The sequence below is a fragment of the Zophobas morio genome, unplaced genomic scaffold, assembly GCF_036711695.1.
Source record: "Zophobas morio isolate AGI-343-1 ecotype UQ-CSIRO unplaced genomic scaffold, CSIRO_AGI_Zmor_V1 ptg000451l, whole genome shotgun sequence".
Lineage (NCBI taxonomy): Eukaryota > Metazoa > Arthropoda > Insecta > Coleoptera > Tenebrionidae > Zophobas > Zophobas morio.
In genome coordinates, this window is record NW_026972554.1 from 122,033 (window position 1) to 264,116 (window position 142,084).

A 142,084-nucleotide genomic window follows, 5' to 3' on the forward strand; every position below is an offset into this window, starting at 1 on the left:
AAATTAACGAAAAAGACGAGAGATAAAATTATTGAAATAGCGGGAAAAGAAGAGAGTGTGTAAAACCTAGTCGGTTATAATGTTCTATGATAATAATCTGAGTGACAAATGTTAGAATGATTAAAACTTTAAGGTCAAATGAACGACAGTAAAGCCAAATTACCACGAATATAGAAACCAGATCGTAGAAAAATAAACTAAATTGAGGATACTAAAATCGTGGAAATAGTTAAGAAAAGATTGTTGAAACGGAAAGAAGTTAGAGAACAACAAAACTCAAGTTACTTGAGAATAGCGCTTTGTTTATAAGTTTATAGCAACAAGTGTACGTTAAGAGAAAGAAGGAAAATAGTATTAAAATTAACTGCGTAATTCTTGTAACCAGGAAAGGCAAATATTGAGTCGTAGGCAATTGAGCAAAATATCGAAATCATAATATTAAAATTTAATACATTAATCCAAAAAGGTGTGAAATAGCGCTGAACTCAGGCTTCCATAACATAAAAAGAAAATAATTGTTCATCGGCGACTCTGTTTATTTAACTTCTTATGTCTACAATAAAGATAAAGCCAAGTAAAAAGCGCTGTAAGTCAAAGGTTATAATTAATTTTATTAAAGAGTTTACTTAATAATGGGTAGGATTTAATTCCTATATATTAAATCATGTTATAATTAATTTCTCTGGAGCAATGTTAAGTCCATTATATAAATCCCCTGAACGAGTATCACGACTTTTACGAAAAACCAGTGGGTGCCAGGGGTACATCTCCCGTACTCCCGTCATTCGACCTAGGATGATGGAAAACCGCTAAAAACCATCATTGGAGAGGTAACTTTTAGGTACTATACCCGAGGCCGCCTGGAGACCAGCCTGCAGAGCGCCAGTCAATCTCCACGACTAAGAGCTCTTACGGCCCTCGATACTTATCTATTTATAAATGAGAGTCCCTGGTGCTCGATCGAGTCAAAAAACCGAATACTCGAGCACTCAATAAAGAGTGATCGCAGACTTATTACTAATTAGCTATCAATCGCAACGGTATCAATTTTCTTGATAAAGGCCCCGTCCCAAGTTTCATAAATAAGTTCATTCGCCAGCAGGCGATAGAGTGCCTGGCTAGCCTGTCGTAAAAGGCACTTGCATCACGTTGGAAGCCGACGTCTAAAGTGCCCAGCTGGAGGTCCCGTGGAAGAACTTCATTTCGCACAAACCACGGCGCGTTGTCATTATTGGCTGGATGTGAGGTATACACAAGCCTTTTGTTTCGTAGATAAATCTTGCTCTTCCGCATAATAAAGTTAAAGCGCCTTAGTTGCTGCCTTGACCTTCGCTAGTAGATAGTTCTAAGAGCGGTTGCCAGGGAAGATTGTTGTCAGTGATGACTCCCGAGTATTTCGCTTGAGAAGACCACGAAATCTTCACACCATCAAAATTTAAGGGTGTCAAGAAGAGGACGCGTTTTTTTAGTAATTAAAAACGCTTTGCCCTTCATCGCATTTATGGAAACTTTTCAATTACGGCACCAGCCAGCGAGGTCTCAAGATAGCATTGTAGATGCTTGCATAGCAAGGTGGGAGACTTCGGCGATGAGTAAGTAGCCGTATCCTCGGCGTAGAGAGCGATTTGTTTGTGTGGTTTTGATGGCAAGGACACGTCGCTCATATAATTCGCAAATAAAAGGGGCGAAAGAAGGGAATATTACCTTAGGGACCCCTGCTGTCAAAGATCGCAGCGGTAACCGTGTATTTGCCACGCGCACGCTGAAGACATGGCAATATAGATATAACTTCAGCACGTTGTAAAGGCCACGAGGAAAGGATAACGAGCGCAGTTTGTGCAGCAGACCATCATGTTCAACTTGATCAGATGCCTTCTCCCTACCAAGGAAGTTGCCTTCTTCAGTTTAAAAGCACGAGTGGTCTATTCCATTAAGGGAGGAGCTGCTGGGTCGTTGAGTGCCCTTGCCGAAATTCAAATGAAACTCTGGCAAGGCGTCTCAAATGTCATCGACCACTTTTAGAGGGCGGAATACCCTCGATACTTGTTTATCCTCAACAATATATATACTGTTCACGAGCAGTATATGTGAGGATAGCCATTAAATCTTTTCTTTTAATATTCTTTTTTTGACATTTAGTTTATTTATAACGCTAATTATTAAACTGGTGCCCTTAACTGGTTTATATTGTACCCCTTTTTTTATGACTTTCTAAACTCTTTTGGATTATCTAAAACTATGCTGTCACAATAGTAGTTGTTCCAGGACATCCTACAGACTACTAGCTTTTTCTTTTCGGTAGTTTTTTTTTGGCTTTTGAGGTTAAGACCTGTAACAAAAAACCAATAACCTTAAAACAAGGGAGCTCAAAGTAATAGAATAATCTCTTGTTTATTACTGAGTATTTTTTTTTAATCTATACATGGACTGCCTGTGTATTGATGACAAATCTTCTAGATAATTGCTGTCTCTTTCCATGTTTTGACCTTTTAACCTAAAAGAGTGTCTTAGTAAAATACTCGCATCTAACGATTGGTTCCCGAGGAATATTTAAAACAAAAACTTCGGCGCTTAACAAGAGCTTCTGTACATATCTTTTTTAATACAATTTTTAATTACTAATTGCCATACATTTAAATTTCAGAGCCTTGCTGAGGGAAGTTTTATATACCTAATTTTTTGTTTTGGATGCTTCTCTATTATCTTGCAAATTTTAAGAGTAATTCACTATAAATTATTATTCTGATAATGCCCTACTTAATAAATGTATTTTAAAAGCCAAAGAGAGCAACAGCGAATCTAGAAAGGTCATTTGGACTAAAGTTGTTGTAATTAAACCATCCCGAAGCTGTCGAGGCTGGGAGACTATTATAACTTGAATAATTTTAAATTACTTACTCAAACTCAAAGATTCAATTTAATAATAAAACATTTTTATATACAAGCTCACATATATTTAATTGATTATGAAAAGTAACTTCTTTAAAATGCATTTTTTAATCCGTACTATGGCGTGTCTATGTGTCAAAACTCTATAACACCTACCTAAAACACTTAACGAATTAAAAAGTTATAAGGTAGATCATGAGCAAAAAGAGATTACTCATAGTCAATGAGGCGTTTCACTCTCTAGGGGAAGAGTATCTATACCTTTATGAATGAAAAGCAAAATGTGGATCTAACATAAAATCACGCGGTGTGATCACTTGGTTTACTAGAATAATTCCAACACAATACTCTCTTAAAAACCGGTAGTTTTATAACATCTACGAATGAAAGCTTCTGATAAAGGGCCTTCTTATTATTATTGGCGCTCTTGCATAAGAAAGGTTGTTTGTTATTTAATAAAATGGGCTCCTCTCCCCTGGAAGCCGACTTACGAAGAACAAATGCTTATTTATTAGCTACTATTGAGGAACTTTGTAAAGAATTGGTGGTTGTTAAATGGAAGTTCCAAGGTTTCGAAAAAACGTCTCCTTTTAAAAACTAGACCAAACGACGAAAAGAGCCTGCAGAAAATTCCTCTATTATAAATAATAATTCTAATCCTTGCTCTGCTCTCCATATACTTAACGAACCTTGGAAAGAAGAAGTTTAAGAGTAGAGTGAAGGAAATGCCTCTAGGGTAAAGGGCAATAAAAAGAATTATAGTGACATCAATAATAACAACAACAACAGTAATAATAATAATAAAACAGAAAAAAAAAATAATTGGAAGCTGGTAATTAAATTAGTAAAGGGAATAACCTTAATGACTGTATGAACCTTAATAGTAAAATTATTAGCAATATCACTAAATTCTCTACTTTAAATAATAGTAACAATGACACGGATATGTCTAATAGAGAGCACGAAGATAGCCTTGATTTAGAGATGGGCAATACTTCTCCCAACATCCGAGCTACCTCTAGCGACTTCAAGCTACCTTCCGCGGCTGCACCTCCTCTTAGGCGAAATAATTAGTTCCCAGTGTTCCTTTGCGAAAAGAAAAAGAGGTGGAATCACTTCGTAAAACTTTTGCTAGCCAACGGCGTCAACAAGGTCCCGAAGTCTGGGGATACCCGTCAAGGAATTAAAATATTTCCAGCAACAGCAGACGAGTGCCAAGTCACCATTTAGCTAATGTGAGATGAAGCGCTACTTTATTTCACCTATCAGCTACCAGGGGACACCTTTAAAGTTTGTGCTCCGCGGGATCTATTGCGATCTCGACCTACAAATCATCGAGGAAGGCTTACGCAGCAAGGCATCTCATTCCTCCGCGTGACAAGGAGGCACACTGAGGATACTGTCGATGGGAAACGCACTAAACGACCTTTACTAATGATGTTAGTGTATATACCAAGGTGTGATCGACAAAAGCTGTTGGAAGTAAAAACTGTTTTCTATTTTCAGGTCAGAGTGGAAGAGCTCAGAAAGGGTAATCGAGTCGGACAGTACCACCGCTGTCAGATATTTGAACACAGCCAAGTTTCTGCTTTGCAGGCCCTCCAGTGCGTTTAATGTGGTGAGGGTGCACAAAAGCACGAGAAAGTCCTGCCAGTTGTTTAATTGCGGTGAAGCGCATACTGCCAATTATCGTGGCTGCAAATATTGCCCTCAATGACCAACATCATCCCATCAAACTGCTCCACCAACACCTCAAAAACAGATCACTATTAATGTAACCACGTTAATATACCGATCTCTTGGCCGCAAAGACAACCCCTCAGACATCTCCACCACAAACCCCAACCAACACTTCGACAACTGCTTTAAATATTGACGACAAACCTGTCAACGATGATAGAATGGCAAAGGTCCTGGAATTCGTTTGCAATGGTTTTATTAGCCCACAAGCCTCGTCATATCCGTCTTCCTCTCTAGAACGCAAATGGCGTTCCACATAGGAAACAGATTTCAGGGATTGATGCAACGCGAAAGGATTGATCTGTTTGCCATTAGCGCAACTCTTTTACTCAACGTTCCATTCAACCTCTGCAACTTTTAGACGAATCGCCAGAAATCGCCTTAATAGGGGCGGTGGAGGCGCAGCTATTCTGGTCTGCCGAAACATTCAACACAGTGTGATATCTTCGCTAGCCCTGCAAAGCATTGAGGCGGTTGATGTTTCCCTCCACTTAACCAGCCAGGGATCTGGCGGTAATTGCACCTTACAAGTTCTCCAGCATGCCATTTATTATCTCCATCATGATGCACTTTTTATAAATAGTCCCTCAGTTTTTGTATGTGGGAACCTCAACTGCAAGCATCCTTCCTGGAGCAGTCGTGTCAATAACCCAAACAGCCCAATTCCCGAATCTTACACCAAAGAGTGCAGACTGCGTGTCTTAGCACTACAGCACCCAACCCACATGACGAAGACAGAGATATCAAAATAATGCTGGATATCGCCTTGAAAAATATTTTTATTTCAACAGCAATTGAAGCTCTTTACAAACTCTCGTCGGACCATCTGCCAGTGCTACTTGAGGTTAGGCGACGAAAAGAAGTTACTGAGGGCATATACCAAAACTTTTACGGACTGGGCTCAATTCTCTAAGGCTGTTGGTATAACTTTTTCAACATTTTGCCTTGCTTAATACGCCCGCCTTACTTGGCGTTGTTGTTGCTGAATTTGAGGGCGCTTTGACCAAGGCGTATCACACCACCAAGACGACACGTGAAGTTGAGTTACAAATTAACCGCTTGCCTGATGAATATTGAAGGCCCTTATTCGCGAGGGGCGACGAATTATTCGAGTGGTTACGGTATCGCAATGCCCTGAAGATAAATTAGGCTTAATAGACTACACCGGTGCATTAGGAAAGAGCTGTTGGCGCACCATAACGCATTTTGAGGGACAAAGTAATGTACCGGATAATAACTGTAACGGTAACGTCTCTTCCTGGAAGTTCGTAAGGAAATACACAAACGCAGCGCGTTTACCGTTAACTACTATGCGAGACAATAATTTTGGTTGTGGCGGAAAATGACGCTGACAAAACGACACTTTTTTTTGCCATCACTCGCTACTCAGTGCGTACCACCTGCTTATTTAGTTGCTGATGAAGTGCTTCGTGAACCAAAATTAATTGCTGCCGAGGAACAGTTAGAGCCAATCACTAAAATCGAAATTGTGAAGATTACTAACGCTTCGCCGAGACGAAACGCACCTGTCCCCAAGGGTATCACCAACTTGATGTTAAAGCAATTACCGATTGTGATTGTAGAACGCCTATGCTGCCTCATCAACTCTACGGTGGCTCTCGGCACCTTCCCATAGCGCTGGAGGATGGCAGCTTTGTGATGCTCCAGAAGACACACGACCAGCATCTACGGCAAGCAAAATACAGGCCTATCACCTTCTTGCCAGTCGTTTGGCAACGTAGCTAGGGAGGCCCTATTGCACCCCTTGAAAGCAATTCTTGTCGCAAGCCTCGCCCTGTCAGAGCCCAAACTTGTATTTCGACAAGAACCCACCACTCTTAACAACTCCTTCGCTTGACAGAGTGGATGACCCGTGCCTTCAATTTAAAGAAGGCAACGGGCGCCGTCTTTTTTGATCTCGAAAAAGCATTTAAGCGAGTTTAATATAAAGGCTTGCTTTATAGATTACGAGCCATAGTCTTTTTTACTATTCTTTTTAACGTAATCAAACCCTACCTTGAGGGCTGCGTGTTTAATAAAAGAGTGGGCGATGTGCTCTACCCCTAAGACCACTTACAGCCGGAGTCCCACAGGGATCTCTTTTATCACCCTACGCTTTGTTTTTATCTACGCGACGTGCCACAGCCTGAGGATCCCCCACACACACACACCGATTGCCTTATATACGGATGAAACGGCGATTACTCCTCGTCAATGTCCCTACCCTATTGGCGCCAACTTCTGCAGTCCTACCTGGCGACTTTTGATAACTGGTGTCGTCGTAGGAATATTATTATTAATGTGGAAAAGAGCAAAGCCCATTATATCACAAAGAAGCGCACTACATCATCACTGCCGCTGACCTTTGAAAATAAGGTAATCCCTTGCTGTCCTCGCTTAGTACCTGGGGGGGCATTATTGACAATAAGCTCTCATGGCGACCGCATGTATATTATATCGCAGCGAAGCTTTAGGCGGCGGTTTAAACTCTTTACCCTCAACTTTGTGCTCGAAGCAAACGCTCGCTGCACAACAAAGGACGCTTGTATCTTTGTTGTGCATCGGACCGATCATGACTACGCGTCTATGCCTGGGCCTATGACACATCGGGCAATAGTGTCTTCGCTTCAAGTAAGACAAAACAAACTGCTACATCTTATGACAGGGCGCCTTGGGTTGTTCGCAACGGTGCCTTACATAGACCTTCAGGGGGAACCTCTGGGTAACATTTTTCGACGCAATGCTATCGCCACCTACGATCGGCTCAGTCCGCACACCAATCGATTACTGACAGCTGAGGTTAACTACGAAATTTGAGCCTGCGCACGCTATCGCCAACAGCGCCAAGGACTCTAAATATATAATATGGGTTAGGGGTAATACACATAAATATGAGAATGGTTTAACACAACCTTAAAGTTTAAAGCTAATGATTACAATAGCCCCTTGCTGAGAGTTAGTAAATTCGGTGTTTTTCTTCAATGACCCGGTCGAGCACCAGGAAATATCATTAATAAAAAAATAACATCTACTAAGTTAAAAAAAAATTTAACTGAGAACACTAAAAGCAGAAATAAAGATTATAATGGTGAAGCCTTTTTAAAAAAAAAATAACCAAAACTAGCTTTTCAGTACGGACCTTTATATCGTTAATGCATTCAAATTTTGGAGACACGCTTATGACATAAGATAGAAAGAAAAACTTTACTATTTCTTTAGTTTAATTATTATTCATAACGTCATGCAACAATATATCGAGCAAGGTAATGGTAAAAAATACTTTCGTGGAAACAGGACCCGAGGGGCAAACCTTCATACAAAACTTTCAGATTTTCTTAGCCTTACCTTACACCAATTATAGTAGTTCACGATAACAAGCTAGAACCTGTTGTTAACTAAGAATATTCCCAAACCATTCTAATCCCCACAGTAAGTGAGATTATGATGTGAACTCAAATGTGTCCACTAAAAAATAGACAAACTGGTTATACCTTGATCGGTGGAGTGAAAGCTAGGAAAAAAGTGTGAACTGTAAAAACCTCTGAGTGGTAAATTTTAGATGTTTTTCATCACTTAATGTTAAATGGTGGTCCGGGTTCAGTATGTATTTTCTGTCCTAACAGCTATTACTCAGTCCCTTTGGAACTATTATAATACTCCTTTAGGGAGAGTACTATTGTAGCCATCCATACCCAGACTTTCTGAGGAGAAGGGTTGGCCAATTAAGCTGTGAAAGAGCTTTTTATAACATCCTTGCCAAAAAAAGCAAATTAAGGGATTGGAGTTGCCCTTGTTTTCTGACTTCTCCCAGTGAATTAGGGTTAGGGTTAAGGTTAGAAATTCATAGCCCAAGTCTTCTATAACTTAGGACCTCATTTTTAAAAACTTAGCTATTAAATATAATTATGATAATAAGTAATTCTACTCTTCTATTTAATATATTGTATACTATCCGCTTATATATAACCTTATCAGGCTTAACTTCCAGCTTTGATAGAAGGAGCTTCGATAACCCAACAACCGACAGGAAAGTGAAATAAAGTTGAACCAGAACTTTTCGACATGCAAGAAGCAGTTAAACTTTTTAAAAGTAAGGTTTAACAGATATAAGACTTTATAAATGTGGTTTTAGGGTTGTTCATGCTAGCATTATTAAGTAATTAGTAAACAAACAAACGAATGAATCCATAAAGATAGAGATTAGACTTCGTTTTTAAGGTCGTGGCCTCATTTAGTAGAGGAGCATGTGGTACTTCGCGAGTTCTAGTCTCTGCCGTTAAAGTTCAAAGGGCGGCACTATAATTAATGTGTTCAACTTTTAACGGCGGCTTGTTAGTCCAAACTTTATGTGGTTGTATATGTGTATGCATTCCAAAGGAGTAAAGAAAAGTAATTATTTGCTTTAGAAAGTTTTGTTAGTACGCTTTAAATAAGTCATGGACAAAGATAAGTTACACCCCGAAAACCTCTATTTTCTATTAAAAGAGATCAGTACAAATAAAAACACCCATGTTTTGAAATCAACCCCCTATAAGAAACTTATAGCAAACCTAAATAATTTTTATAAACTCATCTTTACTTCAAGCGAAAAGGTTGTTATTCTTTGTAAATTAAGTTTACAGTAGATTACCTCAAATAGTTTTCTAGTTTTGATGAAAGCCAAGAAACATACATCCTCGACAAGCTTAACTTACTATCTTCAAGTGATGGCATCTTTGAACTAATTAAACTTCTTTCATCTCGGCTGAAAATCAGTCCGAGGCGATGCTTTGAATTATACTTGCAAGTCAAGGATGAGGTTTTTGTCTTATTATATACTTTAATATTGCTCATAGCTATATTCCAGGCGGACGTTGAAAATGGGATTTTGCAAGTTTTTTACCATTACAAGGCTTATGAACTTCTCATACTACGAGAGCTATTTTTATGCCGAAATAGTGCTAACTGTTGTAAAGAGTTTCGTCAGTTTTGCTCTGATTTTACGGACAAGTTACTTCGAGTTACTATTCTTTAAACTGGTTTTTGTTTGAGAGGCCACGTACTAACTTGATGTTTTAATTTTACATCAGGATAATCTCCTGAGCAAACTTTTATCTTCTTGCGAACTCTTACTCGACAGAGGGGAAGAATTTCGCGAAAGAGAGAGGGCTTGGGTGTTTACTCAAGCCCTGTATACCACATCTTGTGTGTTTCTGTGCGTCCACTATTGCACCGGTAGTTCTGTTTCATCGAGTACTTCCTTCCTTTACTTATCTATCTTAGTTTCTTAGTAGGATCTTTTGCAAAATTGTTTTCATATACTTTTTATTAGGTGCCTTACTGTATTCCATATTCTATTTTTCTTATTATTCATTATAAGTTTATAGGATAACTTGTGATGTTAAATACTGATTTAGGAAAAAATTTGGAAGTGATTTCAAATATCGGAGTTATTGAAAGAATTGTTGGTGTTTTTAAGAAAGCTTCTTTACAAGCTGGCACTGAGTTTCGACTTCTTACTGTTCTTCTTCATTGTTTAGTTCAATGTTTACTCATCCTTGGAGATAATAATCTTAAACACGCGACCTCTCTTGCTAGAAATGTACGTTTTAGTCGTTTACTCCTTTTGTCCTTATTTATCCTTTACTCAGTTGCTTACTATTAACGAATGGGTTGACGTAGAATTTCACTCTGTTATAAAAGTAATCTGTTACTTATTAGTTACTAATGGTGAGCCATATTTCTTAGTTTTATTACTGTTTTGCGCTTATTAGTCGTTTTTTTCAGATGAGAAATCTAGAACATCACTTAGTGATGCAGATCACTACGCCTTCCTCTCGTTCGTTCGCAAAAAAGTCATAGCAGGTACTCATTCGTTACCTCTCTTTCATCTGTTTGTTTTGGTTTTTCTTTGCTTAACCGTGTCAATTTATATATAACAGAACTGAGTTGTAGGAAAAGGTATCCCCTTACCATCTCCGATGATAATCCGTTTTTTGTCACGGTTTTGCTGAGTCTTTTGAAGAAATATTATACCTCTGTACTTGTTACTTTTCTTGTGTCCATGAAGCTGCTATCTTTTCCGTCCAGTCTTACTATGTGATTTAGTTCCAGCATATAATGAAACTGCGAGAAGAGGACGCCGGTCGCAATAGAGGCCAGCCCCTCCTTTACTACTCTTTTATTAAAACGTTGAGCTCTTTGTATCGTTGTTTTCCGGACGCTGCTGAGCTTCTCTTCCCCTGCGATATAGTGGGCCATGTATTTCCTCCCCTCCCACCTCCTGCTCTTCTCTTTTAGCCTTTCCTTTGCATGGAGGACGGCTCATTTGACATTGTGGATCTGCTTCGATTCGACATCACTTCTCACTCTATGTTGAGGGCTTATCTTAAACTTTTTGAGGCTTTGGCCCGTAATAAATGTGCTGCAGGTTATTTATTTCGAGCTTAATTATATTACTTCAAGCTAATTATTTATATTGCTGCCTGAAGAGCGCCTTTTTGAACTGCTCAACTGCCACGCTGATGTCTACCGATTTCTTTCTTGGGATAAATTTAAACACCACCTCTTTTATTATGGGGTGGAGGCCCCTCGCCTTTACTCCGCTGGTCTTCTATAATTTTTTATGTTGGCTGTTGCTATCCATCTTTATATTCGCTTGCCAGGGGAGGGACAGCCGTTGCAGCGGGCTATTGATCCCGAGGAAGCTAAGTGTCTCAAGGCCATCCTCCGCCTCATTGGCACCGTGGGGCGTCACTCGAGCGGACTTGTCGAGCACTTCTTTGAGTGCGTGCCGTGGATATTCTCTTTGCTGGTTAGATAGCTTTTAGTATCACTCTCTTTGTGTTAAGTCTCGATGAAAGATTTCCTACGAGCTAAATCTTCTTAGTGGCTTTAAAACTTACTTTTCTTTATTGAGAAAATGAATGTTCCGCACGAACTGAAAGCGGAATTGTTTTTAGCTATTGCGTCTCTTACCACTGACCAGAACGCGTCCATCGTGGGAGGCCTCTTTCAGGACACCGTCGTTTTGGAAGGGTGCCCGACACTTCTTGTTTGGTACAGAGGAGGTCTCACGATAACCGTTTTCGCAGGCTTAAATACGAAGTGGAAACCGTATTGGCGAAGGATCAGCAATACGACGAGCTAATTGGTTTCTTGGAGTTTTTCCTAGCGGTTTGTCGTCACAACAACCGCCACTGGGCCCCTCTTAATCCTTATCTCTGTTTTCTGCTGGAACTCCTATTTCCTCGGTTAGCCGCACTTCAGCTATCGCTTCTCTGGGTTTGCTTATTCCTTACATTTTCGTTTCAGGTCCAATGGTCGTTTGTACTGTGTTTCACATGAAAGGTGGAAGCTCAACTTGTTAATGTTGAGAATACTCGAGCAGATTTTATTGGACTATACCCCTTCAGAAACAGACTTTGCTGACCACAGTAATGCCTTCTTATATATTAGTAGAACACGATGAAGGTCATGGTCTTTACCAAAGGAAACGGACAACCAAGTGCTGGTTGCGTTGTTCTGATCGAGCTACTCAGCGCAGATCGTGAACATTTTAGCACTCAACTGTTCTCCATACTTGAAGAGGCATCTGTAGAAGTACTGCATGACGTGAGTTTGTTATGAGACTGCTTGAATGGCTTAAGAGTCGTCTTGGGCCACCAAATAGCTCAATTGGAGGCTCTTCTCCTCGGCAAGTCCTCTCGATGAAAAACAGGTCCAAGTGAGTACCGCCATGGAAACGTGTGTGCTCGTGTTGTTGATGGTCGTGAACCGAATATTCGAGGTTTGCGTTTTATATAAATCCCAGTCACATGCCTCTAACTTAGTTATGTAGATACAGTCCGCCTTTCTTCGCTATTTCCGTGATGACCCGCACACTCACTTCTCCTTGGTGCCGGTGGAAGAAAAACTATTGACCAAAAATAAGCTTTCAGCGCCGAATTCTGTGAATTTTGGTCTCTGTCTTTGCTTATAATTCTTTAACGTGTCTTTAGCTTCGCATGTATGTTACAAGTTTCTCTGGTCGCCACGCTCCTTAATTACGACTTAAATTTGGAAATATGCTCGCAGTCTTTGAAGTTTCTCGACTTCTGCTGCCGGTCGCCCCGATTTTCTAGCTCAGTTGTCCCCTTCATTCAGCAAACCCCCAGCTCGCGGAGCACACTTACCAAAGGTGTTTAGCTGTTGCGTAGCTTTCTGTTTCTGTTATCGATATGTTTCAGGATTGGTTAAAAAAATGATGGTGTATGCGCCGCAACCTTCTTATAGCGACCAATGGAGCTCGGTGAGCGGTAAAAGTGCTCTTCGGGAAGCCATTGTTGGGTTGGTGCTTTACAACCTTCGCGAGTTGGCAGCCCCTAACATGGCCCACTTTTTACTTGGCTTCCGTCTAGACTCTCTCCGTGTGCGCTTTTAAACTTTTTCATTATGTCACTGTCACTTTATCACGGCGTGACTCTATTTGCAGGATACTGACCTTTCAAGGAAAGAGAGCTCTTTGCTCCATGCTCTTCTTACCGTAATGGAAGATTCCTTACACAACGAAGGGGAGCAGTACTATTCCTGCCACCCTCGCCTCGTCGAGTTGTGTTATGAGTCGATTTACTTTCTAATGACGAGTTCCTGCACCAGCGAGCCCACCATTCAGTATCTGAGAAACTCCGTATGTTTTGCTGTGTTGTGTGAGAAGTAAAATATACGGCTCGCCTTTTATTGATCAGAACAACGACTTTTTTTGTCATCACCTGAAGCACTTATTGTTATTTTCCTCGTGGGAAGAGCAGCAGCAGCAACATCATTGGCTTGCTTGTTCCAAGCCGAATGACTCGGCACCGTGTGATTCGACCTCATCTTCCAACATTTGTGCGAAGTGCCATGAAAAGCTTGCCAACGACCACATTTCCCACCTAAACCGTTTACCTTTACATGTATTATAGTACGTCTCTTCTATTTTTGCTCTAATTCTGCTTTTATGCTTTGTGAGGACCAATGCTGTCGATGCAATTTATGCAGCAGCCTTTCAGAAGGCAAGCTTTTTTGTGAAGGTTGTCTTTTTGACGAGAAGAAGATATCACTATTTCGTATTCAAGGCTGGTTTATGAGGGTTTTCCTTTTTTTTTTTTACTTCACTAGATATCATTATAATCTTTGCGTTCTACTCCCAGTGTCTGGCTTATGAACTTCGTCTTCTTTGTAGCCGCTTCGAACCGGAACGCTGGATCAGCAAAAAGCTTTTGTCCATGTTGTTTACGCGCACGTGCACCGCACAATATTCAGAGTTACCACTGCTTTCCGAGAAGTTTGGTGTTCTCGCCCCCTTCCATATGGATAGCAATTGGGATCCGTTTACTTTCCCGTTGCAAAAGTTTTATTTTGTGAATATGCTTTGTCTCCTGACTTTTTTCCTTGTGGAGTAGGTCCAAACTGCTCGATCTTTTAAGCGCTATACTAAGCTACCAAGAAGAAGTGCGCCACGTAAAGAAGGCAGTAGCCAGCTTGACACGCACCACTTTCAACGACGCGGTCTATCCGTCGACGAACTGCTGCGAGCGGCTAGAAAAGTTGACAACCAAAAGTTTTCGGAAGGTCTTATTTTTTATGACCCGTTGATCCATCCCCCTTGCGATATTTGTATTGCAAGACTTGTATATACGACGTGCCGGCCATAAGGCGACAGTGTAACCGGATTATGGAGGAAATGGTGCGTAGATGCCACTGATGTCACATATTTTTCACTCGTACTAATATAATTACTCACTCGCTTGCCTGAACGGCGAAGCTCAAAAGTAAAGAGGAAGTTTTGAAAGGTCTCAACCTCCTGCTTCTCCTTCTTTGTCTATATTTGACACAGATTGCTTTATAGACCAGCACATGCCTGCGGAACAAATCACCGAAAAGCTCCGCCATTTTTCTCATGTCAAGGAGTTTGAAATTCATGAGGTCTAACTATTTAGAAATCAGTTAGAGGCACGCATTCGGAAATATATGTTCTTTTAAGCTTGTGAGTGGATACAGTTTGGCCAATTATAAGCTCGAATTAAAAAGTGCGCAGGAACTACTTTTTTGTTCGTGGAAGGAAGTCGTGGTTGTGGGCATTCGGTTTCTGCACTTTTTAGCGGATCGGGTTTGCTTTGGCTTATTCTTCCTCGAGCCAGTTGGCAATATCCACCATTCATGACGCAGGACAATGTAGGGGCTCTCTACGAGTTCCTCCATGGCGTTCTCCTTCACATCCGCAGCTCTCCGATTGGATCATTTTCCACTGCGCTTTCCTCTATTGTACTGCGTTCTTCCAACAAATTAAGGTTTTCCGGGTCATAGTTTGTTGTTCCGCTCGTTTACCACATGCTTACTGAGTAGAGAACTCCATACACGAACGCCGTTCGAGAGAGTATGACGGTTGTTGTTGGTTAGCTCCTATTTAATTAGTGTACTTTAGCTGTCCGACTTATTTACTGCGACCGTGGACTGCATTTGTTCCACTTCTACGGATTCCCGTGACTCTCAAGTACGTTGGCTTCAACAAATTATTTGCTACTAGTAAATACCATCTGCTACTATAGAAAACGCGGTTTTACTTGTACAGTAGTCTGCTTGTTTATCTACGCATGCCAGGCGATCATCATCCTTCGATCCATGAGGTTTTCCGCGTACCTGTTACTCTTTGGAACCCACTGGCGATTACAGTCGCAGCTGTTGAAAGGCGTTGACCTGAAAGCACTCCTGCCATTGGTAATAGCAGACTCTCTGAAGGGCAACATGACCACTGTGGCCATTACCCTCCGCTTCTTGGACGCTTTACTACAAGCTGAGGGCGAACAAGCCATCGGTGAGCCCGGCGCTACTGCTTCGCCTTGCTTAAAGTTTTTAGCGGACCGTGGGGCTATTAGCCAACTTGTCCATTCATTGGATCTCGAAGACAACTTGACTTGCGACACTCTAGTGGTTCTTCTTTTTTATTTGTTAATTGTTTATCTAATACTCCTTAAAGAAGAGTTCGGAGTCTGTGAATGCATTAGCTGTACTCGAAGGAAAGCTCTCCTTTTTAACAAGTGTAGCACAAAGTGTGCGAGGCGCGCACGCTTTACTTCACTCTGGTATACCCTTTAGTTTTTTAGTGTACCATTCTTTAATTCGGGGCGCAGTGTGTGCATGAACTCCCCTTATTTAAATAACTTTAGCAATACTTATTCATGCTGTCAACAATACAGGGATCATTGGCCGTCTCTCTCCTTCTTTCTTGTTCGGCAATACTTCCGGCCCAGCTTTTGTATGTAGTCGGACACCCTTGCTGCTTACCTTGTCTTCGGGCTTACAAACCACTGTAGGGGGACACCGCCCACGCAGAGAACCCTCACAGCCGGGTTTGCACTCAAGTCTTCCGCTTGCTTAGCACCATCCAGACCACTCTGAGCACCAGAAACCATGAAGTTTGCCATGCTATTGGATCATTCGTCAGAAAAAAGTATCAAGACATCATTCGGACGTTAAAGGAGTTTTCAGAGACCAACCTTACCCCCTTGTACCAGATTAGGTGAAGTTAGGGCGATAGCAGATCCCGTTTAGCTTTCTCTTTTTAAATGAATGCTTTTGTGCAGCCTGCTGACGGGGCTCTTGTACTATGCTGTGCTGGCCCAGTGCGAAGGGATGGTCGGATTAATGGAGTGCGAGGAGATAGCCGGCCTTTTAACTTCCCTTGCAGAGAATGTTATCTACTAACAAAATTATTTTCGTTGATGGAGCCGAAATTGAACGGTTTTCCACCAAACAGATCTGCATTAACGCCGCGCGCTCTTTATCTACTGAACGAATGAGACCTCATGAACTTCAAAAATCATCCAATTACTGCTGGGCTGCCCTTGACAAAAAATCTTTATCTTTTTTACAAACCCACATTCTGGCCAATGTACTTTCGTTCTGCCGGGCGCAGTTCCAAGTGGCACACGAACGCGGCAAGCCAACGCCCCTGTTCACTCCCACATTGAAACATGCGTTGAACTTTACTGAAGCAGCGGCATACGGTTTTCATTGCCTTCTGATCACCTTGCTTACCACCATCATCTTAATAATTTTAGATGAAAAAAACGGCATGTGCCCACTTTCAGTGGTGGCATTGTGCCTGCGGCTTTCTGTGCACAGCTTAAAGTCCCGCGTGCTCCCCGCCAACCCTGCCTACCAGGAGCCCGCCCTTTTTGCCCACTGCACTATGGAGCTTCTGATATGTACGACTGCATTCTAATATATTTGTTATGCGTGTGAAGTTGCCTTCTTTAAGACATTGTTGAGCACTCTCTTAGCATTGTGTGGATGCACCTGCGCTTCTTTATCGAGGAGGCAGCTGCCACCCACGCTGACTGCATGCCCGAGACTTTTTCGGCAAGAGTTGGCCCAGTAAAGTTGAGCGAGTTGAGGTTATTCAAAGTACACATCCGCCTGCCGTCAGTGTAATTTTTCTACTGTTGGCAGGCTCATTAAAGCTATCGACCGAAGCAAACTTGCGCACGAGGCCAACGCTTGTTTTGGCGCAGTCCTCAGGGACTTTGAGCAAATAAGCGAGGCATTGCACTCCTCGGCAGAAAGCGACTCAACCGTTAATATTACTTTTTCGATGGATCTTTGCAAGAAAATTTTAAGTTTAATTCCCAGTGAAAAAAAAGTTGTTTTTTAGTCTGCAGGAATGACTAATAAAGCGTGTAGATGCAAACTGATCTCTTTATTATAATTCTTGGTAAACGCCGAGTTCCCCAATGCTTGTTTCCCAGCTAACAAATCCTACTTTTCATATTTAATATTTTTTATATTCCAGAACAATATGACAAAGACCTTCATTCTGAAGATCTCGCGTTAGATTGTCGACAACTTTCTGCGGGGTGCCTACGGGACCACCAGTTAACTCGTTACTGATGGGAAACTTATAGTACGACCTTCAGTTAAGAGTATCCAAGCGCAACCGCCTCCTCCAGATCCTATTAGTATTTGTCATGCATGAAATCGAATCTTTTATTTTTCAGTAGTTATAAATTTCTTAATCTCAAGCAGAGTAACAACTTTAATTTTCCATAATTTGTTTATTAAAAACCTGTTAACTTTGCGTGCAAGCCGTACTTCAAACTTAAGTGGCACACTTTGTCTAAACAGGGATGACCTACCCCGAGAGCGTTTAATAAATTCTGATTCACATCGATCAAAGTCTACAGTAAATAACACAAAGTTTGACAAGACAGCAGGATGTAATAAATAACTTGGCAAGTACTTCTAATTTAGAATAAAGCGAGTCCCTCTTTGCCCCTAAATGGAAGTTTTCCATTTAGCACGAGCATTATAATAACTTAAACACTTCACTAAAGAGAATTGTCATAGCTAAGAAAACAACGTACTTTCACTAGTTTGACTCAAAGCGAACCAAAGCTTTTCAAATTGAACACAAATTTCGTTTATTGAGGCCATAATCGATTGAATCAGGTCGGGAAACTCTTCCTTTCGCTGGCGCACTTTTTCCACAAGAACCTTAAGAGAGGAAGCTTCGTTTAGTTCTCTCGATGAAGCAGACTTGGAAATACTTTGGTATCTTTGGAGACGAGTGTATTGACCAGCAGTATACGACATCGTTCTAATATATTTAAAGTTATACTCGAGTCTCGACAGTACTTTATACAGCCGCCTGAGCGTAAAATATACTTTAAAATAGGTTTTGTTTAACTTATAATATATTTTTAACCAAAACAAGAAACGGTATTATCAATTCCCGAGGGTACCCCGTGGATTAGTGCTTCTAAAAGGAAAGCCCATTTGTTGATAATATTTAGGTCAGTTTGAGGCCAACGGTAAAAGCGTTGACCTCCTGTAGCCGGCGGACACTGTAGGATCTTTATTATAAAAGCTACCACGAATAGATTTCATATATCACCGAGATGATAGATATTGAAGAAAGGAGGCATGAACTAAGCGCAACGCAGTAAGCGGCTGAAGATCCTAAAATTAGAGTTGTCAACAATAAAACATACTTTCTAACACTTCGTTTTCGAACTACCAAGACCGGCACCCAATGGTATTTCCGAACTCACAGAGACAACCGAACCTATTAAACTTTTTTACTCAGTATTATCAAGCGTTAAGACGGCATTCTATGTCCATCAGACCTGAGTCTATCGTGGGAAAGAAAAAGAAGCAAATAGACATATAAAAATACAAGCAGGGGTTTCAATTTTGTGTTATCCTGATAAAAAAAAAATTTATTAAAAAAGTAGATATGAAGTGTATGAGGTGTACCGAGGTATATTCTTCCAAAAAATTAGTTATAAAGTGAACCAGATCTTTATTTACAAAGTGTGGAGCCTTTTGTTTATCCTCCAACATAGAAAATTTCAAATCTTTTTCCCTTTGTAGGAGGGAAAGAAGCTTTTGCGTACTTAAGCTCAAGGACCAATCTGACTTTAAGTTCTTGTCAGTGTATTTAAACACTAGCAAGCCAGGCTTCTTGGACACGCATTCAGGGTGAAAACTAACGCTAGTGCGGAGATTTAAGCTTGCGGAGAAAGCAATCTGCGAATGAGTTTAAAAGCTAAAAACTCAAATACAAGAGTGGATAATATAAAAGTAATGAGAAGAAAAATAACTATAAATTAGCATAAGCAAAAAAAAAAATTTTAAAATTAATAAAGAAAAAGAAAGCACAAAAGCACGTTAAATTTCTATGCAATAAACTATAAGGTAAGTACTTTTCCGTAAACAACTGAATGCTCTCCGTGTAAAATGACTTTGCCCGGCGCCGAGGTTCTAACCGGACGAGCCAGTGACATCATCATGTAGTTTCAAGAACTCATACTGCGCCCTGAGAGAAGCGAAACCGCATCAGCCAAAGGATAAGCGCTGCAAATTCCACCGCCCTCGTTAATGAGCGTATAAAACTTCAAACTTATATAGATTATATTATCTTCTCCAATGAAAGCCATCCACTAGTTAAGATAAATAAACTATTAGTAGCCGTATTATTGGCAGGTATATATGGTAACTTGCGTTTTTGTGCTAGATTTTGTTCTCAACGTAAAACTTTAACAAATTTTCGATAGCATTAATATATAATTTTAAATTTTTACTTAACTTCCTGGTTAATGATTATCAGTTCGAATTATAGTTACACGTCAATTTCTAATATTATTATATGCCTTATATTTTAATTTAACTTGCGACCGAGGCAGTACTAAATCAATGAAAAACTGAGCCTTTTTACCGATTTTTGAAGAGAATGGAACTCATTCTTTGCTAAAGACGACCTAAAATTTTTATCGATAATCTTCGTATACTAAACAATTTTTTTGCTTTCTTTGTAATCGAGCTTTTAATTTGTAGCTCTCAATCGATTTCTAGGTACCTGATTAAAACGCCTTGATCATAGTTTCAACACCAACGTATGCTCCTTTGCCGCATTTCACAAAGGCGACTTGAGGTTTCGCAATCATCAGTCGTTACGAGCATTACGAAGCCTCCAACTGCTTATATTACTGCTGTTTGCTTAGTTTAACAAAGCAATCTCTCAGAGCGCTGCTAACTTATGTTTACCGTCAAAAACACACCTATATACTTTGACACCTGAGCTTAGTGCAGCTCCATAACATTCTAACTCAAAATATTGTAGATTTCAACCGCCAATCTAGCTAATATATTTGAATCCATTAAATTCTATATGCGAAAACGTCGTTTCTCAGTGACACATCGCGGCCAGTGGTACACTTCAAGAGTATGAAGTAGTAGCTAGTAAACCCTGGGTAATAACCTACGCAGCGGAGTTTTTTTTTAAACAGTGCTATAACCTTAAAAACTCTTCCCAAGTTAATCAAGATATAATTAAAGACATGTCATTGGGTTACGGGAAGAGAACAAAAAAAGTTGATAACAACGAATGTGGGTGTACCTACGAACAAAAGTAAACATATAACTAAAAATGCACCGAGCATTTCTACAGCTTTAGCTCGAGCATACACTAGTAGCAGGCATCAGTTTTGTAACTTCTGGTCCTTCTATTTGGCTAAAAGCTGTATATAAACTATAAGTGCTCTCAACTGAAAAAGCTATTTATTTTATCTTCCACAAAGGTAAAAACCGCTACATTAGTAACTAGAATAGAGATATAGCAAATAGCTACAAGAACTTAGCTGTTTGAACCAACTGACAGACGCCCTTTTGTGAAGCCGCATTTTATTTTTCAGCTTTAAGTTTAATGCTTCAAATGAACAAAGACAGGTCAGAGAAACATGGGGTTTAACTACGTTCAAACTTTGTTTTTGGCCCTGTTTCATGTTTGAAAAATTATCCTGTTGTAATTAGATTTTTTTACCTTAAAAATTATAGATGATAAATTTTCTCCTTTTAAAATTGATGCAAGTATCCCCTTGTAGATAATTTCTGCTAAGCTCACTACAATATAGTGCACATCTGGTGACTGTCATTGCTTTCAACCACCTGAGCTTCTTTCGTAAGTCTATTCTTTAATCTTGCAATTTATTTCAGCGCTTCTAGTTGCGGCCTGTTCTCTTAATTTTGGGTTTGTATTACTTTACTTTTTGACTTAACGCTTTCTCCACCGCAGTTTCTAGTTCTTATTGTTTTAGTAGAGAAATATAACAGAATAACATACACGAAACGCCTAAGACGTCTAAGCTTTCCTTAGTGCCAAGCGTTAGGGTCTTGGGAACACCGGGATTTAGTAAGTTTAGAGAAAAAATTCTGCACAGGGATCTCTGAGCTTGTAACAATCCCTGTAGTAGTAAGATTCTCTAAAGATGGTATGCGCTCACAATTAAATTCTCTAGAAGCTAAGACAGTTGAATCAAAAAAGGGGTAATTAATATGGCGGAAAGATACAACTTAGATCTTAGAATAAGATTAGAACTATGGCACAAGTAAGTTGTGCTATTCATAGGCGAGAATAGAATTTATAACTAAGCTTAAAAATAAAAATGGAACTTAGAAATTGGAAAAAGTAGATAAAAAGGGGTCTTAAGGAGGTAACAGAATCAGAGAACCCTACTCTAGGTGATAAGCCTCAAGTAGCTGTTTACGAGTTACGTAAATATGAAAATGGACGATTTTGGAAACCCATTGGTCGCAATTAAATAAATTTGAGTAAATGAGATAAAGGCAAAGGACGCACGCTAGATCATAGCAGAAAGACCCCAGGTTTAAATGAACATCTCTCGCAACGGACTAGTCGCCGCTGGAGGGGAGGGTCCTTTCGGTATGATGTTGAGAACGGGGACATATCGTAAACCCGAGCCCACTCTTTTTGAGATGCAAGAGTGTATTACAGATAGTAACCGGGGCACTTGATCACAATATTTACATGTAGGGTTTCAAAGGGTATATTCGTTAGCAAATGCTTATGTACCAGTTAAATATTAATATAGTTAAATAAAAACCTTACAGACTTGAAGTTATATAATTTTAAAAGAGAAATTCAGGTACCACAAGATATCTATTTCAGCTCTAAGATGCCTAAGAAGTTATTATTATAAACTATGCAGGCCTAAATTATTTATGGACGATTTTAAAGTTAAGAGTTGACGTGACACGTAATTTTTCGTCTGGCGGAGGTTCGAAGACACTCAAACTTGTGTACTACTAAACGGGTAAAAGCTCCCAAGTGGAGGTGTCCTTTTTTGGAGTTACGAACAATTTCGACAATTTTAACAAATTTATAAAGTAAAAGAACTTTAAACCCTTTTCACAATCTACAAAGGGTCTTGATACTAAATTTAAAAAAAAAAGTTTTTCTACTTAACCCCTTTCGAAAACGCCATCTGCAGAAAAATTTTCAGTTACTATTTAACTAAAGAAATATAAAAACAGTCTAAATTTAGAATGTAGACCGAATATAACCTATATTTGCTCAAGCAAGCTGGAGTACTTCAAGTGTAAACGAGGAATGCAACTTCCTGTTTGTCCTTTTTATTATTGACTACATAACTTAAATTAGTGATTGCATCAATTGTTATTTTCTTTAGAGTTGATACTTCAGTCCCCTTATTTACTTCTTGATCACTTTTTTTAGTATAAGTCTTTATCCTTTAAATTGTTGGTATTAAAAAACCCAGTAAAGATTAAATAATAAAATACTAGAGCTATTGATATGCGACACTAGTTATAAAGGCCAAATGCCTTAGTATATGATTATTACCTTCTCCTAAGGTGAGATCCCTATTAGAAAGGGGCTTTCACCTTAATTTTCTGTCTGGTTATAGCATAAGTTATTACATATGTATGAACCTATAATTTAAAGCGAAGAACCAATAGTAAATCTATTTTTTAAAATGATTAACCATCATTTTTTATTACCCTCCCGACCTTGTTAATTTAGCTATGTAAACGGAAAAAAGCAACGCATGTTTTTTAAGTTCAGCTTAACACGGGCCCTTTTTACTAATTAGACCTCGTTTGTTAGGGATATCTGCCTGGTGCTTCTTCTCTGCAACTAAAGGCTTAATCCAAGGAGTTGTGCTTTTGCCGAGTCGATGTCTTCGGTTTTTTACAAATTTTCAGCTCACAAGACTTTTTCAACTATAACTTTTGATGGTGTTGGTGTAACTTTGAAGGAGCTCAAGCAGAAAATTGCAGAAGCTAATAGGTTAACTGGTGATGGGAGTTTGGACTTATTAATTTTTAATGCTCAAACTGGTGAAGGTACTACTTTTTTAAATTTAAGTTTAACCTCTATTAGTAAAACTTATTGAATCCGCCACTTTTATTTAGGGCTAAACTTATTTTACCTATTTTTTTAATTGCCACCTTTTTTTAAGGTCTTTTTGAGCACGTTATAAGCTTTTTTATAACAGAATACTTAGATTCTCATGAGCTTATACCCCGTAATACTTGTGTGATTGTCAGACGTATCCCATCAGCTAGCAGTGGAACTTTCCTACTTTCAACGTAAAATATAACTTCAGATTTGATAATCCATACTTTCTTTGCTAACTAACTTTTCCTTTCGATGACAAAATTTTTTGGGATAGCGAATCAAGGCCTGTCTTTTACAATGTAATCTTATATTTGTTGTATTTTTTTAATTTTTTCTTTCTACCATAAAATATTTGGTTTCGTACTATAATATGAATGTCTCTCTTCTTCACTCCTTAGGCAAAAAAGGCCTTTTTAACTGAGGAAGACAAACTTGATCAGGTTTTTAAAAAATCTGGGCAAGAACTAAAAAGACATGCGTATGTTATTTAACTTGTAAGTTAAAACATTTATATTTTACCTTAAATTTATTAGAGGCGGTAGAACTGTGCCTAAAAAAGTTCCCTTGCATTACATTTGTCATCGCTGTTATCAGCCTGGTAAGTCGTTCTCCTCCTTTTTGCTTATGCTTATTATATTTATCGTTTTATTAGAGCTCTTTTTGGGATTTTACTTTTGAACTTCTTAATTACCATCTCACTCGTTCCATATAAATATTCTATCAGGGCATTTTATAGTTGATTGTCCCAACACTGAGCAAGTAAAGAAGCCAACTGGCATTCCCAAAGTTTTTTTGAAAAAAGTTGAGGTAAACTGTTTTAAGTTCTAAGCAAACTTTTTTTCTGTACTTACGTATTATGATGTTAGGAGGGGGAGCACGTTAAAGGAGCTATGTTGATGCCTGATGGCACCTACGCAGTTTCGACCGCTAATAGGTTCTTTGTTTATTCGTTAATCTGGTAAACTTGAGGTTTCATTGTTCGAAATATAATAATCTAAGTTAAGATGTTTTAACTTTTTGTAGGCCTTTAAAATATTAAATTGTTGTTTTTTGTAAACTTTAGTATTAATGCCTTATCGAAGTAAAACTAGTTACTAAGTAACTTAGCATTCATAAAAGGCCCTGCATCTTTTTTAGTTTTAAAAATAAACCCAAGAATGGTACTATCGCTAAAGTATTGCTACCTTGTCCTGGACTTTTCCCTCCTTATACCGCACCAATATACTTTGCTTCTGGTAGATACGAGTGGGAACGACAATCCACCGTGTTGGGTAGCGTCGGAGGAGAGGCTCCTGTGCCTACCGAATTGCAATGCCCTCTGTGCAACCAACTTTTAACTGATGCTGTAGACACGCCTTGCTGCGGAAAATTTTTTTGCGATTCTTGTATGCTTTCTATAACTATTTATTTATTATTAAATACTATTGCGACCGTGCACACCTTAAATAATTTTTTATTTTTATTTTTTAGGTATTCGTGAACATCTTTTGGAAAATGATTTTACGTGTCCGAGTTGCCATCGAGAGCGCGTATCACCTGTCAAGCTCGCTCCAAACGAGGCCGTTCGACTCCGAGTCTTGGAATTTCGCGCTCACTCTGCACTTTGCGGAACAGACGCAGAAAATCCAGATAAACAAGAAGAGTTTAGAAATTCGGCTTCAGAGTTAAGTAGTGGTAAAATAAGCACGGGCGAGTCTCAAGAACGGCGTGAGAATAAAAGGGGGATTGATAAAAAGACAAATAGGCGTGATTCCTTTCCGCCAGCTGCTGTTTCGCATAACGCTTTGCTGTCCGAACACCGAGATTTTCAGCCCTCCTTATTACTTTTTAACAGTACTAATTCTTCCAATTTTGTTATAAATAGTTTAGAAGAAACCGATAAAACTTGTTTGAAAAAGCGTAATAATTCTGATAGGAGGCGTAGCGGCGGCGAAGAGATAGATCGCAACTGTATTTACCAAAATAATGATATTCTTCGCTACAAACAGTCGCCTAATTTAAAGAGAGACTGGCCCCTAGCCGACCCACCATTAATAGTCCTTATGAAAATAATACTTTTGACAGCAGTCTTTGTAATTTAGAAAAAATGAAAACTAGCAAGAGAGATTTAAAAGAGGTTTGTACTTTTGAATCGGGAAAAAACATTGCACAAGAAAGGTTTGTTTATCTAGTGATCTCGCTAGTAGTTGCAGAAAAATGTATTTTCCTCTGGTAGGGAGGCAATTCATCGCGTTGCTACTAATTCTAGGAGTCTTAGCAGCAGGAGAAAAGCTCCAAACCGTACGCAGAAGTGTTCTCTTAGAGAGCCTGGAAAACGAAAAAGTAATAAAGAAAGGCTGCAGTCGGAAGGTAGAAAGGTAGATAATAGTGAGAGTAGAAGAGCCGAAAAAATTGTATCTGGTGCGCGTAAGAGTGATTGCCACCGCTCTAGATACAGTAGAATTGAGCAACGCCGTCACATTTCCACCACACAAGAGAGATACATGAATAGAGACAATTTACCTAAATCACTGCGTTTTTAGAAAACTTCGGTCTAGTGACTTACTTAGTAAATCTCCGAGTAGAAGAAGGAAACGTCGAACTTGAAAGCTAAATATTTGTAAGACGGTAGTATTTACAGTTGGGTTGTACTTATCCTATATTCGTGAGACCTTCTTATGTTTTCCTTATATTTTTTGAGACAACTTACGTTGTTAATTTAAGTTTTTAGGTGAATAAAGTCTTTAACATTTCTTATGGAAAAACCTTATTAAAGTTAAAAGAATTTTTCAGTCAGTGCGGTGGAGAAGAGCTTACTTAAAAGAAATGGGGAGTATAATAGAGTTAAAAGCTCTTACTCTACCTTCCTTTTATTAAAGACTTATGGCAACTGTAAAAGCTAATGGGCAGTTCTAAGCACAAAATCTGTCGGTACTGCTTGCTCGCGAGAAACTGGCCAAAGGTACGGTAGGTGGGGCGAGGTTATATAAACAACCCTTTGAATAATCGCGTCGGTGGTAGTTAAACCCTGGACCTTCAGTTTACACGTCAGTGTTCTTAACTTCTGAGCTACAAGACAACTCTAATTATCGGTATATTAAATTTAGCACGCCGGGCACCTGAGTTGATTAAGTCCGTACTTTAGTGATCTATAGACTTTAAACTTCGAAGGCATTTATTATGAACTATTAAGTAATACAGTATATAATATGTTATAAAGAAGCCAATATAGGGTTAGTTAAAGATTAAAATCTATAATTTATATATATAAAAAAATTGCTTCTGAACGGTTCGAGTAGCACAACACCCGCCACCTATCAGGCACTAACAATTAGACTTTGAAAAAGTAGAGCTTGATGCGCACAGTATTCCTTGCTTATAGTTTCTTAGTGTTGTGCTTAATACAGTCAGCCCTTGACTACATATAACAAAACTAAATTTACATAATTCTCGAGCTTAGGGTAAAGCGATGGCGTTAAGGGTTGGTGCGGTAAGATTTACAAGGTAAACTTAGACAGCCTATGTTTTTTCAAGTTAAAGTAAAAAAAAAATTTAAATAATATCTCACTATTGAGCTTCTGCTCAAAATAATTCCAGGCAGATTTGTAAATAATAACTTTTGGAAGTTGTTAAAACGTGTAGGCAAGTTACAGCGTTTAAAGTACTTTAAGCAGCGCTCGTGCTGTCGGTTAATTCATATAAGGAAATGTTGATTAATTACACACTATCACTTTACCCTTACCTGATGTAAGACTTGTGAGCGCCTTAATAGGTTAGTAGATCTGCCATGCTCATTTATTATTGCAAAACACATTGATTTTCAAATTGCAAGTCAAAAAACTTTCTGATATCTCTCTTAAACCTGTACCTTTCCTATAGCTTGGGAATTATCACGCTGTAGTTTTTTTTTTTAAAGATTAACTTTTAAGCCCCGTTACTCATCTTTTTGAGTCTGCCGTCTGAAAAGAATATACCGCTGGTAATCAGGAGGCATATCAGCATCAAACTTGGAGGTGTGCAAGGCAATCTGAGATTTTGTTACATGTATCCATAATTATATTAGTTCAGCCTGTTTGATTATGGGGAGCCCACAGCGTTTATTAAATTTTAATGCATCAAGTGTACTTTATTTTTTCTGTCCTACTCATTCTTCGTGACAATGCTCTTCTCAAGTTTAACTGTAAAATTAATATTTACTATTGTGATGACTAAGATAAATAATGCCACATCAAAGGACTACTACAAACTTAACCTCATCTAAATAGTTTTTGTTAGCTAAGGAATTCAACAGATTAAGGCCCCTTTTTTATGTCCAAATTCCGTTATATTTATGGATTTCATAGTTGAAGAGCTGTTATTAACTAACTTACTAAAAACGATACTAATGCTATTATGGAGAATGTATGAGACCCTCTATATCAGCACTATGTGTAGTATTATGTATCCCACACATAAAAATAAAATCTGTACAACAAAATTTTTTATGTTGAGATTTGTGGTAAGTTCTAAAAAGAGGAGGCCGCACGGTTGGGTGCTTAATTCGTTACAAAGTACACGAGTCGATATTGTATATAACATGACAATTTTTAGTAAATTGTAAAACTTCTTTTGACTTTTTGAGCATTAGAAAAGAGAGTAAGTCTACTCTATTTTTATATCTAAATTTAAGGCAAGCTTTTCAGATTTATTTAGAAGAGTCAATAAAGTAAAATTTTGTATTAAGAGGAAAACTTAATGGATTTTTGTATCAAGTGTTATTATTTAAGGTTTTAGAGATAAACAAATTCCAAAGATACTAAAAGTTTCAAGTTCATTGGTCAGTAAGTTAAATTAACTACAGCACACAAATGGGGCATAGACTTGGAAAGAGCACTATATACAGTGTATTATTCTCTATTCTCTATAACTTCATACCCTGTTATGCACTAGACAAGAAGCAGGCAATAAACTTTTGATCTAAAATGCCAGATTCAACCGATCGAATCAATCAAATAGCACATTACTTAACGTATTACTTTAGAGAAAAGCTCTCCGAGTGATTTTAGAAAATGCCCCAATTACAACTACCTACCTAGAATCAATAATTTTATTATTTTACCCTGTTTCTTCAGTAGTGCTCCAATGAGGATAGTGAGCTAGCCAAAGAAGATGCGTGCTCTTAAAGATACAGGTAGCTAGCATACTACTTCTACTTTTAAGCCATTGCTCAGAAGTATTCCTGTGTGTAAGAACGAGGTTATATACTTATTTATAATTGTTACAAAAGCGGCTTTGAATAGCATCCTTAAGCGTTTCAACGCAAGGTAAAGGAAGACCGAGATAGCATAGGGTTGCTAGCCATGCACGACATCATTTAAATGCCAAGTTATTTGCTACTTCCATACAACCATAGTTTTAAAACTTACATTGTGCTTCCACAGGTCATGTTAGGTAGAACTCCTACTTAATGTTCTATTAGGAGAGATAAGGATGCCAACGAACATGATACTTTGAAGCTAGCGCAACACACCTACTTGGACACCTTAACTAGGTTAAAAAATCTAATTATACCTCGTAGTGACTTTTGATTACTGTGTTTAAATGCAAACTTGGATTACATCCTTCGAGTTTTAAACTCAATGCATTGGGAAGCCCAGACACACATATATACTAAACAACACTATCTAAACACTATCCTTTACCAGTATTATACTAACGCGACCATTTATTAGAAGTAAGCACTGTTATATTAGTCACAACTAACAACAAGCACTCAGCCAAACTTAGGCATAACTTAGCTTAATCTACCAACTACTAGAGCACTTGTCACAAAGTTGAGATATGCAATTCTTGCATACTATCAAAGGGCAATGCACAATTTCAGATACAGTTTAAAGCTAGTTCGGAAGCATCTGGAAGCGATGCGATAGCATTGTTTACGTACCACTCATAACCTGAACCTAAAAAAACCACAGCTTTCGTCCGCAACTATTCGCCTAAGTTAAGTTACATGTATTCAAGTCACTTAACCTTCAAATTGCACACAGCAAAGGATCTGTGGGCCCCAAGTAGAGAAGCGCAAGGAGCAAAGCACAGGCAGTACAGTAGTACACCAATAGTAGCAGCTCTTTATTAAAAGGTTAATTAGCCTCCGAATAGTTTTATGCAACAGACGACTCCTCACTGCGGTTAACTTCAGTTATGAAAATCCGACCACTTTCCCCTCCAAATGTAGCTCAAGTGAAACTGTAATCAGAAGTCAAACCTGTTCAAGACAAAGGTAATCTAAAACCTTTCTCAGGTCTGTTGTATACGTAAGGTTTTACCATTTTAAAGGGCTTATTTCCTGTAAGAGAAGGGGGAGGGGGTGCAGTACGGTTAGGCTTCTAGTCACCCACCGCAGACTAACCGAGGTCCTGGAGATTTGACTTCTCAGATTGGACGGGTTGAAGCGTAGGTCACAAGCACGGCAACCATAGTCACGACCCGGAGGGGAGTGGGGGTTCACCATTCCTTTAAAGTTAAGATATTTTTCAAGCCTACTTTTATGTTTCATCTCAAGCTAAAGGGAGCCCCATATAGTAAAGGGTTACTAAACACCAAAAGGAATGTCAGTTACTACTTTATGATATGCCTTCAGCCAACGTACGGTGATCCACCGTGACGGATCGATACTAGGATACCAACTAATTAGTTTAAGTAACACCTCCAAGCAGTTCGATAAAAACTACCTTACAGTAGAACTGCTGAATTTCATATATAATCCAATCTTTTTAGGCAACTTTACGAGATTAACCTAAGGGCAAAAAGCTATCCTTACTTTAATCAAGAGTGTACTACCTGTTACAAAAGCTGCGAGATATAGCTAACAGCGAAATGCAAGAGATGCCAAGTGCTCCCACTACGAGCTTTGACTGACCGCTGACAAAAATGTTTCTTAAAAGGTTCACCGCAGTGTACCTCGCGATGATCGAAGCAATAGGTAGGTTGCCTACGCATGTCTCCGCAAAAAAGGTAAACCTGATAAAAAAAAGTATAGTTAGCATGCAGGTACATGCGCAAGCAACAGTAAAGGGAACAAGGTCCTATTTTCTTATACATCATTTTTAGAGAGTTTCATGACGCCCAGTGGCCTTCAAAAGGTTTACAACAGTGCTAATACCCATTAAAAGAAGGAGGGCAAATTACTTGTGCAGATATAGATAACAATGCAAGATGTCAACTCATTCCATAGCTAATATTTTATTCTAGTTAGCAATGATTCTTGTGCTTTAGTAGTAGAAGCTAGCACAGAGAAACAACTCGGGTCTTAGTGTTTCCGCTTACCGAAGAATGAAAAACTTGGTAATAAGCAAGTTACTAAGAGGATTAAGGGTGGTTTTAAATGCATTTGCGAAAAAGGCGGACAACAAGATAGGAAACTACCCTTATAAAGTACCAAAGTGTTAACAGGGAGTCCCGAAAAGAAATGTGTACTGTTCACATTTTTTAGTAACCTATATTAGTAGTTACATGTGTATAATGCGCATCCTGCACCATCGCCGTTGTTAGATTGTAAAAGCAAAGCAGTTTAATAATTACTTTTCTTTGTAGCTCAGTATTTGTATAGGCGCTTCAATTTGATTAGTAAATTAAGAGTAATTAAACGTCAAAAATTTTCTAATTTGTTAAAATATTAAATATAATTCTATATCCTTATACAAAAATTTGTTTATTACTTAATATTTTAAACTTTTATAGTTTCCAATTAATGTGCCTGATCTTGCGTTGCTTGCTGTACTAAGTCCTATCGTCGTTTTGTTCTGCTCTTAACAATTTTTTGCAATGATAATTAAAAATTTGATATAAAAAGCGTCCACATTTATTGCAGAAATGTGGTTTTTATCTAAAAGTTAATAGACCGCTACCCTACATAAATAGCAAAAAAAAAATTTAAGAAAATTTGTTAAAGGCTAAAAAAAAAAAGGTGGAGCTAGCTTTCATTTCAGAAACCTGACGGTCAAAAAAATTGTTTATTAAGAATTGGATAACATATAGAGTTATTAGAAAATTATCATAAGGATTGATAACCTTAAAAGCCGCCCCCATTATCTCAAAATATAAATTATTTGCAATTTTTTTTTAAAAGATCTAAATATTAGTGATGTAGATATCAGATGGAGTGAAGACTTGTCTCCTATACTTTTATTTATTAAAGTTTTAGATAATGCGTTAAAGCTTAAACAATAAAGTCAGTTCTATATTATAGCGAAGAATTAAATTATATTATATAATAACGTTTACAATAGTAATTAATTTAAATAAACATTGTAGAAATCTATGGGACAATTTATTAATATAGTTCCGTTTTGAGTGCCATATCTTGCAAGAGCGGAATCTTTAAATGCTGTAAGAACTTTATACTACAACTCTTACCTCTATAGTAATAAAAAAACTTCCTAGTTGATGAGATTAATGTAAGTAAATAAATAAATTAACTTTACAAAAGGACGACTTCTTTACCATTGCTAACTAGCTGTTATCTAAAAATGTTTACTACCTATACGCAACCGCCGAACCATAAAAAACCAAAAATTATCTAATAAAGATTTTAATAACCTTTTCAAGTAATGAGATGAACTTACCTTGCAGAATCAGCTTATGATCAGTACAATATAAATGAAGTATCTAATGGTATAAGATGGATTTAAAAAGAGTGGTATAAAAAACAATAATAAAAATGCTAAGTCAAAGACACTCAAGTGGCTACCTAGGACGGGATGGGAATTTGTTAAAGGTAGTGTGCTAGGTGTAGGCCATAAGTTTTTGTATAAACAGGAAAATGTTAAAAACTATAGACATTTAGAATTGCAGACAAAAATTGAATTGTTCAAAATGGGTGTAATACAAAAGCGCACTCAAGCGACAGTAAAAATAAGTTAATTCAAAAAATTTTTCTTTTGCCTAAGGCTGTTTGTAATATACTCTCGTATATAATAAAGTCTGCAAAGGCTTGCACCAGATGTAATTTATCTTTTTAAGAAAAGTTGGAAAACATAAACTTAATAACTGATAACCTCATAATATTAATAAAAACTTAACAAAATAACATTTTAAATTTTATTAATTGACTATATAAAAACTGGTTATATTAATAGAAAAAAATTTGTAGTCGATTATAGGTCTATTAATAGTATTTCTATAGTAGAAAAAGTTTTAAGCTGTTTTACTTTTACTATTTTAAAAATTTATTACCTGCCTTCACACGATTCACAAAACAATTTTGACTTTAAAGTAGTCTTTCCACTGGATTCATTTCTCCAATTTGTCATGAATGCCACGAGGAAACAAAAATTCAATAAGGGAGCAGGTGTGATGGAAGTACTGTTCGAATTGAAGACATTCCCAAATACCTCTCGAATGTATGACCTTATCACTTTTAAACCTCCTTTTCTACCAGAGTTACTGTTACAAATACTGCAAATTCAGAAGATATTAATATTTTTATAAATAACTTAGGTCAACGGTAACAGAGAAGAACAAAAGAAACAGAAGAGAATAGAACTAACACTAAGAACCACACAACCATCAAGAGGGTAAACAACTTGCATCACTCCTCAAGTTTGCGCTTGCACTAAAACTTGCAAGACCACTTAACAATTAATCATATAGATTTGAGGTAGAGTAGGTTGCGAAGAAGAACTAAGACAAGAGTTTCCAGTAACAATGAGCTGAAGTGTTTCCATAAGGCTCAATCTTATTCTCCCTATCCCTTTTCAGTCTACATGTCTGACTTTCCAGGACACTTAAAATACTAAACTCTTTCTTTTTGCAGACCATGGAGCAAATAGTATATCTTTTAGATGCGATAAATTGGTCCATAACCTTTTTCAGGTTTGTCTCTCAAATATAGTAAAATATCTGAAAAAAATTAACACTAACGTTCTTAAATCCGGATTATTATTAAAAAGTAAAAAGGGCGACCCACCGACAAAGAGTTGCTTACTCACCCAGAAGATTCCTATGGTTGTAAGGCTAAGTGTTCTGGTATAGTGCTAGATACTAATTAATATGAGTAACCTATTAGCAATACTTTTAAAACAAAACGAATTACGAGCTATTTATATACATGCTTACACAGACAAAGCCGTTTTTTAATCTTAAAAAGAAAGTTCTTCTTTTATAAAAATATTTGTTCTCTCAGTATTTGTCCATGATTTTTCTTCTGATTATCGCCTCAATAGGTTACTTTTAAGACTGCAGGTTTAATAAAAAGCCACCATTTCATTTGTTTACAAACGCTCCATGGTTTGTACCAAAACTCCGCTTTATTATGATATAAAGGGTTCACATTATAAATAAATTTATTAAATTTAATTTATTCCCGAGAAAACTTTTCTTTGAATTAGCACGCCTTAGAACTTTCTAGTTTAGAATATTCTAAGTTACGAACCTGGCGACTGTAGGAAGTGACCTCGTCCTCTGCCGAGCTGAGTCACGTGAAGCCCTCTCTGAACACGAAGGGATGTACGCATACATAGTGAGAAAGCGGCTAAAAGCTATAATTATAGCTCTGTAATGTTATTGTTATAAATAAATAATATAATAAACTGGAAAATATAGGTGGTGATGTTGTACACATCATATTAGATGTTAGTAGTTATACCGTGTAGGGCTAGAAGATTCGTATAACCCTAATATACTAATTACTTTTGTAATTTCTACTTCTGTCATATATATAACTTATAGCGTAAATGTCTTTGTTTTTTATAAATCTTTTTGTAGAAAAATCAGCAACTTTTTTTTTATAAACTTTAAAAAGAATATTCGCTTTCGATCTAACAGAAATTGGAGCCTTTCGCAGTTCACATGAATATATCAAATGCTATTGGTTTTTTCACTTTTTGCAGCCAAAAAGTTTGTTTTTAAAGTTTTAATATAAACCTCTTTTCCCCCTATAATATAATTTTTTTTTCATTGATGTTTTACGCTTATAGTTATATTTGTGGTAGGAAAACAACTTGTTTTATGAGGATTTGAACTTTTTAACAACTCATCTGTCCTGTGAGGAACTTTTAAATGTTTTAAAAACCTGCTCTACAGTTATATGTTATAGTGTTTAGGTTCCTACAAAACTTTATTAATCAAACTAGGATTTATTTGACTGCGTAACTTTGAAAATTTTATTGAGACTTAACTTGGAACGTGAGGACTTTACACAGTCGGTTTTTTCATAATCATTTCGCAATTTCCCTTTTCTTTCTTTTAATACTTGGTAGACAACCTTTAAAAAGTGTTCCATCTTCGATTTTTTGGGGAAACTAACTGAATTCGAACTTTTTTGGTACTTTAAAGATCAGCAAACATTCGGATCCAGAAGCTTTAGTTGTGCTAGCTTAACGATGGCCCTGGTAATTTTCGAATTAAAGAAGAAGGTGGTATTTCTATAAAAAAAAATAAGGTTTTGTGATTTTATAATTCGTTTTATTTTTAATAAAAGAAAACTATGAATTTTCCCACAATGTATAGTATCTTACAACTTGTTTACAGCCTTTCCCGAAAGTATTTTTTTAGTGAGTACGAGCTTCTTGTACTGCGACAGGTGAATCATCCTTGTTACGATACATATACATATTTTCTTGTTGGCTTGAAACTTTATAGTGTAGACTTTTAAGTTTCAAATTGATAATATGGAGAAGTATTACGCTTGCGTACAGTTGTCTTTAAAAATTCTATCAAAATTGTTTTGTTCTGGTATCAATAATTTTGGTAAGGTTAAAAAATATTTTAACTTTTATAGCTTTATTAAGCACTTAGATGTTTATAAATAAATAGTTTGTTTTATTAGTCGACTGCCTAAGCATATATGAAGTCCGCTTACTTGAACAACTCGACAACCAACTTTGCAGCAGCAGAGCGGGGACCCTTTCTTACCTGCCCTTGGCCATCTCTGTATGGGTCGCCGGTTGCTGTCGAACCCTGGAAGTGATTTCAGAGAAGGCTGCCAACATACTACTAAAGACAGAAGCATATGGCGAGGACTGGCCAGCATTGTTCAGCCGTTTTGTAGGCTTTTGGAACCAGTTAGCTGAAGGTTTTTATCATCTATTATTTGCAAATGGTGGTAAAGTCCTCTTCTTGCAGCGTATGAATATAAGTTGCGTGAAAATATCTCCTTTTTGACCAAGAAAGGGGATGAACGCCTCTTCTTGTTGTCACAAGAGCTCCTATATTCTCTTACCGAAAGCGACACTTTATTGGTTCGCACAATGCTAAACATGTTTAAAGTTAATGCGTTCGCAAGCGTCTGTGAGGACTTTGCTCCTGCGCCTCTGCGGGGGCGTGGAGTGAGCACCCAAATAGTGAGTACCCCTTCAGCTGGGGAAGTGAGCCTTTTTATACCCCTCCACATGTCGTTATTAGCGCTACTGGACGCTATAAAGTTTGATGTCCCCTTAATTATAGACTGGTTGGTCTCCTCAGGTCCGTTTGGATTCGACCGGCTTCTATTCTATAAAATTCATCGTTGCTTAACAGAAACGCCGCTCCTCGAGTACCTCCTTCTTAACTTAAAATATTTAAGCGCCGACAAACACTATAGCAAAGTCTTGTCTTTGGCCAGAAAAGTCGGTCTGCTTGAAACTTTTACTGCCACGCTGCAGGCGTTGTACAAGTCTTGCCGGTCATTTAACGAAAAGGTTGAATAAGCTGTTCTATACGCAAAGTAGAAACACACCAAACATCTTTTTACTGCTCTAGAATCTGTTCCCTTATAAGGCCGATGTCCTTGTAGAGCATTTAAAGGTAGTAGTACTGAGGGGTCCTATTTATTGATGTCGTACGTGTATAAATTAATAATACTTGATTAATATACTCACTTAATATTTCTTTGTCTGTAACGAACTCGCTTTCCTTTAAATGCGGTGTATAATATAAATTTGTAAAACGATGGATGTAACAAGTAGCAAAAGGGTGACTGCTATAGTAAGGGTGTAATTGTTTGCCAAAGTTAGCTTCGATTCTATAATAGTAGGGAGAGAGTGTCGCACAGACTCGGACAAGTCCTGGTCCTGCTGGGCCTGTACCCATAAACAACGCTCGGTAATAATAAAATAAACAAATTTTATAAAAGGCTGTATTGCCTTTTTGATGGACTCTTCTGCCCGCTTCGGATCGACAATCATCCGTCTGTTTCTGGTCCACTTTCTTTTTCGAACAAATGTTTGCGGTTGTGGCTCACTACTCCAATTCGAGTCCCAAAAACTAAAAGCGTACTAAAAATATTAGCTTTAATATTTTCCCATAATTGCGGTTTCTACAGAAGAAAAGCGACATCTTTGTTACAGGATTAATACAATATAAAAAGGCACTCTTTCTAGGCTGAGAAATATTACTTATAACTCGGCATTAGTTAATAGTTATGTCAAGCCCAACTTACACTCATACCTGCCAACCGTCCCTGTCATATTTTGCGGAAACCGTGTACTTCCAGTTGTCGATCCATTCCCAGCCTACAAATAAAGGAAATCTTAAGAATGCTAAGTCAAGTATATAACAACCAACCTGGAGTAAGTCGAAGATTGTCGAGGCCCCCCTCGCAGGGAGTGCCGTCTTTCCACGACCACTGCCCTCTCTTGTCAACCAGCGGGAGTAGCGAAGAAGCAGAGAAGCCGCCGAAAAGTCCTCTAGAAACAAGCTGTAGTAGTCTCTGCTGGATCACAAACTTCTTACACTTATCGCAACCTTCTCTGATTCTCATAGATTACTTCCCTTACCTCGGCAACTCTGTGTTTAAAGTCCTTTATATTTAAAGTATCCTCCTCTGAATTGTCTTTTTCTGGGCTCTCTGACTTTTTCCCCATAACTTCAGCTTCCCTGGGTTCCTCCAGGGATGTTCGGTGGGTGTTTCCTTTATCAAATACTACTTTCAATTTTACTATTCCTTTTGTACAGTATTCCTTATATACAGAAATGCCAAGTATTACTTTTGGAAATTTTTTAAGGGGTATTGTATAGTTAAAACTATTAATATATAGCTATTTATGAAAAAAAGTTGTTTAAATATGTACTAAGTATTAAATTCTAGTAACTTAAATAGTTCACTAAAGGAACTAGTTAACTTACTGATTACAAAAAATAGTAAAGTAAAAAAAACTTTTTAAGAGGGGGGATCCGGGTTATTACTTTTTATTATATCTTTTGAAAGCACTTATGTATCTGCCCGTGAAACTAAAAGTTCATCAGAAAACAAGAACTTAATAAAAAAACAAAATAAATTTTAAGAGGACAATAGTGGTAAACAAGATTTTACAGCCTTACTGCTATTTTTTGTGGGGATAAGTACCTTTTTTAGATGTTCCTTTAAATCTTTGGACATGGAGTGGCATCGGAGAGTAGTAGGATCTTTCTGTAGCCGGCTAGTGAGTTTCTTTAAAAGAAAATTCTATTAAGCCCTATTCAACAGGATAAGGACTTCATCACGGTGTGAACCTTGTCTTAAATTGGACGCTGAATGGAGTCTAACAAACCCTAAGTGAATTTAGTCCTGATATATCCCATTAATGATTTTTCGAAACCGGATGCATTTTAGATGATAGTCGTCCGGATTGTAAAATCTTGACGTATGATATCGATTTATACAACTCTTACAGCCCTTGTGTGCATATTTCTAATTAAAAATTTCGATTCATATCTAATTACTTTTAAAGTTAAATAACATCTAACTGCTGCATTTATCCTAAGCCAGCAAATGTGAGCATAGTACAAATGCAGAGGATTCGACTAAGGACTTAAGTAACTTTGGGATATTAACAAGAGAATAATTTACTAACAAGGAAATGGCGTACCCTCACCTTTTACTAGTAATGAGAAGGGAACGCAAAATTTTTGAGAAAATTTAGATAATTCAGTTTTTTTTAATCTTATATTTGTTTTGCTCATTAATATAGCTAATTATATAGGTTATAAGTTTTCGTTAGGGCAATTCTATTGAAAGAAGTGAAAATTGGTATAAAGGGTTTACGAAAGACCTACTAGAGCTCTAAGTAAACTTGCAAGAAAAATACTATTCTATCTACTGGGAAGTTAATATTTTAAATAATAAGGTTTAAAGGATTGCTTAAGAAAAACTAACTTTTCTATAATAAAAGAAAAGCTCGACTTACACTGTGAAAGTTTTTATTTGCTACTATATACGTCCGCGTTTTTGTTCCCTTTAATAAATTCTAATCCATTAACTTCAACTGTGCAAGTCAATGACAAGGTAAATAGTCGCTGCTGAAAAAGTTCTGCTACGATATAGAGGATTTTATCAAAGTTTATATCACAGATAATCAACAAAGTGGTACTGGAAGGTATGACTTATGTAATGCCAAAACATTTAGTCGATGCTATAAAGCTGGTTATCGTATTAGACGTTTTTCAGTAACGTTTCGTAGTTCGTACAGGATAGTATTGTTTGCAACTAGTTTTTTACACTGGGTGTACTCTAACAATATAGTGCAATTTAATATATAATTTAAATTATTTCAAGCTATGCATGCTTAAGTAAATAGTTCTCTTTAAAAATATTGATCATCAAATTATAAATATTCTTTCTGTTGTTCTTCATTTTCTAAATAAATTATTTAAACAATTTTTAGCCAATAATTCGGTCGAAATAACAAAAACTTTTGTTTATAGAATCAAGCAGGCAGTGTATATCTAAACTATACATCTGCATTAACAAGTGCTAATCTATAATTTTTATTTATATCAAAGAAAATTATCTGCCAAAGTTAAAAAAATGTCATGTTGGCACTATCTAACCTCTACTCTCGCGCCATCCCTTTGTTAGGCTGCGTAACAAATATGCACAACTGGGCTGCCGCTCCAACAATGCTCAACAATTCGCACGTACAACAGTCTATCCTACTCCATATTAGAACAGTTGGCTACTAAACGTATAGAATTTAATAGAAGTCCAAGCCCTGTTTTTCTGGCATCTTAAATTTTAATTTTAAGAAAAACGTGGCCAAAATTATTATCAAAGGATTTAAAGAATATCAAACTTCATCCAATACTCTTTAGCCATTTGATGCCGGCGCGTAAGTTTATAGATAAAAATTTTTGTAGAGGCATTCTCGCATGAGGATTATTGTAATATTCATAAAATAAAAGTATGCTAGTCATTTACTTTATTTGAGTAATTTATTAACAGTTGTTGCGTATAAGTTGATGAGTGTATAGTTGAGTGCTGCAAATGAATTTATTAAATATTCAAGATAAAAGTCACTTTATAGAGGTAAATCTTGATCTTGAATTCAGTATGTCAACTTTCTTCGTCGACCTATAAATGTAATATAATAGTAACTAGAATTAAACAGGTTTTTTATACTTCACTGCTGGCACGCAGCCGTGGCGGAGTATTTAAAAGTAAATTTAGGAAATACTAATATTAATGGTTGTATTATTGTTCGGAAAGCCCGTCTATTGAAAAGATCAGACAAACAGAAATGATACGATTACCCATTGTGGAGTAAAATTTTTGAGCAATGCTATGGCGTTTATAAATTTTAATAAAAACTAGTTAAATGAATTATTTTAACAGATAATGGTGTATGCACGCAGATGGTGAGGGTGTAGTTAATGTTTTAAAAGAATTGCACCCGGCTAGTCTGTAGCATTTGCTAAAACTATGGCACTGCTCTCGAAATACTGATTTAAATAATATTTTAAATTAGAGCAGAAGCACGAAAACTGTTTAACCAATTGTAAAAATACCATTTATTATAAATTCTTAAGGGCCAAAAACAAACAAACACATCTATTCACCTAATCGCAAATGGTATTATCAAGGGGACAGTATACGAAATAGAAAACAAAAACAAAAACAAAAAAAACCGTGTGTAAACCCAACTTTTGGCAGTATTAATTATATTTACTTTTAAAATGAATATGGATTAACTAACTATATTTAAAAGATAACCTGATTTTTTCATTTTTCTTTCTTTTTTTATTATCGTGATACTAAACTCAAACGCGTTTTCCGTAACCATTTTAACTAAACTAACTCTTAAAGTAGTTTGCCAATGAAGGTTTAAAAACCTTAATGTTGTTGGAAACTATTATTAGGGCCGCATGCCTGTTCATAATCGTGCAGCCCCCACTATTTCGAATTCTCTAGTGTTTATACGGATACCAACTGGCAAAATTTTTCTAATAACTATGAATATTTATTTGCATGTTTAGGCAGGTTGTGATTATGTTACTACAGTATTAATATATCAACGTTTAAAATTTGCTTAATTTATTTATTATACAATTAATATTTATCTTAGTAAATTTAAAGTGTGTAGGTGAAGCTAATAGTTTATGTATTTATATAATGTATAGGGCTTTTCATCGGATGTTGCTCAATGATTTTCAATCCTTTTTTAAAAAAGTTCAAAATCTTTGTTCTTTTTATCATAGGTAATTACTTTAAATTGGCTTTAATTTATTTTTTGTAATATCTTGGCTTCACTTTTAGCCATATTGATAAGAGTGGGCCTCTTTTACTATATTGGAGAAACTCTACTTAATAGTGTTGAAATTTCCGGGCCCACAACCAGCTTCCTTCGACGTATTGTGTACTTTTAATTGGATTTAAATTAATTTTGAAAACTTTTTATTTATAATTTTAGTTTATTTTTTTTAAAAAATATAAATTTTAAACAAATTTTTACCAGTCAAGGAGGCAATAACCTATAAACAATTTGGTTTGTCACCGTACTACGGAGATTCCATCCACGAAAATCCATTACTTATTTTTATAGCGGAGCTTTTGAAAGAGTATAATTTTGGTTTGTTTTTCACTATTTTCATATTTTAAATAATTTTAAAAGAAAACTTTTAAGAAACCTTCAACTTAATTCAAAATATTTTGATTTGTTAACTTATGTCATATTGTTTCTATGAAGAAATTTTTGCTCTAAGTAATTTATCTTTGCCAAAGTTTAATTTAAAATTTTGGTTTTTGAACTAAAGAAAATTAATTGCTGGTGGGTCATAATGTCTTTTTAAATAATTATTAGAAGTGTTATTTATTTTTATTAACTATAAGAGTATATTTACTTATAGATTTATGTTGGTGAATTCATTAAACTCTTTCCCCTCTTTTTTTTATTTAAAATTTTTTTATATTATTTTATGATGTGAGCCGTTTTAAGCTATTATAACTTAATTAGTTTTAATAGAATCCTTAATAAATATTTTCATGAAGTTATCTTTTTACCTGTATATAATTTTTTAGTATTTAGTTATCTTTCGCTTATTATACATCTTTCTATGAAGATAACATATTTCCTCTATTGTTAATCTTATTCTAACATAGTACTTTTATAAGTTTCTGTATATTTTTCAAAATAATTATAACTTTTTTAGGAATTATATATTTACGATGACTTTTAAATTTAAGTATCAATAATACAAAACTTTTAATATTATATTAATTATTAATATTATTTGTTAACATAGTCAGAATATTATGCCATATTAACATTTATTGTTTAAGTTTCTACGACTATATACCCTTGTTATTATTATTACTATTATCTTGTTGTTATTGTTATTGACTGATATAACTTTTAGGGCTTTTTCTATTGTATCTTTTAAGCGATATTGTCACCTCGCTATTCCTCTATCGGAGTGCAGCTCTTTTTTTCAAGTCCTCACGACTTCTTGAATCTTTCTACTATGAGTCCATCCAGGAAGACTATAAACACATCCTCGCTAAACTTTCTTCTCCTTCGAAGGCGTCGCGTGCATGGTTAAGCGAAAGGCTTGAACTTTACGCGCTAATTCAAGTCTCTTCTAGCACAGATGTGCTTAGCTTTGTTCTCTTCTGTTATCTTTTTAATCCATATATCATACTTTCCACTGTTGCACGGTCTTCCGTAGTCTTCATTAACACTTCTTTGATGATGGCCTTTTACTTCGCCTTAGCAGGTGATATTGCTTCGGTTATATGAAAGTTTGCACATCTTCACAATCCCTCTATATGCTTTCTATACTTAGGGGAGTTTCTCTTTACAACTTTGTCGGTTGCCCTTGCCACGTGGTTTAACCTTTACTCGATTATTCTATTGGTTCCTGCAACTCTCCTTTTGCTTTCCCCCAAAATCCACCAAAATACTGAGCCCCCTTTTAAATTTTTATCCAATCTCCCCAACTTTTTACTTGTTGGCGCTTTTTTTTTCTTATGGATTTGTCTTTTAACGTACGTTTCGTTCGTCCTTAGTGGCTCGTGGGACTTTATAGAAGAAACTTTCGCTTTTCCGTACTTTTTAGCAATTTATAAATTTTAAATTTAGAGAAATTAAATTTCTAGATTATATAAAAGTCGCTAATTAAAAAAAGATTAACTATTACAGCTTGCATCACTGTATCTATAAACAATTTTATGTTGCTGTTGAGATTTTTAAGCACAAATATAAAACTATTTTATATTAGCAAAGTTTTTAAATCCATTTCCAATTTTTATACTTTGCATTTTGTTATAAACGGATAGACCACTTTATATCTAACAATTTAGTGCGTGTCGTTATTCTTGAATGTACCCAATCCAACTTTTTTACTTAACTAAATAGAAAGGATTGGTTACTAAAAAATTTTTCAGTTAGAAACGGCAGCATTAAACTTTAATTAACCTTTAAAATCTTAGTGACGATCATCTGTTCTTTAAAATTAAATTTAAATGTATTTTATTAAAATTATTTTTGTTTTAATTTATTATAAAGACGATTTATAATTATTTATCTTTTTTTTTCGCTGGAGATTAACTATTCCCGATTTAACTCCAAATATTGGTCTCTTTTGGTACATGTTTTCTGAAATATTTGAACAATTTCGCGCATATTTTATTTGGGCCGTCCACATTTTATTTTGGACCTTTATAATTCCGCTTACTATAAAGTACAGGTAAAAGCATCTTGTTATTTTATCAGTAAATTTTAAACCTTTTATAATATATCGGGTTAATAAATCAAAAAATCACTCAAAAACCGTTGACTTACTTTAATTTTTTACATTGTTCACTTAATCAATATTTAATACTTAATACTTTTTAATCTTTTTGCAGTTGCCTAATTTTAAAAGAACTTAATAGAATTCAATTATAAGCTTGATTTATTTTTTTCTGTTTATGTTTTTTATTTAAAATCCTTTCAAACTTTATTTATTATAAACAATTAAAATATTCAATTTTTTAATTAATTTTACTTTTCTTTTTTGTTCCATTTGAATTAATTTTGACACCGACTTTTGTAATATTATAGGGATAACCCGTCTTTTCTTTTTCTTATGTTTATTGGATTGCTAAATACTTGCAAAATCTATCCGACCCTCGGCGATTTAGGTAATCTGCTTCAAAGTTTGTACTGAAATTTTATTTAAAATTTCATTATTATATCCTTGTAAAGGAATTTAATTTATATTGTAAATTATATTTAAATTCTAATAATAATATAAAGTTCAATTTATAAATAAGTTGATAAAAATTTATAAAGTAAACTAGAGAAAGGTAATTTTTAAATTTTATTAATTTAAATTTTAGTATATAATAATAATATACAAGAATACTTTAAGAAAATAAAAAAAAAAAGTTAAAAAAGGGATTATAATATCAATAGGATAACGTGCAATATATTTAGTTTAATCACTTAATTTTAATATAGTAATAAAATTCTTTTATACTTTTGTTTTATTCTTTAAATTGTTGTTCGTAATCGTAACTTTTTTTTCACTTCTATAAATGCTAACGCGATTCTTTATTGTTTCAAGGGTTTTTCCTTTCGCTGTTGTCGCTGTGGAGGCATCTTTTCCTTTGTAAGCTTCGCCAGTAGGAATATAGCTTTAGTACTTATATATTACATTTTTAATTTTTAACAGACACAAAATCTTTGTTTCTCGTTGGGAGCATCTACCTCCACTCAAGCGTGCTTTTGCCCACCACTTGGTACATGTGGATCCACCGTTGCAGCGGAAATGCAAATTTTTACTATGCTCAAACTCTGCTTATTTCCGCTGCCACTCTAATCCTTATGTGGGACTTAACCATAGCATACAGCAGAAGAAAATTTGATCTTGAAAAAGGCATGTTTGTTAGAAATAGTAATTTGAAAATAGAAAGGGTTATGTAGCTTTTAAAATAAAATTTAAATAACATTTTAATTCTTAACGGTTTTAACCGGGTGGTGGTTTTGGCCTTCAGTTAATCCTATCCTCTGCAAAAATTAGATCTCGTTAACTTTCGTTTTTAATTGTACAATTTTAATTCTTAAACCTCATTTATAAAAAAATTAAAAAAGTTAAGGCTACAAGTATAACTCCGCATAGGAGAGCATTTTTAAAGACTATAGTGTGAGGATAACTAAAAATAATAAAAGACTAAGAAATGTTCTTTAATTATAACTAGCCCATCACCGCCAGAAAGGTATAATACCACCCGAAGGCCAAAAGCACTGGACCCGATAACACATCAGACGGACCCTCTTTTCTTCATTTCATATATAAAATCCGGTCGAAGGCGAGCCTTGTCCCTCCTCTTGTAGTCCAGTCCGGTCTGATTTAACGGACGACTCCGGACAGGGTGGATTCAAAGGAATTTTTACTCTACGCGAGTGCAGTTGACACTGCGGCGGGTGGAAGGCCTGCCGCACTCAGACAAAACTCGCAGAATATGGGTGCCGCCTCGGACCGCTCGCACACTTCATATATATACTCCCGGGAGGGTACCCATGGCAATGCGTTAGCCGCAAATCCGTTCTTCAACGTGCGTCGGATAAAGTTATTGCTAGACTTTACTACTAGCAGAGTCAAAGAAGGCTTCAACCCGTTTGAGCTAGCAGTACAAACCGTAAGGAACGTAATTTACTACTACGCATGAGCAATATACAGACTCTGCTCTTTCTCTTTTCCTAAATAACTCGGAATGGAATTTTTACTACCCTGTCGAGAAGTAGAAATACCGCAAGTTTGTTGACTTGACCGAGCACCAATACTTCTTTAAATATTGTTAGAACTTGAAACCTTTGAGTTGGGGAAAATTTTATTACCCGCATATAAATACCTTTTTTTGGGAATCTTACTAAAATTTTGGGACTTGCGCCAAGCTACTTACGAGAGCTGAATTTCAAACTCTTCTGAAATTTTATGTATATATTTTTTTACTACGCTAGTTATTTTCGCAGCTTTATTTTATAACGTAAACTTTTTTTATAATGTTTTCTGCCGTTCGCCTTGAGTTTTACTTTCAGAGTGCAAGAAATCAGGTTGCCATCCGAATTTAATTTTTGAGAGTGCAAACAGATCGTATAAAGGAGAGGACACTTTCTGCTAGAGAAGAAAGAAAGTCTCGAGTTTACTTACCACAACTTAAGAGCTTTAAAAAAAAAGACTGAAAGCGAAACAGCTATCGACATGGTGTTCTTCTTAAAATAGAAAATGAAATTTTTTCTGTCAATGTCCTGTGGCCCCCAGACTAACCAGTCTTTACTCGAATAACGGCTGCTGCTTTAAAGATTTAAGGGGGTCAAGTTTACACCTTCAGGAATGAAAACGGAGACACCTCATTGGAGAAACATTTGAAAAGGCGTAACTTCGGAAGAGCCACGTAGACGCATATTAAAGGTTTCTTATCTCGTCGGGCACGGGACTTTTACTGACTGGACGAAACTTTTATCGACGCTTTATCTGATCTGCCTGCTTTTTTAACTGAGGTAGTCAAAATTACGAAGGCGTGCCAATAATTGCTCACGTTGCATCGAGAGATGTAGTCATGTGTTGTGTATCCCCTTATCGTCTGCCGGAATACCTAATGCATCTTATTCGGTTGGCGCACCGGTTAATACGTTTGACCGTCCCTTTTCGCAACGTTTTAACGACTAAGCTAAACTAAAACGTCTTTAACTTAGAAAAGAGCAAATTACTTCCCATAACAGTCGTTAGAAAGTAAGGATGGGGGCAACATCCTTTTTAACGCTTTGTCAAGCGTTAAGGACCATTGCCATACACCAATACTGCCATTGCGTAACAACGTAGTTAAGGCGGAAACGACACCGAAGTAGCATTTTTTACCAATCTTTTTTAGCAATATGTTCTAATAGATCCACGTAGGAACAGAACCCTCGATGTACTGTACTACTATCCACTTTTAACTATAGACAACTCACTTTCCAAACGCAAATTCTAGAAACTCCTTTCTATTATGTTAGAAAATAACTACACTGCATGAGTTCTTGAGAGAACTATTGTTGTATTACTGATATTATTAGAAATATATTAAAAGTCATTATGTATTAGTTGAAATTACAGAGTTATTATGCAACGTAGGTTTATTTATTAAATCCTCTGGGTCAGTACTACCTTATCACTCTGATCTGCTTATAAAAAGATCTTTATACCAATACTATTATTATTGTGGACAGTCTTGTTTTTCTTTTAAAGTAAAGTGTGAGAATGAGCGGCTTGTGGCAAGCCGTTCCAAATATTAACTTGAGAGAAGATTTATGTATATATACTTTTTAACTTGTTTTGTTAATATAAATATGAAAGCTAAAAATGTTTAATTTAACATAAATACCGGTTGGTGTTTAATTGTTATAGATGATATAAGAAAAACATTTGCACAATTTAACGCCTCTAAGGCTATGAGTTCTTAAAATATAACACGGGATCTTTTTCTTTTATATTTAAGTGTTAATAACCAGCATAAGTGATTGGCCCTTAACGGTTACGCTTTATATTTTCCTTGTAAAACAGCAATTAACCTTAAAAGCAGGATGGTTTAATAATGACTGTCTTTTTTGTTTAAACTTTTTAAAACGAATGACAGAAAAAGAACTCTACTTATTAGCTTATGATAAACTATGCTTAGTCAAATGTAGAGATAAAAGCAAAACCTTCATAAGAAAAAAGGGGCGATGTTAAAATGAACACGTTAAAGTTCATCCTCGTCTATTTTATTATCGTTTATAGACATTAACTCAATTTGAAAGACAAGAGAAGAATCCCCAGGTATTTTCGGTGGGGATCCGTGTTTACCATATCCTTCGTGGGGTGGTATCTATAGGGAATAGGAAGCTATAGATGAACGTTATTATACTTTTTTATATCTTACTTTAAGTATGCGCTGCTCACCAATGCACATACCAAGTAGCCCTTTATCCCATCCTTAGAAGAAGTTGGAATATAAAAAATTGCTGGCCAGGAATATAAAACTTTATTCAAGAAAACCTTTAATAACTTGTCCGGCACCAAGTGTAAAAGTAAAGGGTTGTTTTCTAGTTAAAGAGCTATCAAAAACATCACCATTACTTAGCTTCCCCTAAAATAAGCACTATTAGCGACTCAAATAAAAAAAAAAAAAGCTAAAAGACTCTTATAAGCAATATATACAGTATAGTGCACTGATATTTTGTCTCCTTTCTTGGCTTTATTAAGACAAGGAGTAGAGCGCTTCTTAATTCCAACTTGAGTGGTTGAAGCTTTAACCAGTACACTGGATAACGTTAAAAGTACTAAGTTGAAGAAGAAAAATTGCATGTTGCTAAAAGGGCTGAGATCTATGGTAAAAGGTTTTCAATACTATAAATAAAGCTCTCAGATGGAAAAACCAGTGAGGGTTCTTCCTCAGGGGCATCAGTTAACAAAAATTATTTTTTGAGTGGTTGGGCAATTGAATGGAAATATGCTAACCTTACTGCTTAGTTATTTTTCATTTGTATCATATTTAATAGTAATAATATAAAATTTATAATATACTTAATAATTTTACAAGAGTATAAGGACTAGCATTAAATAGTATATCCTTCGGTTAATGTCCTACTTTCGTAAATTTTCCCTATGACCTAACAAAAAGATTGCCCATGACTTCTTCCCAACCTACGATTTCAAGGGCTCATAGGTATTTTTTACTTAAATGGATATTTAGAAAAAATATATTATTTATTTTGATCATACTGTTTTGCAATAAAAGTCCAAAATAAGGTAGCTTCCATAGATTTTTTATAAAAATTAAACCAAAAGTTCACTCCATCCGCAAGCCGGTCCATAATTTTTCGCCTTATTATCAGTGTAAAGCTTTAGCTTTCCTTATCGCTTCCGCTGGTCAACGTGCATAGTATATAAATTAAATAATCCCTTAAGATTTTTAAATATTACGGAGTTAAGTAGGCCATTTTACTTGATTTTAACTGTTACCTAATAAACATAGCCTTTCGTTAACTGTTGCCGATGGACGACGGTGGACAGTTTTTTAAAGTTAGGACGTAAACCTTACTACTTAGTATAGGAACGCCGTTTTAAATTTTTCTAAATGCATAAATATACCTCATTACCAATAATTCTGAAGGGGCTCAGGTTTGCTCTCCTTACGCGGCTTGACTCTTCAACAGGTGATAAATATTTTGTTCGTAGGCGGTGTCTTTGAGATTAAGTATAGTATCTCTTTATTATTCAGATTCCAAATAACTCTCGATGATAGAGTTTTAGATGTTTTTTATGTAAAAGTTAATATTATAAACGGGTTATTTGTGTTAACGTGTTAGGTTTATAAGTAGAGAAAGTTTATTGTTGCTAAATTTTATCCTGTTCGTCCATCTGAATAATTTGGTTAGTGTTATAAACGCGGTTCTATAACCAGTCAAAGGCTAACAACTCTAAAGCACTTTAAAACATTTTATTTGTCTTTTAACTTTTTATTTTATTTTTAACTTGTACATAAGATTGCCTGCACAAGATTTATTTATATGACAAGTTTGATATTATTACATAACGTTTCCCTCTTGACCCATAGGGCTTTAGTCGTTAGTTTAACAAAAATATAACTCAAAAACTCAAAATATGTATACTACCAAGGCGCAAACACTAAACACTAAACATATAACCAAAATTTCACCTCCTAAACCTTTTTTAATCACAGTTGAAAAATATTACAAACCGCTCAATAACAAAAAATAAGCCTTCAACTACAAAAACTAAAGTCGAGTTATCAGGGAGCTCTATACCCTATATTACTAAAAAGAACTAATACTTTAACAAAGACATTTTTGTTCTCTTAAGTCTAAAGTCTCCTTTTAGTCGTGAGAATAAAATATTCCTTCAAATCTTGAAAACCAATGGTCTTTTAATTTTTGAAAACTTATCGTTACTGCAACATAGAATATATATTTTCTACCTTCAATAATATATAACAACGAAAGAAATTCGTTGAACTTTCAGTAAGTTATGTACCTTGTAATCTGCAGCGTTTAGTTAAATATTAGACTTAAAATTAACTTTTTTGTAATGATAGATGTTATAAATAATAGTAGCGTCTTCAACAAAAATTATATTATATTTGGTAATAATATCGTTAGTAGCATCTTTAACAGAAATACTATAAATAGATTAATATTGCTTGCTTATGAAAATATAAAACAATATAAGGCAATCTAAACGTTTTGCCTTAGACCCTCATCGTTTATGAAAACTGTTTAATATTAACAGATCTTAGCGTTATGTAAATTTTAAAACCTTTTAATTTTCGCAATTAAATAATATTTCATTCTTTAATTTTTAGTTTAAACCTCAATATCAATGCTGAAAATAATATAGGTTTAGATAACTCAGGCTAAATGGAAACTTGTGGAAATTGGGCTCATCTTCGCTCCAGCGCTAAGATTTTTAACCTTGCCGCAATAACTTTATTTTCATTTCATTAACTTAAGTTATTTCAATCATTCCCTTCTACATAATGTAAAAAAAAAACTTAGGTTGTGCTTTTCTTTCTTTAAGATAATTTGTAATTTTACATGGCGAGCAGGCGGGGCTTTAGCCTAGTAACTTGACTCTAAAAAACTTAGTTTAACGTAAAACCTATTTAAAAAATTCTATCGGTAAAAATACGACTTTTTAGATAGTATAAAAAGACTTTATGAAGTTTTTGCTTTACTACTCCTATTTGTCCTAAGTAAAATAATAAAGTAAAGCGTATTCAAATTATAAAAGTAACTCGTGTATGCTTAACTACCTCTTTGGCAACCTCGAAATATTTATATTTCTTATAATATGAGATATCTAATAAAAGTGAAGGTTTTACTTTGTTAAGGCGATGGATTTAAATCTGTCCACCACAGTTTTAAGAGTTAAACGTCGTGCTACCGATGAAACTAATAACACTCTAATTTTGCCGCTCCCCTCAAAACTTTTAAGGCTTCAGGAAAACTGTGAAAAGAGAACAATTTCACATAAAAATATAATTTGTCCTCTGGATTGCTCAAAATTTTCTAGTAAGATACAAGAAAAAATTATTACTACTCCCGAGAATCAAACGGAAAAGGTTTTTCGACTTTATAAAGCTGGGGACTTAAATATTTCAAAAAAGGTTGAAACGGATCTTTATGGTCAACTTTTAAGTGGAAGTAATTACGGAAACATTTTAAAATGTAGCAAAAAAGAGTATGTTTTGGGCGTTTTCCTTTATATAATTAATGAAAACTTCTTTTTAGATTTTCAGTTTTCATAAATTGTTATTTAGCGTTTTTAGCTTTATTACTTACGCCTGGTAAAATTAAAGTTTTAACTTAATAAATTTTATAGGCGATCTAAACGTACAATTAGTAAACTCGGTCACTTACTGGAAAGGCAGTCAATAAGCAAAACTCTTCCTCCTGATCGTTCCAAATTTTCTAAAAACATCTATAAGCTTCTCGGTGTTAACGCTTCATTTTTGGATTCAGTTCGTGTTTTTGATGTAGAATTTATGAAAAATACTTCTTGTTTATCAGTTAACAATATTTTAAGCGGCATTACTTGCAATGGCCATTTACTTGAAAGCTCAGTGCTTGAAGTTGACAAAGAAGAAGTTATTTATAAGAAAGGAGATTCTGATAATTCGTTTGTTTATGACATATATATGATCGATCCAGAAAACTGCGCCGATGATTCCGCCGTTCGGATAGAAACTTTTGAGGAAGATTTATCGTTAGAGAATGAGTACGATCAGACCTCTAGTGAAGATGAAGAAGGTTATTTAATTTTTAAGTCTCTTCCACAAACATGTTTTTTCCTCTTCTTTATTTTTATTAAGAGCGTAAAAAATTAAATCTTTAAATTCTGTAATAAAACTATAAAAAAATGAGAGTCCACATAATATAGTATCAGAAAAATGAAAAGGTAGGTATAGAATAACTGTAAGAAATCAAGACAAATAGAAACTTTTATAAATTGAACTCAAGTGTTTTACAGATAAAAGAACTTGATAATCCACTTTCTTATTAAAATTTATTTCAATATTTTAGGTTATTTTTTGCAAACACTATATTTTATTCATTAGAAGGAAAATAAAACAATCTTTTTTTATTCTTTTTAACGTATTTTTTTGGTATGCTCTTTGAGATTAATTTTTATTATATTATATATGAAAGAAACGTAACCATGTGGCACAATTTATTTGAATTTATATAGTTTTTTAAGATTGCAGTTTCGCTTATTGTATCTTGCTATAATTTATTGAAAAATAACTTTAATTGTACTGCCGCGCTTTAAAGTTGCTTTTAAGTTTTGTAGTTTTTTTTTTAGAGATGGAGTGCTATAAATTACGGCTTACACATTCTTTCCGCTAACCTACAAATTTAATTTTTTTACGTTTGTTGGTATCTATAATAAATGTGATTTCCTATATGGTAATTGACTTACTTTTTTATGCTTCCTTAAGAAACTTACTATCTATTTTATAATATAAATGTTACTTGCAAGCTGTAATTTCTTATATTTTTACTCGTTTTTTAAATTAACCTAATTTAGCTAAAACATATTTATTATGTCTTTAATAATTATAATATTAATTTCTGGCTTTTAATATATGAATTTACTTTAAAAAATTTTTACAATTAAGTTTTATCTATTAATGAGACGATTTTGATCTCTATTTCCAGATTAATAACTATATTTCGTACTAATTTTTTAAAAAAATTTCTTTTTAGTTTAAATTTTTTTTTTGAATAAAGATTTTTATAAAAGATTTTATAAAATTAGTGATTAGTAATTGTATTTTTAGCTTATTAAATATTTGCCATCTGTTTATTACCAAAAATATTATTGACTCGCCATTTTATTATACTTCCATTTATTAATTTTACTCATTACGTATAATTTTAGTTATACTAAATTTTTGATTTATTTTGATTTTGATTTATTTCGATAATCTGATTATATTACTAATAATTGCGATCTCTAGGTATTTTATTTTTAGAGAGTTTTATAAAGTTTTAAGCTTACGTTACACAGACATATATTATTACTCTAATAATTTAAGTTCTGCTCTTTAGTTTAGTTTAAAATTAAAATATGAAAAAATTAGTTTTGGGTAACTAATAATTAATAAGTTGAAGATAAGAAACATAAATCGGAAAATTTATAATAGGTAGTTTTATATTATTAAAAAAATGAAAAATGAATTTATTTTTAATTTTCTTCGAATTAAATATTTTTTATAAACACTGAAGTATTTTATATTTTTTCTAATAATTTTTAACTTCAGAATTTAAAATGAAATTTAAAGTTTTACGTTAATAATATAATTTTATTTAGTTCTACTTTTAACTCAAGGTGAACTATAATATTCTTCTTAACCTTTTTTAAAAAAAGATTTATTTCTTTATATAAGTTTACGCCTTTTTTAATGCCATCTCTAATAATAATTATTTTAAGAGTCTTTAATTCTACTTAAACAAATAAACATATATTCAATAGATTTTGACTCCAAAGAAATTGATTATCCAAGCAGCAGTGACCACCAATATAGCGGAGAAAGTGAGCACGATTTTGAAGAATACAGCGAATTTCAAGAATATTCAAGTGAATTTGAAATTTCCAATTAAATTTAAAGCAATTCAACGCGCGGAAGCAGAAAGTTGAAGAAGAACGGCGTAAGAGAGCGTCTTCCCAGCGAGCGACGCTTCTGCTACTTTTATGGTGGCCTGGCCAATGATGATGATAATAAATAATAATAGTAGTAGATAGCAATAACGACATTATAAATAATAATGATAATAATAAATAAAAGTGTAGGTTATAATAATAAAAAAATTCTATATTATTTATATATAAATGTAAAGATATAAGAGATGATATGCAGATTAGCATTACTTTATATACTTATTTAAGTAAAGTAACTTTTTGATAAAAACTAAATAAACCGTACTATTGTCACCATTTACTTACTAGAAGTAGAAAAATATGCATACGTTGTGCTTATAAGTTATAATAATAACAATAATAAAAGTACTTTTACGAAGCTTTTTCCCTTCAAATCTTTATTTTTTCTGTTCAATTTTAATAAGAGGCCGACTTTATGTCCTTTTTGCCAGCAAACTTTTTCTTGTGCATTTCCTAGGAATATGATACAAAATTAAAGTTTATAAGAAACAAATTATATTTTTAAAGTTTTTAAAAGAAAAAAATTATCAATAAATATTTTGTTTTGACGATATAATCAACTTACATATAACGATAGTAATAAAGTAAAAATAAAAACTTTACATATACGATAAAAACTTATTTTTACTTATTATGAACTCAATTATATTCATAATAAGCATTTATTATTAATAACGAACTTATTAAAAATTTACTTTTCGTTATTAAAAACTTTTATTCTTTTAGTATTGCTTAACAAAAGTAAAAGAACACAAACGTAATTTTTACATGCTTTAGTTATAAAACATTTCATTACTTTAAGAAAAAAATTCGAGCTTTTGTATCAATAATATTTTAATTATAACCAAAATGAATATATTATATTTCTGTTAATTTTAGGATTTTACTATGAGTAGTAAGATTTTATATACCATTTAAGTTATAGTTTTGCCTAACTTTGTAGTGGTTTTCAAGTTTTGTTATATTTTATACTCATTTTTTATATTTAAAAAGAAACTTTATAGAAATAACATTATATAAGAATTATTCGATATTTGTTTCATGTTTTTACTTTTTGTCTATACAAATTTATATTAAAAAACTCAACTTGATAATATATTTTATTTTAACCAAGTGAAGTCCTTTTATGTTAACTTTAAAACCTTTAAACGTGGTCCTCATGTTATATTATTTGTTATATATATAAAGTTTCAAGTATTTTTTCTTTGTTCAAACTTTTATTAATAATATATTTTTACTGAAATAGTTATTACTAATTTTGTCTTCGGTTTCCCCTAGCAATTCGTTAACTTCATCATAAGGACCCACCGTAACATCTGAAGAGGAAAATTCCGCCTGTTGGTTGGAGTAAAAAAGTATTAAACGAATCAGAAAGAAAAAACAGCGAATAATAAGTAACAAATACATAAACCTTTCCTTCTGAATAATAAATATCACTAAACGTTCTGTATAATAAAAGTAATAAAGTTTATATTATTAGTATTATCAATATTTAGTTAAAGACTACAGTAATAATCAACACAATCAAAGTAACAATAGCGAGAGGGACTCACAGAAATACAGCTGAATCACGTGGATTTGACAAGGTGACGGGTAACTCCACCGAAGAAGTGGCTGGCGTGTATTTGTTTCCAGTAAAAGTTATCGTAGGGACATAATTTCTGAGTAGGAAAAAAATAATAGACCTTCGTTATTTTCGTTTTACTTTATGGTATACTCATTTGTTATTGGTTATATAAAAGGTAAATATTTTTTAACTGTTTACGGTTTTCTAATTTATATAAATTTTATTAATTCGTCAAAAAGCCGAAGCATTTAAAAATAATTATTATATAATTCGAACTTTTACTGTTTACTTCATTTATTACTGTTTTTATATATATTTTTTATATTTATATCTATAAGTGCACCACGCGGCATAAAAGTCACATGGCCCCGCGCGAGCAGGACAATATATGGTCATTGGTTGTTGCTCATTGAATGTTTCTATATAACTTTTATAGAGAAGTTTCAATTTCAGTATATATTTTGCTTATCTTAAACCAATATACAGCAGCGCAGAGCAAATATAGTTTAATAACGAATATGTTTCTTTTAAAAATATAAATTACTTTTTCTTATATTATTGGGTAGTTATTTTTTTTATGATTTTTTTGTTTAATAATTCTTAGAAAATTAATTTTGTAAAATCCTATTAAAATGCATTTTTTTTTAAATTATAATTTATTTAGTATATAAATCTTCTATATATTTTTTTACTTTCTGAAAATTTAAAACTAAAACAATTACTATTCGATTTTTATTGTCTTCTGCTAATAAAACCACAAAATTTTTATCGTGTATTATTACCTACCGAAGTAAGTTATTTGAACTTATTATAATTGTTTTTAGAAGAATATAAATTTATATTTACTATATAACTGATGATTCAAATTACTTTTTACTGATTGTATAATAAATATATTATTGTTTTTAACAGTTTTTTTATGAATCTTCCTTATTTTTTATATATTATTATTACAAAGCGAGATGCTTCATCTTAAACTTTGAAGACGCTGCAGTCAACTCGGGCATCACAAGAAGATGTTCGCATTCCTTGCAACGGACTTCAAAAATATTATTTATAAATGTAGAAAAGATTTTATAATAGAATTTTTATTATTAGTGTTGATAATATGTATTAGTTTTAAAGATATTATCATTACTAAAAAAAAACTTAATGTCATAATCATAATGAACTTTCTATCATAAATATTTATATAAAATAACAACTTATAAGTGTTGTTATCACCAAATAATATACGCAACTTTCAAAGTTGAATTGTTATACTTAATATTGTTATTACTAGAAATAAGAAATAAGTAAATATTGTTTTGAAAATTTGAAAATTTAAATATTAGGTTATCACTAATTATTGTCATATATAGTGTTTATAATATTTGAAGCTAACGTTCAAATATTTTATTTTAGTTAAGAATTAATTACAAAAAAAATATCAAAAGAAAAAATCGCGAACTTTATATTTATTTATTATTATTAAATGTTGAATGACTAAAAGTTTGCTTTACTATATAATTATATATACAAAGTCACTCCTTAATAAGTTTAGGTAATAACAGGAAAATATAATATAAAGCAAACAAACTAAAAAACATTTTTTACTTTCAATTTTTTCCATTTATATAAAAATTAACTTTTGTATTTTACTATTTCATACATTATTATGTTATTTTTTATAAATTCTTAGAAATTTCATTTTTACTTTTACAATTAATCTCAAGATAGCGCTTTAACGGCGGTCGTCTGCAATAAAAAAATTTATAACCTAAAAACTATTTAAACTCTCGAAAATATATAAAAGGTTTTCTTAAACAAGCGAATTAATTAATAGTTCCATAATATTAATTTAATACTTGTACTTCAGAATAAAAAAAATATAAGTTATTAAAGATTCTAAATAATGTTTGTTTAAATAATAAAGTTATAAAAAATCCAGTTTATTTGATTGTAATGCAAAAGTTATTAAGAAAACGTTATATAAATCAGTGGACACCATTAAACTAGTGCCTAAAAGGTTTTATCTATATATACAAGAAACTTTAAGAAAAAGCGATAGAGATAATTATAACAAAATTTTTAACCGGAAACACGTGATTGTAAAGGTTTTCTAATGGGAAAAGATCTACTATAACATTAAAAAATCCAAAAAGTAAGTATTGTTACGGTAAATTATATAAAAAAATACCTACACGTGCGTGTCTGCGTAGCAAAGAAATTCTTGATAATCGAACTTGTTTACCGCCTCAAAAACTGTGAAAGTTAATAAAGCGTTTTATTAAAGGGCTAAACAACAAATTTTAACAGTATATTCTATAAGTTTAATAAAATAACTTAATGGTGTTTTTCTTAATAAATAGCCCGTGAATAATACTTGATGAGTATATTGGCAATCCATCACGTTATAGATTAATGAATTAAACTAAACTCACACAGAAATACCATAATCTTCCCAATAGGGTTCTTGAGTTTCCTCCAATTCACTACAGAAGGGAGTAAACTTTTCTTTACCATAAAAGTTTTGTGATAAGTATTTTGAGGAAAAGGAATATCTTGATAACGAAGGTAATAACTCCCCAGCACTGTTGCTTTGGTACCAATAATTTGTTTTTTTTTAATTAAGTAAAAAAGATGGTAGGGGACTAAGGAAGGAACATATACAAGTTAGTTTCTTCACTGGTAGACAATTGCTTATAATAAGGAACTAATTCGGCTAATAATTTTTTACCCAAAGTATTCTTCTCCAGCTCTAAACAGCGAGCTACAAATATTTTAAAAAAAATTAAAACAAGCGTTTAAAAAGAAGTATAAAGGGCTATCGGTACAAACTAGCTTATCGGGCCGGTCTTCTACCAGATTAATTTCAAAAGAAGACCACTTGCAGTAGTCACAACTAAAGAAATAACCACTTTCAGGCATAAACAGAATAGCCAAGGAACAAAAACATATAGGACATTGGCAACATTTGCAGCAACTACAATTATATAATTATTAAAATAAAGGTTACAAAAAGTTACATCAAAAAAAAACCGGTTGGCATAAATTTTTGCTTCGGTGTTCGCAACGTTTAATAAACAATTTGAACAGTACAAAGTCTCAATTTCAAAAGTCACGCAAAGTTCACAACAGAGTTTTACACAGAATGGGCAGTAATAAAGAGAAGATAAGTCATAAACTTCTTGAGTGTTGCACGCACAATAGTATGAGGTTGCAGAGTTCATGAGCTATTTCAGTGTTTACTAGTAAAATTTAGTTTACCACGGTCTTTACTGTAGATATTAACACTTTGTTAAGAAATTTAAAAAATAAAAGCGAACAATTGTAGAATGGATATATAATACATCTAAATATAGGGACAATGTATTATAAACATAAAAATCAAGAAGAAAAAGAGAGCTAAAGTTTATTTACTTTTTTATAACTGACTTTCCTAAATGCTTGATCGAGTTAACAACTTCGAATTGTCGAGCTCTCAATCAGGGGTAATCGCATATATTTTTCGTCACTCGCACTTTGCATATCCGGATTCTTTCCGGGGGGAGCGGAGTACATGATGGCCTCCATGGTCACCCAGCCCAGGACTAACTATGACCCTAGAGATTTAAATTTTCAGCTTGGACTGGATAAAGTTTTTTTCTCCTTGATGTTTCTTTTTATTTTTTTACTATCTACCGTGCTACAGCTAGACCCCGCGCAGAAGAGGTAGTAGTATACTGCTTAATCTGATCTAGATGAACACGAATGCCACTCGAAAAAGCCTGCACTATAATGACGGTCGCGAAGAACTGTAAAAAGGGGGAATGTAGGACACAAACTCCCGCCACTCGGCCTATGTGGTGGAAAACTGCTAAAAAAATCCACTACCGGAAGAGGTGGTTATAAGGAATATTTACCAGTAAATAATGTGTAAATTAGTTATATTATAAAAGAAAACGACAAATAATTAGGGTGGTAAATTGAGACTCAAAAAAAGCGATTATAAGACATGTTTAGGTCTTTCATACTTGTTATATCGGTCTGGATTATAACTAACAGTAGTGGCTACTAAATTACTGGTATGTTCAAAGTATTTTTTATAGCATTTGGTCGCGAATTATAAAGAAAAGTCTTGATTGTTTTCAATTGGCAGTCACCATGGCGTTCAGAGTAGGAACAAAAAACGGAAGCACACCATATTTTAAATGAATAATGGATTAATATAAAAGCAACTTGTTTATAAAGTGGAGTTGGTTGCGCCTACATATTGATGGGTATAAAACATCCTTGGCAGCGAAATATTTCTCAGGACATACCCAACATGAGAGTTCCCCAATTAATTTATGATCTCTAACAACTAAGTACTTAACACCAGAGCTTTATACACGTAGATTCTGGCGCTTTTAAATATCAACTCTTCTTCTTGAAATTATCATTACTGTACCCTTAGAGGCCTTAATTCGTTACCTTTAATATACTAAACCAAGTTTCCAGTGTGTACAAATAATGCTCAGTTTTTAATAGTCAGTGCCTCGATTTAGAGCATCAGATATGACTCTGTAGTCCGCATAGGGGACTAGTGATACGGCATTTGATCTGGGTATGCCTGCCATATAAATCGCGAATAAAAGCGGTGATAAAAGCGATCATTGAGGGACTCCACGTTTAAATTCGCCAGGTTTGGATTAACTGTTTCTATACGGACTGTGAATATTTTATTTGATAAATAATTTTTTGTCAACTGGACTAAGGGCCTGGTAAAACTATACTTCGCCATCTTATAGAAAAGTTTCTTGGGACAAACTTTATCGAGGGCTTTCTCCATGCCCAAAAATACTATTGCTGTATATTTTCGATCGTTAAAAACTTTAGTAACACATTATGAAGGTCTTAGAATCTTTTGAGATATGGTATGTTTTTTCAGGGAAGCCAAATTGCACTCTGGGAATAAAGCCCTTTGCTTTCCCAAAGTTTTATTCTTGTGAGTATCATAGCCTTAGTTACTCTGCTAATGAAGGATAGTAAACTGATGGACCGAAAGTCTTTAATAAAGTTTCCTTTTTTTTTTTTAATTTGGAAATAAAAACAACTTCTACTAACTTCCAAAGAGTTGGAAAGTAAGATCATAGTTCACATCGATAAAAAGCTCGTTTACGAAGTCGATAGCCTTAGTAGCAAAATGTTTGAGTATAACGTTGGATACACCTTCTGGTTCCCCAGCCTTTTCGGTTTTTGACGAGTTGATTATAATAATAATTCCTTCGAAACTAGTAAAATAATAAGTCTAAATTACATTAGAGGTTGTCTCATACCAACTTCCCTCTTGGGGGGACCCTCAAAAAATGTGAGCACGTGTTGAGCGAAAACGTTAGATTTATTTCTGGCAGTATGTGCTACCCCATTTTCATATATAAATATTAAACCTTTTACGTTAGACTCTTTGGCCAGTAAACTTTCCGTATTTATATCACATGTAATAATGTATTTTTTAAACTTTTTTTTACTCTACTTCTTTGGCCTGTGGAGTAAGGGACTCTTAATATGTTTAAAATATGCTCCTCTGTTCAGGCAAGTAGTGGTTTAGTAGAGATTAAGCAACTCCTTTGAGCAAACTAAGTGGGCGCCCACCAGATTGATAAGCAAAGAAAGTTTTTGTTTGTTAAAACATATAAGATACCAATAGTTAGTAAAGAGCATAAAGTGGTTTAGAATTCTCAGCTCATTTGTCTATGAAATAACCCAAAAATTCTGCGCTGGGGGATACTCTTATTTTGCCACGAAAGATCATGGATGGGTGGGTTTCTTGTATAAGAGGAGTCTCTAGCTCGTTATAGGTCCCGACTTATGTTAGTCTTGTTAAGTATAAGTGAATAGTAGATTAATAAAGAGGATAGCATATTATATCTAGACATTGCTTTTAGTTTTGTTAGCTTTCCCACGTTACAAATTGGACGCCCGCCTAGAGGGGACAAAAACTATTTATTCAGATTTCGACTAAGCCTGGTGTTATTTAGAATAGGGCCTAAAAGATAAGTTTTCAAATCGGAATTGACTCTCTTTCTTCGATCTGTGGGTTTTCTTTGTCGTTTGCAAGTGCGCGGCCAGCTACGAAAGCAGATTGCTTAATAAAACTGAGGTGTGCAAGGAGACAATGCAAGGCCTCCTGGAAACACTGATTAGCGTCGCTGCCAGCGAGGCTTCACTGGCTATGAAGTTGGAAAGGTTGTATATAAAGGGCTTAAATAATAAAAGGTCGTAGCGTTTATTGATTCTAGGTGTAAAAATTGCACTAAGCTTGTTTTTGGTAGCTAAAAGTCTTTAATGACTTTACTTTTTCGAGCCCTTCGATGCTGGGTCGCAAAGCATCATCCACTAATAGGGAAAGTGGGCTGGGTTTGGGCCCTCAAGACAGTTATCATTTTCACTACCAATGTCTTATCTCCTTTATAAGTAATATTTATTACACCATCGCAATACTACTTAAGTTATGGTTCTGATAGCGTAACACAACTCTAAAGGGGGCGTTCCCGGCTGCCATTACAGTAGAGAAGTAGGCTCGACATTATCTACTGGAGGGTTAGGAAAGCCACGATAAATTTTAAAATTAGTTTATTTTTCCTTACTCCCTGCCTAAGCCGTTTTTCTAAATACTATTTCCTATTTATCATGAAGTTGGTAGTACGCTTTATTATAAATACTATGATTTTTGTTCTTTTGAAGTTTTGTAGTGCGCAAGACACTCTTTCGGCGTCAACAAGTAAACGCTATTCCGAACATTTAAGTTTACTTGGGCCTTTTAAGGAGGGACAGATACTTGAACAGTGGGAACTTTCTGAAAGTAACGTTTTTTTGTTTTATCGCTCAATACTAGAAGACTGATAAATGTTTTTACTCTAAGGAGCATCTCTTAAACCAGATAGTGTTAGGATTGTCCCTGCGCTACCGCAATCTAGTGGACAAGTAATCTTTTTAACTTTTCAGTTAAAAGGAACAAATTCTTATAGAAAATAACGCACACATACATACAATATTTTACGCTTTATAGTCTTTGGCATTTATAACGCTCTTTATATCTACATTTTATATGCTGCCTCTATAAAATTTCAATAGAAAAGCTTTGATATATAAACCATAATAGATTTGGAATAGAAATCCCGTATATTATCAAGATTGGCAGGTTGTGTTTAAGGTCAGAATTACTGGTACAAAAGATCTCGGAGCTGACGGTATCGCATTTTGGTACACCTCCTTGAAACAAGAGGTGCTTTTAATTTACTAATTACATTATTCTTATAAATCTTTTAATTCGCTGGTGAAAAGCTTTTTAATGATAACTATCTACGGTAATATAGCCGGGCCCTGTTTACGGCAGTGCTGATCATTGGAAAGGTCTTGGCGTCTTCTTGGATACTTTCAACAACGACGGAAGGGTAAGTGCTTTTGACTTTTAAGGATCACAACTTTTTTTTTTGGAACTGTTCACGTTAATACTACTAGAAATTAATATATTTTTGGGGGGATTTTTTTTAAAAGAATTAATTGTACTGCTTAATTTTATTCACTTTTGATTCGGAAGGGCCCCCCCTCTGTTATTCTTGCTGTTGTCAATGACGGAACGCTTTCTTATAAACACGGTGAAGATGGTTTTGGTGAGTATTAATATTAATTTAAATTAATAATTTTTTGACACATCTCCGGCACACTTCAAAGGGCAAAGCATAGGAAGCTGCTCTGCGCGCCTTCGGAACACAGTAGAGCCCGTCGAGGTCACCGTGCAATACTCGAATAAAATCTTAACGGTGGCCATCTTTTTCTTTTTTTCTTTTTTTACTCCGTTTAATTTTTAGCATTTATAGAAAAGTATTGTTTATATTATTAAAGTAATATTAAAAAAATATATTTTGTGTATTTTTTAAATTTATTAATATCGATTTTTTTAATATAATCTACCTCTCTGAAGGTTTGATTATACGGAGTTTCACTAAATTGTACTTTTTGTTTTCTCTTTTCCTTTTTAGGTTTCGACGTTGGATCCAAAAACGCAACAGGCAAAAGTCTGTTTTCCTCCTCAACCTGTACAGCTGCCGATCAAAGGCCACTTTGGCTTTACTTCTTCTACAGGAGGTCGCAATCTTGTTATTAAAAAAATCTTTTAATATTCCCGATTAAATTGTTTTTTCTTTTGTTTACATATAAATCAATTTGTTATTTTTTAAAATTTTATTAAAATAATTTATATACTTTTTACAGATTTATATATTCTCGATTTGTGTTTGGTAATATTTTTAGACTTATAATTTTTTACAAATCTCATTAGCGCTTTTTGACAATCACGACTTGATATCGGTGGAAACATTTCATCTCACGTCGTTTAAAGGAAACGAAGAAGTATGTTGGTTAAGTAAAGAGTTTGTAAGGGAAGAATTATACTAATTGCAATTAAAAGTTTTATTTTTAAAAATTTAATTTTTATTAAATATTTTTTGTAGATAAGCCTTATAAATGAGTAAAGTTATATTATTTTTATATTTATAAAAGATTAAATTAATGTTACAAATTATTATTTATAAAGTTTTAGTGGGTAAATATAAAAGTTAGGTATTCAAGAAAAGATGTACACACATTTACAAGATCTTATTAATAAGTTTATTTTGAAGACATCTGTACATATTTTATAACCAAATTTTTTGTTTATGATAAATTTTATAGATGCAGCAGAGTTAAAAGTTTGCATTTAAGGAATTTATAATTCCTATAACAGATTTTATAATAACACTTTATTAATGCTTAAAGAAAAAGTTATAATTCGTTTCTAGTTATAAGTGTCGTTTAAACTACGGACTAAACATGGAAGGGGAAAAAAAATTAAATTGTTTATAAGAGATTTGCCTTTTTACATAAGCAAGATGAACTTATTCTAATTAATTAAGATTTAATATAAAACTTTTTACTATTTTTTGTTGCGTTTTACAACGTTTCAGACTAAATAATATAGATAAATTAAAATTAGTCGTAAAAAGATTAAAAAAAAATGAAGTTATTATTTATAAAATTTTAATAACTTTTGGAAGAAGAAATTTTTTTAACTCTGAATTAATTAGATGAGCATAAAGCAAAGAGAAGGTAGTTCTCTTCTTCAGAAGGCGCAGAACTCGCAGCTGCAGATGGCGCAGTCCATTGAAAATCTTGAAAGTTCCGTAAGAAGTTCACTTGAGCTGTACAGAAACCAACAGGAAAGGCACCATTCAGAGAGACTTCAGTTTGGCCTGCGATTATTGTGGCTGGAAAATTCATTAATTCAGTTTTTTCTTCTGCGACTAGAAAAATTCTTCTTTTGCTACAGAAAACTATACGGGAACAGAAAGCTCAAGATGATAAGGGTTCCCTTTTGTTTATTACTATTTTAACTATGCTTGTTACTTTTTTTTTTAGCCTCATTGAAAACTTTTAAGAGCCTGCACAAGCAAGTCAATTCCTTTTCAACAAGCTTAAGTGAATTCAGAAGTTTACTTTGGGTTAATTTTATTTTAAAATTTATTCTTTTTTTTCTCTTTCTATATAATTTTATAGGACCGGCTTTTAGGCATAAAAAAAATTTCCGCAAATTATTCAAAAAGAAAAAAAAATTTTCTTAATCTTAGTTTTGTAAGTCTAATCTTAATAGGAGGTATGGATTGAATAATAATAATTATAATAATTAATAATTATTATTTAAGGTGGAGAAATTCTTCTCTTCCTTCTTTATATATTTTATAAAAGGTACCGAGGATCTCTCATAAAGAAATTCGTTTAATTTGTAGAACATATTATTTTAATAAAATTTCTCGTCTATACTGTTTTTATTTATTAAAAACTCCGTAAACTCTAGTTTAGGAAACTTTTCTAATCATTATAAAATCACAAATCCCACTGAAGCTCTATTATAAAGGCTTAAGCCCAAGTAAAAATAGAATATCGCCTCCCTACCTTGCTTTTTAAATAAGAGATCTCAAACGTATAATCAGTGAGGGCTACACAAAATTAAGTAAATTATAGAATTAATAGTATTGATAATTTTGTTGTAATAATTTTACTGCTTTAGCTTAAATCGGTAGTCTTATTTCTCTCCTTAAGGCTTTAGTCATCAGCCGTTTCGTTCAAATATTTTATAGTGCAAATATTAACCTAAACTTTTATTATGCCATTTATCATAATAAAGATGTGTGCTTTTGTGTTAAAGCGTTATGTGAACTTTTCATGGTGAAAACTATAATAGAGTACTTCTAAATATTTCTGTAGATTATACAGCATTACACACCGCTTAAAAGTTAAATATTAGCACTTACGTTGCCAGTTGTATTGGCTAAGGAGGTGCTAATGTGTACAGCAAGGAAAAAAAAAAAGGGTCAATAACAGCTACAAAGCCTGTAGGAGTTCTTGCTGGCCTTTACATGTAAAGCTTTAAACCTCCTTTAAGCATAACGACATTAAATTTAGCAACAAACGAGCAAATTATAATTAAGAGAATGAAAAGTAATACACACACTTTCGTCTATGTTTTTTAATAATAGTAGATACCTATAAAATTTATTTTATAAACTTTTATTCATAGTTTTTAAAGACTGTACACTTGTACCTAATAAACGACATATAAAACAGGTTTAAATGTAGGTCGTGCAAGTGATTTTTACTAAATATATATTTCCTCGTTATAGAACTCCAGTTAATCAGTTATCCGGTTTTAAGTTAATTAGCTATAAAAAAATCATAAATCCCGAATTTCCAACACGTAAAGTTTATAAATTAAAATCGTAGAGTTGAAATAAGAAAGCGCAAGCTTAAAAATTTCCCTCTCCTCCTACTCTATGCCTAGACTTTACAAAACTGATCATAGTACAATCAATTTTCTAATTATTCAGTCAAGCTTTTTAGCTATTACAGCTTATAAGCCCTTCTTATGACTATTGCTTTTTTTTTTGAATAAGTAGACAATGTTAAATGGAAATAAACTTTCAGTCAGGTAAAAACTAAACTACAGATAGCCGGGAATATGAAAACGTTTTTTTTTATGCGCTTATAAGTTGTCTTGCTTTGAAAGTAGTAACTTTGTTTTTTGGGTTATTGTAGACTAAACTTTTTCATATATCTTTCATTTTGGTAAACAGTCAGGGATATTACTAAATATATTAATCTTGTACTTCAATGTGTTAGGGTGCTGTGTCTTTCATATAATGTCGTTTGTGCTGACCGAGAACCTTTAAGAAATATTATTTTTAAAAAAAAATTATATGCACAAAACTTTACTTTTTTCCCTCTACTATAATATGTTAATTGTTCTTTTAAATATACAGAGGTTAGCATACCCAGCTTCGAAGGCTTAAGCGAGTAACAAACTACACAAACTTTTTAAATCTCCATAATTTCGTTTTTGTTTTTTATCAAGTTTTAACATTACCCCGAAAACTGGATTGGTACCATGGAGTTTTTTAAAAAACATTATTAATACTAGTTACAGATGTTATCTTAACTTTAATTGCTTAAAAACTAGCTGGAGTTGGGGCACCTTCGAAGAAGAAAAGCCAAACTTATCAGGTCTTCGGGCTTTTTACCTTGGCTAATTTTTCAAGATAATTAGAAATTTCAATTGGCCTTCCTGCTTGGTCCAATGTTATCGCCATCTTGTCTTCGTGTGATGAGTGTTGGATTGGAATACTTAAACTCATATTATTTCTAGTTATGCGGCGCATGTATGAGACGATTCAGATAAGTAGTTAGTTTTCTTTATTTCTACGCTTCTAGTGCACTTATTACAATTCGATTAGCTCGCAGTGAACTTGATGAAGTCGCAGTGGAGGAGATCTGTGAAAAACTTCAACTCAGCTTCTACTCGCTTCCTATAGAAACGGTAGCTAAAGAGTCGATAGAAAGTTTTTTTCAAGGTACTGTATATTTTCTACTGTTGAAGTTGTCAGTTATTTTATCTTTTCTTATAGAATTTGACGTTGATTTTCTAAAATTGGAAGCAGCTAAAGTCCAGAATCAATTAACAAATGATGGGGACTTAGAACCAGAAGATCAAGTTTCCTACGAGTTGTTGGAAACCGAAAGAAGTTTTTTCGATCAACTTCGCCACCATTTTGTGTACTTTTTTTTACCTATAAAGGTTAAAGATTAAACTTTGCAAACATTTACTTGACTAACTATTGTTGAATAAAAAATTCAGAAAGATAATTTTTTAGAAGAAAACGAATTTATAACCTTATTTACTGGGACTGAAGAACTTTTAAAAATAGTTGGAAACATTATGAGAGAAGCCAATGAAGCAGCACGAAATAGAGATCGGTAGGATAGTAAATTAATAATTTGCTCAATTTTCCTACCTACAAAGCTGATTTTTATTAAAAATAACTTAAAATTCTTTGAATTGAGGTTGTTGTGGGGAAAAATTTTTGTAAAACATTGGGAAAAACTTGCTCACTTAATTCAACTGCGTTATCAAAGTTATCCTGACGTACTATTATAATAAACTTTACTTTATATTTTTGCTCTTTTCCTTTATTTTGGCAATTCTAAACGATTAACTAATCTAATTAAATTTTAAAAACTTTAAATAACAAGTTAACCATAAAAAATTAAAATCTATAATATAGTTTAAATTTATAGTTGTGTTGATAGAATTTCGTAATAATAGATTTATAAGTTCTCCAGCTCGATAATTAAAATAAAAAATTGTAAAGTTTTGTAAATTTTTTTAAAAAAAAAAGTTTACAAAAAATTTAATGAGCGTGTCTGTTGCGTGTAAAGCAAAGTTTCTCGTCTTGCTGCTTACTTGAAGTGTTACTTAGAGAAAGGTGTGCCCATTAAGTGTGTCTTGTAGTCATCTTCCTCATAAGGAATAATCTGAAGTAATTAATTTGTTTATACTGTTGGATTCTTCTTTCAGGCTTTGATTCTTATTGAACACTTGAAAAAGAAATATACGAAGTTTTCTGATCTTCTTTTGCGAGCGCCGGCCTTTCCTCCTTTACAGTATCTCACCCTTCTTCCTCTCCATTGCGTGAAACGTTACAGGTTTTGCTTCTTTTTTGTTATTATAATCTGCAATTTGTGGAAATGTACGGTAGACTTTTTTTTTTGATGCTCTGGCATGAAATTTGCGACGAGCCAAATCATTTGGACTATAATAACATCAGCCAGATGCTAAAAGGCATGCATTTCTTTTGTGAACAGAGACTTTTTACGGCTAAAGTTATAGCGTTAAAGAGTTGGAGGAATTGAACCAGTTCATGCGACTTGCAACTATAGAAAAATGTTTTGTAAATTACGATCTGCATTTGACTAAAAGAGAAGGTAGCCCTGAAAAATTGAGGAAGCTGATAATGGATGGTTGGTTTATCGTCTAATTTGGGTTCCTGACACTCACGATCATATAACTTTAGCCGGATTTGCAGTTGTTAAGAAAATTTCCCGTGATCTTTTGCATGTTTTTGCTTTTGATGACGTCATAATATTAGCTAAGGTCAAGCTACTCGCTCTTTTGTATCTGCTCACACTCAGATGACAATTGATTTTCTACTTTTCAAGCGGGATAATTCTATTCAAACGTCTTTTGTCTATAAATTGGAAAAGGAGTGGCCGTATGAAAACATTTGGTGCTATTGGAGGTGCGTAATGGGGGTCCTTTTATTAAAATTTTTTTTTTCATCTAAACGCGCGCAGCAAAAATGATAAAAACGTTTTGGTCCTCGGCCACCCCTCCGCGACTCTCCTTTTGACTCCCGACGACGAAGTTTTTATAATACCGCTAATCTGTATATCACTGCGTGCGTTGATCCGGAAACATCTGGCAGGGGGAGCGAGTCTCCACGTGGTATTCCGTTCTCACCGAGTTGATAGCCACAAGAAAGTCCACCGCCGTTGGATCTACCGGGGAAGTAAAGGTTTTTTACTATGCTCAAGTTCTATGCTTTATTATTCTCTCTTAAACGCCGTCCCGCAGGTCTACCTTGACGGCCACAGCAATGTTAAGTCGCCTTACGTGTTTGTAGAGATTGGACGGAGTTCCACAGCGGACGATTTTCGCGCACTTGCCTTGCCCCTCTTTGGCGTTCGTTTGTTTTTTAATGTCATCTCTAATTATTTAAACCACTTTATTTCTTTTATATTTTATAATAGATTAATGAAAAAAGATTTACAAAGTATCTCCTCATTGAATCGATAGGGGAGGTGGAGCGTCGTGTTGCGCCCTATGAATGTCCCTTACTTCTACATCAGTATTATCTTCAGGAAAAGATGGAGTACAAGTTTATACTTCGCTTTTTTATTGAGCAATATCAGGTTGCGAGGGTCGTCTCCTTTAGCTTTGGTTAAAGCTTAAGAATATCGCTCGCAGGGTGTTGATGGCGAAATAACGTCTCCCATTCAAACCCCGTCTGGCTTTCCTTCGGTAGATTCTTCTAGTCACTCGCGCAAGCAGCACAGAAAGTCCAGGAGCACACTTAAACTTGGCAATATAAATGTGTTTAGCAAGAGTTCAAAGTCCAAAGTGCCTTTTCCTGCTGAACTGGTGCATTACTTTTATTTATTTATGAGGGGATGATACTTTACTAGTTTTGTGTTTTTTCGAAGACGCGCTTCGAAACGGCGGGCTCTACAAAAGACAGTCAATTTTTTGGCATAAACTATTGTGAGTTAGTTGCCAAAATTTTGAATAGCGCTAGCAACGATGACGGTTAATCGCTTTTTCTTGCCGGTTGGGATGATCAAAAAGTCTCATGTTTAACTCTTATTAGACACACTAATCACTCAAAAAGCTGCTGCTTTTGTTCCTGCTCCACTGAAGGATCTACTGTTTATAATTTATAGGGACGGTCCATCTACTCTAGGCAAACTTTAGCGCCCTTCCCGTTTTTCGTGAGTTGGGTAACTTATTTTTTTTTAAAGGAATTTTTAGAAAGTCCGCCCACAGCGCGACGGTGCAGCACGTTCAAGAAACTTTGAATGAAGGGAATCCCTACGATGTTCTTTCTCTTGGTTACGCTCTACAAGCGTATTGCAGCTCAACTTTCAAAATTTTTTTTGCTTATAGGGGTAAGAGAGGCCGCCTCGCTTATAAAGGCGTTTTTCCGTTCCCTTCCTGAATGCATTTTTTCTACGGTAGCTTAGCACCGCTTTTTACTATTTTCGGTCATTTTCATCTTTTTCTGTAAACTAGGAATACTACAAGGTACTTTTAAGCGTGTCTGAGAGTCCAGAAGATGAAAAAATCGCAACAGTGAAGAGCGTTTTAAATTGCTTACCTAATCCCTGTTTCTTGTTCTTGTTAAATTTACACTCGCGATTAACGAGAACAATAAGTGTTGCTTTTTGTTAGGCTGGTGTCCATATTATTCCGTGTGCTGCTAGCAGTGGCAAAAAATGCAGAAAGTAATAGCATGACTGTTGAAAACTTGGCCATCTGCGTTGGTCCCTCACTACTATTTGATCCCGAAAAGATTGTTCCTGATCCCACCGAACTCTGCACGTTTCTTTGTTTTTCCTCTCTTTGTTGCAGTGTTGATAAGCTCTCTTGCCTATGCAGCGGCTGTTCATAAAATTGTGGGGACCTTAATTACTCACTGCAGTATTTTCTTTGGCTCGGAGACCATTGAGTGTTTTGATCTTCAGTTGCAAAACCAAGCCGAAGCTCTCTGAAATTTAAGTAATAGCATTACTCAAACAAAAATTTTCATAACTTCAAGATATTCATAAGGATAATAAAGCAAACAACAATTTCCAGCTCTTTTTTCTTATTTTCTAAGTATATGATGGTGTTATACTTAACTTTGGTGGATATCACAAGTTTGACAAATAACATTATATTGGGAAGATAGACGAGTTAGCCTTCTTAAAACGGTAACTATTAAAGTGCGGTTATTATGAAAAACTTTTACTTCTCTTCAAACAAATAATAAACTATATAAAGTATACAAGTTATTCTTAACGAGTTAAGGTAAGTCTGTTGGATAATTTTCAATAAAGTGAGATTAACAACTGGATTTTTCTCTAAAATGATAAATACAACTTATTACTTTATATGACGAATATATTAAACAACAAGTTGGATATTTTAATTTTTTTTAAAGTATAGATATTAATATATTAAAAAGAGTTAAACAGACTCACCTCAACCAGATAAGTTCAAGTAAAGACGTAGTAACTTTTCTTATTCCCTCATCTTAAGTATGGTTAACTTAACTTATTTGTGACCCTAATAATAACCTATTAGGGCAGCGTGTTCAGTATTTTACAGTCGTACCTATGAAATATAGGCTTTATGAGAATATTAATTGTCTGCGGATAAAGTTAATTAAAACCAAATTTTAAAATTACACTTAAGAACGCAACCATGATAACGCCTCTTTGTGAGCTTCAATCGAGTAATAAGAGTTACTATAAAAACATGAACATTACTTTCGAAGAATTTAGTTTAAATTAATTACTATCAACCACCAGAAACCAAAAGTTTAAAGTGGAGGTTTTCTGTGTCTTTACAGAACTGAATACTTTCAGAAAAATTTAAAATAGGGGATTCACCGGCCAAGAGTTGCTTGAATGAGGAATAAAATTGAAAACAAAAAAAGTCTCAAGCTAAGCTCCCAAAGAAGAAATTTACTTCACCAGATCAGCTCAGTGTTTTTTTTGTATTACTAGAAGCTTTATAAAAGAGCCGTCAAACAGAACCAACGCCACCGCTGCAACTCTATGGTTATTAATTAAAGGTTGCAGGTTCAACAATTAATAATATAAAAATATGAATTCTACCATAAATTTTAAATCAATTAAATAATTTGTAGACAAAGTAAATTAGCATGAAATTAAATATTTATTGAAAAAATAAAATAAGAAAAAGATTATCTTATATCCAGCATAAATTGAAGATTTACCAATAGTTTATAAAAGCAGTTGCCTGTCTGTACCGTTATTTTAACGCTTTACATAATAAACATAAGACCAGTCTTCTATGACCAATACATCCGTTTTGCAACAAAAGCCAAGAAACTGTCGCTTGTTGTTGAGCTATGGGAAAGAATATTTAACTAACTAGGAAAGATGTAATTTTATCCAGGGAATAATAAAAATGTAAATGAATACATTGGAACTTTAAAGGGCTAAGGTCACTTACGCCACCATTCAAAATCGGAAAAAGGAACCCAAGACCTTGAGTTTTGCTCATCATTGCTTCTAGTCATTGAGCTACGCCGAGGACTTTCTATTCTAACATAATGGCTTTACGTATTTAACCTTTTACAATACAGAAAATAGAGCCAATTTTATACTAGATGACTGTAAAAGGTTAACTTTTTTCCCTCTTCTGGAGTGCACTCTCCAACCCTTTACCACATGGTGATAAGGATTAAGTAGTAAAAATAACGTTTATTCTTCGTTGTAACAAGCCAATTTCATATTAGATGAAAAAGTTCTCCCATCATTAGTCAATAGAATGAAGCAATTACGCACCAATAAAATACATTGTTCTAAATCTCGTAGGCGAAAACCGCCAAAAGCAACCAAACTTAGTAAACCCAACTGCTAAACATAGAGACAATACATTAATACCCCTAAATAAATTCCTTACATTAACCTAACTTGCCAATATAGGTCTCAATATGATTGGATGAGATATTTAAAAAAGGAAAATTAATTTTAAATTTAAATCTAAACTATTTACGTTATTTTGAAATACATCAGAAGAGATTCAGCTAAAACTACGAGGTTGTGCACACAAAGGGTTTAAACTTTGCAAAAATTATAAAGGTCCCACTGTAGTATGCCATAAATCAAAAAAACTAGAGAATAAGATTCTTATTGCTTCGCTTTACGCTCTCGTAGCGGTTTTCATATTAAATAAAAATAGTTTAAGGGCTGTTTGGTTAAAAAGAAAGAGTGCATAAATAATCTTTTATAAGAGTAGTTTTAGATTTAAAAGAATATTTTCAGAAATAATCAAAATTCTCTAATATTTATAGTTTATGGTCTTTTACTTAAAATTTTATTAACTTGTAATAGACACATAAGCCTTTATATTTAAGAGTTTAATTAATTGTTATTTAGTTGTATTAAACCGTCTAAAGATAGAAATATATAATAGGAAAGATTTTAACTGACACGTATTAGCCATCGTCGACTTTTCTCTCAAACGGAACAATCAAAGATTTAGCTTGCCATTATCGTTTAGATTATACCGGGGAGCCAGATTAACTAAAGTCAAACTCCCGTCTATATAACTTTCAGATTCCTTATTTAAAATCATCTCTTTTATAAAAACTAATACCAGTTCAACTTTAAATAATGGCCAAGTATATAAATCGCGGTATTCATAAAACTATTAGCCTTATAATTAGCGCCCGTATCTACGTTTCTCGAACAGTTAATTATGCTTATATAACTAATTTTCGTTTTTTAATTTCCTTTTTTTGGCGACCCTTAAAATTTTTAAACGAGCAAAGATGGAGACAAAGCTATTCGTCTGTGATTTTTTTTTTAATAGTAAAACAATTTAATGCAGCTTAAGATACCTTAGATATAGTATAATAAATTCCTTCTACCGGATGGTAGCTGTATATTAAAGATAGTATCCTAATCATCTCCTTGAAATTGGTGAAAGATTGTTAACAAAAAGTTCAGCTGTTTGTGTCACTAATTTATATAAGAACAAAAGCACTACCGCGTTTATTGAAAGTACTATCACCAACGCAAATAGCAGATCATATCTAGTTGGTTAATAAAAATGTCTATAAATGGGCGCTGCTTATTACTTTATAAAAATAACAAAATTAATTGATATCTGTAATAATCTGCTAAACACTTTGTTTATCCGATTTTAAGGTTTGTTTACAAATATTAATAAATTAAACTATTAATTTTTTAAAAACAAAGAAAGGGGCTAAAATATTGTATTATAAAATACAATATATTTACTAGGGTTTAGTGTCGAACTTTTCTCAAAACAGTTTTACAAAATCATTTATAAAAATTAAGTTATAATTTATCATTTACCCTTTACAAGCTATCTTAAGAGAGCAAATTAAAGTTTACGATATCATTTTTTTAACTTTTTACATTGTAGTGACCATTTAATTTTGAGGAATGACTTTCCTCCTTATGTCCGAGGATAAAGGGTCGCCCTTTGTGTAGTTAGTAAGTGCATAGAACTTAGTGAGGACTAAGTTGTAAAATTATGTATAAACTAGCTTGTGGCGCGGCTCGAGAGATCTTTTTTCTCTCTCAGAATTTTTGTTTCTAGGTAAGTTGTACACGCAGCCACCGAACCAGAAAGATGTGATTTGGCACCGCCGGGGATGGAGACCTTTAGATTGCGCGACAATGCACTGAGCTACGGTGACGACTCACACCTCCGGTCGATAAATTACGTATACAACTATCTTCTATCGCGAGGTTGCGGAGGGTGGCTTGCTTCTTGCGTTGAGTAGGTTCGCTGAGTTAGTGAGATTAATATACTATAATATATAGTTTTTGAACTGAATAACTATTATACTTCGGTCACTAGAGTAAGTGTCAGTGCCCTAAATCAAAAATTTGTGGCATGTTGGATTTTAGAAAAGCATCTGCTTATTTCCAAAAAAAATACGATACAATAAAAACGCATTTAACAGAAGTTTATGTACTAAAGAAATACCTAAAACTATAATTTGGCTTATGTGCAGGCCAATTAAAATGAATATACAGCTAAGCGTTTCGAAATTGCGTTTAAGATGTGAGAGTATGTTAAAAAAAGTCAACTATGGGAGTTAAAACAAAAAAGTAAGATGCATTTAATTTTTGTGAGATTTGTAATGATATATAAGCGTTTGTAAATGTGAGTCCCTAATAAAGTACTGTGTTTTGGGTGTGCGCGCGGTGGAGGTTTGGTCAGCCTGTTTTGGTGCCTTTTCTCTACCGCATTTTGGCTTGCGCCTTACAGCTTATCTAACTCCATGAACAAGGAAGCAATACAGTAAAATTTGGAGACTTTCAATGTACATAAAAAGTAAAATAGCAACTGCAGAAGCTAGAAATACCGCCTGTAACAAAGCATCTTTTGCTTTAAACACCTTAATAAAATGAACATAATAGTATAGCAAGCCTCTTTTTAAATGCTGCATAGTAAATAGAGGTAAATATAGTTTTAGCTGAAGGTTAGTCTTACAAGCTGATAAGGTTGTGTGTGTGTAGGGCATCAAAGATTTTAAAAAGTAATGTAGCTCCATTTAAAATAAAAATGGATATCTATTATTAAGAAGAGGGATTGAGAAAGACAATAAAATAAAACAAGCCCCGAAAAATTGTCCTGGCTTTCGTCATTATAATGACTAAAGTCTTTTTGTATTGCTTTTCTAAGGGGGTTTTCGCTATTTTTTCCTTCTAATCTCCTAACAAAAGTCGATAAAACGCGAAATAAAAAAAGTGAAATACTCGTGTACAGAAAGCAGGCCCCTAAACTCTGTGAATTACTTGGCTCCATTTAGCTTTTTACTATGCTTTTTTGTTAAGTTAACTTTGTTGATCTCCTTTCCTTCATTGATATAAAAAATGTACTATTGGATCTCTATTTTCATTATCAAAGAATTTAAAAGTTTGAAGTTTTTTTGTGTTACTATCTTTATAAGCTTGGATTGAGTCAGTTCACTACGTCCGTTGAAAGAGTAGACTTTCATCCGTTTATGTCAAGCCTTTTGGCTTAAAAAAGCGACACTAATAATGATTCATATTTATATCGTTACTCAGCTCGCATATAATTTTTACGAAGTAGAAAATGAGCTTTAAAGTAAAAATTTCATTTTAATTTGATTTCTTAATATCCGTAAATTTAGTACAGCCTTTATATGCCTTAACACTTATATGTACTGAATTTTGCTAGAAACCAATAACAAAATTTTACTAGCACAAATTCTTTTCCAAGAAGCCCTTGCACTGACAATTAGTAAGGATATCAAACGCGAATAACACACCGTTACGTGCATTCTTAGTCGATACTTCTTAGTAGAAGTGATACCTCTTTTCTTGAATGTCTGCTCACAAACTTGTATAAATAATAAAAAAAATGGCTTCAAACAGTGGTGAAAAACTTTTTAGTTCTAACGACAGAAGTAATCAGGGCAGATACATCGATCTAAAGAACAAAGTAATTCATAATCGCAGAAGTGATGCTTTCATTGTAACGTAAAAGCGTACTGTTATCGATTCTCTTTGATTTTTAAGGTCCGCAAGAATCCATATGATTATTCTAATCATCTCGAGTATATTCAATATTTACAAAAGTATGGCAATTATGAAGAACTTAGACATGCCAGGGAGCAAATGTCTAAGATATTTCCGCTATCGCCTGGTCAATAACTATTTCCTATGTAATTTTTAAGTGTTTACTTTTGTTTAAAGATCATTGGCTTCAATGGATTGAAGACGAAATAAAAAATAACACGGAAACTAATAAAATTTATGCATATTATGAAAGAGCCCTTGAAGACTATTATTCAGTTGACGTCTGGGAACAATATATACTTTTTGCTTTAGAAAAACTTTCAGGTATCCAAAAAATTCATTATTATACTTAATTTATTAATTCATCAAAAAGTTATGTTAGTGTTCTTAAATAGTTTTAAATTTATTATTAACAAATAGATAAAGAGCTCATCCGCTCTTTACTTGAGAGATCGATTAGTGAAGTTGGCCTGGATTTTTACGAAGGAAAAAGAATTTGGGAACGTTATTGCGAATTTGAGTTGAAGATGTTTCAGGCGCTTTCCAAAGTATGTTTAATTTTTTGTGCTGCAATTTTTAATAATAATATTAACTAATTATTTATTTCACGAATTTTATAAAAGTTTTTACGCAGTGATACCTTTAGTATACCTCATGTATTTTTTTCGAAATCCTTAAAAATTTTGCTCATCTTTTCTCTTTTTTTATGTAAAACTAACCGTGGATAGTTTTTCTATGGAATGTTCTAATTGTATTTTTTTACTTATAGTCGGAGGAGAAGAACAATTTGTGAGCTCTTCGTTTACTCTTTAGGAAAACTTTTGTAGAGGATGATATTTTTATGTTATTATTAGAAAAAGTCAGGCTGACTTGCTTCTGTCTTTATGGAGGAGACGCTTTTCAATTCCCTTAAGCCGTAATTTTTAATTATAAGTTGTCTAGCTCTGACTTTCATATTTTTTCTAACAGGCAGCGAAGATGATTTTAAAGATTTCATAAAAATTTTAGAAAAAAATTTAATCGGTTTTATATAAATTATAGGTTTAAAACAATTATAAATTCTAAAATATATACATACAGACTGCCCGGATAAGGATTCTTATGAAAAACTTTGGCATAAATGCTTGGTGGCCGGCGAACTGTTAGCAGCACGCGAGGACAATCTTGTATTATACCTCCTATCACGCCAGTCATGAATGAAACATTTGCTTCACATTAGAAATCTCCTACAGATTATATAAATTATATTTCGGAGGAACTAAAGAAGGGCGATCCCTCTCGCGTGATTAATTTATACAAGCGCGGGATTGCTGCTTTTCCTCTGGAGCACATATTGTGGCTTTCCTATGCTGATTACATGGTCCGAGCACACTTGACCATCCCTCCATATAGCCCACACGTTACTCACTGTTTCTATAGATCTTTGAGGTCAAAGATCTGCAAGGAGCCTTAAAAGTTTTGACTTCCGCCGTACGAAATTGCACTTGGATTAGTTCTCTTTGGATCAAATATCTTCTTGTTTTAGTCCGTTTTCCTCCTTTTATCACGTGACTGTGCTACGTTTTAAATTATTCTCTTAAAGGAACTTCTCGGCCGACCGCAGCACGAGATTGACGGTAAACTTTTCCCCTTCGAACCTTTGCAAAGCACCTTCCGATTGGCTCAGCCGCTACTAGAGGTTTTCTTGAAAGGACTTTCTGCCGGCCTGGCCACTGCGGCAGACTATGCGGATTGGTGGCTTTTCCGTCTCGACCAGTTGCGTCGTAGCGTTGATTGGTCTCTGGAAAAAGACGATCTTCTAGTGGACCAACAGGCTCTCGCTCTACGCAGAGAGATGGCCAATGCCTCGTCCTACATGGACGCTTGTTCGTTTACTACTTTCTATATAATTTTATTTTTTACCTTAAATTCAAGACTTTGCCGGTTCGGAACACGGAAACTCCATCAACGTATATTGCGCTAATATTGAAGTCTCTTATTTCTCTTCTTCTAAAAAAGAATGGAGACTAAACTATACAACTTTTATTCGCAGTCACTATTTTTTAAGGAACCTGAAGCCTCTCGACTCTATTGGGAGAAAGTTGTGCGGAATTCCTCGTGTACAGTGCATCTTTGGCTGCGCTACATCGACATGGAAAAGTGTGTGGCTTTGCGTTTTTTACAACAGTAATCGTTATTACTCTGCTGCTAGATACTGCGGAAATAGCGCGGAGAAAATACGAAATCTGTTTCGCAGAATGGCCAGGAAATACGGCGAGGCGGCCTACGCACATTGGGCCCAGTGGGAGCGTGAAAACTCTTCTTTAGATGGCTACTTGCACGTGTATAAGCTGTCCGCCCTTAAGCAGATTCACGTGGTAACTCCGAAATCTTGACAGCTGCGTATTAAATTAATTAATGAATGATCCTTATGTCAGCCGTCCATGGAGGAGCCTATTTCCAGCGCAACCAATCTTGTTTGCCTTAAAAAAAAGTTACATATAAAAATTGTTATTAGTTTTTAGAAGCGGCAAGCGGAGCACGTTTCTGTCGAAGAGGACTTGTCGGGATTGAAAAGGGAAAGGCAGGCGGCTGAGGATCCTCTCAAGAGCGATAAGCTCAATGAGCACGTGTATAATTCTTTTTTTAAAAATTATATTAATCATGAGCTTTAAGGAATTATAATGATACTTAGTAACAATTACTACCGGTCTGTTTTTGTGAGCAATTTACAGTACAACACGAACGAGGAGCAACTAAAAGATTTGTTTGAGAAAGTTTCGGACTTGTTAGTAAGCAGATTTGTAGGACGATTAATATTTGTTATTGAAAACCAGTGCGGCGCTGTCATGGAAGTCCGCTTGGTGAAAGTTAACGGAAAGTTAAAGGGTTACGGTTACATCCAATTTTTGAATGAGGCAAATTTTTTATCTGGATTTTTTATAATGCTGTTTTTATTATATTTATAATTTTAGTCTTCAGTAAAAAAAGCGTTAGAGCTCGATCGCACTCTTGTTAATCGGCGGCCCATCTTCGTGTCGAAGTGCGTGGAGAAAGAAAAAAGGGTTGTAATATTAATCAAAGACGAGTGAATTTCTTTTTGGGTTGTAATAAAATCCATTACACAACAGCAGCAAAGCCGCCCAAAGTTTACAAATGAAGTAAACAAAAGAGTTATATTTGTGAAGGTCATATAATTTTTTCAATATATAATATAAAATTAAAGATCTGCTTTGTTTTTTAGAATCTTCCTACTTCTCTAACCGAAGAATGCATCCGAAAACTTTTTAGCAAAGTATTAATATCTAATATCTATTATTTACATACTTCCTTTAGTAATGTTTATGATTTATTAGTAAAACTTTTACTTTATTGAATTTTATATTTTTATATAAGTGTGGGGCAATTCGCGAAGTTAGAATGGTTAAGCATAAGTCCGGCGAATTCAAAGGATATTTGTATCTCGAGTTTGAAAGAGAAGTAACTATATGCAATAGTATTATTATTATTATTATTATTATTATATAAATATGGTTAATTCTTAGGAAGATGCCATAAAGAGTCTTCTGCTTAACCAAACGGAGGTGGAAGGCCAAACAATACAAGTCGCCGTCTCAGATCCTAAGCACTCGTACTTTAAATTTCGGTCCTTTTTTAACCAAACCGTTACGAGTCATATTTATTTTGTCTTTAGAATACCGCTTAGTTCCAGCGCGCTCGTTCCGAGAACTGTTGGACGGAGCAGAGTTCATCTTGATTCCCACTCAACTGTCCCTAAAGATATTAATAAAAGAGAAGCGGAAGTTAATGTAAATAAAGAAGGCGAGCGCCTCTCTAATTCAGATTTCAGGAAATTTTTAAAATAATAAATTGGAAAGATATATGTTTCTAATCCTATTCACGTACTGTTACTCTCTACAATGCTTTCTTTTTTCCTTCCCTTTTGTCCCAAGAGGGATAAGAACCACTTTTAAGTAATCTGACACGTTTAGAAAAAAATTTTAGTTAGAATTCTGATGGTCACCATTTATAAGGGTTTTGTTTTTAGTTGAGTACGCACGTTGTTGAATTCCAAGCTCGACATAATTATTATTTATTACAGAGCAGAAACATGCAAAATAAGGCGCCGATAAAAAATAGATATCAACACAAGCCAAGCTTAAAAATATTCAACTTTTTACCCTCGAAAATAAATTGACAAAACCGCTCTGCTACTTACGTAATATAAAAACTCTTAGTTTAATATCGAGTAGCTGCACTGCCCTATATATACTATAAAAATAAATCATTATTATTATACACTAAAAGCTTTTTGTTCGTGTTAATCGTTTATACGCCTACACGTTGGGTTAGACAAACCACTTTGCACGTTAAGCAACTCTATGTGACACCACTACCTGGGACGCAACCACTCATACTTACCATCCATCCCCTTCCCCCTCCCCTTCCCCCGCGTTCAGTTCAGAGCAGTCTCCCTCCTGGGTAACCTCACAAGAGTAGGCGAATGGCACAACAAGCCAAACACGCACCGAGGGACGAGGAGAAGACGGCCCCACACCTTTCACAGGCCCAAGGGTCAAAGCGCTCCAGTGCACTATAAAAAGATAATAACAATCCCAACGGCCACCCCATCCCGTTTTCCCCACTCGCTGTCCCCCCCCACCAGATGGCGGAGCCCTGTGAGAGGGTAAGAGAGGCATAGCCGCTAACCCGCTACCTGAAACTTGCTTACTAATAAATTAAATTTTATTTAGCGGGCGCCCGCGCGAACGCGAAGCGCCCAACTAACATAAATTATGTGCTCCAGTCCCCCTTTAGGGGATGATACACAGCGCACGCCCCAGTGCAATGGCACGCCACCGTATAGCCAGTACGCCTCGTTGATCACGAACTGACCGCACCAGGTAAGTGAAGAGCACACCCGCAAAACCCATGATATTTATAGTAAATTAAGGACTAGAAAAAAAGTGGGAACTTGGAACATGTGTAGAAAAGTTTTAGCTGGTTTTGGTCGCCCGCTAGAGCAATACCTTTGCACTTTCTTTGGAGCTTTGGTTTCTTGTTCTTTGCACTTAGAAATGGTTAACTTTTGGAATAGTAACGATATTTGAACATTAAAAAACTTATTTAGCGCTGAATTTGGTTAATAAGTTTTTAATATAAATAATTATTTTCTTTTCATAAATCTTTTTGAGAACCTTATGCCAGTTTACTTAAGTTTGGATCTCTGAATTAAAAATTTATTTTTGCAGTTTATTAAACTAAGGAGGAAAGGTTGGTGAAGTACTTATCAACTTATGATAAATTTATAATAAAAGGTTGCTTAATATCTTCGAATGCGTTCGTTTTTGTAATACCCCGACTTAATCTAAATTTTCCAACTATAAAAAATAGTGCGTAGAAGTAGGTATGCTATTGTATTCTTTTAAAATCAAACTCAAATTTGAATGTTCAAGTATTAATTAAAGTTGAGTTTGCAAGGGAGGAGAATGTATTCAACTAGATTGATTTACTACTTCTTTTTTATTTTTTAATTATCGAATATTATTTTCCTAACTTAAATAATTTTTTTTTTTTGTATCCCAGGTCCATGATCAGTGACACTTAATATAAAATAACTTTACTATTGAAAAATAGTTAAAGAGTATCTGATTAATTTAAGTCTTCAACTGCCATCCCTTAAGACAGTCTTGCAAAAAAAAAAACGAAACTTTTTGCTAATATATTTCGTTTACTGGGAAGCTTTGAAAGTTAAGTTTCTTAAAACACGGTCGTTAATGAACTGGGTTGGTAATACTTGTATGAGCTTTCCTTCGTTCAAAACAAGCCTGGTTATGCCTTCGTAAACTTTAAATGGTTAAACTGAGGAAACATCTAATCATTTATAAGTTAATTTAGGGCGTATAGGGCTTGCTTTCTGGGAGACTTTATATTCGACTGCGTATAAATGCCCGTTGTATCGAAGTATCCCACTTTGACTTATTTTATCTCGCATTCCGAGCTAAAAATTTATAAAATTTTATTATAACCCCAATTATCAAAATATAGTTAGCAACTTAAATTTAAAAAAAAAAGTTAAAATAAGGAAATATAAACGTAATAATAATGAGGCCTTCGCTCTTTTTTAATATGTTATTTAGCCCACCATATTTGTTTGTGATGACGTAAACAGTTATAAATACAGCATGGTTTACATACGATATCGAAGTTAGAAAGACAAAGTCTTTACTTTAATATGGTATTAAATTTAGTTTAAATTTAAAATGCTCCTACTTTTTTAAAGTATCACTACCTAATTAAAGTAATAAAGCATGAATAAAGTAAAATTAGCTTTTTTCTAAAAACTCACTAAAAGATAAGCCTTTATTCTTAAATAAAATTTTATGAAATGTAGCTCGGAGTAAAATCTTTGTAAGCGTTAATAAGGCGATATTTATTTTAATTTACGACTTTTTAGCTTTTGAGTTTGACGAAAAATTAATAAATTATACTTATTATATATAAGTACTCCAGCTCGGACAAAATTCGCTTTTTTGGAGTTTGGAAAACCTAACGGCGACATGCCACATGGTAGAGCCAGGATTCTTATAGCATGCCATAAGACCCATTCCTTTTCAGCACATATTGATAAATTTTTACCGTTAAAAAGCGGAATGCAAATTCAAGAAAAAAGAAAAAATTGCACATTTGTGTGTTAGTATACCACAATATATACTAACGGTTAACTTTAATTTAGAGCTGACTCTAATTAATTTAGCAGATTAATAGTATAATAATGCAATCTTTATTTCGCTAAGCCAAACTGTTAACCTATCTAGACTTACAAATAATCTTTACTTAAGCTAAAAACGACATTGCCCAAGTAAGAATACGGACTCCCTTTTAAATTGGAAATCATTTGCTGACTTTTTGGAAACTCATTTATGGCCACACTAATTGCTACTTATTTCTTATGCCTTAACATAGGTAACAAAAATAAAGGTAAACACCAGTGGGAATTTTGAAATCATAGTCCGATTTACAAAATAGGGAGAGCTACGGGTGTCCTGAAGGGGTATTCTTAAAGCTTAAAAACCTAACTTCAATAGATAACTCGGGTGCTCTAGTGTCAAGGTTAATTAACCAAATACATACCACCGTCTACCTTTTAAACTGCTGAAATTACTAGGTTATATGTATTTCATAAACTAGGCCCCCTAGTTATTTATCAAGTTTATCACCTAGTAAAAGCGTTTCCAGCAATGTTTAAAAGAATATAAGCATTGTGAATCTAGTAAAGATTCTAATTTAAGAATAGACGGTTTAATAATTGATAATAATACATCGCAGTGTTTAACTTTTTTCATTATTACTTCTTTAGAACATCATAACCTTTTCCTATTATATAACCATTTTACTAATTATATAGGTATGTATAACGCATTTTTAATATAGAGAAAATATATGTTATTAACCTTTAGACTACATTAGCTTTATTTTGTGTAGAAATGTACCAATTATTACAGAGTTACTTTGAATAAAACTAAGTAAAAACTAAATTTAAGGTGGAAAAGAAAGAAAAGACTTGTACTCGAATTCTCAATTGGTAGTAACAGAGGCATACTATTAACTTGTACATACTATTCATGCTAATGTGCTACAAATATAACATATATTAGCTTTTTGTTAAGCGTATGTACCCTTTTAAATTGAGTGTGATACAGTAGATAACAGCAGACTCCCTTTACTTAAAAGTTTAACAAAACATACATAAGAATATTAAATTTTTTGATATGACTTTGCCTATTGCCGTTATTATAGAATGCGCCCTGGTAGTAAGGAGTAAAATCTCAATAATCCTTTTTTAAGTTTTTCACTGTATGGCGTTTGCCCAGAAGAAGTTCTTCAGGTCTGCTTCTGTGTGTTTGACATGGCCTCGCACATTCTTTAAAAAGTTGACGCTATATGTGAAGGATATAGAATTAGTTCAATACTAATATTGTTAATGCTTTAATTATAAGTTTATATCGTATACTAGATTACCTTAGCAGTTTACATATTTTTTAAAATTAACTCTACGTTGAGCGGGTTCTCGTGAGACTGGAGCATAATGTAGTTTAACGAAAAATACTTTGCCATGCAAAGGAAATATACCACTAAAGCTTACTCGGATTAACAAACTACAAATACTTTTTATATTAGGAATCATCACATATATTTTTCATAGTAGTAATACATTTCATATCAGGATTTTTTAAAGGAGAAGGATTGCAACAGGTATTTTGGCGTGGCCATCGTTTGTCGTACTATCAAAATTATGACATGAGGCACGTAAACTTGAAAACCAAGTAGAAAGAGAGGAATGCATAAGGGGACAAAAAACGTGCTTACCACCCAGTTGGGCTACATTTCATCTTTTAGAAATATTCCTTTTTCTTTACATATTAGTGTATCGTGATAAATAAGGGCATCATGTTTATATAATTTGTATCACTTCTACACGCCGTCCTTTACTTTAATGACTATTGATAATTGGTGTAGAGTTTTATTGTATTAATTAGGGGCGAAATCTTTTTTAAGATGCTGCTTAGGAGCGTGTTTCTAATTATTTAGTGAGTCTGCAGAGCTCTTGAATGGTTTGTTGAATATAGTATAATATCTTTTTTATAGCTATATTAATAGGTTTTTTAATATTTTTTAACTACTTTTTACATCTGAAACTCATTATACCGATCACGGAGGGAATGGTGTTTTAAAAGAGAATGGAGAGTTATTTATAAAAAATTTGTAAAACTTTATTTTACGATAAAAACATCAAAAAATTAGAACTGAACAGAGAAAAGCTAACAAATTTAAGTATTTAGGGAACTAAAGTCTCTGAAGCATAAAATTATGAACTCCACGTAGAAAAAAAGTTAAATCCTTTTAAAGCTATAAAAATATGAACCCGATTACTTTTTTTAAATTTCTCAAAATTTTCCGTACACAATGTGGATACTGTCTGTGATTGTAAAACAGTAAAGATATATCTACTGCACTATTGCGCACGGATTGTTAAAAGTTATAAAGTTCAATTTTTATGCTGCGATCAAATACTCTTTTTGCTTGGTGTATATTCTGGTTGTTTTGTTTTGCAATTGTATTCCACTATAAAAGTGATACTAAAGTGTGATGCTTTACAAATAATTTTAAATTTAAAAAAGGAGTAGAGAATAAACTTTGTTTTGCAATATTACAAGGGAAATCTGTTCCTTAAACTTGTTGGTTTTACTAGTAGAGGTTAACTAATATTTTCCTCACAGTTTTTGCGTAATAGGATAGCCGAAAGGAAATGCCAGACAGTAATAAACGAGGTGAAGCTATAATTTATCTTTTTAACTTACTTAACTACTTGTGAGGAAAAACTTTTGTATAGAGCGCAAAATTGAATTTTTTTAATACTATTTGCAATTTTAACCTTACTGCTTATCAACCCATGCATTTTTAAAAATTGGATTTTTAGTACTTCTCTTGTATTTTAAAGATTGCGAAGAACTGTAGGATTATTTATCGGTCTTAACTTGAAGAGATTCTGCTTTAAATTTAGATTTTTAGAACTGTTATAATAGGAAGGGTTAGATGATGGAATTTTTAATTCGTTGTATACCAAAAAGCGCTTAATGACTTACTAGATTAGAAACACTCTTGACACGGTAAGTTTAATGTACAATAAGAGTAATGCAGGCATTAAGTACAAAACCAAATTACTAAGGTTAATGTACTTGCTGATGTACACTTGACTTTTTATTCTGCAAAGTATAATAATTTATTTAAAGAACTATATACATTAAAAATAAACCCTTTTTTTAGTTTACTTGTTCATATATATATATTGAATATAGCTACTACTATTAATTCTTTATAAAAGTAACCTGCTCTTTTGCCGTATAATACTGCTTTTTACATTTTAATTTTATTGGGAGATCGTTTCTCTTGCTTTTACAGCTTGTGTGAAGTGAAACATCTACGCAGAATAATATGCCAACATAATTAGCTATAACCCGCAGTGAATTGTTATCTTTTTTTGATTGCCTTTAAATTTTTTTTTATTTTTTTTATTTGTAATGTTTCCTGGGTGCTCGATCGGGTCGTAATAGAAAACATCGGATCTGCCCCCACTCTCAATAGGGTGATATTGTACACATTAGCTTAAGCTTGCGTAAAAGCAATCTCATATGTATATATGTATTAAAATAATTCTACCCCTAACTCATATATTTAGAGACCACTGCGCGGTTGGTGATGGCGTGCGCAGGCTCAGATTTCGTAGTTGACCTCCTTTGTCAGTTATCGACTGGTGTGCTGAATGAGCCAATCGTAGGTGGGCGATAGCATTGCGTCGAAAAATCTTACCCAAAGGTTCAATCTGGAGTTCTTTATGTAAGGCACTGTGGCGAACAAACTACGGCGCCCCCGTCGTAAGGTGTAACTGCTAGTTTTGTCTCACTTGAAGAGAAGAGACTATTTGCCAATGAGTTGTAGGCCCAGGCAGTAGACGAGTGGTCATGATCAGTCGGATGCACAACAAAAATATAAGCGTCCTTTGTTGTGCAGCGAGAGGTTGCTTCGAGCACAAAGTAAAGGGTGAAAAGGTTAAACCGCCGCCTTGACCTTCACCGCGATATAGTTTACGTGCGGCTGCTACGAGAGCTTATTGTCAATAATGACCCCCAAGTACTAAGCCTGAGGACAGCAAGGAATTACCTTTTTTTTAAAGGTCAGCGGCGGTAATTTAGTGCGCTTTTTTGTGATAAGAGGGACTTTGTTCTTCTCCTTAATAATAGTAATTTTCCAACGACGATACCAGTTGGCAAGCGTCGCTAGGTAGTATTGCAGACGTTGGCGCAAGAGGGTAGGTGATTTTGAAGAGGAATAAATTGCCATGTCATAAGCATGTAACGCAATCGAGGTGTGGGGTTCGTTAGGCTGTGGCACGTTGCGTAGATAAATTGCAAAGAGCAAGGGTGCTAAAAGAGATCCTTGTGGTCTCCGGTTGTCAGTGGTTTTATGGGTGAGCGCATATATCAAAGACGCGGCTCTCAAGGTAAGGTTTGATCACGACAAAAAGCATAGTAAAAAGGGCTACGGTGCATAGCTTGTAAAGCAAGCCTTTGTGTAAAACTCAGTCAAACGCTTTTTCGACATCAGGGGGACGGTGCCCTTGCTTTTTAAATGTTGCTATGTTTATTTTAAAGCCCCTTTAAAAGATTTGATGGAACATAATTCAAACTGAGTCAACTTAACGAATTTATGGTAATGCATTCGTGTACGAGACTTCTTTAACACAATTTGTCTAGAATACCTTGATTTATTTATAAATATATCAAGATACGAGCAAAATGATATGTTGTCAAAAAATTTAAAACGTGTACTGTAAAGTTTATAATATTAACGTAATAATTAAACCTAGTCTATAAAATTTAAAAATATAAGACAACATGTTTAATATTTTGCTTGTGGCAATGTAACAACACATAGTTCTTTTATGTTTTACACTTTGTATTAATAAGGCGCAATATTGGTTATACAAAATTTACATTGTTCGTAAGAATTAAACTAACTAAATTAGATGTCTAAGCAAAATTGCTTTTTCATTTGTTTTAACGTTAAGTAACAATAATTTTGTTATAATATTACAATTCCATATAAAACGAAAGAATACATGTAATGAAAAGAAAGACACTGCAAAATAATACGTATTGGTATAACTCTAAAGTGACTATACCTCCAACGTACCTCAACCTAAATTATAATAAAAAGTTCTATTTTTTTTTTTATCTAAATATAATTTTAAATAGAAGGATAATAACAAAAAAGATAATACATATCTACAAGACTGTAAAGTTACAGGTGAAACGTTGTAAATGTTCCCTTGCTTCTAAGTAGATTAGTTGATTAAATTTTTTCCAATTTCTCTCATTTACATAACTTGCTTATTTACAGATATAAGATATCTCGTGTCGTGCATTGATATTAACTTTAATGGAAAATATTAAGAAAATGACGAAAGCCTTTATTAAAAAAATAAAATTGAGAATATTGAATGAACAAACAACAAACAAGTAAACACTTAGTAAACGTTGGATAAAATAAATTTACTTTTTATGAAGTTCCTGTATTTAAAAAAAAAAATTTATTTCAAGGAAGACGGTAAGCTTCATCTTAAAAAACGTAATAACGCGTAAATTTATTTTTTTTTGCAACATTTCGAGTAGTTAAGAGGTTTTCTTTACAACTAATAGCGTCATTTGAAAGTAAAGAGGTCTTTCGCTACATTAAACTTCTACATGCTTATATTGAATTATACTTTAATCCCATCAGTTTACTTCCTAATATATTTAGTATTTTAATCGAAACGACGGCGTTTATTTAAGACTATTATGTCTAGTGAAGAATTTTCTGTCCTGACAGACAGTTTTTCCTGCTCGGGTTCTGAGGAGGAAGGTTCTTACTCTTGAAATTAAAATATTGGTTTTATTCTAAAATATATTTAATAAGCTAATAAATATATTATTTTTAATTAAAAATAAGAAAATATTAAATTTAGTTTGACAAATTAATTAATTTGTTAGTGAGAAACCCTCTTGAAGAACAATATTATGAAGCCAAGGATTTAAAAATTTATGGATGTTCTTTTATTTTTCTCCTTATCTTTCTAATTATTAATTTTTTTACTTACCAGCCCATGTTGCCTTTGGTAAATTCCAAGATTTATTATTAGAAACAAATTCTAATCATCTAGTAAAGGGTGCTAGTATTACAAAGATTTACTTTATCAGTACTGTTTTTATTATGATCAACAGATGAGTATTACTTTAAAATTCTTAAACAACTTGTCAAGCTTTCATTTAAGTTGTCTCGAGATGAAGAAGCATTTAATTATGTACCAATTTTTTTTAATATATTTTAAGTAATTAGTATTTTTTTTTGTTTGTCGTGCAAAATTTAAATTTTTTTTAATAAAACAAATAAATTCCATAATAACTTTAGCTTTTTACATAAATACTTTAATAAAAGTTTAAACAACTGTTGGAGTGCGTCAGTAAACCAACGCGCGGAATTTCTTTTGCTCATATCGATTCAACGATTCAAAAGTTTACTGATTTGGGCAAGTTTTATTTCACTTCTAAAAATTAATATTTATAATTTATAACTGAAAATTTATAATAATACTTTCTTATATACAAATTGTTTAACTTGAACTTGTTTTTGAATTTTATTATATTTTTAATATAAACAACGTCATATTGTTGATTAGAAAAATCTTTATACGTATTTTATAATTTTTTATTCTTTATAATCCCAGATTTTGTAATAATCTTTTTCATTTATTAGTTAAACGATACCATAGCACTTGTATTTCTTTATTATTTAGATTTTATTTATTACTCATACTAACTTTTTTTTAGTTTAAATTCGCGTTTAAATAATTAATATATATTTTCATATATATAAACGCTTTTTTAACATTTTTAATTTTTATTAAAAAAATATTTTTTTATTTATAATTATTTGCGTTGATTAGTTTAAAATATTTTCTTTACAAAAGAAAAGCTATAACTCTTATTTATAAACTAACTTTATTAAAAATTATTAATTTTTTGTCTGCAAATTTCTTGCCGCGGTTTTTAAATTTTGATACCTTTCTTTAGATTACACTCTTCTTATAATTTTGGAAATTATACGGGATTTTATTATTAATTTCTAGCAGCACTCACAATCTAATTAATAATAGCTAAAAGTAGTACAAAGTATATTGAATTTATTGAAGCCTCTTACAATTTAGTTGATTCATCGCAAAACCAGAATGTTTGGTTACTTCTTTTGTATATAATCTTTGATTTACTTTTAATTTTATATTTTTTATTTATCAAAATTTCATATGAAAGTAATTCTTTTTGTCGTGAATATCACTTTTATTATGTTCAAGTATATTATAGATTTTTATTAAACGCTTTTTAATGACTTTTAATTTTTAATGAAGTTTAATTTATTTTTTAGGGCAAAGTTGTCTTTTGCAGCAGCAGAGCATTATTTAAAATTAGAACACTATGAAAAACTTGAAAAAGTTTTAGATGCAATTTATAAACATTGCTTAACTCCAGTATTTAATCCTTAAATCATTTGAAATTTATTTTTTTGTTATAAATTTATCCCAAAATTTTTTTTTTTACTTCAAAAGTTTGTTTGAAAATTACTATACTTTTAAATATGTAGTGCTATAGTTAACACTATAATCCTAATACTGTTTACAGGGAATACGTAGCTCCAGTATATTTTTACTATTAAAAAGCTTATTTATTTTTTTGTTATAAAATTATTATGTAATCTAAAACTTAACTGATTTGCTCAAACTTTTTTAATTTCTAAAAATTAGTGTGCGATTACTTTCAATATTATTTATATTACTGGTTATAAGCAATACTTGACTTAGTCTATTTTTACTATTTAAAAATTTCATTATAATATTTTTGTTATAAATTTATAACATCTAAAAACTTAACAATTCTACTGAAATTTTTTATACTTTTTAAAAGCGCTGTGCGATCGTTAGCAATTCTTTTTAATTTCTCTCAGATTTCTATTTTTTATAAGAATCTCAACAATTATTTAGCTTCTTTTATTTATTTTACTTTTAAATATAACAGTCTACTGTTATTTTACTTTTTGAAAAGGTAATTATCTTTTTTAATTGTAATTCTATATTGTTTATAAATTACTATTTAGTTGCTGTTTTTTTATGGTATACATTAATTATTTTTATATTTTAAAAAGTTTTATAAATTTTTATATATATATAATAAATAATTTTCATAATTTGCTAAAGTGGAAAAAAAGATTAGTTTAGTAATAATGCAAGCAGAAGTTATTATAAATTTGAAAATTAAAAAAAAATTATAAATATTATTAGAAAAGAGTAAAAAGTTTAAAATTATTACATACAGAGAGCTTACTTTATGTCAAGAAATATAATAAACACAATCTTATAAAATAAGCAAATATAAAATAAAATAAAAGCAAACTTTGTATGATAATAAACATTATTAAAATAAACAAAATGTAATAAATAATAAAAACATAAATATCGCTAAATATAAAAATAATATATTGAACATAAAATTACGAAAAATAAATTATTTTAAAAAAAAATCATTAAGAATTAATATTGGAAAATATTTTTATATTTTATTTTTTTGTGTATACAAAAATCATTATAAAGTTTGCTCTGGAGGGAAAATAAAAAAAAAGATTGTTATTTTATTTTAGTTCTTCAGTTTATTTGGATAATAGTTGGTAATATTCAATTGTAACGATTGGCGCATTTTTGTAGGTAATATGCGTTATAATATTTTATTTATAATAGAAACGGTAAATATAGTATTTGGATTTCATGAATATTTTCAATATTTTTTTGCAATCAAAAATCTTTAGATGGAATTTCCTTAAATTTAATTTTAAAAGTTTTTTATATTATATAAATTATAAATATATAAATAATAAAGAAAGTTTTTATGTAAATTTATTTTTCCCTTGTCTCCTCTAAATTAAAAATATGAAGATATCAATTATTATTAAAGAGTTTTGTAAAATAATTTATGAATATATAATAATAAATGATGAATAATTTTTTTTAATATATTAAAAATTAGAAAAGTTAGATATATAAATTTATTTTTCTTAATGAAATCTCTAAATTAAATTATAAAGAACTATTTTTTAAAAAGTTTTTGTTATATAATATTAAAATACCAAATATATAATGATTCATGATAAATACTTCATAATAATAATTATAAAAGTTATATATATATAAATTTCTTTTTCTTCTCGAAGTCCCTAAACTAAAATTAAGAATATTTTATTTTTAAAAAAAGTTTTGTATTACTTAATTAATGAATATATAATAATGAACGCCAAATACTTTTAAATATAATAATAATAGAGTTTTATAAATAAAATTATTTTTTCTTCTCGAAGTCTAAATTAAACTTATAAAGATTTAAATTTTTAGAAAAATTTATATTATTAATGAAAAATAATAATGAATACTAAATATTTTTTTAAATAAATTATTTTTAAAAGTTTTTTTTTCATCTTTAATTTATTTTTCTTCTCGAAATCTCTAAATCATATTTCTAAAGATTAATTTTTTTGAAAGTTTAGTATTAAATATTAAAAAATACCTAATTAAATAATAACTAATAATTAATAGTTTTATATAAATTTATTTTTATGCATCGAACATTTTGTTAAATATTTTAAAAAGTTTTAGCTTCCTTTATAAGTTTAATTTTTTTCAAAATATTTTAATTATTTAAATTTCCTTATAAAACGTTTAGTATATATAATAAATATTAAGTGGAAAAAAAAACTTAATAAGTAGGAATGAATTTTTTTACAAAAATATTAAAGATTTCTAAAAAAGAATATTAAAGTTTAGCGTAGCAAAAATTTATATATAACGGAAATATTACTAAAAATACTAGTAATTAGAAAAATTAATATTAATAATAACTTATAACGTTTAAAATATATATAAATAAAAGTATAAAAAATAGTTTTATGAATAAAAATAAAAAATAGTAAAATTTATATAATAGTTAAGTAATAATATATAAAAATATTATTTTAATAAAAAAAACTGATAAAAAGTTTTGTAAAGTTTAAAAAAAATAATAAACTTGCTATAAAATAATTGTTCACTATGCTACAAGTATTAGCGATATTTACTACGTTATGATTTTCAAAGGCCACCTATAAGATAAAAGCATCATAATAAAGTCCAGTTAGAAACAAGTTTGGGGCGTCAGCCATACCAATAAAACTTACACCAATAAACTTAAGATATTATTATAAAATTTAAACCAATCAAAAGCGCATTTTTGTTATAATAATTTTAATTGGTTATTATTTTTGTTAGTAAATTTAAATTATATTTCTGGGCTCTAAAATAATTATAAGGGCGTTAATAGCTTTTACTTGGTATATATTAATAGATAATTTTAAAATTAATATAAATTAAAAGTTTTTATATTGCTTATTATTTTTATTACTATTCTTATGCTGATACTATTATGAAAAGGATGGAAAAGAGGACATTGCAAGGAAGGGAACTCGCTTAAAGCAGCTTTTTGCGCTGAAAATACAAATGCACACGCAAAAAAATGAGTTGAGCTTCTTAAGGAAACTTTTTGAAAAGTTTGGCATAATTACAAATTAATATTTTAAATAATAATAATTATAAAAGTAATAATAATAATAATAAAACCAAAAAATATAATAAAGATGCGAAAAAATTGACTCGGCTATTCCTTCCCCTTCAGTAATTGGCGTTATTTATGAATGTGGTACACTATTTTATAAACTTTTCAATAATGATAATAATGATTAAATTAAATAATAATAAGTTGAATTCCTCTTTATATAAAAATGTAAGGCGGCCGACTGGCTATGAAAGATTCTCGCTATCAGGATGCAAAAGCTTACTTTTATAAGGTTTATTATTATTATTATTGTTACTATTATTATTATTACTATAATTCTAGGCCTTTCAAGCCTTTGACCAATCAGCAGATTATAGAAGAAAGTCTTGCTTAATTTATTATGTGCTGGCTGTCATGCTCGATGTTCGTATTTTTCATTCATCTCCCGATAATAAATAAATAAATAATAATAATAATAATAAATAATAATAATAATAATAATAATAATAATAATAATAATAATAATAATAATAATAATAATAATAATAATAATAATAATAATAATAATAATAATAATAATAATAAATGATGTCAATAATTACTGTTGTGCACCACTACAATAGAAGAAGCGAGTAGAAGAAACGAGTATTAATCCTTTTACTTCTGAAGAAACTCAAATTTATAAAAGTGATTCAGGTAATAGTAATAATAATATTTTTTTTATTATAATTATTATGTTATTTCACTAATATAATAAGGATAAGGATGAGTGAAAGTTACTTTAAAAAGTTTTTAAAGGAGTCATTTTAGAGAAGTTATTATAATAAAAAGTTCTTTTTTATGTAAACTTTTGTACTTTAGTTTTATATAGAAAAACTTTATTATTTAAAAATAATAAAAAAAACAAAGCAACCAATAATAACTTATTTTTCTTAATTTTACGCATACTATTGGATATATGCGTAGAAGTGAGACCTTTCTATGATCTCTTTGAAGCCTTCAACAGCTTGAATCTTTTCCAGTTCAATAAAGTTTTTCATGAAAATGAGGAATATTTTTATAAAGACGAACTTGTAAAGAATTATATAAATGGTTTATTATTATTATTATTAATATTATTATTGCTATTATTATTATTATTAATATTAGAACTGCAAGAAACTACACAAATGCAAGTAATAAAAAAACTTGTTTTACCATACAAAACTATAAAAATCGAATTCATCGCTAAAAGTTTATTTTTTATAATTAATATTTATTTTTTAGTAATATTTTTTTTTTTAGAGCTCAATATTTCTGTAAAACACTGCTTTTCAATAATTATTCTAATGATACTAAATAAAGACCTTAATGCTCTCGTAGACGAGGTTTTTATTATTATGTAATAAATTGATAATAACTAAAATACCTGAAATGATACATATTTTTAAATATAAATAAATAATAAAAATGGAAGTATAATTATATTACCATGGTTATTAGTGTAATAAAGGAAGTAATAAATAGTAAAATTATTAGAGCAACGGAGTTCTCCATAGAAATACAACTGAAGAGGATGACTTTACTTCTTCTTTATTGGCTTGGTGTGAAAATATTGAAAAAAAATTGAAACCTTCAGCATAAAACAAGACAACGCGAACTTCTTTTTATTATATTAATAATTTTTAAAAACTAATATAATAAGAAAGCCTTGAAACTTTATTTGTTTTTGTTAAATATATAAAAATAAAATATCTTTCGAGTTAAAATTAAAAATATATCGATCATATTGATAATGAATACAAGAAATTGTTGACTGGAGGGTAGATAGTTTCACGCTTTTCCTTTTTGCCCGCTTATAATTAGTAATTTCTATTACCGTTATGCAAGCCACCGTGATCATCCCGACCGTTTTTTTAAGCTGCATTGACAAAAAAGGTCAGACAAAGCGCTTTTATTGGCTGTTGCCAGCTAACATACTTTGTGGAAGTGGAAAAGGCTAACCATATTATTGGCAGATGACTAGTAATTAGCAAACACTGCAAATTAACTATTTAGATGCTGGCGTTAATCATAACTTATTAGCATTCTATGCTGCAACGATTGCGAAAGTAGAAAGATACTCATGAAAAGCAAAACATAGTAATAAAAATTTAAAAAAAATTTGTAACTTTCTTTTACACTATTCAGTGCTTAAAAATTTGTTATTTTCAAGAGTAGTTTCTAACAAGGATATATGATAAAAGAAGAGCCTTTTACAAGCTGCAGTATTTATAAAACTTAATAATTTGTTATAAGTAGGATTTAAAAAAGGTATTTCAAATATTTTACGCAAGCGACCTACTTGGACGACTCTACAAACTTGATAGTTTTCTTTTTTTATATATTCGGTTTTTTTAAACTTTATTCACTTTTACTAGTTCTTCGGCTATGCATACATTTATTAATTTTATTATTAAACTCTCCATGCTTGAAATAAGCGTTAAGCATTTTCTTTTTTACGATATTTTTGGCGTGGTATACCTTTTTTAGTTCTGTTGAATATTAAATTATAGGGCGCCCGTCCCTGCAGGACCATGGACCCGTTAAACTCATATTTTTTACTTGATTTTTTAAAATTAATAGTAAAAGCAAAAGCAATAAATCTTGCGCAGAAAACTTATTTTCGCTAGAAACTTTAAAGAATTTTTTTTTACTTAATAGTTTTTTTTATGTATATCCGATGTGCAAGCCAATATTTTAAAGCATACTCTACAATTGCGCAATATATAAATATGTTTAAAAATAATACAATTTGGGTATTGCACGTTTAATAATTAGCTTCTTAACAAAATACGCACACTACTTTACGGTTTAAAATTATAGTATTTAGTATTGTTAAACTCTTTTCTACCAAACTTACCTCTCTTCGTTATGTATATACGTTATTTTTTATTGTTTTTTGGTTAAAGCTAAAGCGCTTATTAACTAACGAGTAGGTAAGTGATAGGTTTTTAGATTCAATATTTCAATTATATTGTTTTGCGCTTCAATAGGTGAATTTTCGCTTTAAACGGGTACTGCGTTATTTTTATTTTAACCGATTCACCTCATTCCTTACAGCTCTTACTTTTACGCACATTGGCTTCCTTACTGTTCATCAAAATTACTTTGACTCGTAAGGTTATTAGTCTTAACAGCAGTTTTTTGCTTAGACGCGCATGCTTTACATAGATAAGAATTTCTAAACTGGTCGAAGATAACTTGGTTGAAAGGGAGGTGGGGAGGAGGCGATCAATTATCAGCTGTTAAAAGTTTTTTTCTAATTTCATGCGCACAGTAACTTTAAGTAAAACTTATTAAAGAATTTTTTTCTAAAATTTTTTATTTTTTATTGGTATAAATCACAAGTATTTTGGCTTCACTAATATATTTCACTTTTCTAAAAAGTGACGTCTCTTATATCCTTTAACGACTCTTTTTTTTCCTACGAAAAGTTACTTATTAATTCTTTCAACTAATATAAAGATTTCTAAAGTTGGCATAACACTGTAATATATAAACGGAATGGCGCTCTAAGATTTCATATGAGCAGCCCTGGGAAGTAGCTCGAAAACTAAACTTAATTTTTAACGCTGAAAGGTAATTGGATATGTGCTGTTCATCCTGAACATAGATTGGGGGAGAAATACATGTTATCCTTACGCAAGCTTGAAGGTCAATGAAAGTTAAAATAAAAGGTCAAATAAAATCCTAAAAGGATACAATTTTAAAGCTGTTACCAAAAAATAGTTTTCAGATTTTTAAAAAATATGCAGTTTTGTATGTAAAAAGTTATTAATAATTGAAATGAGATTATATAAATATGATTAGAAAAATATCAACTTTTAAAAATTCATTATAAAATATAATAAACTTTTGTTAAGCAAATATATAAACTTTATATAAGTTAATAATTTCATAGTAACTTTAAAATAAAAAACATAAATCTTAACATTTCGCTTGTATAAAAATAATTTATAAAAGTTTTATATAAATTATTTATTAATAACTTTTATTAACATGTTAGTAATAATATTTTATATTTAAACTTTAATAAGTACCATTTGCCTATATATTATTTATTGATAACTTTTCATTAGTAGTATTATTTTATATATAAACTTTAATAAGTAACATTTTAAGTAATTTTTTATAATTAGATTTATATTAAAAGTTTACTTTCTTTGAAAGCCCCTTTTATAATTATTATATACTTTTAAATACTTTTTCTTTTTATTAGAAACTTTATTATAATATTATATTCTATATTATAAAGTTTACTTTTTTTTAAAGTTCCTTTTAATATTATTATTATAACTTCTTGATAACTTTTTTATAGTTTTTCTAAAGTTGAATTCTATATTATAATAAAATAAACTTATTAAAATAAAAAGAAACTTCCCAACTTTTATTAAAAATAATATTTTTATAACTATTCACCTTTTTATAAAGTTGCTTTCACTATTATTTCTGATTCGCTGATTAGAATATTTATTGCGACTGATTCGTTCTTTTAAGCTAATCTCAAAAGCCGCTTCACGTTTAACTTGTTTTAAAAATTTCGCTTTCGAAATATCTGCGAACAATACGGTAAGAGTAGACAAAAAAAATTTTACTATAAAAATAGTAAAATTTATAATAATAATAATAAAAACAATAATTAAATTTTTAATCTAAAAATACTAAAAACTTAATGTAATAGTAATACTTGTAAAATTTTTACTATTAAAATAATATAATTTATATAAAAAAAAATTAAACCTTTTTATTATAAAAATGTAATTTATAATAATTATTATTAACTTTTTATTAACTTTTTATTAACTTTTTATTAAAAATTTATTATAAAATTTGATATAAAGATTATTTTAAAAAATTAAACAATTAGTTAGTGGCTAAAAACCCTCCTATAATGCATAAGAAACATATCCATTAAATTTTAATGGTTTTAAAAACTTTCAAACTATTAATATAACTTTTTGTATATAAATATAAAAGTCTCAATCATTATAAAATTTTCTTAATAAACAAGTTTTATTAAAACCGAAATTTAACAATTTTTTGGTGGTGTAGAACTTTCCACTGACGCACTAGACAACATTCGACGTAAAATTGTTTTACTCAGAACACCATTTTTTTTCTAAAAAAAAATAACTTATGTATAACTTTTTTCTAAAAAACCTGAAGTTTCGCGTAAAATTTCTTTTAATTCTTTTCTTTCGAGTTCTTTTATTCTCTTTTCTCGTTGCTCACTGGCCCACTCTGCATTTCTTTTTAATGATTCGTATTCTTTTTCCTTTTCTTCAGCAGATAACTTTGGGGGTATGTATGGCCCTCATATTATTTTTATTAATTATGATAATCTTCTTATTACAACATTTATCATATGTAATAAAAATATAATCAGTATTACTTTTTTAATCTAATTATTAGTAATATTACACTTAAATCGTATAAAAGAAGTTAAAAATAATAATTATTAATTATAGTAACAGTCAAAGTGCCAATAAGAAATTATTACTATCTAATATACTTTTTTAAACTTTTATTATATATCAGTATAAAATATTATTACTTTTGGTCTTCTATATATTAATATTTTCAGTAGCAATAAAAAATGCTATTAATAATTATAGTATCATCATAATAATTTTATAAAAATAATTATTTATTATTGATATTTCTATTATATAGTTACAATTATAATTAATAAAATTATTATTATCAGCGTCAGTGATTTAGTAGTACCTCTTCTAATAAATTTCTTTTCCTTTTCCTTAATTATAATAGGTTTTGTTGCTTCTTCTTTCTCATTAAAATCCTGTCCTCTAAGAGTTAAACCTTCAATAATAATAATGAAAATAACAATACAAATAATAATGACTCAAATATATTTTTTATAATAATAAAAATAAACCAAAGGGCAGTTTTGAATAACGAGTTGCTGATTTGTTAGAGGAGCTGATAGTAATAAGTAAAGTGTTAATATTCTAAATTAAAAAGGAAAAGCAATAAAAATATAAATTTTTTTTTTATAACAATAAGAAAAAAAATTATTATTAAAAGTAAAAATAATGTTAAAAATATTTTTCTTTCTAAATAATGAATAAAAAATTTTTATATTTCATAATAAATATTAAAATAATGTAAACTAGTGAATTTATTAAAAAACCTATAAAAATATACAAGAAAAATTAAAAATTTTTTTTTAATAGTTTTTATACAAATCAAATATAAAATCCATTTATAATATTAAATATAAAATATTATAAAAAGTAAAATATATATATAAAAAAATAATAAAGTTGGGTTGTCTTTCATTGAATAGTATAATACTATAAAAAAACTTTTTACTACTTTTCTATTAAAATTTTATAATTATATGTAAAATATTAATATTCATTAAAACAATATAATATAGTAGAAATAATTTTTTTTAAAGTATTAAAACTTTTCTCTTTAATTTTTATAATACTCATAAAAATTTTAATATGTTATTAAAATAAAATAAAAATAATATTTTTTATTAAAACTTTTCTTTTAAAGTTTTATTATATAAACAAAAACTTTGTCTAAAATATAAAAAAGTAAATATTATAATTATAAAATTATTATATAATATAATAGGAATAATTTTTTTATTGTATAAAACCTTTTCTTTTAAAAGTTTTATAATAAAAATATAGATTTTACTACATTATAAATATAAAATAATAATATAACATAAAAAAAATAAACTTTTCTTTTAAAGTTTTATAGTTAAAAATATAGATTTTATATAATATATAGAAAAAGTAAATATTATTAATATAAAATAGTAATATAATACAGAATAATAATCTTATTACAAAGTATCAGGACTTTTCCTTTGGGATTTTATAATAACAAATATTAAGTTTACGATAACAAAAAGTTTTAGTGTTCATATATAAATTTTTTTTTTAAATGTTAATTAAAGTTTATTTAACTTTTATTTTTATATAACGTGTGAGGTAAATAAGTATTTTTAAAAAATATAATTTATCCAATTACGTTAAAAAAATTTAATAGCCAGCCAATCACTTAATAGGCTAATATAAAAAATCAAATACTCTTAACCAATCATAGATTAGTAGTTAAAATAAGATCCACCTGTGGGGTGGTGTCAAATCCTCGGGAGTCACGTGGGTTTTCTCGTTCTTCACTGCTGACTTTATTTTTCGAGATTTTTTTGATTTAAGGTCCTTTTTTTTAGTGTCTTCAAGACCCAATGAGCGTTTTAGCTGAGCGAGTCTATTTTAAAAATGTAATAATTATTAGTATTACTATAGCATTACATAAAAAAGTTAGATGATAAAAAAAAATATAATGGAAATAAATATACTAAAATAATAATAATAGTAATAAATAAATAATTATTAATAAAATAAGCATATACACAAGTAGAAAACAAATTTAGTAGAGTAAATTTATAACAAATTTAAAATATTATAATAAAAATAAAATATATAATAATATATATAAAATATTATAAAAGATAATAGTAACATATAAAGTAATACAAACAAAACATAATATAATAAAAAATAATAAACACGAAAAATACTATTAAAAGATGGAAATAGTAAAAACAAAACAATAATAATAATGATAGTGATAATAATAATAATAATGATAGTGATAATAATAATAATAATAATAATAATAATAATAATAATAATATTAATATTAATAATAATAAATATTATATAAATGAATGAAGAATATATTGAAAAATCAATAGAAGTATTAAAATAAGAAATTAAATATTAATATTTATAATAATAATAAAATATGAAAATAATACTAAAATAAATATAAACCCAAAAATAATAGTAATATAAATATAAAAAAATTTAGTAACAATATGAATATAAAAAATATATAAAATTAGTTAACAAAAAATAATAAAATATATAAAAATAAATATATATTAATAAAAATATTAATGAATATAAATAATATAAAAAATGTATATTATAGCAAAATAAAATATTAAAATAATAATAAATAAAAAAAACATTAACAAAATACAGTAATAATAAAAAGATAGTATGAAAGAAATAATTATTTAACAAAAATATTAAAATATAAAAACTGAACAAAAAATATTAATATTATAAATAAAAAAAAATGGTAATAAATAAATAAAACTAACAAATAAAATAATATAGATATTGTATAAACCAATAAAAACATTATATATAAAGTAACGTTAACAAATTATAGTAATAATATAAAAATAGTTATTTAACAAAAATAATGATATATAAAAAAAATACTAAATATATATAAACAAAAAATAATAGTAAAAATAAATAAAACACACAAAATAATAATAAATAATATAATACAAACAATATATAATAAAATATAAATAAAACAATAAAAATAATATATAAATAATATGGATATAAACGAAAATAATAATAATAAAAATAATATAGACAAAACCATTATAAAATATAAATAATAATATAAACCAAAAATATTAATAAAAAAATTTTAATATGAGAATAAAACCAATAAGATTAACAAAATAATTATAATCATATGAAAATAATATAAAAAGATAACAAATAATAATATGAATAAACAAATACTAAAAATAATATAAACGAAGTGTAATAATAGAATATAAATATGAGGGAAATAATAAAAAAAGATAAATAATATAAACATGGTGATAATGATATCATATCAAAAAATTATAAAAAGTTTAGGAAGATACGTAAAATAATATAAACAAATCATAATAACAAGAAATAATATATAAATAATCTAAGAAAAAGTCATATATATAATAAAATATAAAAATAATATAAACAAATAATAATAATATGCAAATAATAAAATAATAATAAAAAATACAAAAATTTAAAAAAAATGATTATAATATAAATATAATAAAAAATATAAATAATATAAAGAAATAATAATAATAAAATATAAAATAAAATATAAACTAATACTAATAATAAATAAAGAAAAATAAATAACATGCAAATAATATTACAATTAATAGTAAATACAAAAATAAAATTTAATAAGCAAAAAGTTTTAGAAATAATAATAATTAATATAAAAAAATACAAAAAAAACCCAAAATAATAATTCTGTAAATCCTCACTTTATTGGGTTCTTCAAAATTTCTTTTAAAGCAATTTTCTTACGCTGTTTTATAAGAAATAAAGGATCGTCTCTTATTTTAGAAGCCAAATCAATAGTGTTGGTTGCTGGAGAAAAAGTAGAGCCTAAAAATATATATAAAAAAGAATATTAAAAGAAAATAAGAAAAGAACGAAAAATATTGATATAAAATGATAATATATATAATAAAAATTATTCATGGAAGGAGAAAAGTAGAACCTCATAAAAAATATAGAGTACTAAGAAAAATATTATATGAAAAATAATAATAAATATTATAAAAGTATATGCAATAATAAATAATTTATAAAAAATAAGAATAAACATAAGAGAGATAAAAATAGTAATAATTTATATACGATAAAAAATAATAAGGAAACCTTATAAATTAATATTAATAAAAAAAACAAAATAAATATTATAATAAAATTTATATAACTAATAATTATATTAAAATAATAGTATTCATCAAAAATGATATTGAGATAAAGTATTAATAATAGTTATTAAAGAGATAATACATATATAATAATATTAGTAGCTATAAAAAATATAAACAGTAAAAAAATAAGGATAATAATAAAATATAATAAGCACAGTAATAATAATAAGGTATTGATAAAAAATAAAGGTAAACATAATTAAAAGTAATATTTATAAATATGATAGTTAATATATAATAAAATTTATAAAAAATAAAAATAAATATAATAGTATTAGTTACATAATAATGATAGTGAAGATATATTGAAATAATAATAAGAAAAGAGAAATTTAATAATTATTTTTAGAAAACAATTAATATAGGACATATAATAATAGTAATATTTATATAATAAAAAAATAAAAAAATAGTAATAATTTTACTAGAATAATAGTACATATATAATAGTTTTATTATAATACAAATAATAATAGTAAAAAATTTTATATGAAATAATAAACTTAAGAAATATAATATTAGTATCATTAATAAATGGTATAAGTATTTATTTTAATGATAAACAAAATATAAAGTATAATAGTAATAATATAATAATAGTTAATAATAATAATAGTAATAGTATTAATTAATAATAATAAACTAAATGAAAAATAGTAATAATACTAGTAAAGGTAAGAAAAGGAATAATAAACAGTATAATATTACTAAGAAAATAATAATAGAATAAAAATAATAATGATAAACACAAGAAAAATAATAATGTAATTGATTAATAATGGTAACATTTAAAAAAAATAGTAGAAGTAATAAGTATAATAATTTAATGATAATGATAATAATAGTATAATAATAATAATAATAATAATAATAATAATAATAATAATAATAATAATAATAATAATAATAATAATAATAATAATAATAATAATAATAATAATAATAATAATAAAAATAGAAATAATAACAAAATTAATAATAAATTTCAATTATTTTAATTAATTAATAATATTAATAATAAATATTGTGATAATAATAGTGTTAAACATAATAATAATTCAGCGATTTATGTGCTATTAATACACTATTAACATTCGCTCCAGCACAGCCACGTGGACCAATTATTTAAACCAATCATACTTCAATTATTATAATTTTTTAATACACTCATTATGTTCCTTTCGTTGTTTATAAAAAAGTTTATAATACAAAATTATATGGTCTCATTAAAGTTATTATTACTTAATATTTTTAGATATTTTTTATTAACAGAATTTTCAAAATGTCATTAAAGCTGTATTAATTATTAAATATTTTCGAGTCAAAAAATAAATATATTAAAATTTATTAACTACTTTCATAAAAAAATTTCCAAAGGAAGCTGTGGGGTTTAGTAACACTCGAAAAAATACTTATAACAATTTGTTTATTATTATGTATAAAAACTTTCAGTAACAAAATCTTATAAATATATATTCATAATAAAATAAAAAATTCTCAACATTCAAAATAATAATAAATAAAAAAAATGATAATAATTGTAAGCATTCAGTTATTTGGACGCTCTTAATTAACTGATAACTATTTTTTTTATTTTTTTAATTTTTTTTATTTTAATTTTATAATATATTAATAATAATAATAAAAAGTGCAAAAGACAAATAATAAAAGTTAAAATATATTTTTTTGATATATTTAAATATTATATAGTTTTATCTAACAAAAAAATATCATTATATAAAAAAATATAAAATTTATTTATTCAATATAATAAACTTTCAAACATTCTTTCATAAAAGTTTGTTCTTAGAAATATTTTTTCCTCACTAATAAATATTTATAATTAAATTGTTAATAACGCTGTTATTATAAAAATTTGTATATTATAAATATTCTCTTATAATATATCAACTACAAAAGAGTAATTTGTAAAAAATAAAAAATTAAAAAGTAGTTAAAAAAAAATTGGACATAATAAAAATTAGTTTCTTATTAATAAAAATCTATTATAATTATTTTTTATTAAAAGATAATTTATAATAAATTAAAAAAAAATTAGCAGTAATAAAAAAAGTTTATATATTATAAGTATTATTTTCATATTATTAAAAATCTGTTAAAAAAAAGGGGTAATCAAGAGTTTTGAAAAGTTTATATGGGAAATACCGGGAAGCTCGCTGTTTATAAGTGGCTCATTTGTAGATTTATCGCCTGTAAAAGTTTATAAATTATATATAAAAGTTAAATAAGATAGTTTGCTTAAATAAATTATATTTTTAATATTAAAGAAGATATAATATTTGTTATAATATATCAAAACATAATATAAATTTCAACGTTTTCTAAGTAAAAACTTCTGGTTATTATAATGAGTTAAAAGTCTTTTTATAAAAGTTAATTTATTAGTATATAAAAAAATAAGTTTCTTTTTTTATATATATATAATATATAAACAGTATCCTTTCTTATGTGTTTTATTATATAATACATTAAAATAGTTACTTTTAACAAATATTTATATAAATGCTAAAAGTGTATACATTTGGTACATAATAATCATATATATAGTGCAACAAATAAACTTTTTATATAAAAATGATGTCGTTACGAATAATAGTATACGCGTAATAATAATATAAATATATCTTATATTATTTTTAATTAAATATTTTCTACAATCATAATTAATATTATTCAAAAAAAAGAATTATAAAATTAATGCTTAAAGTCAGAAAGATAATATAAATATATTAAGAAGATTATAATTATCAATAAATAAATATTTTTTAAGCATAATTAATATTATTTAAAAGAAAATTATTATTTAATTACATACAAATTTATTATAACAAATTTATTTTAATTTATTAAGCCATAAAATTTAATATGATATCTTAATAAAATTATAAATATACATAATAACTCTTATTAGAGTAAATATTTGTTATTAGCATAATAAATTGTATTTATAAAAAATTTTTTATAATATCAATTACTAATATATTTTTTGATTAAAATAAAAAGTTATTCCAATTTCAAAAGCAAAATAAAATATCAATATATTTAAAAAATTATATATTACTATAATTATTGTTATAGAAATAAACTTTTCTTCTAAGCAAAATATAATCTTTTTAAATAGTAATTACTATATTTATGATTTTTAATACTTAATGTATTTATAATAATGAAGAGTTTTTATAACTTTTAGAGGCTAAAAAAATAATGGTATGAAAATATTAAGAAAAACGTGTTAAGTTATTTAATAATAATAACAGTTAATGTAGCGAACATAATTTAATAATATTAATAATATCAACTTTTTATTATGACTATTATTAAACTGAAGTAAAATTTATATAAATTAAAAAAAAATTCTAATTAGAAAATTTTTTTTAAAAGCTTTTTTTAATAACAAAATCAATAGAATTTCTAATAATTAATTATTTAGTAAAAGTTAAAAAAAAATTCAATTTCATGAAAAATTTTAAAAATAACAAAAAGTTGCAATTTTGAAGAAAAAAAAAAAGTTAAGACAATAAATTTTTTATATAGTATAAATCAAAAAAAAATTTTTTTTAAAGTCAGTTTTATAATTTTATTATTGCTTCAAACAAACTTATAAATTGCAATTGTCGTAAGTATTTATATAATTTGCAAAAATGTTGAATTTTTGTAAATCTAAGTTAATAACCACAAAAGCAATTTCCTTAATTTTAAAAAAAAATATTAAAAAAGTATTAAAATAATAATAATGGTATTACAAAAAATCGAATTTTTTTTGGTCAATTCTATTTGTTTTTAATTAATTAATAACTTTTAATTACTATAAAAATAAATTATAAGTTGCAATTGTCTTAATTATTTTTATCTATTGAAAATGTTTGAATTTCTTGAAACCTTCAAGTTTTTTATAACAAAAGAACTGTCTAATTATTTTTGATTATTATAAATAAATTTAACATAACTCTATTTTTTAATAATAACCGAAAATTATTGTTTAAAGTCAATTTTATTTGTTTTTAGTTTAAATAATAATTTTTTATTTACTTAATAAAAAATAAAAAAAAATTTAACTGTCTAAAGTATTTTTATATTTTGCAAATGTTAATTTTTTTAAAAAATAATCTTCAGGTTTTTATAATAAAAGAATGGCTTCATAATTTTTATTGCTATAAGTAAATTATAAAACAATAAATTTATTATTAAATAAAAATCCAAATACCCAATGTTTTTCTTATTTGTTCTTCATTTAATAAATAACTTTTTATTACTTTTAAAAAAATAACAAATTGCGATAGTCTCAATTAGTTTTATATTTTTGATTTTTTTTTAATATCTTTGTAAATTTAATAATTTGCAATTAATAAATTAATTATTAATTAAAAAAAAATTTAATTTGTTATTTGTTTTTTTATTTTATTTGTATTTAATACAATTTTAAAAAATTTAAAAATAATAAAAAAAATAAATCGCTTTTATTATAATTGGCAAATATAAAAATTTATATAATTATTATTATGATTAAGATAAAAAAATTATTTAAGTCGGTTTTATTATTGCTTCATTTTATTATTAAACTTTTATTACTTAAAAAATTGTTAAAAAAAATTAATGAATTTCTCTTGACTTTTTTTATTAGTTTATAAAATTTTAAATTTATAAATTTATTATAAAAATCAAAATCAAAGGATTTATAATTTTTAAACATTAATAATTATATTGATTTTATGGTTTATTTTTGATACTTTAAAATAATGTTTAAATAATATATATATTGCAATTGTCTTAATTATTTCTAATAATTTCTAATTTATTATAAAATCAAATTTTTTTAATTGAATTTATTGATTTTGATAATAAATTGCAAAATGTCTAAATTTTTTTAAAATTTTAGAATTACAAATTTAAAAATTTATTAGAAATGAAAAAAAAATGTTTTTTTTCAAAAATGTCAAATGCAATATTTTTAATATTTTGTTCAATTGATAATACTTTAATTTGTCAAATAAAAAATTTTCATTATCTTAAAAATTTTTTTTTCTAATGTATAAATATTATTAATTTATTATTTTTATTTAATATTTTCAGTTATAATTATTATTTTGATCTTTAGCATTTTAGAGTTTTATTTTAATTTTTCTTATTTTATATTTATAAATTATTTTTGTTTATTTTGTTATTAAATAATAATTTATTCATTACATTACTATATATGGTTCATTATAATTTGTTAAAAAAATAATAACATAAAGCAAACGCTTTATTTTTCTTTATAAATTTATTAATTTCTGTTTTTAGATTTTATTCAACAAAAATAAATTGCTTTTAATATTTATTTCAGTTTATAATTAATAATACTTTGAATAAAAAATAGTTTAGATAATTAATGATTTTATCAATTTTTAATAACTTATACTATTAATTTGATTTTCATTTCATTTTTAAGTTTATTGTTAAAAAAAAAGTAAAAATTAATTTAAGATAATTGATTATCTAAAAAATTATAAAAAATCTAATAAAACAATTTTTTTTTAAAGAATTTATTGACTTTTCGTTTTAAAAAAATTAAGAAAACTCTAAATTTGTTAAAAAGGTAAATATAAGTTAAAGATATTTAAGATAATTAAACATTTTTATACATTTTTGTAAATCTAGATTATAAATTTATAGAGAAAAAATTAATTTTTTCATATTATTGTAAATTTAGAATAAAAAAAGTGAAAATAAATTCAAATTATAAATTGTTTTTAATTATTTTTTAAATTTTGCATTATAAATTTGAAAAAATTATACCAAAAAATTAATTAATTCTATTTACTATTTTATTTTTTTTTCCATTTTATTTTTTATTTTTAAAACTTTAAATTTGTTAAAATAATAATAATAATACATTTCAGTTGCCTCAATTTTTTAATTTAATAAATTTCTGTACACAAATAATGTAAAGAGATTAAACATTTTATTTTTTTTAAGCATTTCCATATATTTCTTTATAAATTATAAGTACTTTGAATTTCTTAGAAATTTATAAAAAAAATCCGAAACTATTAATTATTTTTATAAACAATTTTATTTGCTTATGTGTTTTCCATTATATTTTAAAATTTATAAAACTTTAAATTTCTATCGTCTTAATTTTTAATAATTTAAAATTTTTATATAAAAACTTATAAAAAGTTATTTTTAAGCAATTTATTTACTTCCATTTTATTTATAAATTTTTGATACTTTAAATTTTTTTAATAATTTATAAAAAAATCGAAAAAAATTTAATTTTTTAAAAATAATTTTATTTGTTATTCATTATATTTTTAAATATATAAAACTTTAAATTTGTTTAAATAATGATAATAAATTTCAATTATGTAGATTTTTCTAATTTTTTAAAATTTTTTATATACAAACGAGAGAAAATTAAAAAATTATTTTTTTAGGCAGTATTACTTTATTTTATTTTTTTATTATTAATACTCTAAATTTCTTAAAGTAATATTAATAAAATTCAAAATCAGTTTAATTATACTTTTTAAAAATAATATGAAAAATCTAAAAAAATTATTTTTGATTCATTTTTATTTTTATGTAAATACTTTGAATTTCTCATAATAACATTATTAAACTTTGAAAACAATTTTTTTTAATTTTCATAAAATTCAATTATATAAAAACTAAAAAAATTAATTTTTTTAAGACAATTTTATTTCTTTATAAATTACAAATACTTAAAAATCCCTAAAATTTTAGTAATAAATTGCAATAAACTTAAATTTATTCTAAATAAAAATTTTAATGTGTAAATCTATTATAAAAAATAATTATATAAATTTTTTGTTTTACCAGGCAAACGGTCTAGTCGCTTTCCTAATAAGTACAACTCTGCGTTGACATCTTTATTAGGTCCTTGATAAATCCAGTCAAGTCTATTAAACTAAAAAACTTTCTTTTATAAATTTATCTTTAAAACAAAAAAAAATTACTTGTTTAAGATGACCAGCATCTACTGCAGTGCGCATAAGTTCTTCCTTTTCTCTTTCCTTACATATTAATAATTATAAGAGATTAAATGTACAATATAAAAAGTTTTTATAAAAAAAATAAAAATTGAATTAATTAAAATTATTTAAAAGAAATAATATAAACGAAGAAAAAAATTTTTTTATATAACAACATATTGGAATGTGAAATTATATATATATATTTGTAAATTAATAATTCAGTAACTTTCACGAAACCAAAATCGACTCAAAACTGTAAATTTAGTTCGAAAATATTTAGGAGTTATAGTATATAATATAAAAAGTTCTTTAAAACAGAATTTATATAAGAAGAATAAATTAAAAAAAATTATAAATATTTTTATTTAACAAAATTTAAAATTTTCCAAAACGGATATAATAACATATTTTAAATTCAAAACAAAGTATTGAAAAAAAATTATATGAAAAGTTTTTTAAAACAAAACCATAACAAGATTGTAATATATATTTAAAAATATTTATAATTAATATTATTAACATAACAGCAAGAAAATCAGGAGGGTGAACTTAATTTATAGTATTTAGAAGAAATATAGTTGATATAAATATAACAGAAAATTTTAATTTTTTTTTAACCCAATTTTTACCTCCTTTTGAAAATTTATTATGGTCAAATAGTTTTATTATTAAGTTAAAATTAATTAATTATAGTTATCAATTAATAAAGTTATTAGACGTTTTATAAATTCAATAAAATTCTATATTGCAATAAGTATTATTTTTTAAAAACTTTCTGTTAAGAATCTAAATTCAATATATTTATAATAACAGCTTTAAAACTACTTAAAATTTAATATAATAACGCCTATAATAACAAAAATTCCTGACTTTAATTAATTATTTTAAAAATTTCACAGTACTATACATACATAACATCTATCTTGATATACTACCTAAGTAAATTTCTGTTTACTTTTAAATTATAACTAAAAGTTTAGAGTATACAGTGTTGCATTAAGTTTTCATATAATAATCTTTAGGAAAAATAATGAAACCTTATTTTTACAATCAATAAAGTTATTTAATTTTTAAGAAAAACCTTTTCTCGTTCCTTTTGCAGCTCTGCAATTTTTTGTTTTTCTTCAGCAGCCAATTTTTCCTTTAAATAAAGTTTTTCCTGGTTATCCAAACGTGTTGGATGCCAACTTTTTTTTAAATTCAAATCTCCCCCGCCCATTTTATTAACATAAAAATTATAAAAATAATAAGAGTATATTTAATTTGCAGAAAAGATAGACTCTTCTCTTTGTTGTGGGACAAGTGGTATGCAGCCAATATTTTAGCGATTATATTTAGTCAAGGCAGCCTATTGGTGCAATAAAAAATCCGTTGAATATTTTTTATTTCGCACATTGCATATTTTTTTCTGCTTCGTAGTATTATACTTGTCGTTTTTGTTTATCTATCAAATAGAAGATTATTAAAGGTTTTAACATAAACATATAATCTTCTTTTAATAAATTAAGAAAAGAAATTATGGAAAAAAATGACAGATTTCAAAGAAGGAAGCAGTAATATAGGAAACTCTAATAATTTATTACATAAGAAAGTTGGTTTTATTCCTCGAGTTACTTGATATATTCTTTTTTATATTCGACTTTAGAATGAAGCTCATATAACTTTAGAGTAAAAGTTATGCTAGTTAATACTTACCAATTTAATAACTATACAAGTCTGAATTTTAAGTGAACAATATTGAGTTATTATTTTATAATTTATGTAAAAAGAATTTATCTTTACCATATTGGATGAAGAATGCTATTGTTATTGACTCGAAACTTGAAGACTTCTCCTCTAATTTTAATTCTTTTGGTTTTTTATTAAGTTATTATCAAAATATTAAAAATTAAAAATTAAAAATTTAGTAACTATTTAATTTTTTTGATTAATTTTTGTATAACTTTTCAATCTTTTTGGACTCGTTATTTTGGTTATATTTTTTTTAATTATTTCTGCATGCAATAATGTTTATTACATAAAGTTTTAGTTTTTCAATTTATTCGGTTATTTATTATCCTGGTTATATTTTCTTAATTCTAGTATCTGCTAAGAAAATTGTTGATTGATATATTTATCATAATTTATAGAGTTTTTATATTATAGAACATATGCTGTGCGTTATAATTTACTACTATTATCACTTTTAGAATAAAATTTTTTTTAAAAATTTTATAATCTTTTTTATAGGTTTATCAAATCTGATTCTTCGTAATCTCCAGGAAAATAATATTAATTACTTTTTCCCTGGTATAAACTTTTTTTTCTATTTAAAATTTTTATACTTTTTTTATTTATACAAGAATATTTTAATAAATTGGTTTTCTACTAAAAGGTAAATTAATTGTTATATATTATTATAACACGGTTACAAAAATAATACTGCTATTTTATATATTATTTAATGAATAATTAGGTTCAAAAAATTAATATATATTCTTTTAAATTTGGAAATTATTATAACTTTGTTAGTTGCTAATTTATTTCGTTTTCTTATTATAGTTTTTAATTTCTGTAAAACATTTTAATTGTTAAAGTTTTGTAATCTTTTTTTAAACTTCTAAATTGCAGCGACTATCAATTGCTTTAACGTAACTATTATTAGTTACACCTTTATTAAATAAGCCTGTTAGAAGCTTTCAGCACTGCCATTAGCGACTGAAAATATATTATTCAGCAGATTGAAAAGAGGTCAAGTTTTAGTTGACATATTTTAAGTTTCTGTTTACTATAATTGGCTGGTTAAGTATTTTTAAACACGCTGCAGTCATGGGTTATTTAACGCACATGATTTATTGGAAGATCAGCACGTGGAAAATGCATAGCTTTTCCTTTTAGTAACGTTTCGTTGTACATCTAAAAAATAGTTTTGTGATGTGTTATATATTTATTAATTGAATTAAAAATATATTCTCCAATAAGTACATAATGATTTTTAAATCATCCAATAAAAAACGTTGTGGCGTTGATCTGGGAATGATATAGTAAGGAAACGAAGAAAAAAACTAAAACTAGTCTAAGTTGTATCATGTGCTTCTCCGGTATTATTATATTAAGAAAATTAACTGTGACACTAAAGTAGTAGAAATAACGCATTAGCATCGTTAGGCTTTATATTTTCCTGATTGGTTGATTATTAACATTTTTTGTTCAAACCAACCATCAGTGTTTATAATCATGTTTTTTCGCTCTTTTTATTATTATTTATAACTTATATAACTTTTTTAAACTTTATTAAATATACTTTTTTTTACCAATAATATATAATAAAAACTTGATGGAAAAGATATGATTGATTAAACCACTTTTATTATAGAAACTATACTACAAAATAAATTTTTTTGGAATTTATACATTAATTTTGTTAGGAAAGTATATAATTTTTAAAAAAAATCGAATTTCTTTAAATAGGATTTCTCGGCTTTTTGTTATTTTAAGAAAAAAAAAGTAGCTTTAGCCACTTCCTTAAAAAAAAAGAAGTAAATTTTTTAATGAAAGGGTTTTTTTTACTTACATATTTTTAAAAAAAAACTACTTTATTGGCTTGTTAAGAGTTCGATATATTTTAATAGAATATTTAACACGTATATTTTTACTATTAACAGCTTTATTAGTAGAGAAAAAGTTAATGAGTTTAATAGTTTTATATATTATCCTTTTATTTATTTTTTCCCCTCGTTATTTATACGTTTAATATTTTTATTATATATTATGTTTTCTTATAGTAATACGACTTTATTAGGATTCTTTTAAATATTTTACTTTTCATACTTTTTATTGACTGTAATAATTTGTATTATAGTAGATATTTTTTAGTTTTATAAAAAAATTTATTTATTAATATTTTATTGATATTAACACAATTATTATTATATTAATTTTTACTGGATTATGAATATTTATTAATATTTTTATAGTTCAACGCCACGTGATTCCCATGCTTCTTAATTCGCAATTGACCACTTCCATTCATCCTGGTTTTTTTTTAGAAACCGCCAATATCACAATTATTATTGCCAATATTATATCATTTATAAATTAAAAAGGTTTTAGTTATTAAACTTTTGAGTCTGTTATGACTTTTATTAGACTTTTTTATTACAAAATTATAAAGTTTATCAGATAAATACACTTAAAAAAAAATAACTAAAATTTTACTTTTACCAAAAAAAGTGCTTGTACTAGGAATAATTGATGTTTTAATTTTTTATATTATTTTCGTTTTTTCTTTTTTATATTTATAATTTTTGTTTGAGGAATGCAACTATGTTAAAAGCTAATAGTATACCTTGGAAACCAGTGCATAACTAAAAAAGAAAAATAAATTAATTGATAAATTAATAAAATTAATTAATACTTTCTAGGTTTAGCTTTGAATTAATATAGAGCGCTTAGATAATGATAAAAATTCATATTTATAGGAGATCTTTGCGTTTGTGCACCCACTGGAAGTGGAAAGACTCTTGCTTACGTGCTTCCTATTTTGCATCGTTCGTTATTATTATTAGTAGTAGTAGTACCAATATTATTTATATATTTAATGTTACTTATCTATAATAGATATTAATTTTATTTTTATTTTTACCGCTATTGTTATTATTACTTTTACTATTATTATAAAAGATTAATTTTATAACGAGTAATTATTAAATCTAATATTAATATATATTACATATATTAACTAACACTTTTATTATTTTGGGTTTCTATTTTATTATAATAGTTATTATTTTTAACGCTATTTTACTGCTACTAATTATTATTATTGAAGTTTATTAATTTTTATAACGAATAATAATAAATATCAATTAATATTATACAATTTACTAACTCTATTATATATTTTGGTTATAATATTATATTTATTGTACTTTTACTTTTCTTTTGTACAAATTCATTATTATTATTATTAAATTTTGTATTTTTTAGTATTTATTTTTTACTACTGATAAGTTTTTTTCGAATATATTATTTTTAACGATTATTATTTAATTTAACTTTATTATTATTTATTAATATTTATATATAACATTTTTTATGATTAAGAAAAACAATAATATATTATAAAAATATACCAAAATATAAAATATTTATAAATTTTTAATAGATATTACTGTACTGCTCTGTTTTTAATTTTTTTATTTAATAATTATTATTGAGGTTTCAGTTCTACTATTATTAATTTATTTATTATTTGATTTACACGAACATTTTTTTATTCTAAATATTTTTTTTTTATATTTTAATTAATTTTTTTTTACTTTTTATTTAGTTTTTTATATTTATTTTTTACGATTATTAAAAAAAAATTTATTATAATTATTATTAATTTTTTACGTTAATAAAATATTTACTATTATTATTTGCCTTAAAGTTTTTTATTATAATATTTTTATATATATATATACATATCTATTTTATTATTTTATAAAAGTTATATATATTTATTTATTAGGATTATATAACATTTACTTTATATTATAATTAAGTTTTTGTTTTTACTTTTGTATATAATTACTATTATTTACTGTGAAGTATCCACATTTTTTTAATTTTTTTACTTTTTATAAAGTTTATATTATTAAGTAAAGAATTTCTTTATTATTATTTTTTATAGTAAAATCTATAACATTAACATGTTCTGTGAATGACTTGAAGTTTTTTTTTTTTTTTAAGTTTAATATCCTCAAATATATTTTAATTATATAATAGACTTTTAATTGATATTAAATATATTATTATTAGATTATAGAACCATATTTATTACTAATTATTTTACTATTTTACAGAATTATATTTACTACTACATATATTAATATTATTACTAGACTAGTAATTTGTAATTATTATTTACTTATATAGTAGAAACCATATTTATTATGTAGATTATTATGTTGCTCTAGATTTATATTTATTATAAATATTATTATATAAATGACTTATATTTATTATAAAATATATATTTATCTCTATTATACAATAGATTTATTACAGAAGAGAATGCGAAAGTTGCGGTGCCTTATTATTTTACCTACGCGTGATTTAGTGCAACAAGTTTATAAAGGTTTTATAAAATAATAATAACAATAATATAATAATAATAGTAATAATAATAGTTGTAGAAAAGTATGCGAAGGGAACATCGTTAAAGTTTACAAGTTGTACAGGACAAACAAGTTTTGAGGCGGAGCAAAAACTTTTAGTTTCTTTTAAGTTATTATCATTAGTCGCTATTACAATTATTATTATTCCTTTTATTTTTATTTCAAGTATTTTCTTATACCCCTTATAATAGTTATAACAATTTTTCATGATAAAGTAAAGCAAAAGTTATTATAATTCCAAATTTATAAATAATGTTTTATTTTGTAGAGCAAAATAAAATTTTTATTTACTTTATATTAATGATTTTCTATTCTTATATTTATTTTTTTACAGTAAAGCGGTATTGTACGAATTATTTTCAATAATATCAAATGCTACATATTATTGTTATTCTTAGAATTTTCATATTATTTGCGTAGTAAAAATAATTTTCTTTTGATAATAGTATATAAAAAGTAGAGTATATATTATACATATACTACGGTAAAGCACCAGTTATTATTATTAAATTTTATATTCTGAACTATAATTTAATAATATCTTATGATTACTTTATTATTTATATTTTTCTTACTTTTTTATATAGCAAAGCAGTATTATCATTTGTTATTTATCTTTTTATTAGCAAAGTTACTGGCGCGTATGAAAGTTTAGTTGATATTGTTGTGGCTACTCCCGGGCGTCTATTGGACCATCTTGGCTCGACACGTGGTTTTACTCTACAATATTTGCGTTTTTTGGTTAGTTGAATATTATTTATGGTTTTAATAATATTATTATTAAAATAAAACTTTTTTATAGTAACGTTTAGCATTATTATAAGCTTAAGGACGATAATTATATACGAATATATATATATATATATAAACTTTTTTTTTTTACTTTTTTAATTAAAAAGGTCCTCGATGAAGCTGATCGTTTGTTTTATGAGAGTTATTATGATTGGCTTTCCAAGACATTGAAAAGTATATATTCTGCAGAGTAACTTATATACATTTTTATTGGTGGATGTAAATATATTATTATTATATTATATTTATTATGTAAAATATAATTATTTACTAATTTTTTATTATATATCTATAAATTTTTTTTTTCTTATGGTCCTTTTAATATTTATTGTTTTCATATTAAATTTGTTGTTCTTTATTATTTATATAATATTAATAAATATTTTTTGTTAATTATTATGTATCATATTTTTTCTCATGATAACTTTTTATATTTTATTATTATGTGAAATATAATTTTCTCATTATTTATTATGTATTTATAATCTTTAATATATAATATTATAATTGGGTGAAATATTAAATTTTTATGATTATGTATTATATTATTTTTCATTACAACATATTAAGTAAATTATAAATTCTATTTTTTTATTTATTTTGGAAAAATATTATATTTAAATTATTACAAAGGAAAATATTTTTCTCATGATGGTATTATTTTATATTAGTATCATATTATTTTTCTTATTATTTATATATCACTTATAAATATTTTTTATTATTAATTATTATAAAGTAAAATATTTTTTTTCATGATATTTTATTATATATTATTATCTTGTAAAAGAATATTATAATTGTTATCTTTATATTTTTTTATTATATTTTACTGTTATGTAAATTATTTTTTTCTCACGGTTCTTTCATTATATATTATTATTGTAAACTACATTTTACTTATTTATATATATATATTTTTATTGTAAATTATTATATAAAATAAATTTTATGCTGCATTTTTATGTAAACTATAAAATTTTTATAGTTATTAATTATTTTACTTATAAATAACTTTTATTATTTATTATTATAATTATATTTTACTCATTATTTTTATTATAAATAAAATAAAATACCATAAAATATTTATTATAACCTAATAATTTTTTTATAACTTATCAATAAAAAGAAATAGATTTTACTCATTATTTTATTATGCATATATAAATATTCTAATTGAATATTCGTATTAATATATATTATTTTATTTTAGATGATTATATATTTATTATACATATCATTATTCTTTTTTATATAATTATAAGAAAAGATTAGTTTTAATTTTTTTATTACATATTATTTTTTAAATAATATATCTCTCATTTCTTTATCAAAAATTAAGATCTATTATTAATATTTATTATATATTATGGTGTGAAACAAGATGTCATATTTATTACACATTAATATTATTATTATGTAAAATAGAATTGTTCAGTAATATTATTTACATTATTATATAAAATAAAATTTCCTATTTCATTATTACATATTACAGTAATCGTTATGAAAAAAAATTATTTTTATTAAATATAAATATTATTAATATATAAAATAAAATTTTTCATATCTTTACTACATATTATAATTATATTATTTTTATAAATCAAATCAAAATTAAAAAAGTCAACAAAATAAAATTATGAAATCAAAAAATGAGAATTTTTATTTTGCATATAATATAATGCTAATGAAAAATTTTATAATAATAAATTTAATTTTTAATAATAATAAAGCTTATATATATTGTTTTATCATTTTTATTTTTATTATTGTAATTAAAAATATTATTAGTGTTATTTTATTATCTTTTTATTTTACATATTAAATATAATAAAAGTAACGAAAGGGAACATTATTTTTTAATAATAAAATAAATTTATATTATTATGATCAATATTTTTTAAAATATAACTACTAAGATAATTATTAATGTTTGTACTAGAAAATATAAAATTTAAAAGTTGACATATGTAAAATAAAAGTTATTACTAATATTTATTACATATTATAATTATTTTGTTAAATAAAATAATCATTTCTTTACGACATATTGTAATTATATTAATGAAAAAAAAATTATTATTTTTATAACATTATTATTATTATGTAAAAATAAAATTTTTCATTAATATTTATTAGATCTTATTGTGTAAAGTAAAATTTCTTTACTACATATTCTTATTATTATGTAATAAAATTTTGATTTTTCCATTTTATTTATAATTATTATGAAATAAGAACCATCGTATTTATTACATATATTATAATTACTATCATGCAAAATAAAATTTGTTGTTAAAATTTATTACGTATATTATTATGTAAAATAAAATTTCCCATTATTTAATTTATATATTACTATGAAAAAATAATTCAATATTTTTGTTTCATGTTAATATTATTATGTTTAATCATTAATATATTTTTTATTACATACTATTATTATTTTGTAAAATTTTTATTGTTTTTTATTAATGTATCTAGTGAACCTTTTAGAGAGGAGCCCGTGGTGCTGACTCCAGCGTTTATACAGATCCCCACATTGCCTGTATTTTTATTTTTTTTAGTGAAATAAGAAATAATAATAAAAGTTTTTTTTATAATTATTTTATATATATAATATATTTTTATTGTTATAAAAGTAATGAGAATATAAATAATTAAATAAGGATTAATTATAGTTATATATTTAATAATATATTTTATATATAAGGGTAATATAATAATATTTAATAATAAATTATATCGTTATCAAATTTATTTATTTTATATTTTCTTGAAAAGCTAATAATAATAATCATTTTAGTTGTTATACTTGAAATACTAATGATAGTAAAAAATTAATATTATAAATAAGAGTTATTATTATATAATATATTTTACTTCCTATAGTAACTTTTATTTATTATATTTAAAAGGTTAAAAAAATAAAATAATTTTAATTTATTAATTTATATTCCAAATAACAACTATAAAAATAATTAAAATAAGGATCTCTAGAAGTTATATTATAGTATTGTTTTTTTAATTCATTTTGTAAATTTCTTATATCTTTATCATCTATAAAAATATCATAATAATTTTTAATAATAAATAAAAGTTTTCATATATATTATTATTTTTCATATCATTTTTAATTTCTTTATTTTTTATTTTATGGGAAAACAATTAATAATTATGATTTAGTCTTTATACTTGAAATACTGATAATAAAAAAATAAATATAAATAATAAAAATTCATATTTTTTTTAATATTTAATTTTTGTTATATTCAGTAATTTTTATATTTATTATAAACACTAAAAAAATAATAAATAATATTGATAATTAATTTTAAACTCCAAATTTTGAATAATAAACATAAAAATAATAATATTTGATATTTTATTATTATTATAGTATTAAACTTTTTATTTCTGTATTTTGTTAATTTTTTAATTTTTATATGTTATTTGAAGTCATAAATATAAAAATAATTCAATAATATATAAGTTCCGTTATGTATTATTTATTATTATTATTATTATAAAGCAAAAGAATAAAAAAATAATTGAAAAAATTTTTAATATAGAAATATCAAAAAAAAAAGTGAAATTAGTTGATATTAATAATATTTAAACCAAATAATTATGATAACTTAAAAAATAATAAATTTACTATTATTTTACTTGTTATACTTAATATATTGATAATTATAAAAATAATATTAGAAAATAATAGAAAATTTTTAATAATAATAATATTATTATTATTATTTACTAGTTACATTTAGTCTCTATTTTATATTGTATTTAAGTGAGAATATAAAAATAATAAAATATAATTATTGTTTTTTATGCTTAAAAACAGAAAATATAAATAAAGAAGATAAGGATTTACCGAAGTTTTATAATTATTATATAAGTTTTTTATTTCTTTATGTAATATTTTTTATTTTAAAATAGTAATAAAAATATCTTAATAAAAATAAAAGTTTTTAAATAATAATATTTGTTTTGATAATAATCTTATTATTGTCTCATATAAAATATAAAAACTAATAAAAAAATTTTTTTTTTGTTACATTTAAAGTACTGAAATTAAAAATAATATTTTTTTTAATTCATTTTTTTTCTTTCTTTTTATAAATCTAATTTTCTTTATTTAGTAAAATTTTTATATCAGAATTTAATTATTATTTTTTATTATGTATATTTATTATTGTTTTATCTTAAATAAAAAATAAAATTTATAATAGTAATTATTGTTACACTTAAAACATAAAGTTATCCGAAAATATTTTTTATTTACCCTTTTAATACTTTAAAAAATCTTTTCTTCGAAGTCAAAAATAAAGGTTTATACATATTCAGATTCATTATGGATATTTGATATTCTTTTTAATATATCACGTAATAATAAAATTATTTTACTTTTCCTTTAAAAAAAGTTTGTTATAAAAAAATAAATATAAAAAAACAAAATATTTTTATAAAAATTCAATAACTAAACTTCAAAAAAATTACAATCTCAAAACTATTTTTTTTTATTTGAATCAATTGTTATTAGGATATAAGAAAAAAAGTAAAAAACAATATACTTTTATATAAATCCAATAACTAAACCTTAACAAAATAATAATAAAACTATTTTTTTTTTAAATAAATTGTTATATAAAAATAAAAAAAAAAAGTAAAAAAAATATATTTTTATAAATTCAATTATAATAATAGTAAGACTATTTTATTTTTTATTTAGTAAAAATTAGTTATTAAAAAATAAAAAACAATAAAAACAATATTATAATTAAATATTTTAAAATAATAATAAATATAATTAGTTTCATTATAACAAATTGTGAGTTTTTTTAAAATAAAAAACGATTTTTTGAAGATTTAGTTTATGAATTTATATAATAATTATTTGTTTCTTATTTTTCTTTATTTTTTATAAGCGATTGTTCTTAAAGAAAAAAAAATTATTATTTAATCTAAAGTTTAGTTAAGTTATAATATTTATTAAATATTGAAACCTAGAAAGTTACACTTAAAATAATGAAAATATATAAAAATATTGTTATTTATTTTTTTTATATCATTGTAATAAATAATGAAAGTTTTTTTATATATTCAAAATTATTTAATATTTTTATAATTATACTTAAAATACTGATTATTTTAAGAAAGAAAAGTTTTTTATATATCAAAAAAAAATTTATTTATTTAATATTTTAATATTATTACTACTTTTCTATTTTATTATTTACTATTATTACTACAACTATATATTATTATATTAAAAAGTTTACAGTTTGCAATTTTTTGTTATTTTCTATTATTAATAATTATTCAATTATTTATAATAACATTATTAACTTTGTAGTTACAAAAACTAGTCTTTTCCGCCACGCTTACACCAAATCCTCAAAAGTTGTCTGCACTTCGATTGCAGTTTCCCAAGTTTATTACCGCCGCTACCTACGAAAAGTTTGTGACGCCAGAAAAGTTAAAAGTTATTTTATTATATTTTTATTATTATTATTATCAATAAAAAGTTGATAAAGTTATAATAATACTAAAGAACTTTATAGTAAATTTATTATTAATATATTAATAAGTAAAAAATTTATATATTACTTCTTAATATTGTTATATTATCATTATAATAATGAATATTAAGGAACATTTTAGTAAAATTTTGATATTAAATAAACTTTTATTATTATTATAAAATGATTTACATAATAGCAAGTAAAAGTTATATGTTTGTTTCATAATACTCTTATAATTCCTTTTTTTTTTTAAGAAATATTAAAGGACTTCTTAAAGTTTCCTCCGTTATAACAATAAACAAACTTTATAGTGAAATTTTTATTATTATTATTACGAAATTATTTATATAATAAGTAATAATTGCGTACATATTTTTACATAATACTTTTATAATAATTTTAACTTTTCAGTTAAAGTTGTTATATTTAAAACTTTTTTTATAATAATGAAAAACTATATATGAAAATGGTTATCATTCGAAATTGTTTATATATTAATTAGTAAAAGTTACATAATATTTTTTCATAATACTTTAATATTACTTAATTAATAATAAATATTAAAGAACTTTTTAGTTTTAGTTTTAATATTATAAATACTTTTTTTCATTATTATAATAAATTACTTTATATAAATTTTTTTATTGTTAAATTATTTATATAATAATAAGTAAAATTATTAAACTATCTCTTCATAATACTTTTATAATACTTTTTTAGCTTATAATAATTATTTAACTACTCGAGAAAAAATTTTAAGGTTACTATTATTATAATTATAATAATTATTAGTAATTTTTTTAAAAGATATTATTACTATTTCTTAGTAATAATTTAATAAAAACTTTTTAATTTTTTTTCATATTAACTATATGTATATAATTTTTTTCTAATAAGATACTTCTATTATTATTATATACCAAAAAAAAGGATGAATAAACTTTTTATTTTTTATTTTTTTTAGATATAATAAAAATTAGAGAAATTGTTATATAATTATTACTTTTAAATATTTAAGGAATAGTTATCATTATTACTTTTTTATATGAAAGAAATATTAAAGAACTTTATATTATTACCACTGCTATATATTTAAAAGTTAGAGGAAACCTTTCATCATTATTATTATGTCGAAAGAAAAGTCAGGGAACCTTATTACTATTTTTTTTGCTACTTTTATATATTTAAACAAAAATAAAAAAAAACTATTATTACTACTTTATTATATATAAAATAAAATAGAAATTCTAATTAATACTACTACTGTATATTAACTAAGAAGTTAAATAATCTTGTTATATAACTATTATTACTTTCTATATTTATGGGAATACTAAAGAAGATTTATTATTATTTCTTTTTAAAAGAAAGTTTAAAAAATTTATTATTATTACTTCATAAATACAATAAAATAAAGAAACTTCGTTATATAAGGAATACAAGATTGTTTGCTCTACGCTCGAAAAGCCGCTTGTTTTAGTCTATTTACTCCAAAAGTTGAACTTTAAAAATGTGCTTTGCTTTACTTCCAGCGTGGAATCCACTCATCGGTGCTTTTTTTAATACCTTTCTCACTTTTTTTAGTATATATATTTATAACTTTCATTATTATAATTTTTTTTAATTGAAGATATAAAGCTTTTACAGTTTATATATATAAATTTTTTTAATAACTTTTATTGTTATAATAAAGTTTTATGAAAATTTGAAAAATTTACGCTTATATAAAAATATATGTATCTTTTGTTGTTATGGTATTCAATTATTAAAATTTGAAACTTATACACCTTTTATATATAAATTTTTTAAAACCTCCGAAAGTTTTTTGTAACTTATTATTATGATATATATCTTTTACACTTTTTATATATTAAGTATATATAAAAGTTTTAAACTTTTTGTTTTTATAAATAAATTTTCTAATTATTAATTGTACTGCTATTTTTTTTAAAAGATAGAGAAAATTTTGGAGTTTTTATGTAATTTCCTTTATAGCTTATCTTATTCTAATACTTTCACACGCTTTTTATATGTAAACATTATAATAACTTTTATTATAATTTTTTTATTAGTAAATATATAAAACTTTTTTACTTCTTTTATATTTATATATAAAACTTATATATTTATAATTATAATTTTTTTAAAAAAAATATTTTTTTTATTTTAAGAAATAATTTTTAATCATATATTTAAAAAAAATAATTATTTTTTTTTATTTACTACTTTCATATATACTATAATATTTATATAAAGATATAAAACTATTTCACTTTATATAAACATATATAACTTTTTTTGTTATTATGATTTTTATTTAATAAAAATATAAAATTTGAAAATAAATTCATATAATTTATATATTATTTATTTTCAAATATTTCTAGTATACTTATAAAACATTTCAATTTTTTATATAACATTTATAACTTTTATTTGTTTTATTTTTTTTTTTAAGTATAAAAATAAAACTTATATATATATTTATAACTTTATAATTATTATACTCAATATAAATATGAAACTTTTTTATTACATAAATATATATTTCATAAAAATAAACAATATAAATATATTATTTTTTTAGATTTTTCTATTTTTTTTGTTATAATAATTTTTTTTTAAAAAGAATTTAATTTATTAATATAAAATTTTTTACTTTATATATATTATTTTTATAAGAAAATGTAAAAATATAAATAAAAACTTAAATTTTTTTTATTTTTCTATTTTTATTTGTTATAATATATTAATATATAATTATTAAACTTTTTTTTATTCTTAATACATTTCTATCTTTTATTTGTAATAATATTTTAATAAAAATATTAGTATATATAACTTTTTTTACTCTATATATATTTGTATATTTTTTATTAATAAAGATAGTATACTTTCTTACTTTTTGTTTATAAATATATTTTTAACTTTCGTAAATAAAAGAAAACTATTAAAAATACTTTTATAGTTTTATATACATTTTTAACTTTTATTACGATTTTTTTTACTTTATTAGTTTTATTATTTTTCTTACGCGTTTCATACGATATTAATATATTTATAGTCATTATTATTAGTATTAATATATATAATAATTGTTACACTCCTTAAGTTTATTATTTATTACATATATATTTATTATTTTTATTTTTTAAGAGCACAGAATCGGAGTTTTTTGTTTTATTTATATATATTATTATTATATTTATTATCGTCGACGTATAATTTATAGTTTTTTATAATATTTACTGTATATATTTGTATATATTTTATAAATACTTGTTTATTATATATAATTAATCATTATATATATTCTAACATAAAATATTTGCTTCTCAAAGTTGTTATCATTCTATTTATATAAACGTTATGTTTATTTATTTAATTTTTTTATAACTGAAAAAATTACTGTATATATTATTATTTTCTATATATAATTTTTGTTGTTTATATACTTATTATTATTATATTTAACGTACTTCATTTTAATTTTAGCTTATTTTTATTACTGAAACTTTTTGGAGGCATTTCAGTGGCTGAATATTCATCTCTTCTACCTCAAAAAACGAAGGAACACGTGCTTGAAGCCTTTAAGTGTAACCAGATTGATGTGTAATAAATTATTATATATTTATTTAATGAGAAAATGTTGAACTTTTTTAAAACTGCTTACAGATTGGTTTGCTCTGATTCAATGGCACGTGGCATGGACCTTGAAAATGTTGAAAAAGTTATTTGCTTTGACGCTCCCTTTCATATGAAGGCAAACTTTTACTACTGTTATATATTATTATTTTTATTGTTATTATAAATAATTGAGTTTTTATTAAAGCTAATAGCACATATTGTAATAAGAAATAAATTACTTTATCATATTTATTAAATAGTATACAAAGAAAGTTTTCTCTCTTTTTTTATATAAACTTTAAAGTTTTATATAATATAATAAAGTATTTTTTTCCCCATATATATAAGTATATACTTTTTTAATGATTATCCTTATTTTTCATTAATAATAATATATATTAGTTGTTATTAGTTATGGAATTGTTTTATTATTTATTGTTACTTCATAATATATATTGATTAAAATATATAATGTTTTTATATATTTTCAGCTTTAATAATTTATTATAGCACCATTATTTTTTATTACTTGTATTGATTATTGATAATTATACTTTTTTATTTATTACAATCTTATATTTATTTATAAATACATATAATTTTTGTGATTATTAAGATTTTTTTTATTGTAATATTATTAATTTCTGTTTTTAATAATAATATTGTTTGCTTATAATTTTGCTTTTATTTTATTATTATTATTATTATTATTATTATAATTTTATGTTGATATATAATATTTGACTATTGTATTTTTTATAAATTTTTTAAAATATCTATATCTATCATTTTTATTATATAATTTTTATTATTGTAATTTTTTTAATTGTAATTAAAATTTGACATTTTTTTACTATATATTTTATTTTTGTATATTTATTTATAAATATTTATATTTTTAATAATAGTGATTGTTAAAATTTGTATTGTTTTTATTTTTTTTCATATTGTTTTTATAATATTATTCTAAAGATAAAAAAATTTTACTACTCATTTATTTTTTATATCTATTTATAAATATTAACAAATACAACGATTATTACTTTTTTAATCTAAAAGAAACTTTTTCTATTTATATGTCACCAGTTGTTTTTATATATAAATTATAATAGGCTATAAAGCTTTTTTTTTTGTAGAGGTATAAAAAATCTTACTATTTATTATTTTAATTATAATTATTTATAAACTTTTTTTATTATTATATTTTTTATTATTATGTTTTGCATAATAATTAGTATTATTAATATTTGTATAAAAGTAATTACTATTATACTTTTTTATATAATATTCTACAAAAAAAAAGACTTATATTCACCGCGTGGGCCGAACTGCAAGAGCAGGAAGAGCCGGAGAAGCTTATACTATTATAAAAAGGGAAGAAGTAAAGAACTTTGAGAAAATGGTCGCTGATTATTATTACTTACTGCTGTTATTGTTTCATTATAAGCAATTTTATATTTTATTATTATAGTTGTAATAATTATTATTGTTTTATTATACCAAATTATACTTTTATTATTTTTAGAAATATTTGAATTTTTATTATTACTATTGTTATTATAGTTGTATAAAAAGGTTTTTATTTTTAATTAATGTATTATTTTTTTATATATAAAATAACCATGAAGTTTCTTTTTATAATTATTATTGTTATAGTTATAATAATTGTTATTACTTTATTAATCTGAAGTTTTATTCTTATTGTAGTTATAATGAAAATGTTTTATAATTTTAATTTCTTATACATATATAATAATTTTGAAGTTTGCTTCATTAAAATTACAATTATTACTATAATTGCAATAATTATTGTTTTTTTATTATAGTCATTTTTTAAAATTTTTTTATGTATAAAATAATTTTGTTTTTATTACAATTATTACTATTACATAGTAATAATTATTATCGTTTTATTATGGTTAATTAATTACTTATATAAAATAATTATTATTATTTAAGTTGTAATAATATTATTGCTGAATAGTTAGTAGTTTATCTTTAAATTATATAAAAAATACTTTTTTATTATTATAATAGTGTTAATTATTGTTTAATTATAATTAATATATTTATAGAATAATTTGAAGTTTTTATTTATGCTTATAGTTATTATTAGTTACAATAGTTTTTGGTTTTTTATAATTAATTGTACCATTTATATATATATAAAGCATATTTCTAAACTTTTTATTACTGTTATTAGTTGTGATAATTATTTTTTAATATTCTCAACTGTACTATTTTTATTTTATATTTAAAAAAAAAATTTCAATTTTTTTATAAATATTTTTAAAAATCAATATATATATTTATTATTTTGTGTTCGTATATGTTGAATTTATTATTATTGTACATCATATTTATTTGCTTCTTTATTATATATCACTATAAAGTCGCATTCGTATCTATTAATATTAATATCTTAATTCGTTTGTTAGTTTTTTTTTAATAATAATGATTATAATATAATATTTGATAGTTATTTAAATTTTAGCTCATATTTATTATTATTATTATTAACAAGTATTATATTATTATTTATAATACTGTGCATTTATTATCAGATATTTAGGATTATAATATTTTTTATTATCTTTAAAATAAAATTGAGTTTATCTAAATATTTTATTATTATTATTATTAGAAACATTTTCAATTCTTTTTATATTTAAATATATTTATTATATATTTACTTATTTTTCTTATTAATATTATTATTTTTATATATTTATAAATAATATTTTACTGCTTTTATATATTATATATATTCATATTTTTTAATAAATTTTTTTTGCAGTTTTCAAGAGCCAATAAGCATAATGTGGAGTTGTTTACTATAAATTCCAAAGATTTGAGAGTATATGAAAGTCGAGTTTCGGTAAAGTTATAATAAATATTATGATATTATTAATAAAAAGTTTTTTTGTAAAAGTTTTTTTGATACTTTTTATTATTTATCAGTAAAACAAATATTTTGGATTTATATATAATAAAGGTTTAATAATTTCATAAATTTTTCTTTTATATAATACTGTATTATAACTACTATGAAGTTTATATTTAATATTAAATTTAAAAAATAAATTTTTATTATTATTATATATTTTTATGTAAAAGTTTGTTATTGAAAATAATAGTTCTCCTATATAATATTTTATATATATTATTTGTTTTTATTTGGAAGCATATATAATTAAAGTTAATATTAATAATAGTTAAGTTTAATATAATTTAATACTTAATATTAAAGTTTATTATATCTATTATTATAACAAATACAAGTTTTTTTGTATATTATAAATTTTAGTAACATTTATATGTTATTACATTAAAGTTTATTATTAAAATAGTAGTTAACTTTTATATAGTATTTTTTATTGAATTTTATTATTGTTACAAATTTTATATATATAAAAGTTTTTAAATTGTAGTAACCTTAATATAATGTTTTATTTTTATTTATTATTATTATTAAAAATAAAAGTTTTTATTTCATATATTATTTGTTTTGTAGTAAAATTATATTATCAAAGTTTATTATTAAAAGTAAAATGTTATATTTAGGTTTTATTATTAAAGTTTATTATTGGTATTACGCTTTTTTCTAAAAGTTTTTGTTTATTATTTATATATTACTAATAAATTTTTATCATAAAATAATAAAGTATATATTTTTTTAAAATTATATAATATTAATTTTTTTTAAAACAGTTTATTTTATTATTTAAATATATTTGTTTTATTTAAAAAAATTATTAAAATAATAAATAAGAAAACATCTTTTTTTATTAATTATGCATCATTAATTAAAAAAAATTATTATATAATGATAACAAATATTTATTTTTTTATGATTATATGAAGCAATAAATACTTAAAGCGTTTTATTTTTTATTATTAATATTATTTATTACATGATAAAAAATTTCTTTGTTTTTATAAGTTATTATATAAAATAAATAATATTTATAACAATTTATTTTATTATTTATTTTATTATTATTTATAAATATGTAATGTTGATATTAAATTTTATTTATTAATTTATTATACAAAACAATAAATTTTAAAACTTTTATTTATTATTAGTTCAGTACTTCATATAGTACTACACGTACTAACAATGACGGATATTAGTATTAATGATAGTAATATAGTAATAATATTAGTTACAATAATAACTGCAATATTAATAGTAATAGCAAGCCATTTTTATTAATTACCTGATAGGGAATAAATATATACTTTTAATAAAATTATTTAAAAAATAATAAATATAAGAATTTTAATTATAAATAATATATTTTTTAATAAGACTATTATAAAAAAATTTATTTTTTTAATTTTATATACTATTGTTAATAAAATAATAAAAGTAAAACTTTTATTATTATTAATAAATTATTATTAAATGATGATAAAAAATCTATTTCAAGTAATTATTGTATAAAATAATAATTTATAATTTTATTATTAATTATAAATTTTATTAAATATAATATATTAAATATATAAAACTTTTATTATTGTTAATATTAAATAATAAATGACGATAAAAAATTAATATTCTTTAGTAAAATTATTAATAAAATAATAAATTTTCGAGTTTTTATATTAATAAATTTTATCTTAAATGATGACAAAAAATGTATATAATAAATTTATTTAGTCAAATAGTAAAGATATAAAAATTTTATAAATAATTATAAATTTATAATAAAAAACAATTTAAAAGTATTTATTTTTTAATAAAATTATTAATAAAAAAAGTAGCTTTTTATTATTAATAATAAAAAAGATGTTCTAATATAATTAAAAAAATTATTATTTGTAAGTTTTATTATTAATAATAAATTTTTATTTAATGATTGATGAGAAAATACTTATTTTTAAAATTACTAATAAAATTGTAAATATTTAAAAACTTTTATTATTATATTAAATGATGATAAAAAATTACGTTTATCATAAATTTATTACATAAAATAATGAATACATAAAACTTATATTGTTAATAAAAAATTTTTATTAAATAATGATAAAATAAATTTATTTATTTTCAAAAAAAAATTACTAATAAAATAATAAATATTTAAAACTTTTATTATTATTAATAAAAAAAAATTTCCAATATAAAAATTATGTATATTCATAATTTTTATAATTAAAATAATAAATTTTAATTTAATGATTGGTAAGGAAATATTTATTTTTTAGTTTATTATATAAAATAATAGATCTATAGACTTTTATTGTTATTAATAAATTTTTAATAAACGATAAAAAATATTTATTTTTAGTAATAATAAAATGATAAATAGTTAAAACTTTTATTATTAATAAATTTTATATCAAATACTGAAAAAAATATAATATTTCTCGAATTTATTATATTAAATAAGAAATATTTAAAACACTTTACTTTATTATTTATCAATTATTATTAGTATTATTTATTATAAATTATTAAATATAATCTTTTTGTTTTTAGTTTAAATTTGTTTTATATTAATTATAAAGTAATAAAAATATATTTAAAATTTTTTAACATTTACAACTTTTTTATAATAAAATTTTATATATTGAATTGAAAATTTTTAATTTTTTTTTATTAATTATTATATAATGTGCTGATGTTTATTATTATTTAATGTTTATAATGTAAATTATTATATATATATTAAAGAAATTTTAAATCTTTTATATTATTTAACAATTATAGAATCTCTTTTATAATATTATTTTTTATATTATTATAAATTATTAAATTTTTATTAAGTGATAATATTTATCATTATAACTATTATTACTTCATTGTATATAATAATATTATTTATATGTCTTTTATATAAAACTCTATTTTACTACAATATATTTTTATTTAAAATTATTTTGGAAATAATAAATAATTATTATTATTTAACGATAATAATTTATTTTTTATAAAAATTTTTTATATATTAATATTTATTTTTTGTGTTTAAGAAACTTTACAGAATTATTATTGGAAATAATAAAAATTATTAGTGTTATATAACAATTTCTAATTTAATGAAATTAATTTTTTTAAATTTTAATATTTTTGGAATTATTATTTAACGGTCGATCTTTATATTTTATATTATTAATTTATTTTTGTAATTTAAGTTTATATATCAACATAATATATACTTGAAGAAACTCCTTTTATGATATGAGTTTGAAATTATTTTTAACATTTACAATTTTCATTATTTCTGTTATATAATTTATAAGTATAATCACAATTGTTACTTATAAGAAGCTTTTATTTACAAAAAATTTTTAACTATAAACAATAATAATAAATATATATTAAAAAATAAATCAATGTTTGTTTATTCTAAATTAAATTTTTTATTTTTTTACAACATTTTACAGATTAATATTTTTTAATAAAGGAAGCACTTGTACAACTGAAATCTACTTTGAAAGATGAGAAAAGCAGCGCCTCCGACTTTTCGGGTTTAATCAAAATTGTAAAGAAGCGTCTGAAGCAAAAGATTTCCAGTAAAGAATAATAAAGACAATAAAAGAAATTTATTTTAGTAAATTTTTTTAATTTAAATAAAATAAATTAAGTGATGAAAAAAAAAATATAGCACTTATAGTATAAATAAATGTAAAGTCGTCTTAAATTTTATTATCAATTATAATTTAAAATTTAGCTCCGTTAAGAAATCCGAGGTTTGAAAAAAAATTATTTTAAAACTTAATGTATAAAAAAATATATTAAGCCAACTTAATTTATATGTAAAATAATATTTGAGGTCTATAATTTTTATTAAATTGTATTGTTACTTTAAAAATATAAATAATATTAGGTCTTTATTTATAAATTAATAAACTAAAAAAAGAGCCCAGTTAAAAGTATAATTCTTTTTGATAGGTTTGCTTATAAGTTTTTATGAAAATTATTAAAAAATTATTTTTTAATTAATTATTTGCAACTTGAAAGTTTAAAAGTTATAGTTAGATCTCTTTTTACGATCTTGTAATAATTATATTAGGCACTTTCAAGCAGAGTCGGCAGGGAAAATACAATTACAAAAATGTTTTGTGTAAAGTTTGTAAGTATTTGATTAGTTGATTGATTTGTTTCAATAAGGTTTTCCTTAATAAAATTAACTTCATTAAACTTTAATTTCAAGTTTTTAGTAACTTGAAAAAAGTCTGCTGATAAGTTATGTTTAAAAAAAAAAAGAGTGAAAAGGTAGGTCCTATTAATTACAAATTCGCTGAATCTATTTAAACGTAGTCAATTTTTAAAAAGGCACAAGCGTTGTAATATGATAGAAAATAGCCACTAAATAATAGTTTTAAATAATTTAAATGCTTCTGAACTTTTTGGTAGTATTTATTTATTAAAATAAATTAAAAGTTAGTAAAACGAAATTCGTTTCAGTAATTATATGAAATACTACTTATGTTTCTTTAAAGCTAATAAAAAAAATGAAAATAAAAGAAAAAAGTGACTTAAGAAGTCGATTACAACACTGTCTAAAAAAAATTAATAGAAAAAATTTTCCCGAAATTATTGGACTCGGGAATTTAATAGTTGTTACTCTGATTCCTTTATAAGGCGTGCTGTGGTATAAAGGAGCAGTCTAGTTACTACTATACATATATAATTTCTAATAAACACTTATTTATTGCCTTGATGTACATATAATTACTCTTTTTATAGAAATTATATGAGAGAGGGTCATAAAGGAAAAAGTACAACAATAAAAAATAATAAAGGAAGGTGGCTTCACTACACACCGTATGAGAGCATGTAAAGAAACCCTCACCATTTCTTTTCTGTTAATGTTAAAGTGTACTTACCCACGAAAGTAATATGCATATAAAAAGGAGTTGAAGGCAAAACAAGACAAACACAGTAGCACACTACACTGAAACAGCAGACGCAGTTAAACACAAAACTGGAACACAAAAATATGAAGAGTCTTAGAACACAATACATTAAGTATAAAATACACTAACCATGAAGCACAAATACACAAAACACAACCTAAAAATACAAAAATAAAACATAAAACCTTAAACTTTTTTACAGAAAAAGTGATCTGTAAGTAAACTTCAAAAACCTGAGAAACTAAAATACAAGAGGAAGTATTTAATCGCATACAAAATAATTTGTCACACTTCATTAATCAAATACAAACTTATGCGATTAGAGCCAAGTTCCCTATATTATAAAGTGTAATAAGCCAGTGCGATCATCAATAAAGCATCCGTAAAGGCAAACAGAAAAGTTTAATAATTTTACTTTAATATTACCAAAACTACACTTTTACTTGTATTTAAATGGTTTAGTAATAAAATTTTATAAAAACTATTCTGTTTTCAATTAAAATCCTTATACAAATATGGAAGCGTACAAGTATAAATACAGACCGAAAAGCGGTCAAAATAAAATGTTTCTTGCTATAATATTTTTTGCCTTATGTTTTATATTTTTATTTTATACACTATTACATTATCTTACTTGTTAATACACATATTATATATATCTATATTTTAACTTTATATTTAATATACTTTTATTTTTTATATACATTTTATACAAGTTTCGATTCAGAGTGCCTTACATACGCCTTTTTCACTCGTAGTTCGCAAGCACAGAGTTACCACTAAATTATAAATTTTATCAATCTTTTTTACTTCCTTTACTTAATCGGTAGGGCATCGAACTCTTGATCTGTAAGATTTCTCCACCACCCCCAAAAGTGTACTTTCATCTTAAGGACAGCGGAAATTACTTTCCCTTTAACAAACATTTAAACAAATATTTTGTTTATTTTTCAAATAACAAAGCAAAGGCAAAAACAATTTGTGTTTTTATAAAAATAGAACAAATGAAAATTTTACTTTGTAATTAAATTATAAGTTTTTTAGCTTTGCCACGCTAAATCCATATATTACTAGATTATAAATTAAAATGTGCACAGCCCCTGTCAACTATATGATTTTTTTACTGCAAACAGTTTAGTTGACACCAAATTTAAGTGATACATTTTAATTAATCACGTGCCATTAGTTTATAATTTTTTTTGAGCATATATATAAAATTTTATGATTAACAAAGAGCTGTCATCATTACCGATCCACGCCCCCCCTGCCAGGTGATGCTGTTGCCCTTCTCGAAACCGCACTAAACACGGCTCTCACTACTGCCACGACAACTCATGAAGTAAGGTACCACTCCAAACGACTGTCTGCCGAACTAAAGGCACTTAGGTGCCAACTGCGGCGTCTTTCGAGTAACCTGTTGTCGCAGAGCGCTGAAGACAAACTTACGCTCAATCGACTTCACAGGTGCATTAGAAAAAAACTAATTGGGCCATTTTAACAATAGATATTAGAGAGCAAACTGCATCGTATATCAGAATCAGGCGGCAGCAGCCTCTCCTCCTATTTGAAATTTGTTGAAAGGATCAAAAATCGGGGTTTGACCCACTACCGACCCTTCGTGAAGGAAATATAGTGACCTAGAGTGACTGAGATGAAGCTACGCATTGCGCCAATATTCTTGCTATCCAAACGTGCCAGCTACTAATTATACTGCTAATGATGATGTGTTCCTTCAGCTGACTTATCCCTTTCGTTGACTACGAACCACTAAATCTAGTTAAGGTTGAGGAGGTGCCAGCTAAAGAAGCGCTATCTAAACGAAAAGCGCCTGGTCCCGATGGCATCCCTAATGAGAAGCTGAAGGAAATGCTATTAATAGAGACGCACTATCTTTACCTCCTGATAATATCTTCGAGGATGCTTGGCGGCTCTCCGATTCAGTGGAATACGGCGACCGTTATGATGCTACCAAAAACACTTAAACCTTAATCGGTATCTAACAAGTACCGATATCAGCCTACTGTCAGGCGGTCGGCAAAGTGGGTAAGGTCGTTTTACTGCGCCGTCTTAAAGAGGTCGTTGCTCGGAAAGCTTCACCGATGTTTCATTTAAGATTTTGGTAAGGGCACTTAACGACCCAGTAGAGCTTCCGCTTAACTGAATAAACCACTCGCGCTTTCAACCATAAGAAGGCAACAGGCGCTGTCTTCTTTGGCGTTGAAAAGGCGTTTGATCAAATTTGGCATGGAGTTCTGCTGCACAAAATGCGCTCGTTATCATTCCTCATGGTCTTTATAACTTGCTGAAATCAAGTCTGATTGGTCGCGTCTATAGCGTGCGTGTGGTTGATAAACGTTCGCCGTTTCGATCTCTGACAGTAGGGGCCCCTCAGGGTCACATCTCTCGCCCCTTTTATTTGAAATTACATGTGCGAAGTATCCTTGCCGTCCGACCCACATATACCATTCGCCCTCTACGCTGAGGATACGACCGTATATTCCTCTTCGAAGTCTCCCGCCTTGCTATGCAAGCATCTACAGCGCTACCTTGATGCCCTTGCTGTCTAGTGCCGTGATAGGAAGGTTACTATAAGTGCGATGAAGAGTAAAGCTATATTAATTTAAAGGAAACGCGTCCCTTTGTTGGTTTTCGTAACCTTCAATGGCGTGAAGATCGCATGGCGTTCTCAAGAGAAATACTTGGGGGTCATCATCGTCAACATTTTTCTGGAGGTCTAACGTGGAATATGTAGTGACGAAGGTCAAGGCAGCAACCAAGGCGCTTTATCCTTTACTTTGCGGCAGAGTAAGCTTCCCCTGCGAAACAAACGGCAATTATATTTGTCTTACATCCAGCTAATAATGACATACGCATCTACTGCTTGGGCCTACGACTCCACTACGTTAGCGACTGCTCTTCAAGTGAGAAAGAACAAATTGCGCGTGTTCTGACAAAGGCGCCGTGGTTTGTGCGAAATAGATGCTCTTCACCGGGGTCTTCAGCTGGACCCTTTAAACATTGTCGTAAAACACCTTACCGTGGTCCTTTACGACAGGCACACACTAATCGCCGTCCACCCTGCGCGCTTAAACGCTATTTTTTTTGTTAATGTAAAGAAAGACGGCGTTCATTGCCCTCTTAAATTGAAAGTACGGGTCTTCCGCACTGTTAGGAGAAGGAGTTGTTGAGTCGTGGTGTGTCTTTCTCGAAATCCAAGTTGGAAGTCTGGCAGGGCGTGGCTTATGACAACTAATGCTTTCAGCGGCGCAGTGTGGCCGCCTCAGCAACTTTGCCCTCGACTGACAAGAGACTGATAGACCTGTATTTGCTGGTCATAGATGATGGTCTTAGTGTCTTCGGGAAATCTTAATAGTTCTTATCTTCCAGCGCCATGGTAGGTGCCGAGAGCAATCGTAGAGTTGTTAAGGCAGCATAGATCTTCTACTGTCACCATTGGTAATTGCTTTAACATCACGTTGGTGAAAACGGCAAGGCCAGAGGGCCTTCCGTTTCAGTAAAGCACTAAAACTTTCATAAGCTCGACTATGCTGAGTGACTCCAGAGGTCCCTCGACATTAGCAGAGAAGTTTGATTTACACATATGCGATTTAATTAGCAGGTGGTACACAAGAGCAGCGAGGTGATCAGGAAAAAGTGACGCTTTATCAGTACCATTTTCCGCCACAACTTTTGCAGTCTCGCATAATAGGTAATGATAAACTCTCTCGGATTTCGTGATTTCTTAATAAATTGCCTGAAAGAGACGTGACCGTTACCTATATCTTTTGATATATTACTTAACTTTGTCTCCCATTAATCGCTTCTGGTGCGCCAACTGCTCTTTCCTAATGCGCCGCTTATTTATCTTTGGGGCATTGTGACAACGTGACCACTTGAATAAAGCGTCGCGCTTGCAGATAGGATTTCAGTTCACCAGGCAACAAGCGGTTGAGGCGAACTCAACTTCAAGTGTTGCCGCAGCGCCTTCGAATTCAACAATAGCTACTCTAAGTAGGGCATTCTGAGTAAGGCGGTAGATGTTAAAAAGATTATATCAAGAGCCTCAGAGAATTGTGCCTACTCCTTAAAGTTCTGGGATATGACATTAGAAACTCCTTTTCTTCGTCTAGTTAAGCATAAAACCGGCAGATGGTAAGTTTTTTTTAAAGAGCTTTGATTTATGCATATCTTAAAAAAAGGTAATTTCTAATACGTCTGATATCCCCTTCGCCAGGTGCTTTTGGTACTGTGTTTCTAAGACGCGCAGTCCGCGCGCGTTAGGTAAGATCCGTGTATCCGGCCGTTTGGGTTACTGATATCCGTCTCATATACATATAGTACTAGTTAATAACACTATACAGTACATATACAAACAATCCACTTCAGCAAAGCGTCGAATGCATATGTTATTGTTACTGTTAATCATACGTTCAACAACTGTCAAGGTATCGTGTTACTCTTATATTAATCAATGAATCTGGACTTAAACTATGGTGTTAATGGAACATTACTCGTTAAGCAAATTTTGCTTCAATGGTCTTTGGTCGCACCTAATCACTTGAATCAAAGTAGTGTGCTGTAAACAGTTGCTTTCATCAACTGTTTTGAATAGTTTATAATTTGATTACATCTCTTCATTCACTACGCCTACTAAGGAATAGTTGCAGAAGTAAATCCTAGTATTCAACGCGAAACTTATACTCGATCAAGATTAATGAGCCTTTTTATTTCAAAGCTACATAACCAAAAGTCGATTCAAACGATTATAGTTTGCGAACACAAAGGAACCAGTCCTAGGAATGTTACTAAAGTTAAATGTTTGCCCGAATGTTACAGGGGATATAACAACTGCCTAAGGACTAAGTCGCCACCGTCTTTTTACCAATTTTAAGGGGTATATATCTTTCGAAACGAGGATCATAAAGTCATACTTCAGACACTTCCTTAGACTCGCTTAAGTACTCGTCATCTCTCCACTCTTTTGTTGCACAGGAAGGTACCATAAATCACATTTCATTTGGTTTCGCAGTTATTTATCTGTTCGTGTCATAATTGTGTTAAAGTTCTTTTGGCTTGTTTTAGTTTGCAGTAACATCAAGTTGACCCCGTTGAAAAGTAGGGGATGACGAGACCCGATATAATAGTAGTCTGCTTTCATTCATTGGTTCGCTTTTGCATGGCGACCTCTTGAGCTCTTTAGACAGCAATCCACGGGATTGCAAGGAATAAGAGCGACGGGAGACGCGAATTTTATATTGGCACGATCTTGCTCGTGTGTTTGTATCATAAAGAACCTGGGGACGACACAGCAATCTTTACGTTCATTAAAGAGTGTACAATACTGTTCGAAAGCCACAAGATAAAGCTAACGGTCCAAACCGAAACCAAACGTTCGACAAAGTGTGACCACTGATTACTCGACCTACGCAGTTGCCAAATCGAATCACCTCGAAAGAGCTAACCTGCTGCGATCAAAGCACCCAAAGGTTCACTACGAGCCCTCGCACAAAGCTAGGAGTACAGTTAGCATGGGGGGACGCGCGAGGGACGCGCGTAAAAGAACGAGGAATGCAGCGAAATTAACATTCTCTCTTACAACATTTTCAAGGTGCTTGATTGTTATAGTAAACAGCACTAAATTATGTTAAATTTTATAAATGATCTTAAGAAAGGTCAGAAGATTGCTTATACCAAGAGGATGATAACATACGTAAACAAGTTTTGGAATTTATCTTGGTAAAGAGCACTAAAATTAAGAATAAAGGGGTTGGCTAGATTTAAACTAGCTTCTTCGTTAAGAAGGTTTTAAAAGTTAAACTACAACACTCAATAGGATAACAATAATAAAAAAAAGATGTTATGTACAGGCAGGCGTTAATAATATAAACGATAATCCGTACAGGAAATCATCAAGGCTATGATACCTTCCGCAAAGAAGACTGGGAATGAAGGCATGGCACTAATAGGTCGAAGGGGTTTTAGCCTAGCTAGAGTTGTCTCCTAATGAGAAGAAACACTATTTCTGTGACCTTCCTAGGCTAAAATCTGGTAAATATGTTTTTAACCAGATTGTTAACTTGTTAATTAGTTTTAGTTAGGAGAGGCACGCTGTGCCACACTGACACAGTCCGCTTCAAGTTCGCTTCAAGTTCGTTATTAAGTCAAACTTAAAAGCTAATCTTATTACACAAAAATTAAGTCAATATGTTACTTTCGTTCAGTTATTTAGCTAAACTAATTGTATGATAGTCACACTTTGCCCATGGTTACGGATTCGAACATAGTGGTAGTCATTTCTAAGGGTGGCTTACTAAGTATACAAAGATTATTTTAGTGTAAGAATGAAGTAGAAAGATTTTCTTAAACCCGAGCTTAAAAGTAAATGAGCAAAGTTATTCATCTTATTAGTTGCTTATTTTTTCACTTGATATGACTTCCGTCAATTGTCAAGTTGGATCCACGGGTGTTTGTTGGATGACGTTTTGTTTGAGTTCAGTATGAGTTTCTTCCTTTGAAGTATTGCTCGTTTTTTACCTGCCTACGTTGATGTAAGCAAAAATTAGCACGCTTGAGAGAAAGAGTACTCGAAAAACTAAAAGTTATCTCGACTCAAGCCAAGGTTGTTTGCTACTTAAAAGTTACTAGTTTGTACTTGTTCAATTTATAAGGTTGCTCAACTTTTGAATAGGTATAGGAATATTTTTAGTTGTTTAGTATAACTCCAAGGATGCAACTCGTTAAAGCCACAAGATTATTAACTTGGGAAGGCTAAAGGTTTATACACTCTAAGTAACATTTATTGTTAGCTAGTGAGATTATCTTCGTTTTGCAAATAAAACTGGTAAAGTTCTACTTTGGTAGAACAAATCTAACTACTACTTTAGAAATGATAATTAGATTATTTTACCAAAGTTGAACGAAGAAGGACGAGTAGGAGTAAATTCGTCTTACCCTCGAAGCCCGTTGGTTGGGTTGAAATATAAACCCACCTCGCAGGACTAGCCTTGTAGCCAAAGCCAGAGCGAGTTCCAGGCGGGGGACGCTTGCAGTTAAGGCCCCCACATATAACAGCTGAATAGATGAGCCTCAAGATCTGGGGTAATAAGGGGTCTTCTGAGGGAAATGTAAGCTGCAATTATTGTCGACACGAAACCTAGCTGGTTAAGTACAGGGAAACTCAAATCGCCTTAATGCTTTAGGGGCTGGCAATAAAATTACACTGTGTAGGATGTTTAGTGTAACCAATGTAACTGCCCTCCACCGCCCCCATGAAAGCTGTCCTGGAGGTAAATGGAAATCTGCAGGGGTCAAATGGAATTAATAGCACACATACCAATTCATTTGGGTTGCATCAATTTTGCAACTTTTGTTTCCTATGTAAAACGGCGTCTTCGTCCAAAACAGAAGACGGATATGACTAAGCGTTTTTGTCCTGAAACCATTGCACACGGATCTTAGACCTTAACAGTCTCCAATATTGTTGACAGGTTTGCGGCTCATACTGAAAGCGGGTAATGTTTGGAGCCACGATAATTGGGAGTGTGCGCTTCGCCGCAATTAGCACACCTGGCAGGACTTTTTCCTGCTTTGTGTATCGCGCTGTCAAGTGGCCTTCGCCACCTTAACGTGCATCTGCCGCTGTGCCCCAAAAACTAGCAGCGGTAGCATATCCTTGGCGAATACCCTTTCGAGGCTCTTCCACTCTAACCTGAACCCGCCTTTAATTTCAACAGCTGTAAAGGTTGCTTCGTGCGTTTCCCAACCGTGTCCTCCGCGAACGCTGTGAGGCTTTGCGTGAGTATATCTATCTGACGGTTTAGAAGTCGAGATCACAAACTTTATAGGCTTGGCCTTTAGTTAGTAGGTAAAATGTGATAACTTTTCATCATGCGTAAGCGAAGTAATGGTTCGATGCACGTCTGTTGTTGCTGAAATATTATAAATCCTTGACATGTGTGCCTAGAGTGCGGAATCTAGGCGTCATTGCCCACAGAAGTTTTACAAAAAGATTTCACTTCTGTTTTTCGCCAAGAACACAGGCACACAACCGCTGTTTATTTATACATTCGTTGATTTAATCTGATTTCAATTTAATAAAGTTAGCTCCATTTTTCTGTTTAAGTCTCTTAAACTCGACTCCTCCAAACGGAGGACCACGTGCGAACTGTAAAGGTCAAAAATGGACAAAGATTAAAAAAAAGTAATAGTCGTCGAAGCTCGAGTATTCCAAAAGTCTCAAAAAAATAAATCTAAGACTTTGTAAGTAGCACCGTTGCACATTTATTTGGAGCAACTCAGTATCTAACTAGACGGTAAACGCTCCTTCCCTT

General features: G+C 28.8%; 14 protein-coding genes, 2 long non-coding RNA genes and 1 other non-coding gene across 21 annotated transcripts; 11 read left to right on the forward strand and 6 right to left on the reverse strand.

The window, feature by feature from the left end:
* Positions 1–462: 462 nt before the first annotated feature.
* LOC135120922 (uncharacterized) lies at positions 463–891 on the reverse strand. The gene is made up of 3 exons (XR_010278790.1): positions 851–891; positions 627–790; positions 463–553 (listed from the first exon to the last, which is right to left on the reverse strand). It is a non-coding gene; the product is annotated as an uncharacterized LOC135120922 (long non-coding RNA).
* Positions 892–9,313: 8,422 nt separating this feature from the next.
* Positions 9,314–17,281, forward strand: LOC135120931 (uncharacterized). Its single transcript, XM_064045257.1, has 41 exons — positions 9,314–9,427; positions 9,476–9,628; positions 9,699–9,843; positions 10,026–10,210; positions 10,260–10,338; positions 10,396–10,473; positions 10,551–10,648; positions 10,717–10,869; positions 10,927–11,038; positions 11,100–11,216; positions 11,274–11,422; positions 11,528–11,646; positions 11,703–11,861; positions 11,923–12,044; positions 12,101–12,222; positions 12,281–12,397; positions 12,449–12,569; positions 12,629–12,787; positions 12,837–13,018; positions 13,082–13,276; positions 13,335–13,541; positions 13,598–13,717; positions 13,779–13,978; positions 14,031–14,199; positions 14,255–14,314; positions 14,393–14,420; positions 14,477–14,553; positions 14,612–14,737; positions 14,797–14,918; positions 14,974–15,004; positions 15,053–15,121; positions 15,177–15,254; positions 15,307–15,558; positions 15,605–15,710; positions 15,825–15,883; positions 15,942–16,147; positions 16,212–16,320; positions 16,385–16,634; positions 16,689–16,835; positions 16,889–17,024; positions 17,080–17,281. Exons 8-41 carry the CDS (start codon positions 10,729–10,731, stop codon positions 17,279–17,281), a joined length of 4,569 nt encoding a protein of 1,522 aa, XP_063901327.1. The 5' UTR covers positions 9,314–9,427; positions 9,476–9,628; positions 9,699–9,843; positions 10,026–10,210; positions 10,260–10,338; positions 10,396–10,473; positions 10,551–10,648; positions 10,717–10,728.
* A 28-nt stretch (positions 17,282–17,309) lies between these two features.
* On the reverse strand, positions 17,310–19,449 carry LOC135120944 (mevalonate kinase-like). 5 transcript variants are annotated; one of them, XM_064045270.1, is made up of 13 exons: positions 19,332–19,449; positions 18,883–19,155; positions 18,753–18,829; positions 18,644–18,699; positions 18,521–18,585; positions 18,332–18,470; positions 18,174–18,274; positions 17,991–18,120; positions 17,867–17,901; positions 17,693–17,804; positions 17,538–17,579; positions 17,437–17,476; positions 17,310–17,385 (listed from the first exon to the last, which is right to left on the reverse strand). In XM_064045270.1, the coding sequence occupies exons 1-12, from the start codon at positions 19,416–19,418 to the stop codon at positions 17,439–17,441; spliced, it is 1,155 nt and encodes a 384-aa protein (XP_063901340.1). In that variant the 5' UTR covers positions 19,419–19,449; the 3' UTR covers positions 17,310–17,385; positions 17,437–17,438. The 5 variants fall into 5 exon arrangements, 4 of the variants coding, with proteins under 4 accessions (XP_063901340.1, XP_063901339.1, XP_063901341.1 ...); XM_064045269.1 differs by having other exon boundaries at positions 17,437–17,487; XR_010278796.1 differs by having other exon boundaries at positions 17,348–17,385; positions 17,437–17,487; positions 17,538–17,610.
* Positions 19,450–23,151: 3,702 nt separating this feature from the next.
* On the forward strand, positions 23,152–25,937 carry LOC135120932 (uncharacterized). Its single transcript, XM_064045258.1, has 11 exons — positions 23,152–23,289; positions 23,442–23,535; positions 23,619–23,643; positions 23,743–23,822; positions 23,878–23,942; positions 24,069–24,151; positions 24,211–24,278; positions 24,584–24,729; positions 24,815–25,416; positions 25,537–25,750; positions 25,867–25,937. Exons 7-11 carry the CDS (start codon positions 24,235–24,237, stop codon positions 25,935–25,937), a joined length of 1,077 nt encoding a protein of 358 aa, XP_063901328.1. The 5' UTR covers positions 23,152–23,289; positions 23,442–23,535; positions 23,619–23,643; positions 23,743–23,822; positions 23,878–23,942; positions 24,069–24,151; positions 24,211–24,234.
* An 8,369-nt stretch (positions 25,938–34,306) lies between these two features.
* LOC135120923 (uncharacterized) lies at positions 34,307–36,175 on the forward strand. The gene is made up of 9 exons (XM_064045248.1): positions 34,307–34,383; positions 34,435–34,506; positions 34,561–34,719; positions 34,782–34,883; positions 34,948–35,050; positions 35,130–35,375; positions 35,426–35,764; positions 35,819–35,979; positions 36,041–36,175. Exons 3-9 carry the CDS (start codon positions 34,684–34,686, stop codon positions 36,113–36,115), a joined length of 1,062 nt encoding a protein of 353 aa, XP_063901318.1. The 5' UTR covers positions 34,307–34,383; positions 34,435–34,506; positions 34,561–34,683; the 3' UTR covers positions 36,116–36,175.
* A 20-nt stretch (positions 36,176–36,195) lies between these two features.
* On the reverse strand, positions 36,196–37,837 carry LOC135120924 (uncharacterized). Its single transcript, XM_064045249.1, has 7 exons — positions 37,772–37,837; positions 37,626–37,709; positions 37,025–37,239; positions 36,845–36,966; positions 36,728–36,792; positions 36,424–36,555; positions 36,196–36,360 (listed from the first exon to the last, which is right to left on the reverse strand). The coding sequence occupies exons 2-7, from the start codon at positions 37,656–37,658 to the stop codon at positions 36,196–36,198; spliced, it is 732 nt and encodes a 243-aa protein (XP_063901319.1). The 5' UTR covers positions 37,659–37,709; positions 37,772–37,837.
* A 2,613-nt stretch (positions 37,838–40,450) lies between these two features.
* On the forward strand, positions 40,451–44,439 carry LOC135120946 (phosphatidylinositol glycan anchor biosynthesis class U protein-like). The gene is made up of 10 exons (XM_064045273.1): positions 40,451–40,514; positions 40,655–40,732; positions 40,791–40,883; positions 40,990–41,103; positions 41,891–42,247; positions 42,317–42,578; positions 43,076–43,219; positions 43,576–43,655; positions 44,081–44,125; positions 44,189–44,439. Exons 2-10 carry the CDS (start codon positions 40,678–40,680, stop codon positions 44,437–44,439), a joined length of 1,401 nt encoding a protein of 466 aa, XP_063901343.1. The 5' UTR covers positions 40,451–40,514; positions 40,655–40,677.
* Positions 44,440–53,103: 8,664 nt separating this feature from the next.
* LOC135120949 (uncharacterized) lies at positions 53,104–57,353 on the reverse strand. The gene is made up of 9 exons (XM_064045274.1): positions 57,219–57,353; positions 56,969–57,029; positions 56,861–56,904; positions 55,740–55,824; positions 54,772–54,879; positions 54,630–54,663; positions 54,472–54,553; positions 53,568–53,671; positions 53,104–53,259 (listed from the first exon to the last, which is right to left on the reverse strand). The coding sequence occupies exons 4-9, from the start codon at positions 55,790–55,792 to the stop codon at positions 53,173–53,175; spliced, it is 468 nt and encodes a 155-aa protein (XP_063901344.1). The 5' UTR covers positions 55,793–55,824; positions 56,861–56,904; positions 56,969–57,029; positions 57,219–57,353; the 3' UTR covers positions 53,104–53,172.
* A 4,078-nt stretch (positions 57,354–61,431) lies between these two features.
* On the forward strand, positions 61,432–64,430 carry LOC135120933 (protein ERGIC-53-like). Its single transcript, XM_064045259.1, has 12 exons — positions 61,432–61,590; positions 61,651–61,712; positions 61,891–62,013; positions 62,105–62,182; positions 62,329–62,401; positions 62,463–62,551; positions 62,771–62,876; positions 63,070–63,140; positions 63,854–64,011; positions 64,074–64,132; positions 64,185–64,267; positions 64,323–64,430. The coding sequence occupies exons 1-12, from the start codon at positions 61,452–61,454 to the stop codon at positions 64,428–64,430; spliced, it is 1,149 nt and encodes a 382-aa protein (XP_063901329.1). The 5' UTR covers positions 61,432–61,451.
* A 1,971-nt stretch (positions 64,431–66,401) lies between these two features.
* On the forward strand, positions 66,402–68,009 carry LOC135120934 (uncharacterized). The gene is made up of 7 exons (XM_064045260.1): positions 66,402–66,501; positions 66,554–66,670; positions 66,725–66,894; positions 66,955–67,073; positions 67,161–67,242; positions 67,675–67,802; positions 67,856–68,009. Exons 1-7 carry the CDS (start codon positions 66,468–66,470, stop codon positions 68,007–68,009), a joined length of 804 nt encoding a protein of 267 aa, XP_063901330.1. The 5' UTR covers positions 66,402–66,467.
* On the forward strand, positions 67,962–70,468 carry LOC135120935 (rho GTPase-activating protein 20-like). The gene is made up of 15 exons (XM_064045261.1): positions 67,962–68,117; positions 68,171–68,250; positions 68,316–68,395; positions 68,451–68,520; positions 68,582–68,671; positions 68,731–68,838; positions 68,907–69,068; positions 69,124–69,297; positions 69,360–69,462; positions 69,524–69,616; positions 69,675–69,764; positions 69,820–69,887; positions 69,946–70,046; positions 70,105–70,250; positions 70,312–70,468. The coding sequence occupies exons 1-15, from the start codon at positions 68,018–68,020 to the stop codon at positions 70,422–70,424; spliced, it is 1,578 nt and encodes a 525-aa protein (XP_063901331.1). The 5' UTR covers positions 67,962–68,017; the 3' UTR covers positions 70,425–70,468.
* A 5,304-nt stretch (positions 70,469–75,772) lies between these two features.
* LOC135120936 (squamous cell carcinoma antigen recognized by T-cells 3-like) lies at positions 75,773–79,816 on the forward strand. The gene is made up of 24 exons (XM_064045262.1): positions 75,773–75,913; positions 75,972–76,098; positions 76,149–76,295; positions 76,392–76,519; positions 76,741–76,760; positions 76,826–76,887; positions 76,941–76,994; positions 77,052–77,137; positions 77,191–77,331; positions 77,391–77,495; positions 77,554–77,587; positions 77,648–77,836; positions 77,886–77,941; positions 78,004–78,110; positions 78,163–78,328; positions 78,389–78,427; positions 78,476–78,582; positions 78,646–78,868; positions 78,926–79,015; positions 79,082–79,138; positions 79,195–79,245; positions 79,347–79,430; positions 79,496–79,581; positions 79,645–79,816. The coding sequence occupies exons 2-24, from the start codon at positions 76,071–76,073 to the stop codon at positions 79,814–79,816; spliced, it is 2,232 nt and encodes a 743-aa protein (XP_063901332.1). The 5' UTR covers positions 75,773–75,913; positions 75,972–76,070.
* An 888-nt stretch (positions 79,817–80,704) lies between these two features.
* LOC135120955 (U1 spliceosomal RNA) lies at positions 80,705–80,862 on the reverse strand. Its single transcript, XR_010278803.1, has one exon. It is a non-coding gene; the product is annotated as a U1 spliceosomal RNA (small nuclear RNA).
* An 8,850-nt stretch (positions 80,863–89,712) lies between these two features.
* Positions 89,713–94,351, forward strand: LOC135120937 (COP9 signalosome complex subunit 2-like). The gene is made up of 9 exons (XM_064045263.1): positions 89,713–89,782; positions 89,970–90,072; positions 93,052–93,167; positions 93,255–93,316; positions 93,406–93,464; positions 93,515–93,595; positions 93,796–93,868; positions 94,139–94,245; positions 94,322–94,351. Exons 3-9 carry the CDS (start codon positions 93,118–93,120, stop codon positions 94,349–94,351), a joined length of 462 nt encoding a protein of 153 aa, XP_063901333.1. The 5' UTR covers positions 89,713–89,782; positions 89,970–90,072; positions 93,052–93,117.
* Position 94,352: 1 nt separating this feature from the next.
* Positions 94,353–94,802, forward strand: LOC135120928 (uncharacterized). Its single transcript, XR_010278792.1, has 3 exons — positions 94,353–94,405; positions 94,457–94,539; positions 94,691–94,802. It is a non-coding gene; the product is annotated as an uncharacterized LOC135120928 (long non-coding RNA).
* A 2,806-nt stretch (positions 94,803–97,608) lies between these two features.
* On the reverse strand, positions 97,609–110,965 carry LOC135120938 (pre-mRNA-splicing factor CWC25 homolog). The gene is made up of 10 exons (XM_064045264.1): positions 110,862–110,965; positions 109,763–109,819; positions 109,623–109,713; positions 104,949–104,993; positions 102,321–102,444; positions 100,304–100,444; positions 99,090–99,133; positions 98,921–99,013; positions 98,354–98,506; positions 97,609–97,748 (listed from the first exon to the last, which is right to left on the reverse strand). Exons 2-10 carry the CDS (start codon positions 109,796–109,798, stop codon positions 97,609–97,611), a joined length of 867 nt encoding a protein of 288 aa, XP_063901334.1. The 5' UTR covers positions 109,799–109,819; positions 110,862–110,965.
* Positions 110,966–113,741: 2,776 nt separating this feature from the next.
* On the forward strand, positions 113,742–126,063 carry LOC135120940 (ATP-dependent RNA helicase DDX51-like). The gene is made up of 11 exons (XM_064045265.1): positions 113,742–113,796; positions 114,241–114,309; positions 115,803–115,883; positions 115,936–116,032; positions 116,550–116,664; positions 116,823–116,905; positions 119,206–119,269; positions 122,084–122,212; positions 123,687–123,802; positions 125,748–125,864; positions 125,928–126,063. The coding sequence occupies exons 1-11, from the start codon at positions 113,757–113,759 to the stop codon at positions 126,061–126,063; spliced, it is 1,047 nt and encodes a 348-aa protein (XP_063901335.1). The 5' UTR covers positions 113,742–113,756.
* Positions 126,064–142,084: the final 16,021 nt, after the last annotated feature.

Bases quoted from the DNA above. Each gene is read 5' to 3' on its own strand.
- LOC135120936 (XM_064045262.1), top strand. From the start codon at position 76,071: ATGTCTAAGATATTTCCGCTATCGCCTG. The intron at 76,761-76,825 runs GTGAGCTCTTCG...TGTTATTATTAG, and splicing joins TCGGAGGAGAAGAACAATTT to AAAAAGTCAGGCTGACTTGC. The intron at 79,016-79,081 runs GTTGTAATATTA...ATTACACAACAG, and splicing joins GCGTGGAGAAAGAAAAAAGG to CAGCAAAGCCGCCCAAAGTT.
- LOC135120946 (XM_064045273.1), top strand. From the start codon at position 40,678: ATGATTTTCAATCCTTTTTTAAAAAAGTTCAAAATCTTTGTTCTTTTT. The intron at 43,220-43,575 runs GTAAAAGCATCT...GTAATATTATAG, and splicing joins CCGCTTACTATAAAGTACAG to GGATAACCCGTCTTTTCTTT. The intron at 43,656-44,080 runs GTAATCTGCTTC...TATTGTTTCAAG, and splicing joins TCCGACCCTCGGCGATTTAG to GGTTTTTCCTTTCGCTGTTG.
- LOC135120937 (XM_064045263.1), top strand. From the start codon at position 93,118: ATGCACACGCAAAAAAATGAGTTGAGCTTCTTAAGGAAACTTTTTGAA. The intron at 93,168-93,254 runs GTTTGGCATAAT...AATATAATAAAG, and splicing joins TTAAGGAAACTTTTTGAAAA to ATGCGAAAAAATTGACTCGG. The intron at 93,465-93,514 runs GTTTATTATTAT...CTATAATTCTAG, and splicing joins CAAAAGCTTACTTTTATAAG to GCCTTTCAAGCCTTTGACCA.
- LOC135120923 (XM_064045248.1), top strand. From the start codon at position 34,684: ATGGCCCTGGTAATTTTCGAATTAAAGAAGAAGGTG. The intron at 34,884-34,947 runs GTGAATCATCCT...TTTATAGTGTAG, and splicing joins AGCTTCTTGTACTGCGACAG to ACTTTTAAGTTTCAAATTGA. The intron at 35,376-35,425 runs GTTTTTATCATC...CTCTTCTTGCAG, and splicing joins TTGGAACCAGTTAGCTGAAG to CGTATGAATATAAGTTGCGT.
- LOC135120933 (XM_064045259.1), top strand. From the start codon at position 61,452: ATGATTTTTGTTCTTTTGAAGTTTTGTAGTGCGCAAGACACTCTTTCG. The intron at 61,591-61,650 runs GTAACGTTTTTT...TTTTACTCTAAG, and splicing joins ACAGTGGGAACTTTCTGAAA to GAGCATCTCTTAAACCAGAT. The intron at 64,268-64,322 runs GTTAATTTTATT...ATAATTTTATAG, and splicing joins AATTCAGAAGTTTACTTTGG to GACCGGCTTTTAGGCATAAA.
- LOC135120932 (XM_064045258.1), top strand. From the start codon at position 24,235: ATGTTGATGCCTGATGGCACCTACGCAGTTTCGACCGCTAATAG. The intron at 24,730-24,814 runs GTATGCTTTCTA...TTTATTTTTTAG, and splicing joins AAAATTTTTTTGCGATTCTT to GTATTCGTGAACATCTTTTG. The intron at 25,417-25,536 runs GTAATTTAGAAA...TAGTAGTTGCAG, and splicing joins TACTTTTGACAGCAGTCTTT to AAAAATGTATTTTCCTCTGG.
- LOC135120940 (XM_064045265.1), top strand. From the start codon at position 113,757: ATGCTTCTTAATTCGCAATTGACCACTTCCATTCATCCTG. The intron at 116,665-116,822 runs GTTAGTTGAATA...TTAATTAAAAAG, and splicing joins TACAATATTTGCGTTTTTTG to GTCCTCGATGAAGCTGATCG. The intron at 122,213-123,686 runs GTTATTTTATTA...TCGTTATATAAG, and splicing joins TGACGCCAGAAAAGTTAAAA to GAATACAAGATTGTTTGCTC.
- LOC135120938 (XM_064045264.1), bottom strand. From the start codon at position 109,798: ATGCGCACTGCAGTAGATGCTGGTCATCTTAAACAA. The intron at 99,134-100,303 runs GTGGATCTTATT...TATTACTATCAG, and splicing joins GATTTGACACCACCCCACAG to CTCCTCTAACAAATCAGCAA. The intron at 97,749-98,353 runs GTTTTTTAGAAA...TATTGTTCGCAG, and splicing joins AATTTTACGCGAAACTTCAG to ATATTTCGAAAGCGAAATTT.
- LOC135120944 (XM_064045269.1), bottom strand. From the start codon at position 19,418: ATGATGATGTCACTGGCTCGTCCGGTTAGAACCTCGGCGCCGGGCAAA. The intron at 18,275-18,331 runs GTTAAAAATATA...TTTTACGCTCAG, and splicing joins TAATACCGTTTCTTGTTTTG to GCGGCTGTATAAAGTACTGT. The intron at 17,386-17,436 runs GTCTTTGTCATA...TATGAAAAGTAG, and splicing joins GCGAGATCTTCAGAATGAAG to GATTTGTTAGCTGGGAAACA.
- LOC135120934 (XM_064045260.1), top strand. From the start codon at position 66,468: ATGCGGCGCATGTATGAGACGATTCAGATAAGTA. The intron at 66,895-66,954 runs GTTAAAGATTAA...TAAAAAATTCAG, and splicing joins ACTTTTTTTTACCTATAAAG to AAAGATAATTTTTTAGAAGA. The intron at 67,803-67,855 runs GTTTTGCTTCTT...AATGTACGGTAG, and splicing joins CATTGCGTGAAACGTTACAG to ACTTTTTTTTTTGATGCTCT.
- LOC135120931 (XM_064045257.1), top strand. From the start codon at position 10,729: ATGAAACTGCGAGAAGAGGACGCCGGTCGCAATAGAGGCCAGCCCCTC. The intron at 11,217-11,273 runs GTCTTCTATAAT...TTCGCTTGCCAG, and splicing joins CCCTCGCCTTTACTCCGCTG to GGGAGGGACAGCCGTTGCAG. The intron at 13,277-13,334 runs GTATGTTTTGCT...TTTATTGATCAG, and splicing joins TTCAGTATCTGAGAAACTCC to AACAACGACTTTTTTTGTCA.
- LOC135120935 (XM_064045261.1), top strand. From the start codon at position 68,018: ATGCGACTTGCAACTATAGAAAAATGTTTTGTAAATTACGATCTGCAT. The intron at 68,839-68,906 runs GTTCGTTTGTTT...ATTTTATAATAG, and splicing joins TTGCCTTGCCCCTCTTTGGC to ATTAATGAAAAAAGATTTAC. The intron at 69,069-69,123 runs GTTGCGAGGGTC...TATCGCTCGCAG, and splicing joins TTTTTATTGAGCAATATCAG to GGTGTTGATGGCGAAATAAC.
- LOC135120949 (XM_064045274.1), bottom strand. From the start codon at position 55,792: ATGCCCGAGTTGACTGCAGCGTCTTCAAAGTTTAAGATGAAGCATCTC. The intron at 54,880-55,739 runs GTAATAATAATA...TTTCCTACTCAG, and splicing joins AAGATGAAGCATCTCGCTTT to AAATTATGTCCCTACGATAA. The intron at 53,260-53,567 runs GTACTTTTATTA...ATCATTGGCCAG, and splicing joins AGGGAAAAAGCTTCGTAAAA to GCCACCATAAAAGTAGCAGA.
- LOC135120924 (XM_064045249.1), bottom strand. From the start codon at position 37,658: ATGTCCAAAGATTTAAAGGAACATCTAAAAAAG. The intron at 36,793-36,844 runs GTTGGTTGTTAT...CTTTATTTGTAG, and splicing joins CAATCTTCGACTTACTCCAG to GCTGGGAATGGATCGACAAC. The intron at 36,361-36,423 runs GCAATACAGCCT...TTATGGGTACAG, and splicing joins CAGAAGAGTCCATCAAAAAG to GCCCAGCAGGACCAGGACTT.